We start from the raw sequence: 144,179 nt of genomic DNA on the forward strand, positions 1-144,179 counted from the left end.
GGAGTATTCAGGGTTGGAAAATCCAGGGAGGGACGACCCAGTCTTCCAGAAAATGCTGAAGGAAGGCCTGAGCTCAGCCCAACAGGAAGTTTTAGATTTAGGCATAACAGTAGTGTCCACCTACTCTGCGATAGTTTCGTTGGCCAGTGAGATAGACCAAAGGAAAGGCAAGAGAAATCGTAAAGTAGGTATAGTGGATGCAGCTGCTGTGATGTCCCGGAGAGTTTGTTTTGCTTGCCGGCAGCCAGGGCACATAGCAAAAGACTGCTGGACCAGGTATAAGACAGTGAAGGAGTTGATATGCTACAGCTGTGGCCTATTGGGACATGGCTGGAGACAGTGTCCAAAAGGGAGGGTGAAAACCCAGGCGAAGGTCATGGCAGACACCCAGTCACTCACCCCATCAGCAACCAGTCTGACTGTTGATCAGATCAAAGGGTTAGTAATGGCGCCTCTTGAGGTAGAAAAAGATATGGCAGCTCCACTGCCAGCGCTGGTGACTCACGGATGTACACAACAGTATTATTAGGGGGACAAAAATGCAATATGTTAGTGGACACAGGGGCATCGGTATCGATAACAGATTCACCCTTACCAACAACAGGAAAGGCCCGTTATATCAGGGGTGTAGGAGGGAAAACAGTAAAAGCAGAAAGAAGCGAGAAGCAAATACTAGAAATCGGGGGAGTGCAGATTCCAGTGTATTTCTGGGTATGTCCAAATAATGAGGGCACGATTCTTGGAATAGACATCCTAAGGGAAGCAGGAGCTGTTATAGATTCAGGAAAGAGAGAAATAATATGGACGAGTCAGGGGGCAGCGAACGCGCACAACCAACAGAATACACAAGCAAGATTGTGAGCAAGTAAAGATAGACCCAGTTAAAATAGAGGAGGGTCTGTATAAACCCCCTCAGCAGGACCCTATACAAACTGACACACTGACCGCTGTTCAGAATATAGCGAAGGAACAGAAACAACAGGGGATACTCAGAGAGACTGCGGCCATTCCAGAACATAAAGTTTTCCCAGTTCCTCCGAGGGCAGACATTACTGCGAATAAAGCAGCAGGGGAACAAGAGGCAATTGAGATTGCAAGTGTGCAGGAGGAAACGACAGAAGCCAGTTTAGTAAAATTATATGAAGAGGTAGAGGCAGAAGAGAAGGAAAAATGGAGGAGAAAAGGAGCAAAGGAGGGATCAGATGGGTGCTGGACACACAGGGAGGAAAGAGTCGCGGTGGCCCCACCCTGTATTAGACAGATACTACTAAAGTTATATCATGGGGTGATGCATGAGGGAAGGCAGAGCATGATCACAACCCTCCAGCAGGACTGGTGGTGGCCAGGGATGTTGAGAAATTCTGCCGCCGTTGTATCATTTGTGCCCAGCATAACCCTGGTAAGGGCAGAAAGCTGCAGCTGGCAAATCAGCCTCAGCCGAGGGGACCCTGGGGAAACATCCAGATAGACTTCACAGGGCCCCTGCTAAAAAGCAGGGGGAAAAGTTACTGTCTAATAATTAAGGATCACTTCACCCGGTGGGTGGAGGCTTTCCCAACAAGGGACCGCACCGCTGCATGGATCCTAGTTCAGGAAATCCTCCCAAGCTGGGGAACCCCAGTCCAGGTGGATTCAGATCATGGAGCACATTTCACGGGGAAAGTGATGAAGGAAATGTGCCGACTTTTAGGGATTGGACAACGGTTCCATGTACCGTACCACCCCCAGAGATCAGGGATGGTAGAAAGGATGACCCGAACAATCAAGAATGTGTTAGCCAAAGCTAAAGCTGAGACAGGAAAGACATGGGTGGATGTATCACCAGGAATCCTGATGAGATTGCGTGCAACTCTGAACCGCACGTTGAGTCTCAGCCCCTAGGAACTATTGATGGGGCAAGCAGTGTGACTCCCCTATGGGGTAATTAAGGGTTGTGGGGAACCTGGGGCTTAGAAGGATGGAACGACCCAATATGTGAAAGACCTTTGTAACCAACTTAAAAGTATTAAAGGACGGAGCAAAACAACAACAGCGAATCGCTGATCAGAGAGATCCAGAGGGAAAGGGGATAGTCCTTCCACAGCCCGGCGACCAAGTTATGGTGAGGGTGCTGCCAGAAAGGCCAGGGTTTGCCCCCAGGTGGATAGGACCACAGACGCTACTCTTAACCAATGATACGTGTGTCTGTGTACAGACTCGGTGAGGCAGCCAGTGGAAACACTGGACTCAGGTTAAAGCATACAACTCTCCCTCTTGTTGATCCTACAGACAGAGTGGGGGATCAAGTGTACCCAGTAACCATGTAATTACAGAGAACCTAAGAGAGGAACACCAGTCGGCCATGCCAGACCTGACCACAGCTGATGAAAACATACCCAGAGGGAACGCAAAGGCAGAAAACACCGAAAGCATGGCAGAAGACGCTGAGAATGTGTTGGAAAACCATGAATAGCCTGCTAAAGTGTGATGATGATGGTACTCTGTAAAGAAGGCTGGTTGCTGAAGGTAGATGATTAATTTTATAGCATAGTACAGAAATTTATTGGGAAATAGTTGGGGAGGGATTTTTTGAGTTAAAGCAGAGACGGCAAGTTGCACCATTTCGATGGCATTTCAGACTGCACATGGCGTCTGAAAGCAGTCGCCCCGAGTCTGAGGAGCTGAGCCCTTTTCACCAGTTGAGCCAGTGATCAACCAGACAGTTCGGAAGGGGGTGCCACCGGGGAGAGGTCCTTGCAGACGTTTACGTAGAGGCTACCCCAACCCCTTCCTGTATATCGACGAGAGAGCCTGTGGGTGCTCCTGGAAGGAGAGTTTCAGTGACCAGAGGATAAAGCACTGAAGACAAAGGAGTGGAATTAAGCTGCAGTCAGCCTGTGGGGAGAGCGACAGGCACACGAAAGGAGCCGCTTTTCTAAAGACTTGGAACAGCCTCACTGCTGAACGTTTGGTAGGTAGCGATTAGGTAATGCCAGGATAGATAGAGGCACATAAGATTGTGGGGGCGGGAGGTGGATTTCAAGACGGCATTTTTGCTGCCTTATTTGAGCAGATACTCCTAGGTTGGCCTTTCCTGATACAAATTGAATTTTGTCCAGGAGGGTCAATAGGAGGAAATGTTAGAGTGAGTTTTTGGGTAGATGATTTGTTTACAGTTAAATGACTTTGGCCACCAGACTTCTATTTGACAAAGTACTGTGGATTGAGTCCACAACAATGCGCTTCCTAAAACGGTGTGAATACCAGATGCTTCTGGCGCCGTAGTTTGACCTGATGCTGTAGTTTCGAAGACAGTATTATCTATACATTATAAATATTAATTGTCATCTATGTTGGCTCGTAAAATGCCAAATAAATGGATTGTGGATTTAATTGCATTCTTAAAGACTGTGGATACCAACCCAGACACGTTGGCGTCGGAAGGAAAGGATGGAGTTAGGTGGGGTGATATTTTGTATGTAGCTTCAATAGGAAGCATTGTCTACGCATTGTCTATAACTTTTCAAGTAGCGATTGCCTTTGTGTTTAGCATATAAATATCGAGCTCACATTGGGCTAGCAGAGCTTTCTCCCGAAAGCGTCTCCGTCCGTAGATGCCTGCTGTACCTTGATGTGTGGAATAAAGAAGCTGCTTTGTATCTACCAGTGACTCTGTCTCTCCGGCTATTTCATCCACGCTACAACAGTCTTATACTGTTTTTAGATTTCTACAAAGATTTTGATACTATTGAGCATCAGTTTATCTTCTCTGCTCTTGGTAAAATTGGATTTAGTCCATTATTTTGTAAGGCTGTTAAGGCTTTGTGCACAAACGCTAATACAGACATCCCACCCTGCAAAAACTCATTTCAGGAAGGTAGCACCATCAATTTGCGGGAGACTCCCGGAACTTCCGGGAGAGGTGGGATGTCTGCAATATAAAGTACCTCCTTAGCAGCTAGCCAGCTAGTTTAAATAACGTTAACTATGCTAATGAACGAATGACAATGTTAAACTCACCTCAACGTGTCTTACATTTTAACCCACCATGGGCAATAGAAAAGTCACTGTTGCAAACACTGCAGCGAGCAACACTGTCATTATTTTGACCCCCATTAGGCAGGGGTACACTTTAGTGTAGTCCAGGGTGACGTACGTTTTATATTTTCTTATTTTGGAACACTCTGCCATGGCACGCGCTCGCTCTTGTGGTCTCTCTCGCGCTCGCTCTCGTGGTCTCTCTCGCGCTCGCTCTCTCGCTCGCTCTCGTGCTCTCTCTTGCGCTCTCTCTCTTGCTTGCTCGCTCTCAAAAAATTGATTTCCGGGACATTGGATATAATCTGCAGGCATCAGGGAGCCACTATTAATATGCGGGAGACTCCCAGAACTTCCGGCAGAGGTGGGATGTCTGCCAATAGTTCTATAAAGTTGAAGTTGGGGGCTTCACCGAGGTTTGATGTGAATAGCGGGGTGAGACAAGGTCGTCCTATCTCACCTTATTTATCCCTTTTATGTGCTCAGCTGCTCACCTATTCCATCGAGTCTAGTCCTCTGAAAAGCATTTCCTGTGCAAATTCCAATTTTCTGATTAGTCAGGTTGCAGACGATACGACTCTCTTCTTAAATGATGCTTCAGAAATCTCATTGGCTTTAAACTGTATTTCTGTTTTTTTCCCAAAGCCTCAGGCCTCTGTTGAAATATTCACAAATGTGAATTGTTTCTTCTTAAAGACTGTACTCAATCTACTTATGTACTTATCTTTGTAAGACCAGGTTTTGCTTTGTAAAGCAGAAGGTCTTTCTAGGCTTGTATATATAACTCTCCCCTTATACATCGATTAAAAAAAATCTGTAAAATGATAGACACCATGTTGTTTAACTTTTTATGGAAAAACAAAGTTCATTATATAAACAATCTGCTCACATGAATAGTTATGACAAGGGGGTCTAAATTTTCTTGATTCTGAGAGTCTTAATAACACTTCTAAAATTATTTGGATTAAGCAATTTTTACGTAATCCTACTTCGATACCGAATTGTATTCCTTCTTTTGTCTTTTCCCAGGTTGGTGGATTGAAATTTTTTCTTTTATGTAATTACAAAATAGACAAAGTTCCTCTCCGATTATCTGTTTCAGAAACAGATGCTTTTATCTTGGTCTTTGATTTACAAACACAATTTTTCTCCTTATAGTTACTTTATCTGGAATAACCACAACATAACTTATAAGAATGAATCTTTGTTTCATAAAGATTGGTTTGATAATATTTTGTTAGTTAAACAGTTATTTATTTCAAGTGGTACTTTATTGAGTTACACTGAGTTTTTATCCACCTTTGAATCTCCTGTGACTCCAAAAGAATTTGCTGTTGTTATGGATGCAATTCCCTCTGGTGTAATTATGTTGTTTAGAAATGCATCATATTTGGTGTTTGAATTACCCAGCTTGGATCCATCCAGTAGAGCTGTAGGAAAGATTTGTTTTCCTTCGTCTTTTAAAAAAAATTATAGAGGTCTTAGAAGTCTGTTTCAAAAAGACATTACTTCTATTCCTATGGCTGCTTGTTTTTCGAATAGTCGCTTTTGGAATCTGAGGTGGAGGAGTATTTGGGGCTTATTTAATAAATTTTTATTGAGGAATAAAATTAAAGAAATTTCATTTAAAATTATACAAAGATATTATCCAACCAATGTTTATTTGACAAGTTTAATTCTGATATTGAAACTAACTGTTCTTTTTGTGGTTTATATCCAGAGGATTTAATTAATCTGTATTGGGATTGTGAATATGTTAAAACATTTCGGGTTGATGTTGTCAATTTATAGATCAATATATTAATGTGGATTTTACTTTTTGCTTTGAAAATGTCTTATTTGGGTTTAATAATAATACCAAATCTCATAGGGATCATTTCTTTATCATGAATCTTTTGTTAATTTACAGCAAATGTTATATCCATAAATGCAAATACAGCAATAAGAAACTTACATTTATATTTTTTATGTCACTTCAAACTATACGTTAATGCTCTGAAAACCTCCCATAACCAGAAAGCTGTAGAGTGTACAAATTTATCAACGTTTCCGGGAAAGTAATTTCTGTAAATGTTTCTGTCTTCTGACTCCTTTCAGATTTAGTTCCTTCTGTCCAACAGTATTTACAGTGGATTTTCTTGTTTATTTGTATATTTAAAGTTGATAGTTATATACTTGTTGCTGCTTATGTGTGATTCCCTTTAGCATATGTTTAGTGTTTTTGTACGTATTCAATAAAAATGTAATTTAAAAAAGAGGTTGCTTCCGGGTTGCAGGGTTTTACTTCCGGTCTGATCGACCGCAGTGCGCAGAAAGAACGGAACTAAACCCCCGCAACCCGGAAACAATTTCTCTTTACAAACAACTTTGAGCATTGGGAGTATTGTTACATTACCATTACCCTAATTAGTATTACTTATTTTTATAATGCTCACATTACAACAGTATTTGTGTATTTATTTTTCATTTTTTCCACGATCTACTGGGATGAAATTAAGTGTATTGCAGTACCGCTTTCAACCAGAGGGCGGGGATGGCGAGCGGCCCAAAGGTCAGTTTCACGGTGCAGGATCGCCGCCTGCTGCTGAAAACCGGTACTGCAGGAAGAGCAGAAACAAAATGTAATTGCTGGGAACAGGCGCAAGAATTTATCGTGTCCGGAATGTGGGCATCGGCAGCAGGAACAACATTTACTGCCCATCGACTGCCCTTGAGAAGGTCAAAACGAGCGACTTCAGCTGACAACATTTTGTAAGTTAACGACCAGTTACAACCTTTTGTTTCTGCTTTACCACCACCCATACAAAGCGTTCCACGCACTCGCCACTCTCTGTGTAAAAATCTACCTCTGACAACCCCCTATACTTACCTCCAATCTCTTAACATTATGCTCCCTCCTATTAGCTATTGCTGCCCCGGGAAATACTTCCTATGGCTGACCAGCCTCTGTGTGAAAATTCCTGTCACATCTTTTCCTTCTCACTTTATACATCAGTTCTCGATTCCCCAGTCCGGGGAAAAAATGGGTCTGGCTAATTAAAACTGTCACAAGAGTTTGAACCTCATCACCAACGACTCAGGACATAACTTGAAATATCAAGTAAATCTAGCCTTAAACACTAGCATCAGTGACGGTGACATTTTTACAGGATTGTTGTAAAAACCCATCCAATTCGGGTGTCACGGCAGCCCAGCAGTTAGCGTAACGCTATTACAGTGCCAGTGACCCAGGGTCAATTCCCACTGCAGTCTGTAAGTTTGCATTTTCTTCCTGTGACTGCGTGATTTTCCTCCGGATGCTCCGGTTTCCTCCCACATTCCAAAGATGTGTAGGTTGGGGTTAGTAAGTTTCGGGCATGCTATGTTGGTACCAGAACTGTGTCCAGCGCCCAGGACAATCCTCAGACTGTGGTGGTGATTGACGCACAACGACCCATTTCACTGTATGTATCGATGTACGTGTGACAAGCAAAGCTATTTGTTAACTTTAAATTCACGACTGATGTTGAAGGGAGGACATCAGCCTTCCTCACCCCCTCTGGACTGGACGTAACTTCAGATTCTTGTCAATGTGGTCGTCCCTGAGATTGCCCCACTGAGCTGGTCAAGTCACCGGGCCTAGGGGAGACAAAATGGGCCACGCATGCAGAGTGATCACCCTGGAGTACGACAGTAAAAGGCTTTGAAAAGAAACCTGGTTAGCAGCTGACTTGAATCTGTCTGTCAGAGAGTGAAGAACACATTTACAGCATTTGGTATCGAAGGAAGTCAAAATTACAAATGAGAAGGCAACGGGATAGAATTACAGTCGTGTGTTATTAGACCGAACCCACACAAGGAGCTGTAGTGATGTAAGACAGGATTTCCCAGTGTGGGTCAAGAATTTGAAGATCCTTCCTCTCCCAGGGATGAGGTCTTTGGAGCTTTAGTTGGTGTTTCTGTAGCTCTGGGATTTTACGGGATGGGGTTGCTTTCCCCCTGCCCAACCCTCCTTCCTTTGTAGCCGGGCTGGGGACAGCCTGTGGTGGCTACCTGGGATCTTTCTGTGCATAAGTTGGTCTCAGATGTGGGCTGCACTAGAGAGCATTTGGTCGACTGCTAAAGCTACCAGAGAAATGAGACCCGGGCAGCATCACTAAATATCATCAACAGGTAAAAGAAAACCAGAAACCAGTCGTGTGGGCCTTAAATGCCACGACATTGAACCCAGAGAGTACGTGTTGCTGCGGACATTTAAAAGAAAGAACTGTTTGGAACCTCGATTTGAAGGGCCATTTCAGTTTTTGCTGGTCACTAACACAGCCATCAAGGTAAGAGACAAACCGTCATGGATTCACACCTCTCACTGTAAGACGGTGCCTAACCATGGCAGTTGGATTAGATCATGTCCTTTCCCTGCCACGAACTCTCAAGCTGCTGGGTGTGTACGGCTGTCCTGGCACATGTAGAAATGGATGTGTCCTTCACTGAAACAGAGATGAACTGTGACTTTAATTGGTCCGAGCCGTCAGCCCAGGGTATTTCTGGTACAATGATGATGAGACTGAGAAACATAGACCCCTTCATCCCCTTATCAGATGGGCAGAATGTCACTGGGGGATGGGGATGTAAACTTGGAACCAACCAGTGTTTCAGAGGACGGTGTATACCTCTGTAAGACAATAACCCCAGAGTAAAAAGGACTTGGTGTTACATAGAAATATAGAAAACCTACAGCACAATACAGGCCCTTCGGCCCACAAAGCTGTGCCGAACATGTCCTTACCTTAGAACTACCTAGGCTTATCCACAGCCCTCGATTTTCCTCAGCTCCATGTTCCTATCCAGGAGTATCTTGTCCCTGGGGAATGTAACACTTCCCTAGGGAGCCGGTAAAGCAGCACAGGAACTGATTAACATGACATCAGCACTGGAAAAGTTTGTAAATTAAACTGCATATGCTCTCAATCCAAGCCAATAAGCAGTATCTAAATTGTCGGCAAAATTGGTGAGGGTCCATTGCAAATCCAAAACGCTTTGGACTTTGAGAAAGGAACCATGTATGCCCAGATTGGACAAGAATGTTGTACTTACAAACGACATGAATCAGGACAACAGAACTCACTTCACAGATCACATCCTAGAGGCCACTAGGAAGATTAAGGGAATAGGAACCCAATTCCACAATGATAATCCCACAGGAAGCGTGTGGCCATTTTCTTTCCCACCCTCTCCATTTTCCCGTCCCCCACACACTCCTCCCCAGCTCCCTCCCTTTATTCCAGTCTCCACTTCCCCCTCCGACCAGATTCCATCATCTTTGTCTCCACCACCTCTCCCCTCCCAGCTTCTGACACATTTCCACACTCCACCCCTCCCTCATCCGGATCAGCTGTCAGCTTTTACTCCCCCTTCCTTCCACCTTTCTGTACCGATTCTTTGGCACTTTGTGTGTTACCACCGGCGCCTGTCCCGTCCCCGAAGATTCACCCTGACCTCCCTCTCCCAGTCAGCCCCACCACCACTTGTCCCCGTTACCCAGTCAGTCCCGGTGGACTTTAGCACCCGGGGGAGCCGGGGAGCTCAGGACCCGCCGCCCGCGGCTGCTGCTGAATCCGCGGTGTTTCTGTTCCGTTGACGGATGCAGTGAACGAGTTAAAATTAATGGATCGATAATTCTCACATCGTGTTTATTTCACTCTCCGCACATTTATATTTACACTGACTTACTCCTGACGCCGGTCCCAGGACCGACCCGTTTACAGACCCGGAGCGGAACCGGAGCAGATTCTCAGCCACTGGTTTTCATGCCAAGGCCAGAAGAAAGGATAAAGTTTCTCTGTGAATTTATTCCCAGTGAAGGTGTGGAGATGGGACTTGGTCTCCGCGTTGTAAAATGAAACTGTCCCGGACTGGTAACTGAGATAAACTCCCACCCTCCCGGGGATGGGACCGGCAGGGAGACGGGATCGAGGGGAGGTGTGGACCCACATCACGTCATTAACCCGCCGGATGATCCAGAATCCGGTCTGCGGTTTCTGTTTGACCCGTCTCTTCCTCTTCACAGACTCTGCGACGACTCCCAGTCTCCACAACCGATTCCCCGTCACCTCCACCTCCCAGTAATGTCTCCCCGATGTGAATCCCTCCGATCCCAGCACACAAGCCCGGTCTGTGAACCTCTTCCCGGTGTCAGGGAGATCCCTCCGGGTCCCGATCAGTCTCACACTCTTCCGATCCTCAGACACCTCGAGCAGCGGACTCGCCGTTTCCACATCCAGGGTGACAGAGACTGGGGGGAGAAGCAGAGAATTAGAGAGTCCCCGGGGATCGGGGGGAGACTCGGGCAGCGCGGACCCGGGACCGGCGGAGAGGCCGCTAGGCCTCAGGCATAGTCGGGTGGCCGACAGGACCCTTTCCCGGGGTTTTACCCAGACACAGCGGATGGACAACCAGCATCTTCCCGAGATTTTTCCACCGGGTGGCGAGCGGATTTTTCCCGATCAACACACTAAAATTCTGGAGGATCTCAGCGGCTCAAGCAGCATGTGTGGAGGGAGTTGCAGACAGTCGATGTTTGAGCCCGAAAGCCAGCAACAAAAATAGAAAGAAAGAGGAAAATAGCCAGTGTAAACGGATGTGAGGAAGGCTGCAGCAACAAATGGATCCAGGTGAGGACGGGGTGAGTGAAAACTGGAGGCATTTAAAGAGGTGGTCAGGGAGGCTGTTCGGCCGAATTCATTCATCCTGACCAACTTGCTTTAATGAGCTTGTCCCACTTGCCCGTGTATATCCATTATTCCTTTAAACTTCCTCTGGCAGCCTCCTCAGCTCCAGGGAAAGTCCCAGCCTCTCCTTGTAAACCAAACCCTCCAGTCCTGGTAATGTCCCTGTAAATCTGTTTTATTCCCTCTCAGTTTAATGACAGCATTCCTTTTGAAAGGTAACCAGAACTGTACATCTCAGAAATTACCTGGGCTTCCCTGTTTAACTGGAATTTCCCTGTTCTCTTTTTCAATTAAATTTTTAATTACTGAATTCTTGTTGATAGTTTTTTGCCGGTATGGTACTCTGGATTATTACTTGGGTGAGTTAAGTCTAATACTCTTTGATGGTACTGTTTCTTTTTTTCTTTATGTACAATTTTAATTCGTAGTGCATAAGTTTTCTTTTTTTACGAACTGTTAATTAAACAGAGCTTATGAATATATTCAGGAACTGGAAGTTGGGTTTAGAGGTAATTTTTTTTCTGAAAAGCTTTCTGCTGTTCTTTGGTAGCTTTCTTGCTTTGGGATTAGAGGGAGGGGATGGTTCCCTAGTGCCAACACTATTTATACAACCCTTAGTTATTCTTTGTTACTCAGGACTTTTTTTTGTCCTGATTTTCATGTCTTATACTTTTGCCCCAGAGCTGTTATTTGGATGTTTGTGCCTACTACCCTTGATGTTTTTTGAAATCACAGTGAATCTTAGAAGCTGGAATGTTAAGGGATTGAACCATCCTGTAAAAAGAAGGAAGGTGTTTTCACATCTTAAGCAGCTCAAAGCTGACATTGCTTTTTTGCAAGAAACACATATTCGTATTTCTGATAACTCTCGCCTTATGTCTAGCTGGGTGGGATAGCACTTCCATTCTGCTTCTCCGGCTAAAGCCAGGGGGGATTTCAATCCTTATTAATCAGAATGTTCCCTTTGAGCTTCACAACAAAGTATCGGATACAAATGGTCATTTTATTATTGTCTCTGGGAAACTGTATAACAATAGGCTGGTCTTGGCTAACCTCTATGCTCCCAACTCAAATGATGTGGACTTTTTTGATTGTTTTTTTTCTCTTTATTGCCTGACGTGAGTTTATATTCCCTCATATTGGGCGGTGATTTTAACTGTTGGTTTGATCCAGTATTCGATTGATCCTCCTCTGTTCCAAGACTCACAGGTAAATCTGCTTTAGTCAAATTAAAGCAACAGACCAATTATATGCCCAGACCAAAGATCCCGAACTGTATAAAAAGTGAGAACTTCAAAATGAGTTTGACCTCATTTACACTCAGCCAGTTGAACGCCAACTTCTTGAAAGTAAGAGTCGATTTTATATTCATGGTGATAAGTCCGGTAAATTTTTAGTTAACCAGCTAAGACGCTCTAAAGCTAAACAACAAATTACAAAAATTTGAATGGGAAATAGGAACATTACTTCGAATCATTCTGATATTAATGATACATTTAAGAACTATTATTCCCAATTTTATACATCTGAATCTTTAAATGATAGTATCTCTATCGAGCATTTTTTAAACAGTTTTAATATTCTTTCGCTCTCCTCTGACTTTAAAGCGAAACTCAATAAGCCATTATCACTAGAGGAAATATCATCTGCCATCTCTGCATTGCAGTCGGGTAAATCTCCTGGACCTGATGGCTTTTCTGTAGAATTTTATAAATCATTTTCTTCACTGCTTCTGTCTCAATTATTTTTAGTTCTATCTGATTCGTTTAAACACAGCAAATTGCCAGCATCATTTAACGAGGTATGACCTTTTACCTTTTAGCCAAAAAAGGTAAAGATCCAACAGACTGTTCTTCGTATAGGCCGATTTCTTTGTTAAATGTCGATGTTAAAATTTTGGCTAAAGTTTTGGCTCGTAGATTAGAGAACATTGTACCTTCTATTATTTCTGAAGATCAAAATTGGTTTTATTAAAAATCGCCTTCCCTTTTTTAATATACAGCACTTATTTAATATCTTATATTCACCCTCAATTGGGACTCCTGAATGTGTTATTTCCTGAAAGCGTTCGATCATGTGGAATGGAATTACCTTTTTGCGGTTTTAGAAAAATTTGATTTTGGACAAAGTTTTATTACATGGATTAAATTGTTATATTCATGTCCTACTGCTTCTGTTTTGACCAACTCTCAGCAATCCCAGTCTTTCAGCCTTAAACATTGCACCTGTCAAGGATGCCCTCTAAGTCCCTTACTTTTTGATTTGGCTATCGAGCCACTGGCGATTGTGTTTCGTAGCTGTGCTGAATTGATGGGGATTTGGAGCGGAGGTGTGGAGCATAAAGTTTCCCTTTATGCTGATGATCTTTTACTTTTTATATCAAACCCGACTACCTCCTTACCCCGAATGTTTTCACTTCTTAATAAATTTAGTCAGCTTTCTGGTTATAAACATAATTTACACAAGAATGAACTCTTTCCAATCAACAGAGAAGCACTAGTATTAATATTCCATGACCTCCCTTTTAAAGTAGTTAACAACCAATTCACTTATCTTGGTATTACAGTAACAAGGTACTTTAAGAATCTTTTTTGAGAAAATTTTACCAATCTTCTAAACTCTACAAAACAGAATCTGACACAGTGGTCACCCTTGTCTATGACTCTTGTAGGTTGAATTAATGTTATTAAAATGTATATCCTTCCTAAATTTTTGTATTTATTTCAGTCTTTACCAATTTTTATTTCTAAAGCTTTTTTTGAGCGTTAGATTCTATCATTTTGTCCTATTTATGGAAGGGTGAACGCTTTAGACTCAATAAAGCTCACCTTCAAAAATCTAAAAAGGAAGTTGGTATGGCCTTGCCTAATTTTTGTTTATATTATTGGGCAGCCAATATTCCTTGTGTTATTTTTTGGTTTTTCTTCCATAATCAGTCTGACTGCCCAAAATGGGTGGCAATGGAGTTGAATTCTAGTAAGGATCTTTCCATTTCTGCACTTCTCGGATCTGCACTCCCCTGTCATTTGCCCAGACTAAATGTAAATCCTCTGATTAGACATACTCTGAGAATATGGGCTCAGTTCAGAAAATATAACGACCTTCATGGTTTCTCCCTCTCTAGCCCTATTTTACACAATCATCTTTTCCTACTTTCTATGTGGGATTCAACATTTTATGACTGGTATAGAAAGGGTATTAGGCGCTTTGAAGATCTTTTTATAGATAATCGTTTTGCAACTTTTCAACAACTGTCTGTAAAGTTCAACCTACGTACTATTCACTTCTTTAGATATCTTCCAATTAGACATTTCATTAACCCTTTGATATCAAATTTTCCTGAGAAACCTGAGAAAAATGTTCTGGACCTGTTTCTTTGTATCAATCCATTGGGTAAAGGTTTAATATCTGTTATTCAGGATAAGTTAGTGATCTTGAGGCGTGCTCCCTTCGATAAAATCAGAACTGCCTGGGAGCATGATTTAAATATTTCCTTATCTGATGCGGTTTGGGATTCAATTCTGAAGTCAGTTAACTCAACCTCTTCATGTGCTCGCCACTGCCTTTTGCAGTTTAAGGTTGTACACAGGGCTCATATGTCTAAAACTAAATTATCACAGTTTTACCCTGACACTAGTCCCATTTGTGATAAGTGTAAAGGGGGTGAGGCTTCTCTTAGCATATGTACTGGGCCTGTCCTAGTCTAGAGAAATTCAGGAGAGAGGTTTTTTCAAGCTGCATCAGGTTGTGTGTAGAGCCCAGGTATGTGGGCACCAAGTACCACTATGTGCCCAGGTTCTACTTGTCGCCCTGGCTGCGAAGGATGGGTCTGGCCCCACTCCCGCGCAACGCCCCAGTCAGCTGGTCGTTGCCGGCATACCTATCCCACGTAGCAAAGTTCTTCCAGGAGAACGCCTTTGACCACAAGGCCATCAGGCAGTGGTCGGCACGAAGTGTCCTGCAGGCACTGCAGGAGAAGGACGTGATGGACACAGTGGGGTGGTTCCCTGAGCAGACTGTCCAGTTCATCTGGCAAAATGCCTCATCGCCAGATCTCACCAACAGGCACCAAGACCTCGCCTGGCTGGCGGTGAGAGGGGCCCTCCCAGTCAGAGCCCTCCTGTACGCCCGGAACGTCGTCTCCGCACCCCACTGCCCACGGGAGGACTGCAGTGAGGAGGAGTCTGTGACCCACCTCTTTGCACACTGCCAGTTCGCAAAGAGGGTGTGGAGGAGGATGGACGGGCTAGTGTCACGTTTCATCCCCAGCAGCTGCGTGACAGAGGACTCTCTGATCTACGGGCTGTTCCCGGGGACGCACACGGAGACCAACATCCGGTGCTGCTGGCAGATCATCAACTCGGTGAAAGACGCTATTTGGTCAGCCCGAAACTTGATGATCTACCAGCACATGGAGATGTCCGTGGGAGAATGCTGCCGACTGGCACACTCTCGGCTGCAGGAGTACGTGCTGAGGGACGCACTGAAACTTGGTGCAGCCACCGCAAGGGCCCGGTGGGGAAGGACCACAGTATAGGTCTCTCCACCCGTGGGAGTGGGAGGGGTCGGTGGGCGAGGAGTATACCCCTCAACAATGAGATGCTAAGCTGAACTACTGGAGTGCCACGTGGGTGGCTAAAAACACGGGTATTTTACTGAGTATAATGGAAACGTATGTAAAGGATGAAAAGTTATTGAATGGTTTATTGTATATATTTATTTTTGAATAAAGTATATTTTGAAATAAAAAAAAAAAAAAAAAAAAAATCCCACATTCTTAATTGCCACTTAGAACCTAACCCTCTGATTGCTCTTTTTGGCACTTTGGGTGAAGCAGACATGCACTCGAGTCAGACTAAACGTCGAACATTTTCTTTAGCCTCTCTCTTGTCTGGACGGTTAGTTCTTTGGAGGAGAGATGCTGCCCCACCCACTCACGCTTAATGGCTGAGTGATATTATGTCCTGCTTAGACCTTGAAAAGATTCATTATTCACTTCTTAATTCGGACATAAATTCCATAAGGTGTGGGGACATTTTCTTGAATAGTTTCATAACTCCTCTTTAGATTAGGTTTATCCTTTCTCTTGTACTGCACTCCCTTACTTTCTGCTTTTTTTTTCCTGTATGTTTGACGGTTTTTTTGTTGTGAATTAGATTATAGTTTCGGTATTCAGCATTATATTTTCTTTTTTTAAAATTTATTTACAGCTCTGTGGGGTCGAATGCTCCAATATTTTTTTTCTATACACTGAAGTGGTTGGCCTGGATTTTTTTTTCCAGTGGGACGTTGGGGAGGATACTAATCTTACAAGATTTTATTTTGGGTGCTTGTTCTTTGTTGTTATGAATTATATATTGGACATGTTTTGCACTGTATAAATCTCCATTTTGTTGATTTTTTTCTGCAGCTATATTGTAGAAACGCATCAGAAATTAATTTAAAAGAAGAAGAAATTACCTCGGCTTACCCATAGCCCTCCATTTTTCTAAGCTCCATGGGGTCTCTTAAAAGACTCTGTCGTATCCGCCTCCACCACCACCGCTGGCAGCCCATTCCACGCACTCACCACTCTCTGCACAAAAAACTTACCCCTGAGATTGCCTCTGTACCTATCTCCAAGCACCTTAAAACATTGCCCTCTCGTGCTAGCCATTTCAGCCTGGGGCAAAAGCAGCTGATCAATGCCTTTCATTATCTTGTACACCTCTATCAGGTCACCTCTCATCCTCCGTCACTCCAAGGAGAAAAGGCTGAGTTCACTCAACTTGTTCTCATGAGGCATGTTCCCCAATCCAGGCAACATCCTTGTAAATCTCCTCTGCATTCTTTCTATGGTTTCCACGTCCTTCCTGTGGTGAGGCGACCAGAATTGAGCACAGGACTCCAACTGGGGTCTGACCAGGGTTCTATATAGCTGCAACGTTACCTCTCGGCTCATAAACTCCATCCCACGGTTGATGAAGGCCAATGCACTGTATGCCTGCTTAACCACAGAGTCAACCTGCATAGCAACTTTGAGTGTCCTATGGACTCGGGACTCCAAGATCCCTCTGATCCTCCACACTGCCAAGAGTCTTACCATTAATATTATTTTCTGCCATCATATTTGACCTACCAAAATGAACCACCTTGGATCCCAAGCCTCCTTACTTCCTCAATAAGCCTTGCATAGGTAGGGTACCTTATCAAATGCCTTGCTAAAATTCATTTCCACTGCATCTACTGCTCTACCTTCATCAATGTGTTTAGACACATCCTCAAAAAGTTCAGTCAGGTTCATAAGGCATGACCTGTCTTTGTCAAAGCCATGCTGACTATTCCTAATCATATTATGCCTCTCCAAATGTTCATAAATCCTGCCTCTCAGCATCTTTTCCTTCAACTTACCAACCACTGAAGTAAGACTCACTAGTCTATAATTTCCTGGGCTACCTCTACTCCCTTTCTTGAATAAGGGAGCAACATCTGCAACCCTCCAATCCCCCCTGGGGATTTATCTACCTTTATGCATTTTAGGACCTGCAGCACATTCGCTTCTGTAATATTGCAGAAAATGAGGCTGATCATCTTCTGTCACACAGGAGAATTGAGGGCCCTGTGAAACTGGCACAGAAGAGGAGTTGAGGCCCAGGACAGAGAAAAGAATGACGGCAGGGAAGGTTTAGAAGGATACGGGCCAAATGCAGGTAAATGGGCCGAGGGGTGATCTGACAGAAATATACAAGGTTATGAGGCCATAGATTGAGCAGATGGTTGAAATCTTCTTCCCACAGGAGGGGGTCAAATGCAAGAGGTCACATGTCTGAGCTGAGAGGAAGGAGTTTGAAGATGCGTTTATTTGAACAGTGAGTGGTTGATGTTGGAACTTTCTGCAAGAGCAGGTGATGGAATCAGATACAGTCACTGTGTTTAAGAGACACTCAGACAGACACTTCAATAGAGAAGGCACAGAAGGAGACTGATCTAATGCTGGCCAATGGGGTGAGTGTAGATGGGTAAATAGGTCAGCACTGAGGTGATGGATCAAAGGACCTGTTTCTGTGCCGTACGACAAAGACTCTGTGACTTTAAATGAACTGAATGACTGAGACCCCACAGCCCTCCGGTGCAGAGAATTCCGAAGATAAACATCCTTCGTATCATATCCTAACCATTCCTGCTCTGCCGTCATCCCTGCCAGTGTTCTTCTCCAATGAATTCTGGCCAACTCCTTTCTCCTGCCTCTGTAATTGCCTTTACTGCACTGTAATACTGATAAATCTGACTTCTGCTTCTCCTTCTCAAATCTCCAGTGTGAATTCGATCATATTATGATCACTTTCTCCTAAGGGTTCTTCTACCTTAAGCTTTCTAATCAATTCCAGTTCATTTCACCCATTCGAGGATAGCAGATCCCCTGGTGGGCTCAACCACAAGCTGCTCTAAAAAGCCGCCTTTGAGGCATTGTAGAAATTCCCTCTCCTGGAATCTCACTCCAACCTGATTTTCCCAATCTTCCCACATCTTGAAATCCCCCCTTGTATCATTGCCCTTTTGGCATGCACCTTCTATCTCCTGTTGTAGCTTGCAGATCATGTACTACTGTTTGGGGTCTGTATACAACTCCCATCGGGGTCTTTTTACCCTTGCCATTCCACAGCTCTGTCCACGATTATTCAACACCTTCTGATCTGATGTCCCCTCCTTCTAATGATTTGATTTCATATTTATTTACCAACAGGGCCACGCAGCCCCCTCTGCCTTCCTGCCTGTCCTTTTGATTCAATGTGCATCCTTGGACATTAAGGTCACAGCTATAATCTTATTTCAGCCACGATCAGTGAAGCCTACAGTATGATACTTGCCAATCTGTAACTCTACGACAAGTTCATCTACTTTATTCTGTATACTGCACACGTTCAAATATAACACCTTGAGTCCTGCATTCAACCTTTCAGATTGTGCCCTGTCTTTACTTTACAACTCACCCTGTTAACTGCCATTTTCCCCTATCATCAGCCTCTCCTTGCCGGGAGTCTCACTGCACACTGCCTCTGTTTGTAAACCAACTCCCTCATCCTCAGCATGATCACTCTAGTTCCCATTCCCCTCCCAAATTAGTTTAATATGCCACCCTCCAGGCATATGGCACGACTACTGTGACAAATGAGGAGACAAAGATGACCGCCAATGGCACAGAAATCTCTTCCCTCACTTCCCACAGTAACCTGTGGTATAGACTGTGGTCTTATCCATCCTAATGCTTTACTAAACAACCAGCAGAACTTCATGGCTTATTTTAGCCTCCTGATTTCCTCTCAAGTGTTTGCTTGCATTTCTGATACTCAAGTACCTCATTTGTTCTGTGCTGCCTGATCCTTCCTCCTCTTCTGAACCAGAGCCTAATTTGTCCACAAAAAACGAGGTTTCCTAAACCTCTTAACCTTGCCTTTTATTCATACAGGAACATACAAATTCTATGCTCTCAAAATTTCGAAGGCTTCCCATTTACCAAGCACGGCTTTGAGTGAGAACAACCTGTCCCAATCCGCACTTGCCAGACCCTCAGTTCCGCCCATATAGCCTCAGTAGACGAGCCCTCCAGTCTGCCCTGTCTGAGCACTGCAGTAACTGCTGATGAGTAATACCAGCTTTCCCACTTTAATCTCTCGTGCTCTGTCATATTTGACAATTTTGCTGCCATGTTTGAAAACAATGGAACCGGGAACACTGAGCTGCCGGTCCTCCCCCCCCCCATCCAATGGCTACAATGTCATAATTCCACGTGCTGATTCATGCTTCAAGCTCACCCGCCTTACGTACAATACTTCTTGCATTGAAATGGATGCAACTCAGAACATTCTTCCCACCATACTCAACCTTTCAATTGCTGTCTTTGTATGTAGTGTTAACAGCATCTTTTCCCACAACCACTCCATATCTGCTCTGGCACTTTGGTTCCCATCCCCCTGCAAGACTAGTTTACACCTCTCCACCCCACCCCGACCAACCCAGAGCATACCAGCAAATCTTCCCACTTGCAAACAAAACATACGGACTGTTACATTCTATGCTGCGACCTATGAATGCAATCATGCCACATGACTTTTTCCACCTTTGTGAGAACACATCACCCTGAACTCCATCAACCTCCTGAATACCTCCCATTACACCGGGACCGATTCATTTTCAAAAAGCTGTTTATACTAAACCTCTCAGTCTAGTAACACAAGATCTTACCTTCATGGCCACGTATCCTCTTCCACTCTGAAAACAGAACGACAGACATGACTGAAGAAATCTCTCATGGATTTCGTGTGTAATTAATTTCACAAGAAACAGCTTTAAATACATAATTCATCATTCATTCAGGTGCCTTGCCGCTCGGCGTGGACAATCATGTCTCTCCATCCATCACGGACCCTGACCCCCCGAATTGTAGTTGTTGCCTCCCCTGTTTCTAACCATGATGTTATTCCATCTCTCATTTTCATTCTCTGTCTGCCTCTGCTTCTTTTTCCTTCCAGCTTTCCAGTTGTGACTAAATGTTCCAATGTCTCTCTTCGCATGATGTGTCCAAAGAATTTTGCTTGTGTTTTCCGATTTTTTTAAGTAATGTAAGTTTTGTTTTTGTTCTCTGTAGAACTTCTTCATTGGTTATCCTGTCGGTATATGGTATGCATAGCATTCTTCTACAAATACATAATAGCAGCTCCTAATTCTGCATCACCACTTGTAGGTCAGAAGTTAAATGTTTATCATCAAGGACCATGTCAGTAACTTTCCCAAACGGAGATCCCCAAAGTGTCAGTCTCCACCATCACCATTTCCCATGGCGTAGTGACGTCGGCGCTGGACTGCGGGGCGGAGGTTCTGAAGTTCAAACCCAGTTGGCGCCCCCTGGCACGCTTTCCATCCGTGCGGGGTTAAGAGCTGGTGATCTCTTTGGAAAATAAACCCACCCGGCAGAAGGCAATGGCAAATCACTGCTGTAACTTGCCTAGTATGCGAATTCCAACTACGTCAGAACGGCGTGAGAGGAAGCCGTCCGCTACCCGGAGAAATTCCGGATGCGACCAACATTATTATTATTATGGGGTGGAAGATCCAAAAGCCTGGAAGCAGTCTAAAGGATAGCTTCTACCCTGCTCTTATAAGAACATTGAACGACTTCCTAGTACAATAAGATGCACACTTGATCTCACAATGAACCTCAATATTGTCTTGCTCCTCATCATTTACCTACACTGCACTTGCTCTGGAGCTGTTACACTTTTCTCTGCATGTTATTGTTTTACCTTGTTCTATCAATGCACTGTGTCATGAATTAATCTGTACAAACAGCATGCAAGGCAAATTTCTGGTGCTTGTTACAGTAATAAACCAATTCCAATTCAATTCATTTTCCATCCACGCAGTTCAGCAGAAAATCCTGACCAAATTTACACATCAGTCCATCTCACAGGTAAAGCTCATCTGCCGGACGGCTGAAGCTGAGAATGTGGATCATAAAAAGAATTCAGCCCTGACATCCACTGATGGTAAATGATTGTCACTGCAGAATTCAGCCACATCCCCGTTAAAGTTTGGACCTGCAGATGGAAACTTGCTGACAGGATGTGGGAGGAAATAGTCACTCACTTATTTACACAACTACCTGAAAATATGGATGGTGAACGTTGATCCTGCTGTAGATCACTGGCAAAGGAGGCTTTGCTATCTGAGCCAGGACCCCCGGGTTTAACCAAGTCCAGTATCATCTTTTATTTATTAATTTATTTATATGCAAACATTGACTTCTCTAACTTCCGCTAATGTCCCACCTCCCCCTCGTACCCCATCCGTTATTTATTTATATACACACATTCTCTCTCTCTCCTTTTTCTCCCTCTGTCCCTCTCACTATACCCCTCGCCCATCCTCTGGGTTCCCCCCCTCCCCCTTGTCTTTCTCCCTAGGCCTCCTGTCCCATGATCCTCTCGTATCCCCTTTTGCCAATCACCTGTCCAGCTCTTGGCTCCATCCCTCCCCCTCCTGTCTTCTCCTATCATTTTGGATCTCCCCTCCCCCTCCCACTTTCAAATCTCTTACTAACTCTTCCTTCAGTTAGTCCTGACGAAGAGTCTCGGCCTGAAACGTCGACTGCACCTCTTCCGAGAGATGCTGCCTGGCCTGCTGCGTTCACCAGCAACTTTGATGTGTGTTGCTCCACTACCATCTTGTCTGGGAGTGGACAGTGATGCAGTAATTCCCTCTTGGTGCAGGGAAAGTTTACCAATCCCACCACCAATGGGAGAAATTCTGAAAGAGAACGAGCTGCAGAATTGGCACGAGCTATTGCTGCCGCAGGGAGAGTGGATCCTGTCGGATTGAAACAGAATGTTGGTGGAGGGTTTACTGACCCAAGTACACCGAACTCCTGAACCAACTCCTATCCCTCGCTTTCTTCAACAGGAAATGTCTGATGTTTGAGAGAGCGGGAGGGAGATGGGGAGAGAGGAGGGTGGGAGGGAGAGAGGGATGAGGGGGTTCAGAGTGGAGAAGGGAGGAGGGGCGAGGGATGGGGGGAGAGGAGGAGTGAGAGAGGCCAAGATGGAAGGAGAGTGGAGATGGGGGTGGGTGGAGAGAGTGAGAGTGGATGAGAGAAAGTGAAAGAGAGTGTCAGTGAGAGAGAGTGGGTCTGAGGGACAGCGGGAGGGGGAGAACGGGGGAGGGGGAGGGGATGGGAGGGGAGGGAGGAGAGACAGGAGAGAGAGGGGATAGAGTGGGGGGGAAGGGGTAGTGGGGTCAGAGAGGGTGGGGGAAGTAAAAAGTGGGAAAGTGAGAGAGAGGAGGGTGGAAAGAGAGTTGGCAGGGGGTGAGAGATGGGGAAAAGGGTGAGGTGGAAAGGGGAGAGAGAGAGGGTAGGAGGGAGAGACGGCGAGGGGGGAGAGAAAGGAGGGATAGTGGGGGAGAGAAGAGGGGAGTTTCAGAGAGGGGGCGAGAGAGGGGGGAGAGAGGTGAGGGAGAGAGGTGTGGGGAGAGAGGTGTGGGGAGAGAGGTGTGGGGGGAGAGAGGTGTTGGGGAGAGGTGTGGGGGGATAGTGCTGGCAGTGAGGTGTGGGGGGATAGTGGGGGGAGAGGTGTGGGGGGATAGTGGGGAGAGAGGTGTGGGGGGAGAGATCGGGGAGAGAGGTGGAGAGAGTTGGGGACAGGGAGAGTGGAGGGGCAGTAAAAGTGGGAGAGGGAGAGAGCAGAGGAAGGAGGAGAGGGAAATGGGGGGAGAGTCTTGAGAGAGGGGTGTGAGAGGGGAAGAGACTGCAGAGCGAGTGGTTGTAGAGAAATGGCAGAGAATGGGGAGGGAGAGTGGAGGGGAAGTAGGAGTGGAAGGGAAGGGGAGAGCTCGAGTGGGGGCAGAGAGGGGAATGTCGAGGGGGGAAAAGGAGAGACAGAAAGATGGGAGGGGAGAGGGAGAGTTAGTGGGGGGAGACAGAGGGGAGGGGGAGAGAATTGGGGAGGAGAGATTGGGGAGAAAGAGGGGAGGGCAGAGAGGGGGTGGGTGAGGGAAGAGCAGGGATAGTGGAGAGTGAGAAGTGGGTAGAGACGGGGAGAGGCTGTAAAGAATGGCGGAAAAGCAGAGAGGGGATGGGGGGAGAGAATGGCTAGAGGTTTGGGAGAGGGGGAGGAGGAGAGAGAGAAGGGAGAGAAGAGAGGGGAGAGAGAGATGGGGGGATAAGAGAGGAGGAAAGGAAGGAGTGGGAAGAGGGGTGTGAGGGGGGGAGGGGGTAGAGAGAGGGTGGTGATGTAGGGAGAGCGCAGGGGTTAGAGAGCGAGGGTGTAGAGAGGGTTTTGAGAGAGGGGGATAGAGAGTGGGGAGGAGAGAGGTGGGGAGATAGAGGGAGTAGAGGGGGGTGTGACTGCATAGAGAGGTGGTAGAAAGGGGTGTACAGAGGGGGTAGAGAGAAAGGGGGAGAGGGATAGAGAGAGGAGGAGAGAGACGGTCGAAAGAGCGGTTGAGAGTGGGTAAATAAATGGGTAGTGAGAGAGGGGTCAGAGAGAGGGGTAGAGAGATGATTAGGGAGATGATGTAGAGAGGGGGTTAGGGAGAGGGGTAGAGAGAGGGAGTAGAATACAGTAGAGAGGGAGGGGATAGAGAAGGAGGTTTAGAGAGGGGGTAGGGAGAGGGGAGTAGAGGGAGGGGTTAGACAGAGGGAGGGGGTAGAGAGAGAGGCTGTAGATGGCAGAGGTAGAGAGTGAGAGGTTTGAGAGAGGGGCTGTAGAGAGGGTAGCGAGAGAAGGGATTAGAGTGAGAAGGGGTTAGAGAGAGGGTTGGAGAGGGGGTTGGAGAGTTTGTAGATAGTGAGGGGATAGAAAGTCAAGGGGTAGAGTGAGGGAGTTGAGAGAGAGGGGGTAGAGAGAGTGGAGGTAGAGATAGGGGGTATAGAGAGGGCTTTAGAGAGATGGGGTGTAGAGAGGGGGTTAGCGTCAGGGTGTTAGAAAGAGTGGGTTGGAGGGAAGGGGTTACAGGGAGAGGAGTGGAGGGAAGGAATTGGATGGACGGGGGAAGAGAGAAGGGGGTAGAGAGAGGAGGTAGAGAGTGAGAGGTAAAGAGGGTGTGTAGAGAAAGAGGAGTAAAGAGATAAAGGTTAGAGAGGGGGTGGAGTGGGAGAGAGAGAAGCGGGTAGAGAGAGGGGGCAGAGATAAAGGGTTAAAGAGAGAAGGGGTTACAGAGTGGGAGAGGGCTTTGGAGAGTGGGGGTAGAGAGAGTGGTTAGAGTGCGAGGGGGTAGAAAGTGAGGGAGAGAGAGGTAGAGACAGGGGATGGGGAGTATGCTTGGTAGAGTGGGGGAGTGAAGTGTAAAGAGGGCATTAAGAGAGGGTGTTAGAGGGGGGTGTTGGAGACAGTGGGTTGGAGGTAAGTGATGGGAGGGAAGGGGTTACAGGGAAAGTTTGGAGGGAAGGGATTGGAGAGAGAGAAAGAGAGGGATAGGGACAGAAGTGTAGAGAGAGAGAGGGTACAGAGAGGGAGAGGGGCTGGTAGGGAGTAGTGTGCAGAGACATGGTGCAGAGGGAGAGAGGGGTGCAGAGGGAGAGGGTGCAGAGAGAGAGTGAGGGGTGCATAGAGCGAGAAGAGGAAAGAAAGGGGGCTAGAGGGCGAGGGGATAGTGGCAGGGTAGAGAGGGAGGGTATTGCGGAGGGGAGTTAAAGAGAGTGGGTTTTGAGAGAGGGCTTTAGAGAGTGGGGTTTAGAGGGAGGGGTGGGGAGAGGGGGGTAGAGAGAAGAGGGTAGAGGGGGTAGAAGGAGAGAGGGGGTAGAGAAGGGGTGAGAGAAATGGGGTAGAAGGATAGAGGGTTTGGTAGAGAGAGGGGCTGGTAGGGAGTGGTGTCAGACACAGGGAGCAGGGTGCAGGTGGAGTGGGGTGCAGAGAGAGGGAAGCGGGATAGAGAGTGGGGGGTATAGAGGTAGAGAAGGGGCTTGAGGGAGAGGAAACAGTGGTTAGAGAGAGAGGGGGTTAGAGACAGGGTTAGAGTCGGGGGTTAGAGATGGCGTTAGAGACAAGGGGTTAGATTGGGTGGGTTGGAGAGACGAGGTGGGAGGGAAGGGGTTAGACGGACGGATGAGGGGAGGAGAGAGGGGGGTACACTGGGGGGTAGATAGAGAAGGATAGAGCGAGGGAGTAAGGCGGTAGAAGGAGGGGGTAGAGAGTGGGGTTAGAGGGGCAGGGTCGAGAGGGTGGGTAGAGTGGGTAGGGAGAGGGGTTAGAGAGATGGTTGAGAGAGGGTATAGAGAGAAGGGATAGAGAAATGGGGTAGAGGGATAGAGAGTTGGTTTGGAAGAGACATGGAGAAGGGTGCAGTGGGAGAGCGAGGGTGCAGAGAGAAAGAAGGATTAAGAGAGAGAGGGTGCATAGAAAGAGAAGGGGATAGACAGAGGGGATAGAGAGAGTGATAGTGAGAGAGGGATAGTGGCAGGGTAGAGAATGGGAGGGTAGTATTGGGGAGTGGGGGTAAAGTGAGTGGGTTTTAGAGAGAGGGAGTTTCGAGGGAGGAGAGAGGGGAGAGGGGTGTAGAGAGAGGGTGTACGGAGGGCTAGGGCGAGATTGAAGGGGGTAAGAGAGTGGAGGATACAGAGTGGTTAGAGAGAGGGTGTTAGAGAAGGCTGGGGGATTCGGTAGAGAGGGGATAGAGAGAAAGAGGTGGTTAGATGGGGTGTTAGAGATGGTGGTGGAGAAGGTGGCGGAGACGGGATTAGAGAGAGGGGGTTGGAGAGAGTGGGGTTAGAAAGAGGGGTTTAGAGGGAGGGAGTTGGAGGGAGGGGTTGGAGAGATGGGGTTGGTGAGAGAGAGGGAGCAGAGAGGGAGAGGGAGAGGGGGTAGAGAAAGAGTAGAGAGGGAGAGGTTCAGAGGGAAGGGGTTGGAGAGAAGGGGTTGGTTAGAGAGTGTGTAAGGGAGAGGGGGTAAGAGAGATCAGGTTAGAGAGACGGGGGCAGCATAAAGGGGATTGAAGAGGGATTTAGAGGGGGGTGTTGGAGGGGCGTATTGGGGGGGTTTGGAGAGGGGATTGGAGGGGGGGGTTGGAGAGAGGGGATTGGAGAGGGTTTGGAGAGAGGGGGTTGGAGGTGGGGTTCGAGAATGGGGGTTGGAGAGGTTTGGAGAGAGGGGGTTGGAGAGGGGGTTTGGAGAGAGGGGTTGGAGAGGGGTGGGGTTCAAGGGGGGGGTGCAGAGAGGGGGTTGGAGAGAAGGGTTTGGAGAGTGGAGAGAGGGGTTCGAGAGGGGGTTCGAGAGGGGCTTGGAGAGAGGTTTGGATAGAGGGGTGAGGGGGAGTGAGGGTGGTGAGGGGGAGTGGGGGTGGTGAGGGGCAGTGGGGGAGGTGAGGGGCAGTGGGGGAGGTGAGGAAGGGCAGGGGATGTGAGGAAGGGGAGTGGGGGAGGTGAGGGGGAGTGGGGGAGGTGAGGGGGAGTGGGGGAGGTGGCGGGGTGTATGGGAGGTGAGGGGGAGTGGGGGAGGGTGAGGGGGTGTATGGGAGATGGGGGGAGGTGAGGGGGAGTGGGGGATGTGAGGAAGGGGAGGGGATGTGAGGAAGGGGAGTGGGGGAGGTGGCAGGGTGTATGGGAGATGGGGGGAGTGGGGGAGGTGAGGGGGTGTATGGGAGGTGAGGGGGAGTGGGGGATGTGAGGAGGGGGAGTGGGGGATGTGAGGAAGGGGAGGGGATGTGAGGAAGGGGAGGGGGTGTGGGGGAGGGTGAGGGGGTGTAGGGGAGGTCGGGGGTGTGGGGAAGGTGAGGGGGTGTGGGTGAGGTCGGGGGTGTGGGTGAGGTCGGGGGTGTGGGGGAGGTCGGGGCGAGTGTGGGAATGTTAGGGGTGTGGGTGAGGTGAGGGTGAGTGGGGGAGGTGAGTTTGTGTGAGATGTATTATTCAGACCTGTTGGGCTGCAGAACACAGGTGCAGCAACATAATATTTCAGCCTGTGTCAGAGTGGTGATTGATCTTCGGTGCAGAAATACAAACCCAGTTCTAGGAATGTGCCACCATGTTCTCGAGGTTGGGGTGAAGCACGCAAAGCACAAGGGTTTGGAAAATTCCACCCAGAGCATTTCATTCACATGACAAGGATTAGTTCACACAACAAACAATAGGTGGAAGAAATCAGTGAGCAGCATCTCGGGGGGTGGGGGTGCATTTTGGGGGAGTGAAGTGAAATTTTGACATTTCCTGCATCATCTTTATGCAGGTTTTCAAACGAAAACATCCAGTCTTAATGCGGCTTTACCCTAAATATGAAAAATATCTCTCCTCACCAACCTTCTCTCCCCCTGACAGATTATGTTTAACCCGCTGCTCCCAGAGAAGATTGCTCACTCCAAATCTGAAGTCTCTCTTATTATCTTAAGGAGCCTTGCTTGTAAACTACAGGGAATTTGTTTATTATTCTTAATTTATAAATCTCTAAACAGAGCTATGTCATGAAGGATTTAAATAATTCATCCCAACAGAAGAAAATACTGATTTTATTAAATAAAATGGCTATTTCTTGTAGTTTCTGAATATTTCAATATTGAACTCTTACCAGACTCTATGATGGATTTCTGAAGTTCCAGCTCTGAAAAGACAGACCAGTGGTATATTAGAACAACAAGAAGTTTTCAGGACGATTATTTCACTTCAGATGCTGGAGATCTGAAAAAATAGGGAACACTCAGGGGGTCAGGCAGCTGCGGAGAGGATCATCAAACTCATGGTTGACCATCTCCCATCAGAGACAAAAAAATGTTGAAGTGGTGACAGATGTCAGGCAGAAGAGCCAAGTGAGGAAATACACCGTGGGTCTATGGTAGGCTCAAGGATTAAATGACGACACATAAACCATTACCAACAGTTGCTGTCAGAAAACATGAACACAGCGATCATGGTTTGAAGTGGTTACACTCAGTGTTGAATTTGAAATGCTGTGAGATACCAGCTGTATATGATGCTCACAGTGTGACCTCATCTACATTCGTGAGACCCGATGTAGACTGGAGGACCGTCTGGTCAGCCCCATCAAGCAGGATTTCCTAGTGGCCAACCATTTTAATGCCGGCTCCCTAAAGTCCATCACTATCTCCTTTGCCTTACTGATGTTGAGCTGAAGATGATTCAGCTTGCACCATTTGACAAAGTCAAAGTCCAATACCAGAACGCAGATGAGCAGATTAAGCCATTCAGCCTCTCGAGTCTGCTGCACCATCCAGGATGGCTGATCTCGGATCCCACTCAACCCCACGCACCTGCCACTCCCCAAATCCTTTGATGCCCTGACCGATTAGGAAACAGTCAACTGCCGCCTGAAATACACCCATGGACTTGGCCTCCACCACAGTCTGTGGCAGAACATTCCACAGATTCACTACTCTCTGGCTAAAAAAAACTTCCTCCTTACCTCTGTTCTAAAAGGTCACCCCTCAATTTTGAGGCAGTGGGAGAAAGAAAATGCATGCCAACAGGGCAATATTACAATAGTCATGTGGGACTTCAGTATGCAGGTAGATTGAGAAAATCAGGCTGGTACTTCCCCATAACCTCATCCTTAACAGATTTCAACAGTTTAGCAACCACTGAGATTAGGCTAACTGGCCTATAATTTCCTTTCTTTTGCCTTCCTCCCTTCTTAAAGAGTGGAGTGATATTTGCAAATTCCAGTCCTCCAGACCCATGCCAGAAGTCCTCCACCAGGGTCCTGTATTCATCCTCCCAACCTCCCTTTATACACTATTGCTAAGTTATCAGATAATTTTCTACAGATAACATGACTCAGTGTTGTATCTAAAGTCTGAGATATACAGGGTAAACAGGAAGGGAACCAATACCGTTGCCTGTGGGGTCCCAGTGCTGCTTATAGCCATGTCTGACACACAGCTGTGAAGCCACACAAACTGTGGTCTGCCAGTCAGGTAGTCCATTATCCAGGATACAGTGGAAGTGCTAACCTGCATTGAATGGAGCTTTCCCCCAGCAATGAGGGCTGTATGGCATCCTTACAGTGCTTCTCTCCTAACATGCCTATCACCTCCCTCTGATGCCTTCCCTCTTCTCTTTTTCCTTTCTTTCCAAATCTTCTTTATTATTATTCTCCAAAATTAACAAGAGTACATCGAAGTAGGCAACACTTACAATGTCTCAAGAGAAAAAACATTCTTTTAAAGATTGAGAAAAAATTGGTGACAAAAACAAAAGAAAAGAAAAACCTACTGAGCAAGGAAAACTGACAAAAAAAGACATTAGGTGTAACAAGCAAATGAACCCCATCTTTTCTCAAAATCAAACATAGGTTCAAAAGTTCGACTTCTAATTTTCTCCAAACTAAGACATAGCATCACTTGAGAGAACCATTGTGACAAAATGGGAGCTGATGTATCCTTCCACTTCAACAAAAATGGCCCTCCTAGCTATCAATGCAACAAATGCACTAACATGCTTGTCAGACAAAGAGATATAGCGGGTATTTTGAGGAATTATTCCAAAGAGCACAGTTAATTTGTTAGGTTCTCTTCTCTTTTTCCATTCCCCATCCTGACTTCCCTCTTACTGCTTCTCCTTCCTTGCCTATCAGCTCCCTCCTCCTTCTCACTCTCCCCTGATCCATTCTCCCCTCCAGTTGAGATCCCTTCTGCTTCAGAACTACTTTTTCAGTCTATCATCTCCCATCTTCACAATTCAATTCTCTCCCTCATCCACCAATCTTTTCCCTCACCTGCCTTCACCTACCAGCCTCTGGATTGTACTCCTTCCCCTCCACCCATGTTCTTGCTGGCTTCTTCGCCCTTCCTTTCCATTTAAGGGTCTTGGTCTGAGACGTTGACTGTTTATTTCTTTCCACAGATGCTGAGTTTCTCCAGCATTTTTGTGCTTTCCTACTAAAAATATGACGTTCTGTTCTTCAGCCCCGGTCAGCCTCTTTAGACCATTGTAGGACACTGTGAGTGGAGAGCTCACAGGGATATGATATGTAATGAAAATGCATATTTTAAAATTTTGTTTGTGCTATTAAACAGTTATCATACAAACTGTGCCCAGTCTCACCACTGTAGAGGAGCCTAAATATCGGGAACCAAGTTACAGGAAGTACAAGTGAATCAGTGACCAGCTGAACCTCCTGGCACTTCATCATGCAGACACAGGAGATGCAACATTGGGCAGTTTTCTTCCTTACTTCCCAGCTCTATGGCCATAAATATTCTTACCAGAGACAACGTTCACAGCTGGAATGTCAGAGCCTGCTGGGAAATGTGGATTTTACATGATTTCTCCAGAAAATGCTCTGGCTTTCACAGAAATTTCAGAGGGAAACTGGGAGATTTTCCACTGGATTTCCAGGCCAGTACCTCACAATATTGCAGAAACATACCTTTTATGCGTCTGTTTTGTTTCACATTCCAATAAATCACAGTGGAGTTAGCAGCAATTACAACACAAATGGTGAAGACCAGTGGCAGGACCCATTCAAGAACAGCAGGGAAGAGATCATCTGTAGAATAAAGATCAGTGAATGAGACAATGAAAAAATCTGCAATGCACCCCAGCGGAATTAGTTCAGTAAAACTCCATGAGGTGGAAAGTCCACAACTGCCCAAGCAGCCTCCTCCTGTAATGTCAATAGGTGTTTACTGGAAGAACCAGAAATGGCTGCAATGGACTGTTATAATGGAGGCTCTGAGACTTCATCACTGTCACTGATGTTTAATTGTAGAGATATACAGCACAGAAACAGGCCCATCAGCCCAACTGGTCCATGATGACCAACATGCCCCATCCAAACTGGTCCCATTTGCCAGTGTTTAGCCCAGATCCTTCTCAACCCTCCTTGTCCATGTGCCTGACAAATTGTCTCTTCAAATTGTTTATTGTCATATGTCCGTCCATGAAGGCACCAGCTGAAAGAAATCACACGCTTGCAGCAACATCACAGGCTATACAGCATCACAGAGGAAGGTGTTGAATCATCATGGACAGAGGTAAGGAACTGCAAGGGTAAAAAGACACTGATGGGAATTGTATATAGACCCCAAAACAGTAGTAAGGATATGGCCTACAAATTACAGTGGGAGAAAGAAAATGCATGTCAAAAGGGCAATATTACAATAGTCATGTGGGACTTCAGTATGCAGGTAGGTTGAGAAAATCAGGCTGGTGCTGGATTCCTGCAGGAGGAATTTCTAGAAAGCCTATGAAATAGCTTTTCAGAGCAGCTCGTTGAGCTCGAATGAGAATCAGATATTCTGGATTGGGTGTTGTGCAATGAACCAGAGTTGATTGGAGAGCTTAAGGTAAAAGAACCCTTAGGGGTGATCACTGAAATTTGAGAAGGAAAAACTCAAGTCAGATGTATCAGTATTACAGTGGAGTAAAGGGAATTACAGAGGCATGAAAGAGGAGTTGGCCGGAATTGATTGGAAAAGAGCACTGGCAGGGATGATGGCAGGGATGACGGCAGTCAGCAATGCCTGTAATTTCTGGAAGCAATTCTGAGGCACGGAATATGTACATCCCAAAGAGAAAGAGGTTTTCTAAAGAAAAGGTGACACAACTGTAGCTAACATGAGAAGTCAAAGCCAACATAAAAGCCAAAGAGAGAGCATATAATAGAGCAAAAGTTACTGGGAAATCAAAGGATTGAGAAGCTTTTAAAAACCAACAGAAGGCAACTAAGAAAGTCACTAAGAAGGGAAAGATGGAATACAAAAGCAAGCGAGCCAATAATATTAAAGTGGATATCAAAAGTTTCTTCAGATATATAAAGTGTAAAAGAGAGGCAAGAGTGGATATCAGACCACTCAGAAATGATGCCAGAGAGGTCGTAATGGGGGACAACAAAATGGCAGATGAACTGAAGAAGTATTTTGCATCAGTCTTCACTGTGGAAGACACGAGCAGTATGGTGGAAGTTCCGGGTGTCAGGGGTCATGTGGGTGAAGTTACCAGAACAGGAGAGAAAGTTCATGGGAAACTGAAAGGACTGAAGGTAGATAAGTCACTGGACCAGATGGTGTACACCTTGGAGATCTGAAAGAGGTGGCTGAAGAGATCATGGGGGCATTAATAATGATATTTCAAGAATCACTAGATTCTACAATGGGTCCAGAAGACTGGAAAATTGCAAATGTTACTCCACCCTTAAGAAGGGAGAGAGGCAGAAGAAAGGAAACTATAGGCCAGTTAGTCTGACCACAGTGGTTGGGAAGATTATGGTTGATTTTTAAGGATGAGGTCTCAGGTACTTTGAGGCAAATGATATAATAGGCCATAGTCAGCATGGTTTTCTCAAGGGAAAATCTTTCCTCATAAATCTGTTGGAATTCTTTGAATAAACAAGCTGTATAGAAAAAGGAGAATTGGTTGAGGTTGTGTACTTGGATTTTCAGAAGGCCTTTGACAAGATGCCACACATGAGGCTGCTTAACAAGCTATGAGCCCATGTTATTACAAGAAAGATTCTAATATGGCTAAAGGAGTGGCTGACTGGCAGGAGGGAAAGAGTGGGAATAAAGGGGGCTTTTCTGGTTGCCTGGTGGTGACTAGTGGTGTTCCACAGAGGTCTGTGTTGGGACTGATTCTTTTTACATTATATGTCAATGATTTTGATGATGGAAATGATGGCTCTGTTGCAAAGTTTGCAGATGATATGAAGATAGGTAGAGGGGCAGATAGTTTTGAGAAAGTAGAGTGGCTACAGAAGGACTGACAGATTAGGAGAATGGGCAAAAAAATGGCAGATGAAGTACAGTGCCGAGTAGTGTATGGTCTTTCATTTTGGTAGAATAAATGAAAGGGTTGACTATTTTCTAAATGGAGAGAAAATACAAAAAAAAACTGAGACGCAATGGGACTAGGCAGTTATTGTGCAGGATTACCTAAAGGTTAATTTGCAGGTGAGTCTGTGGTGAGGAAGTCAAATGCAATGTGCTTTTTCAAGAGGACAAGAATATAAAAGCAAGAATATAATGTTCAGACTTTATAAAGCAGTGATCAGGCCTCATGTGGAGTATTGTGAGCAGTTTTGGGCCCTCATTCTTAGAAAGGATGTGCTGGTACTGCAGATGGTTCAAAAGAGTTTCACGAAAATAATTCCAGGATTGAATAGCTTGTCATATGAAGAGCGTTTGATGGTTCAGTGCCTGTATTCACTGGAATTCAGAAGAATGAGGGGTGACCTCAATGAAACCAATTGAATGGTGAAAGGCTTGATAGAGTGGATATGGAGAGGATGTTTCCTATGTTGGGAGTGTCTAAGACCAGAGGACACAGTCTCAGAATAGAGAGGTGTCCTTTTAGAACGGTGATGTGGAGGAATTTCCTGAGCCAGTGAGTGGTGAATGTGTGGAATTCTTAGCCACAGGCAGTTGTGGATGGCAAGTCTTTATGTGTACTTAGGGCAGACATTGATAGACTATTGATTAGTCAGGCATGAAGGGAGAAGGCAGATGATTGGGACCGAGAGGAAAATTGGATTGGCCATGATAAAATGGCAGACCAGACTCATTGGGCCAAATGGCCAAATTCTGCTCCTATATCTTATGGTTTAATGGTTTCTCGATACTCTAACCCAGGGGGAAAAGACTGTGAATTCATCCTCTCTATGTTCCTCATGATTTTATAAGATCACTGGTTCCTGGAGTTAAAACCAGGGCAGTTGGTGGAGATAAGCTCCCACTACCAATTTAATATTCCCAATGGACCGCATCTCAAATAGTCCCTGTCAATCAAGTCCAGCTCCTGCCCTTCCAGTGTGGCTCAGCTACTAAGCATGGTGGAACCATTTCTACCGACAGGAGAAGGCCAAAAGCAGGTTCTGGCAGCTTAAGACTCGTCACTTTGAGCTGGTGGAGCTCGTCAGCTGTGGTTAGCAGATCATCTAGCAGATGGAAAATCCTAACCTCAATCCTCCGCTGCCTTGTGGCTATAACCAGTCATATGGGGATGGGTTTGGGAGTAAACCCTAAGGAAAAACCAGGAGTTAGTGTCCTACAACAAAACTGATAACAAACTGTATTGGTTTCTGCAGTTCCTTTTGATATGTCGGCTGTTTGGAGAGGGGGAGCCTGCTGCATGAACAACAGATTATTCTCCATATCAAACTGCCCTGACTTGTGTACCAGTTTATATAATCATGTAAACAGCTCAGATGCAATATCCATGTTTGACCCCAACCAATGGAAGGGCCTCATAAGATCAACTCTCAGTCTCATTTGCTCCAAGGAATAAAGTCCTAGACTCTGCAACCTCTTCCCATTACTTAGTCTCTCAAGTCCTGGCAAGATCGGCAATATCCTTGTAAATATTTCTGCATTCTTTCCAATAGCAGGGTGTCGGAAACAGAACAGGCCATTGTGCTAAAAGCTCCCTTATCAACCTGTGCAGATGTGACTCCACTTTCTGGAACCAAATACTTGGACTCCAAGTTTCATCTATCCTCCAACATGCCTCTGGACCCTATTGTTCACTGTGTACGACCGCCCTTGATTTGACTTTCCAAACCGCAATAGCTAGCACTTATCAGAATCAAGTTCTTTCTGTTATTCATCAGCCCACTTATTCAGCAGACACATATCCTTCTGTAATTTTTGGTAATCTTTTTCTCTGTCCACCATATCCCAATTACAGCTGGAGAGCAAAGATTTTGCTTCCTGAATACTTCTGGGCGTATCTTATGGGTTTTGAGTCATTGATCATGAAATCCACCATGAAATTTCCCGATCATGTACATTTTCTTGAAATCATCTGTATTTGTTACTTCAATTCATAATTCATCAGAATAATTGATGCCAAAATTAAGGAAGGCATTTTTGATGGGCCACAAATAAAACAGATCATCAATGACAATTTGAATTTCTAGTGGGACCGGAGAAAATCACATAGAAGGCATCCAAGGATGTTGTTGAAAAGCTTTTTGGCAACTACAGAGCACCAAACTACATGCAGCCTGTTGACAACATGATTCAAGCATACAAAACCATGAAGTGCAACATGTCACTAAAGATTCCTTTTCTGCCTTCCCATTTAGAATGCTTCTCTGCAAATCTTGGTGCTGTCAGTGATGAGTATGGTGAAAGGTTTTACCAGGATATTGCGGTCATGGAGAAATGCTATCAGGGCAACTGGAATCCGTCAATGCTAGCTGACTCTTGTTGGACACTTAAGAAAGAAGCCTGAGACACTGAAGTAAGAAGCCTGAGACACTGAATACAAATGAAAATCATCAACAATATTTTTTTTAGCATAGTTGAACTTTTGCAAAGTGTCAGCACCGTTATGCAATTAAATGCATTAGTCAGTAAAAGATAATTTCTTGTTTCTCCAAATTCCTGCATGATGCAAGTCTGAAATTATATTTGTGTTCAGCACCATGTGGTCTATCATACACAAAAAATATCTGATGAAGCAACACTTTCATAACAATTTGCTGTCCAGTGTTATTTTCGTGTCATCTGCAAACTTACTAACAATTTCTTGTTAATTCCCATGAAAAGCAACAATAGGCTGAGCACCGTAACGTAGGAAAGGTGGATGAGCTCAGGGTATGGATCAACAACCAGAATTATGAAAATAAAAACATAAAACCATAAGACATAGGAGCAGAATTGGGCCACTTGGTCCATCAAGCCTGTTCTGCCATTCAATTATGGCTGATCCTTTTCTCCCCTCAATTCCATTCCTTGGCCATCTCCCCATAACCTTTGATGCCGTGTCTAATCAAGAGCCTATCATCTGGCAAGTGTGGATTGGGAAATGTTTTCTGGCAAGTGGAGGAAAGTGGAGGCTTTCAGAACCAAATTTTGAGAGTTAAAAAGATTGTACTTGCCCGTCAGAATAAAAGGGAAAGATAGCAGGTGTATGGAACCTTAGTTTTGAAGAGATATTGAGGCCCTGGTTAAGAGAGAAAAGGAGCTGCATAGCAGGTATAAGCAGGAAGAAACATATGAGGTGCTTATGAAGGATACTAAATGCAAGAAAACACTTAAGAAATAAATCAGAAAGGCTAAAAGAAAGCAGGAAGTTGCTCCAGCAGACAACGTGAAGGAGGAGTCCACAGATATGTTGTGTTAAAGGACCGCTTGGGACAAAATTGGTCCTCTGGAAGATCAGAATGTTGGTAATCCGTGTGTGGAAACAAAACACATGGCAGAAATCTTAAATGAATTCTTTGCTTCTGTATTTACTCAGGAGATGGATGCAGAGTCTTTAGAAGTAAGGGAAAGCAGCATCATCTTCATGGACCATGTACAGATTACAGAGGAGGAGGTGTTTGCTACCCCGACACAAATCAGGGTGGATAAATTCCTCAGGCCTAACAACATGTTCCCTCAGACCCTACAAGACGTGTGCAGAAATTGCTGGGGTCCCAGCAGAGATATTTAAACCATCCTTTGCAAAAGGAGCATTACCAGAAGATTGGAGAAAAGCCGAAGTTGTTCTGTTGTTTAAAACAGGCTCTGAACACAAACAAGGAAATTATAGACCAGTGAGTCTGACATTAGTTGTGGGAAAGTTATTGGCAGATATTGTAAGGGACCAGATATATAAGTACAGTGCCTATAAAAAGTATTTAGTCCCCTTTGGAAGATATTATATTTTATTGTTTTATGGCATTGAATCAGAGTTGATTTAATTTGACATATTTTGACACTGATCAACAGGAAAAGACTCTTCTGTGTCAACGTGAAAGTAGATCACCACAAAACGTTCGAAGTTAATTACAAATATAAAACACAGAATAATTGATTGCATAAGTATTCAGTCCCTTTCATATGACACACCAAATCATTACTGGTGCAGCAAATTGGCTTTAGAAGTTACGTAATTATTTAAATGGAAATCTGTTTTTGGAGACCTGTGTGCAGTCAAGGTGTTTCGATGGACTGCAGTAAAAATACACCTGTATCTGGGACCAACTGCTGGTGTCAGTATCCTGGCAAAACTACACCATGAAGACAAAAGAACACTCTAAGCAACTCTGCAAAAAGGTTATTGAAAAGCACAAGTCAGGAGATGGATACAAGAGCATTTCCAAGTCACTGAATATCCCTTGGAGTCCAGTTAAGTTAATTATCAAGAAATGGAAAGAATATGGCACTGCTGTAAATCTGCCGTCCTCAATGTTGCAAAAACAAAGGAGCTGGTTTTGGTCCACAGGAGGAATGGAGACAGGCTGGCTCCTATTGACATCAATGGATCTGGGATTGCGAAGGTGAACAGCTTTAAGTTCCTGGGCATGCACATCACCGAGGAGCTCACGTGGTCTGTACATTCCGGCTGTGTGGTGACAAAAGCACAACAGCGCATCTTTTACCTCAGACGGTGGAAGAAGTTTGGTATTGGCCCCAAAATCCTAAGAATTTTCTACAGGGGCACAATTGAGAGCATCCTGACTGGCTGCATCACTGCCTGGTATGGGAACTGTACTTCCCTCAATCACAGGACTCTGCAGAGAGTGGTGCGGACAGCCCAGCGCATCTGTAGAGGTGATCTTCCCACTATTCAGGATAATTACAAAGGCAGATGTGTAAAAAGAGCCTGAAGGATCATTGGGGACCCGAATCACACCAACCACAATCTGTTCCAGCTGCTACCATCCGGGAAACGGTGCCGCTGCCAAAAAGCCAGGACCAACAGGCTCCGGGACAGCTTCTTCCACCCGGCTATCAGACTGCTTAATTCATGCTAATACAATTGTATTTCTGTTATAATGACTGTCCTGTTGTACATACTATTTATTATAAATTAATATAAAATTGCACATTGCACATTCATTCGGAGACGTAACATAAAGATTTTCAGTCCTCATGAAGGATGTAAATAATAAATTCAATTAAATTCAATTCAGTTCAAAAACTCAATGACCGTGCAAGACGAGGACAAGATGAGTGAGGCCACCAAGACACCGACGACAACTCTGGAGGAGTTATAAACTTCAGTGGCTGAGACGGGAGAGACTGCGCATACAACTACTGTTGCCCGGGTGCTTCACCAGTCGTAGTTTTATGGGACAGTAGAAAATTGAAAACCACTGTTGAAAAAAACTCATATGAAATCTTGTCTAGAGTTTGCCGGAAGGCATGTGAGAGAACCAGAAGTCAGGTGGAAGAAGGTTCTATGGTCTGATGAAACCAAAATTGAGCTTTTTGGCCATCAGACTAAACACACCATTGCTACCGTGAAGCATGGTGGTGGCTGCATCATGTTGTGGGGATGCTTCACTGCAACAGGCCCTGGAAGGCTTGTGCAGGAAGAGGGTAAAATGAATGCAGCAAAATACAAGGAAATCTTGGAGGAAAATCTGATGCCGTCTGCAACCGAACTGTGACTTGATAGAAGATTTGTTTTCCACCAAGATAATGACCACACGCATAAAGCCAAAGCCACACAGTAATAGCTTAAAAACAAAGTGAATGTCCTCAAGTGGCCAAGTCAGAGTCTGGACCACAAACGAAAATTTGTGGCTGGACTTGAAAATGGCTGTTCACTCATAATCACCATGCATTCTGACAGAGCTTGAGGAGTTTTGAAGGGGAGAGTAATTGTGCAATCAATTATTTTGTAATAATTGAAATATTTTTTTTAGATTGTGAGAACGCTCAGTACTCTTTTATTGTCATTTAGAAATGCATACATGCATTAAGAAATGATGCAATGTTTCTCCAGAGTGATATCACAGAAAATAGGACAAACCAAAGACTAACACTGACAGAACCACATAATTATAACATATAGTTACAGCAGTGCAAAGTAATACCATGATTTGATGAAGAACAAACCATCGGCACAGTAAATAAAGTCTCAAAAGTCCCCGAGTCGAACGACTTCCGAGTCCCTGATAGCAGGCAGCAAAAGGGAGAAACTCCCTGCCATAAACTTCCAGGCACCGTCATCTTGCCCATACCTTGGAAGCAGCTGACCACAGCTGACACTGAGTACGTCCGTCCGAAAACTCCGAGCCTCTGACCAGCCCCTCCGATACAGCCTCCCGAGCGCCATCCTCTGCCGAGCGCCTTCGGTCTCGCCCCGGCTGTTGAAACACGCAAAGCCGAGAATTTTGGGGCCTTCTGCTCCAGAGATTCCGTTTACCACACAGTAACAGCGGCAGCGAAGCGGGCATTTCAGAAGTTTTCCAGATCTTCCTCCGTACTCTCACGTCCGTCTCCATCAAATCAGAATTGTGCACGGTCCCCTACTTGACAGATAACAGATATTCATCACCAAAGTGGCTGTGCCACTTTAGACCGACTTGAAGAAATTTGTCTTCACTTTACATGAAAGAGCCTTTGTTGTTGATCAGTGTCAAAAAAGCTAAATGAAATCCACTGAGATCCAATGTTGTAAAACAATAAAACATGAAAACTTCAAAGGAGGGTGTGAATACTTTTTATAGATGCTGTATTTGGATAGACATAGACCAATGAAAGATAGAATGGCTTCACGCGTGGTCAGGCATGTCTAACAGGGGAGGAGAGGAGAAGATGGCGGCGTGACGCAGCGCGCGTGGCTGCTCCGAAATGATATCGTATTTGTAAGTAGATACCGTGCACAATCCTGATTTGATGGAGACAGACGTGAGATGCATGAAGGAACATCTGGAGAAACTTCTGAAATGCCCACTTCGCTGCCACTGCTACTGTGCGATGCAGAATCTCCGGAGGGGAAGGCCCCGAGTCCTCGACTTTGCCTATTGCCTGTTGCTGGGGCCAGGGTCGAAGCGCTCGGCAGAGATGGTGCTCGGTGCTCGGTGTCGGAGGCTCGAGGTTTTCGGACGGACTCGAGTCAGCTGTGGTCGGGTGCTTTCAGGATGCTGCATCGGCAAGTTTGCGGCGCTGGAAGCTCATGGCAGGGAGAGTTTTTCTTCTTTCTACCTTCTGCGTGAGATGATGGGACCTTCGAGAGACTTTGAGATTTTTTTTTACCGTGCCCATTGTTTGTTCTTTATCAAATTACAGTATTGCTTTGCACTATTGTAACTATATGTTATAATTGTGTGGTTTTTGTTAGTTTTTCAGTCTCAGTTTGTCTGTGTTTCTGTGATATCATTCTGGAGGAACATTGTATCATTTCTTAATGCATGCATTACTAAATGACAGTAAAAGAGGACTGTGTGTCCTCATAAACTAAAAATCTAAATCTAATCTAACCAATCTTACTGAGTTGTTCAAGGAAAATTGATGAAAGCAAGGCAGTTGATGTTGTCCATGTGGACTTCAGTAAGGCATTTGACAAGGGCTAACATGGGAAACTGGCCAAGAAGGTTCAGTTGCTTGGCATTCAGGATGAGGTAGTAAATTGGATTAGACATTGGCTTTATGGGAGAAGGCAGAGAGTGGTAGTACAGGGTTGCCTCTCTGACTGGAGGCCTGTGACTAGTGGTTTGCCACCGGATCGGTGCTGGGTCCTTTGCTGTTTGCCATCTACAGTATATCGATGATCCAGATGATAATGTGGTGAATTGGATGAGCAAATTTGCGGATCACACCCAGATTGGGAGAGTAGTGGACTGTGAGGAAGGCTAACATGACTTGCAGGGGGATTTGCATCAGCTGGGAAAATCAGCTGGAAAATGGCAAAGGGAATTTATTGCAGGGAAGTATGTTTTGCACTTCAGTAGGATCAAACAGGGTTGGTCTTACACAGCGGACGGAAGGGCATTGAGGAGTGTGGCAGAACAAAGGGATCTGGGTATACAGGTACATAATTTGTTGAAAGTTGTGTCACAGGTAGACAGAGCCATAAAGAAAGCTTCTGCAACATTGGCCTTCATGCATCAATGTATTCAGTACAGGAGATGAGATGTTATGTTGAAGATGTTCAAGGCGTTGGTGAGGCTTAATTCGGAATGTTATGTGCATTTTGGACACCTACTTGCAGGAAAGATGTAAACACGTTTGAAAGAGTACAGAGAAAATTCACAAGGATGTTGCCACATCTGGAGGACCCGAATTATGAGGAAAGATGGAATAGGTTACGATTGCATTCTTTAGAACACAGAAGATTGAGATGAGATTTGATTGAGGTGTACAAATTATGAGGGGTATAGATAAAGTAAATGCAGGTGTGCTTTTTCCAAAGGTTGAGTGGGACTACAACCAAATGTCATGGGTTCAGGATGAAAGGTGAGAGGTTTAAGGAGAACATGAGGGGAAACTTCTACATTCAGAGGGTCGTGAGATTTTGGAATGAGCAGCCAACACAAGTGGTGCATGTCATCACAATTTCAATGTTTAAGAAAAGTTTGGATAGGTACATGTATAGTAGGGATACAGAGGGCTATTGTCCCGGTGCAGGTTGATGGGAGAAGGCAATTTAAATATTTTTAACATGCACTGGATGGGCCAAAGGACCTGCTTCTGTGCTGTACTTCTCTGTGACTCTATAATGTAGAGGAGCAAATTTGTAGGCAGATTGCAGACTGTTGCAAGAAACAAATAGTTGTGATAGTGGGTGATTTTAACTTTCCACATATTGACTGGGACTCCCATACTGTAAAGCAGCTGGATGGGAAAAGTTTGTCAAATATGCTGAAGAAAGTTTCCTTAATCACTCCGTGGAAGTCCAAAAGAGAGAGTGTGTTTGATACTTGATCTGCTATTAGGGAATGAGACAGGACAGGTGACAGAAGTTTCTGTAGGGGAATACTTTGCATATTGATCAAAATGCCATTTGTCTTGAAGTAATTATGGAAAAGGACAGATCTGGTACAAACTGGAGAAAGGCCAATTTTGATGGTATCAAAAAGGATCTGGCAAGTGCGGATTGTGACAGAGTGTTTCTCGCAAATGTGTACTTGTTAAGTGAGAGGCTTTCAAAAGGGAAGCTTTGAGAGTAAAGAGATTGTATGTTCCTGCAGAATAAGAGGCAGGGATAATTGGTTCAGGGAGCATGATTTTTAACAGGTATTGAGGTCCTAATTAAGAAAAAGAAGGAGGTACATAACAGTTAGAGTCAGGCAGGAACAAATGAGGTATTTGAGGAGTGAAAGAAATGCAAGAAGACAATCAGGAGGGCTAAAAGGAGACACGTGGAAGATCAGAGTGGTATCCATGCATGGAGTTGACAGAAATGTGGGAGATCTTAAATGGATTTTTGCATCAGTATTTACTCGAGAGAGAGACAGGATCTATTGACGTGAGGCTGGGCAGTAACGGGGTAATGGACCCTATAAAGATTACGGAGGAGGAGGTGTTGCTGTCTTGAAGCAAATTAGGGTGGATAAATCACAGGACCTGACAAGATGTTCTCTCAGGACTTCCAGGGTTGAGTATGGCGTGAGTCGGTGCCTGTGAGTGTGGCTCGGGAATTTTATTGAAAATCTACCTGCTTATCTTTGCCGTATGCTTGAGATAACTGAATATTTACCATTGTGAACAACGCGGGATGTAGCTGGACATTGAAATGGCAAATAGAATGTACCTTCAAGGTAAAACTGGGGAAAAAGATAGCGAAGCCTCGAGCAAGAAGGCAGATGTTACAGTAATGGCGCCGCTGCACGCTGCTGGACCTGGACCCGGACCTGCGCTACCCGATGACTTGGAGGGGCTTTGTTTAGTACTTATTATTGACATGACGCAAGCAGTGCATTCTGCCCTAAAAAGAGAACTTGAAGATGCTTTATCACCGAGTCGCACGACGAACGCATTCGTGAGGTTGAAGACGGCCTGAATGATTACAGTGACCGACTGGTGAGCGCTGAAGCCGCCATTGCAGCGTTGCAGAGTGAAAACGCATTTCTGAAGGGAAAGCTAGATGACTTCGAAAATCGGTCGCAGAGATTCAATTTGAGAGTGGTCGGCATTCCTGAAAATTTGGAAGGTTTGGACCCTGTTAAATTTATGACCGAGTTTTTTGACGAAGTGCTGGGGACAAATTTTTTCCCAAGTCCTCTCGTACTTCCGCGTGCTCACCGAGTCGGACGTAAACCATCCAGTGTCTCTGGAGCCAGGCAAACGAGACCAAGGATGTTCCTGGTTTGCTTTCACTCCTTTCAAGATAAGCAACGCATCATCGATAGACGGAAGCAGGAGCTGTATTTCCGCGGACACCGCGTGTTTTTTTATGAAGATTTTAGTGTGGAGCTGGGTAAAAAACGAGCAGCTTTCAAGGAGGTGAAATCCCTGCTTTACGGGAAAGGGGTCAGGTTCGGCCTCTTGTATCCTGCCCAGCCCTGGGTCATGCATGAAGGTGAAAAGCATTATTTCGATACACCAGAGGCGGCCAAAGAGTTTTACCATTCGCGCTGGGGAGGAGAAGAACGAGAAGAGCAATAACCTTTTTTTTAGGTTATTCGTGCAGCACTTAAGGGGCCTCATGCCGAGGCAAACTGTTAATTTTCACAATCCACTTCTTTGTTTATTTTTTTCCAGTTTAATTTGTGGAACATGATCGGGTCAAACCGGTATGCTGCCGAAACTGATTAACAAAAACTTTCAACCAGCAAACTGTAAATATTTGGGATTTGTATCTCAGGCATTGAAGTTGCCTAGTGTGTTTTTTGTTTTTAATGCTTAGCTTGACCTGTGTCATCTTTAGCCTATATGTTATATTAAAGGTAGTATAAGTGATAGGATAAATCTTAAGGAGGGGAGCCACTCTAGATTAGATTGAAAGTTTGGCCGTATGGGGAACGCCTTGGAAGTTTTTTGTTGGGTAATGCCTGTGATCATCCTCACTTGGGGAGGTAGATCTAGGTTTCAGGGGTAAAAAGGAAAAAAAAAGATGTTCTCTCAAACCCTGTGGGAGGCTAATGCAGAAATTGCAGGGGCCCCAGCTGAGGTATTTTAAACATCTTTAGCCACGGGTGAGGTGCCAGAGGATTGGGGGATAGCTAATGTTGTTCTGCTATTTAAGAATAAGCCAGGAAATTATAGGCATATGAGCCTGACGTCAGTACTGGGAAAGTTTTTGGGAAATGTTCTAAGGGACCAGATATAAAAGTATTTGAATAGACAGTGACTGATTCAGGATAACTAACATGGCTTTGTGTGTGATAAATTTGTCTAACCTATCTCATAGAGATTTTGAGGAAGTTACAAAGTTGATGAAGGCAAGGCAGTGGATGTTGTCTACGTGCACTTCAGCAAGGCCTTTGAGAAGGTAGTGCATGGTAGTTTGGTCAAGAAGGTTCAGTCGCTTGGCTTTCAAGATTGCAAGATACTTTGATTTCTCGTTTGAAGTCAGAGAGCATTGTAGGTGGCTACCTCTCTGACTGGAGGCCTGTGACTCGTGGTCTGCTGCAGAGATCGGTGCTGGGTACATTGTTGTTTGTCATCCATATCAACAAATGGATGATAATGTGGTAAACTGTATCATCAAATTTAGGGATGGCATCAGGATTGGGGGTTACTGCACAGTGATGAAGACGATCAGAGCTTACAGCAGATCTGGAAGATGTGGAAAAATAGGATGTAAAATGGCAGATGCAGTTTAGTACAGACAAGTGTGAGGTGTTGCACTTCAGTAGAACCAACCAGGGTTGGTGTTACACAGTGAGTGGTTGGGCACTGAGGAGTGCAGTAGAACAGAGGGATCTAGGAATTCTAGGAGTCCATAATTCTTTGAAAGTGCTGTTTCAAGTAGATAGGGTCATAAAGAAAACTTGGTATATTGGCCTTCATACATCAATGTATTGAGTACAAGAGTGGGATGTCAGGTAGAAATTGACTAAGATGTTTGTGCAGCCCAAGTTGAAGTATTGTGCCTGGTTTCGATCACCTGCCTACGGGAAAGATGTAAATCAGATTGAAAGAGTGCAGAGAAAATTTGCAAGGAAGTTACTGAAACCTGAGCAACTGTGTTATGGGGCGAGATTGAATTGCCTTGAGCTTCTGGGATGTAGATGATTGAGGGGGGATTTTACAGAGGTATACAAAATTATGTGGGGCTTTCCCACACTGATCATTGAGCCAGGAATTCTACTCTGATTGTATTAGCCTGGGGCAACTTACAGAAGTTTCAAGTAGTAATCTAGATGATTATTTTTATGGATCTTCTTTTTAAATTGGACCATACCTGTGACATCAACAGAACTTTCATCTTGGGCACAGCAATGTCAATTGTTCACAGCTAGGTCAATGCAGCAGATGCTAATGTTTGGAAATGTTTTGTAATGCTAATGTTTTGTAAAATGTTCTAAGTTGTATCCACTCAGATGGAATTGATGTTTCACCTGAGTATCAAAGGATTGAAAATATCTGTGTTGATGTCCAACCCAAATGGACAAGCTGTGGATTCAATTGGCCTTTAATGGTGTGGCAGATTTAAAAGATGCACAAACAGCAAAATAGTCACTAACAGTTGACTTTGTTTGTAAACAAGGGACAGTCTTCAACAGGTATAAGATTTTGGCAATGACGTTATGGAGACAAACTATTTTTGTAGCTAGATTTTCAGGAGAGATTGGATCACCTTTCCCCTTCACCGATCAAACATAATTTGCAAACCTGATATTGTAATAATTGCCGTATGTTCTGTTTTCAAACGTTCACTGCTGATAATACACTTCAGTTTGCCTGAGGATTGCCTCGTTACTCCAACACTGCTCTCAACATTTACAAGACCCGAGTCTCTGTGGTACTTTGTCTCAGCCTCTGTTAATGCATTCCCATCGCCACCGATCCACTGGATCTCTGGCTCAGGATTCCATCCACTGGATTTACACACAAGCTGGATTCCTGCTCCATGGTATCCCTTCATCTGAATCCGAGGTTCACTCCCCGAACCTGCAGTTAATGACAGATGGAGAAATAATAGTCGTCAGGCAAAATGTAACATGAATTCATGAAGCATAAGTATTAAAACTGCTTGCAATCATGTTTATTGAGTTCTAGCCTTTCCTATTTCATCAGCTTGAGACATTAACTGTTTTTCTCTCCACAGATGCTGCCTGATGAAACACTTAAGTATTTGGAAGCTGAATTCAGACAGGAAGTTTCAGGAATATAAAGAAAGCCAGAAAGAACTCAAGCAAAGAATAAGGAGGGTGAAAAGTGGACATGAAATGCCATTGACAATTATAATTAAAGAAAATACCAAGGCAATTTTTTACATACATTAAAAGCCAAAGGGTAACAAAAGTTGTTTGTTTAGGATTAGATTATGGAAGATAGTGAAATCAGTGTGGGAAATCCTACTATGCCAGGACATTTTGAAATAAAGAAGGTAGTTTTGGGTCTTTCAAAGAGAAATGAATTGGATAAATCCCCAGGGCCTGTGGAATCTATCGCCACAATAGGTCAACGGCAGATGCAATCTCAATGGATCTTCACACAGCCTTAGACCACCTGGACAATACAAACACCTACCTCAGGATGCAGTTTATCGACTATAGCTCAGCATTCAAGACCATCATTCCCACAATCCTGACTGAGAAGTTACAGAACCTGGTCCTCTGTACGTCCCTCTCCAATTGGATCCTCGACTTGCTAACTGGAAGACCACAATCTGTGCAGATTAATGATAATATCTCCTCCTCACTGACGATCAATACTGGTGTACCTCAGGGGTGTGTGCTTTGCCCACTGCTCTACTCTCTATATACTCATGACTGAGTGGCTAGGCATAGCTCAAATCCCATCCATAAATTTGCTGATGATACAACCATTGTTGGTAGAATCTCAGCTGGAGCTGAGAGGGCGTACGGGAGTGAGATATGCCAACTATTGGAATGGTGTCGCAGCAACAACATTACACTCAGCATCAGTAAGACAAAAGAGCTGATTGTGGACTTCAGGAAGGAACACATACCAATCCTCATTAAGGATTCAGAAATGGAGAGAGTGAGTAGTTTCAAGCTCCTGGGTGTCAAGATCTCTGAGGATCTCTCCTGGTCCCAACATATCGATGCAGTTATAAAGAAGGCAAGACAGCGACTATACATCATTAGGAGTTTAAAGAGATTTGGTATGTCAACAAAAACACTCAAAAACTTCTGTAGATGTACGGTGAAGGGCATTCTGACAGGCTGCGTTATTGTGTGGTATGGGGTGGGGGGGGGGGTGGAGGTTACTGACAGGACTGAAAGAAGCTGCAGAAGGTTGTAGATTTAATTGGCTCCATCTTGGGTACTAGTCTACAAAGTACCCAGGAAGGACATCTTCAAGAAGCAGTGTCTCAGAAAGGCAGCATCCATTACTAAGGACCTCCAGCACCCAGGGCATGCCCTTTTCTCACTGTTACCATGAGACAAGAGGTACAGAAGCCTGAAGGCACACACCCAGTGATTCAGGAACAGCTTCTTCCCCTCTGCCATCTGATTCCTAAATCGACATTGAACCCATGAACACTACCTCACTTTTTTAATATAAATCATTTCTGTTTTTTTGAATGATTTTTCATCGATTCAATGTACGTATATTGTAATTGATTGATTTATTTTTTATTTTTTCCTCTTCTATATTATGTATTGCATTGAACTGCTGCTGCTCAGTTAACAAATTTCACGACACATGCCGATAATAATAAACCTGATTCGGTTTCTGATCTGTACAAAGTTCAAAGTAAATTTTATTGTCAGAGTACATAAATAAGCCCCGAGTTTCATTTTCCTTCGGACATACTCAGCAAACCTACAGAATTGTAGCTGTAACAGGATCAATAAAAGATCCAGTAGAGTGCAGAAGACAACAAACTGCAAATGTAAAATTATATAAATAGCAAGAAATAATATGAAATAACAAAAACAATCAAAGGAAAGATCATTGGTTGTGGGATCATCTCAATGGATGGGCAAGTGAGTGTAGTTATCCCTTTTGTTCAAGAGTCTGAAGGTTGAGGGCTCGTAACTGTTCTTGAACCTGGTGGTGTGAGTCCTGAGGTTCTTGTACCTTCTACCTGATGGCAGCAGTGAGAAAAGAGCCTGGCCTGGGCGCTGAGGGTCTCTGATGATGGATGCTGCTGTTATATGAAGGTGTTTCATGTCGATGCACTCAATGGTTAGGAGGGCTTTACCCGTGATATACTGGGTCAAATCCACTACCTTTTGCAGGATTTTCTGTTCAAAGGCATTGGTGTTCCCACATCAGACCATGTTGCTGCCAGTCAATACACCTTCTGCCACACAACTATAGACTTTCGTCAACATTTTTATGCATTCTACTCCATATACGTGATTGATTTACTTGTTTATTTATTATGATGTTTTATTCTTTTTTCTCTCTCTGCTAGATTATGTATTGCATTGAACTGCTGCTGCTGAGTTAACAAATTTCACATCACATGAGGGTGATAATAAACCTGATTCTGATGTCATGCTGAATCTCTGCAGGCTCCTGAGGAACTAGAGGCACTGCCATACTTTCTTCACAATTACACTGACATGCTGGGTCCAGGACAGATCCTCTGGAATAGTAACACCCAGGAATTTAAAGTTGCTAACCCGCTCACCTCTGACCCACCAATGAGGACTGACTCAGGGACGTCTGTTTTCCCTCTTCTGACGTCTACAATCAGTTCCTTGGTCTTGCTGACATTGGGTGAGAGGTTGTTGTTATGACACCACTCAGGCAAATTTCCAATTTCCCTCTGTATGCTGATTCATCACAACCAGCGACTGAGAGAGGCAAGAGAGGAAATTTCTGGGGTTTTTCCGGGATTTCTGGCATTTTGACAAAACTCTTTTCTCTGTCTTGCCCACAGAAGATAGAGGCTATTGGTGGAATGCTGAAGAATTGGAGATAGTGAATGTTGTTCCATAGTTCAAGATGGAAAAAAAAGAATAATCTCGGAGTGATAGCCCATGGATTTTACATCAGTGATGGAGAAGCTATTGTAGAGTATTCTTTGGGATTGGATTTGCTCGCATTTGGATGGCTTTGTGTGGAGTAGTGTATGTTTTGCAAATGTGATTGAGGTTTTTGAGGTGAAGAAGGTGATTTATAACAGTGGAGCAGTGGATGTTGACTACATGGGCTTTAGTAAGGAAACTGAATGGCCTCTCATAGTGGGTTGATCAGGATGATTAAGATCGACGAGGTGAATGTGGAGGGTGAGCACCGGCTGCCTGTCTTTTAATCGCTCGCTGCCAGACAGGGAAAAGCCTGTCGCTTTGCCAGGAGAGTGTTACCCAAGTTTTCTGAGTTTCGGACGTGGACTTGGACGAGAATTTTTTTTTCAGTCCCACAGCTTTTTAATATTCTGTGTTTTTTGCCTGATCTTGCTCAGTTTTTTTTTGCAGGGAGGGGGATTTGGGGGTTGATGTGCCTGTTCCCATTTTTCTCTTTTTTGTGTGGGAGGAAGGATTTGGAGGTTGATCTGCTTGTCATGTTCTTGTTTGCTTCTTCAGTGTGGGGAGGGGGGATTTGGGGTTTGAAGATCATGACACCCTTCTTTTCTTTCGTGGCTTCATGGTTAATCGGAGAAGAAGAATTTCAGAGTGTGAACTTTGATAATAAATGAACCTTTGTACATTCTGAGATGCACAGGATCCATGGTGAATTGTACACAGTACATATACAACATATAAATGACTGAGACAAAGTTGTAGATAGGTGGGTTGGCAACTTTGCAGACAACATGAGTATTGTTTGAATTAAACTGTGGGTAGTGAAGAAAGTTGTCAAAGGATACAACTATAGGACATAGATCATTTGGAGATCTGAGCAGACAAATGGCAAATAGAGTTTCATCTCAACAAGTGAGATGTTGCACTTCGGAAGGCCAGGTTTAAGTGGAAAGGATAAAGTTATTGGCAGAGGATTTTTGGGTCCAAGTCCAATCTTCCTGATAGTAGCAATGCAAATAGATAGAGTGGCAAAAAGAGATGTGTATGAAATGCCTGCCATCATCACCATGGGCATACAGTACAGGAGTCAGGAAGTCATGATACAGCTCTATAAAACTTAATAAGATCTGTACTTGATTATGGCTGTGTGGCTTATGGATCAGCTTCCTCTTCAAATTTAAAATGTTTGGATGTGATACAGGCACAGGCTTTAAGATTATGTTGTGGTGTGATAAGGTCATCCCCTGTTTTAGCTTTACTGGTTCAAATGGGAAAAGTACCATTACAGTTGTGTAGTTTGAAGTTGTTGTTAACACACTGGACTAATTTAGAAACACAAAAAACCTACAGCACAATACAGGCCTTTCGGCCCACAAAGTTGTTCCAAACATGTCCTTACCCTAGAAATTAGTCGGCTTACCTTTAGCCCTCTATTTTCCTAAGCCTCATGTACCTATCCAAAAGTCTCTTAAAAGACCCTATAGTATCCACCTCCACCACCTTTGCTGGCAGCCCATTCCACGCACTCACCACTCTGAGTAAAAAACTTACCCCTGACATCTCTGTACCTACTCCCCAGCACCGTAAGCCTGTGTCCTCTTGTGGCAAGCATTTCAGCCCTGGGAAAAAAATCATCTGACTATCCACACGATCAACGCCTCTCATCATCTTATACACCTCTATCAGGTCACCTCTCATCCTCCGTCGCTCCAAGGAGAAAAGGCCGAGTTCACTCAACCTATTCTCATAAGGCATGCTCCCCAATCCAGGCAACATCCTTGTAAACCTCTTCTGCACCCTTTCCATGACTTCCACATTCTTCCTGTAGTGAGGCGACCAAAAGTGAGCACAGTACTCCAAGTGGGGTCTGACCAGAGTCCTATATAGCTGCAACATTACCTCTCAGTTCATAAGTTCAATTCCACGATTGATGAAGGCCAATACACCATACGCCTTCTTAATCACAGAGTCAACCTGCGCAGCTGCTTTGAGCGTCCTATGGACTCGGACCCCAAGATCCCTCTGATCCTCCACACTGCCAAGAGTCTTACCATTAATACTATATTCTGCCATCATATTTGACCTAACAAAATGAACCACTTCACACTTATCTGTGTTGAACTCCATCTGCCACTTCTCAGTCCAGTTTTGCATCCTATAAATGTCCTGCTGTAACCTCTGACAGCCCTCCACACTATCCACAACACCTCCAACCTTAGTGTCATCAGCAAACTTACTAACCCATCCCTCCACTTCCTCATCCAGGTAATTTATAAAAATCAAGAAGAGTAAGGGTCCCAGAACAGACCTCTAAAGTACTCCACCGATGACCAACCTCCATGCAGAATATGATCCGTCTACAACCACTCTTTGCCTTCTGTGGGCAAGTTATTTCTCGATCCACAAAGCAATGTCCCCTTGGATCCTATGCCTCCTTACTTTCTCAATAAGCTTTGCATGGGGTACCTTATCAAATGCCTTGCTGAAATCCATATACACTGCATCTACTGCTCTTCCTTCATCAATATGTTTAGTCACATCTTCAGAAAATTCAATCAGGCACTTGACAAAGCCATGTTGACTATTCCTAATCATATTATACATCTCCAAATATTCATCCTATCTCTCAGGATCTTCTCCATCAACTTACCAACCACTGCGATAAGACTCAGTGGTCTGTAATTTCCTGTTCTATCTCTACTCCCTTTCTTGAATAAAGGCACAACATTCACAAACTTCCAATCCTCTGGAACCTCTCCTGTCCCTATTGTGATGCAAAGATCATCGCCAGAGACTCAGCAATCTCCTCCCTCACCTCCCACAGTAGCCTGGGGTACATCTCATCCGGACCTGGCAACTTATCCAACTTGATGCTTTCCAAAAGCTCCAGCACGTCCTCTTTCTTAATACCTACATGCTCAAGCTTTTCAATCTGCTGCAATTCGTCACTATTATCACCAAGATCCTTTTCCACAGTGAATACTGAAGTAAAGTATTCATTACGTACCTCTACTACTTCCTCCAGTTCCATACATACTTTCTCACTGTCACACTTGATAGGTCCTGTTCTTTCACATCTTATCCTCCTGCTCTTCACAGACTTGTAGAATGCTGTGGGGTCTTCTTAATCATGCCCGCCAAGGCCTTCTCATGGTCCCTTCTGGCTCTCCTAATTTCCTTCTTAAGCTCTTTCCTGTTAGTCTTATAATCTTCAAGGTCTCTAACATTACCTAGCTCTCCGAACCTTTTGTAAGCGTTTCTTTTCTTCTTGACCAGATTCATTACAGCCTTTGTACACCACGGTTCCTGTACCCTACCATAACTTCCCTGTCTAATTGGAATGTACATATGCAGAACTTCACACAAATATTCCCTGAACATTTGCCACATTTCTTCCGTACTTTTCCTTGTGTGCAGAGATCTGAAGGATTATTCAATATGGACTGTTCCTTTAAAAAGGAGAGAGATCGTGCAATTGTACAGCACAAACAACTTGTTACTGAGAGGCAGAGAGGCAAAGACTGCTCACAGTTTGTCTGGGATTTCTGCAAGGACACTGCCAGCTTCTGAGTTCCTACAGAGAGAGAAGGGAGGAGCTACGTGATGGACAGCTGGTGTTCAGCATGCAGAGATAAATACAAGGTCAGCTGGTTGTTAGACACACACATGGTTTTGGACACTGAATAAGCTTTGCTGTGTGCCCACAGAAAGCTGGGTTTTTGGAGGATCGATCAGTGCTCTCGCAGTGAGAAAAAGGGGTGACTGTTGGGAAGTTATTAGTTTTGTCAACCCTCGCCTGGGTTGATAGCTCCACCACAGAAGATGGTCCCCTTGTTGGGTTTGGTGGGTTCTAAAGTATTTTGGAGGACAACTGATAATCGACGGCAACAGCTCACCTGAAGAATTAAACACCTCTCCCTGTCTCCATCACTACTCAACTCAATACCACGAACTGAACTGAACTTTACCCATCATCGTAAGACTGTATCCATTTACTTCCTAAGCTTGGCTTTTATATATTTCTATATATATATATATATATATATATATATATATACTGACCTGTTTGATAGATCTAAATTTATATTACTCTATTCTGTAGTTACTAACAAACGAGCACCAGTTAACAGCAATACCAGACTCCAAGGTTTTTTCCATTTCTGATGGTTCTTTAACCCGTTACGGGGTACATAACACTTGAGAACATCTGTTTCCAATTTCCTGCCTGATAGCCTCATAATTCCCCTTACCCCAGTTAAATGCTTTTCTAACTTACCTGTTCCTATCTCTCTCCAATGCTATTGTAAAGGAAATAGAATTGTGATCACTATCTCCAAAATGCTCTCCCACTGAGAGATCTGACACCTGACCAGGTTCATTTCCCAATACCAGATCAAGTACAGTCTCTCCTCTTGTAGGCTTATCTACATATTGTGTCAAGAAACCTTCCTGAACACACCTAACAAACTCCACCCCATCTAAACCCCTTGCTCTCGGGAGATGGCAATCAATATTTGGGAAATTAAAATCTTCCATCATGACAACTCTGTTATTATTAGACTTTTCCAGGATCTGTTTCCTTTTCTGCTCCTTGATATTCCTGTTACTATTGGGTGGCCTATAAAAAACACCCAGAAAAGTTATTGACCCCTTCCTGTTCCTAATCTCCACCCATAGAGACTCCGTAGACAATCCCTTCATGGCGTTCACCTTTTCTGCAGCCGTGACACTATCTCTGATCAACAGTGCCACGCCCCACCTCTTTTGCCTCCCTCCCTGTCCTTTCTGAAGCATCTAAAACCTGGTACCTGAAGTAACCATTCCTGTCCCTTAGCCATCCAAGTCTCTGTAATGGCCACCACATCATATCTCCAAGTACTGATCCACGCTCTAAGCTCATCCGCTTTGTTCACAACACTCCTTGCGTTAAAATAGATACATCTCAAACCTTCGGTCTGAGCGTGTCCCTTCTCTATCACCTGCCTATCCTCCCTCACGATCTTTCTCCTGTCCTTCTCTATTTGAGAGCAGAGGAATGATCACCCTATTAAAAGTGTGCTGGAAGACTGTTGGGAACATCACAAGAAGAGTGTTTTTAGTTCTGGGTGGCTGGGTTCTTGTCACACTAGGAATAGGTTTGCTGTATTACGCAGTATGTCCCACTGTAGCTTTCTCTGTAACCCCACCTTGAATTTTTCCAATGGCTTTATTAGGTTGCATGATTTAATGAACCCCAAGGATCCTGATATGCCTGAGAGTCTGTTGGTTCATCAATATGTTAAGGGAAATTATCGTGATATGTTCTCCATTTTTACTGATGGATCAAACGATAATTTAACAGGGAATGCTGGTGTGGCTGTTTTTGTGCCTGAGTTACAGGGAACAATAAAGAAACATCTCCCTAACCATTTATCTGTATATGCAGCACAATCAGTAGCCATCATTTTGGGCTGAGAGTGGGTGGGGAAAATTTGTCCTCGCAAAGTTATAATTTGTTCAGATTCTTTTTCTTAAAACAGCTCATTCCAGCAGTAGGTCACAGTTACTGCTGGAAGCTCTTCCAACTTTATTTCACATTCAAAGTATTGGTCTACATGTCTTCTGCTTCTGGGTCCCTGCACACAGAGGTGTTGAGGGGAATGAGTAGATTTATTGTTTGGCCAAAAAAGCTGTTAAAAGTTCATCTGTGGATATCGACCTTCCACTTAACAAATCAGAAGCTAAGGGGTTGCTGGGGTTAAGAATTAGGGGATTATGGCAAGACATGGGATAATGGGCATAAGTTATAAATACAGAATACTCAAAACTGTTGGATTGATGGGAGAAGGGGGTAAAACAAGAAGGGAAGGAATTATATTGACTTGACTTAGAATTGGGCATACTATGCTTAATTCTTCCGTGTATCGTGTTGGAAAACATCACTCTGGGATGTGTAGGTTTTATCGTTATGAAACAGTTGAACATATTCTTTCACAATGTGGAGCACATAAGGTTGAAAGAAAGCAAATGCAGGGAGCACTGCCAGCTTTGGGCGTTGATAATTTTCATTTAAAAACTTTACTGAGTTATGGAATTGAATTGAATTTAATTCACAATATGTTCTTTCATTATTTACAAACAATAGGGCTCTTTGGGGTAATTTAGTTTTCATTTGATAAAGAACTAAGGGGTTTTATTTCCCAACTGTCTACACCAGTTGTCGGTGGGAATGCACCTTTAAGTTGGACTGCCAACTGCCATTAAAGTCAGAAGAAGAAGAAGCAGGTCTATAAAACTGTGTCTCGGCAGTACTTGGAATTTGATGTGCAATTCTGCCTGCCCCATTCCAAGAAGGGTATGGTATCTTTGGAGAGGATGTGGAAGAGGTGTACCCGGATGCTGCCTGGATTGGAAGGTATGAGCTACAAGGAGAGGAGAGCGACATGCCAAGGACGCGGCTGAGAAGACTAGCGTGCCTTCAGGGTGCCGGGTTTTTGTGGCTCTGGAGGTGGGTGGATTCAAGTTGTTGCTGCCAACTGGTGCGAGGTGGGAAATGGAAGATCGAAAGCAGTGAGCTGGCTGCTGGCTGTGTGCGCCCAGAGACCCGAGTTCTTTGGGCACAGAGCTCAGAAAAAGTGATGCAACAGACTTTTAATAGCATAAATCAGTGAGTTGTTTTGTTATATCTCCCTTCTTGCTGTGAAACGAGGACACCTCTTTTTTCCCTTATTAAGGAGAGAGAGAGCCTGTGGTATGTCGAATACCGGGTGAATGAGTAGTCTGTGGGATACTGCATGTTTGTGTCTTTATTGATACTTCGCTGCACGCATGAGTGCCCAGTGGGGTTGCCGATGCTTTTTTGCTGATGGGGGAGGGGGATGATAACTTCTTTGCTGCTGCCTATGCGTGGGAAGGGAGTTGGGGGGGCTTTGGGGTTCTAACATTTAACTGTCATTCATTCTTTGGGGCACTCCTCTGTTTTCATGGATGTTTATGAAGAAAAATAATTTCATGATGTATATTATATACATTTCTTTAACATGAAATGTACCTATTGCCGGGATTAGAAGGTATGAGTTATAACGAGAGGTTAGACCAACTTGGATTGCTTTCTCTGGAGTATCATAGGCTGCAGGGATACTTGACAGAGGTTTAAAAAGTTATGAGAGGCAGAGATAAGGAAGGCAGTCAGAAACTTGTCCTCTCAGTAGAAACGTCAAATAGTGGGAGGAAAAAGTTTAAAGACATATGCAGGATATATTTTTTTAAACAGAGAGCAGCATGTACCTGAAACAGGCTGATAGGGATAGTGTTGGAAGCAGTTACGACAGTGTCATCCAAGAGACTTTCAGATAGACATATGAATGTGCAGGGAATGAAGGGATGTGGATCATGTACAGGTGGAAGGGATTAGCTTAATACGGCATAGACATTGAAAGCAAAAAACTGGTTGCTAGTCTGTACTATTCCATGTTTTCAAAAGCATTGATGTACAGCACAATCTTATGGTGCGAGTTCGTAGCACCCTGAAAGTGTGCAGGTAAATAGGGTGATAAAGGTGCTTTCAGCACCGTTGCCTTCACCCGTTGGGACGTCGATCAGAAAAGCCTGGAAGTCATGTTGCAGCAGCACAAAACTTTACTCAGGTCACAACTGGAATATTCTGTGTGCCACGTTACAGAAGGCATGTGGGGGCAATGGAGGAGAGAGTGCAGAACTGGTTTAACAGAATGTTGTCTTAGAGTTTTAAGTACAGCACAAAGTTGGACAAATAAATTGTTTTTTCTGGAGTGTTGGAGGCCAACGGGCATCCTGATTGATGTACAGTATTTTAAATATGATAGGCATACATAGGCTAGTTAGTCAGTGCTTTCTCCTCCAGTGGAAATCTTGTACTTGGACATAGGATTAGGGGGAAGGAAGAAAGTGTCTGGAATGTGTCACAAGGTAACTAAGACGAGTGGGTACAAACAAAATGTCTAAAATATATTCAGACAGGAAAAAAAGAACAAGCAGGGAATGGGGGGATATCAATCACATGCAATTACATGGAATTAGTTGTATTAAGCATTTTGGTTGCCAGTGATATTGTTTGCCAAGGAGCCTGTTCTGTGCTGTACTGTTCTGTTATCCGATGGAAACCTCTGTCTCTGCCTATGAAGCCCAAGTGGGGTGTTAGTTGAACAGACAAGTTCAATCATTGTTTTGTAAACTACAAGGGAATAAGTAACTAAACTATCTGATCTCTCGTGATATGATAACTCTCACAGTTATTAATCTGGTAAGCCTACCCAACATAGAACATAGAAAAAGTAGAATAGTGCAGCACAGTACAGGCCCGTCGGCCCACAATGTTGTGCCAACCCTCAAACCCTGCCTCCCATATAAGCCCCCACCTTAAATTCCTCCATATACCTGTCTAGTAGTCTCTTAAACTTCACTAGTGTATCTGCCTCCACCACTGACTCAGGCAGTGCATTCCACGCACCAACCACTCTCTGAGTAAAAAACCTTCCTCTAATATCCCCCTTGAACTTCCCACCCCTTACCTTAAAGCCATGTCCTCTTGTATTGAGCAGAGGTGCCCTGGGGAAGAGGCGCTGGCTATCCACTCTATCTATTCCTCTTATTATCTTGTACACCTCTATCATGTCTCCTCTCATCCTCCTTCTCTCTAAAGAGTAAAGCCCTAGCTCCCTTAATCTCTGATCATAATGCATACTCTCTAAACCAGACAGCATCCTGGTAAATCTCCTCTGTACCCTTTCCAATGCCTCCACATTCTTCCCGTAGTGAGGCGACCAGAACTGGACACAGTACTCCAAGTGTGGCCTAACCAAAGGTTTATAGAGCTGCATCATTACATCGCAACACTTAAATTCTATTCAGCGACTTATGAAAGCTAACACCCCATAAGATTTCTTAACTACCCTATCCACCTGTGGGGCAACTTTCAGGGATCTGTGGACATGTACCCCGAGATCCCTCTGCTCCTCCACACTACCAAGTATCCTGCCATTTACTTTGTACTCTGCCTTGGAGTTTGTCCTTCCAAAGTGTACCACCTCACACTTCTCCGGGTTGAACTCCATCTGCCAGTTCTCAGTCCACTTCTGCATCCTATCAATGTCTCTCTGCAATCTTTGAGAATCCTCTACACTATCTACAACACCACCAACCCTTGCGTCGTCTGCAAACTTGCCAACACACCCTTCTATCCCCACATCCAGGTCGTTAATAAAAATCACGAAAAGTAGAGGTCCCAGAACAGATCCTTGTGGGACACCACTAGTCACAATCCTCCAATCTGAATGTACTTCTTTGGACAGAATACATTGTTACTATATCTTGTTTTAGGTAACAAGAACAAAGCTCTGCACAGCCACACCCGAAATGTCGACTGTACTTTTTCCCATAGATGCTGCCTGGCCTGCTGACTTCCTCCAGCATTTTGTGTGCTGCTTGGATTTCCAGTATGTGCAGATTTTCTCATTTGTGATTTGGTCCTCTCACCTCAGACTTGTTTCACTGCCAAATATTCTCATTTTCCAGGGACCATGGTCCAACCTGATCAATCTTTCCTCAGAAGACAAACCCCACATCTCAACATTCAGCCAAATTCACTGAGCTCCCTCCTCGGTGAGCATCTCTAGTCAGCCTGTTAACAGACAGCGCTAATCCTTCCTGGACACACCGAACAAATTCCGCCCCATCTAATCCTCTTGCATCAAGCAGGTGCCAGTCAATGTTAAGCAAATTAAAGATCCCATGACAACAACCCTGTTATGTTTGCACCTTTTAAAAATCTGCCTCCCGATCTGTTCCCCAGCATCCTTGTTGTGTTTTGGAGGGTCTATAGAATGCTCCAAATAGAGCAATTGCTCCCTTTCTGTTTCAAACTTCCACCCTCACTGACTCAGTAGACAATCCTTCCATTACACCCTCCATTTCTGCAGCTGTGATACTATCCCTAATTAGCAATGCCACTCCCCCACCTCATTGACCACCCCCACCCCTTTTGAAGTATCTAAACACTGGAACATCCAGCAACCATTCTTGTCCTTGTTATAGCCAAGTCTCTGTCTCTGTAATGGCCACAACATGGTAGTCCCATGTACTGACCCACACTCGAAGCTCATCAGCCTTGTTCCCAATACTTCTGACATTAGAATAGACACACATTAACCCCATCAAACCAACTGCAATTATGTCCAATCTACTCTATATTCGTCCTCCGTCTATCTGCACATTGCATCTATCTTTACACCAACTACTCCATCATCTGCTCCATCACTCCGGTTCCCATTTCCCTGTCAGTCTCGTTTAAACACTCCACAGCTCTTGTAAACCTGCCCACCAGGTTTTTAGTTCCCCTCGAGTTCAGGTGTAACCAGTCATTTTTCTGTAGGTCGTACCTTCCCCAAGAAGGAATCCCAATGATCCAGAAAACTGCTATACTCCCTTGTATACCAGTTCCTCAGCCACATATTCATCTGTCGAATTTTTCCTCTCACCAGCATTTGCCACAGGCAGCAATCCAGAGAAAACTATCCTTGAAGTCCTGTTTTTCAGCTTTCTACCTAGCCCCCTCCTCTCCTCAAGATCTTATCCGCTTTCATATCTATGTTGTTGGAACCAATATGTACCAAGCACTGTGGGCCGAGGGGTTTGTATTGTACTATAGGTTTTCTATGTTTCTACCTATTTTAGAACCCTCAAGTGTAGTTCCCCCCCCATCAGGTCCAAGGGATTGATCTTTCTTCAGGCCTTTCATGATCGCAAAGCACCTTCTCCCTCGTAATGACAATTTCACTCACTTCTGTCTCCAACAGTCTCAAACATCCAGCATACTGCTAGGGTCTTCCACAGTGAAGACTGATGCAAAATCCTTATTCAGTTCATCCATCATTTCCCTTTCCCTCAATACTCCCTCTCCAGAGTCATTTTACAGCAGGCCAATATCTACTCTCACCTCACTTTTACTCTTCATATATCTGAAAGAACTTTTGGTATCGTCGACTGGCTAGCTTACCTTCATATTTCATCTTTTTATTCCTTACGCCTTCTTTAGTTGCCTTATGGTGGTTGTTTTTTTTTTTAAAAAGGCTTCCAGTCCTCTAAGTTCCCAATAATTTTTGTTCTATCATATGCCCTCTCTTTTGTTTTAACTGTGTCATGGTTGTGTCATCCTGTCTTTACAATACTTCTCTGGGATGTACTGCATCAATCTTGTGCCTTCTGATTTGCTCCCAGAAACTCCAGCCATTGCTGCTTTGCCATCATCTCTGCTCGTGTCCTATTCCAATCAACTCTGGCCAGCTCCTCTATCATGCCTCTAATTCTCTTTACACCACTGTAGCTCATATCCTGGCTACTGAACAGAGGCCTGTATATAACTCCTAACATGGTCTTTTTACCCTTGCAGTTCCTTAACTCTACCCACATCGATTCTACTTCTTCAGATCCTATGTCACCTTTTTTTAAGGATTTGATTTCATTTTTTATCAGCAGAGCCACAGCATCCCTTCTGCCTCCCTGCCTTTCCTTTCAATATAATATGAATCCGTGGATAAGTTGCCCACTATAATCTTCTTTCAGCTACGACTCAGTGATGCCCACAATGTCATACCTGCCAATCTCTAACTGAGCTACAAGATCATTAACCTTATTTCATATACGGCATGCATTCGGATAAAACTCCATCTGTCCTGTATTCATAATCCGTTTTGATTTCATCCCCATTACACTATATCTCACTGCACTCACTGAATTTTTATTACACACCGCCTTTGCTTGTATAGCAACTGCACCATCCTCAGCCCTAATCCCCGATCACGACTGTACTCATCCTCTACCCCCTTCCCTTCTGAGTCCCAGAACCAGACTCAGTGCCAGAGCCCTGGTCACTGTGTCTTTCCCCCAGTAGGTCATTCCCCCAACGCCATTCAGAGTGGTATACTCATTACTGAGGGGAGTGGTTCACCAATTGAGTAAAAAAGACAGCGACTCGTGGCAGATTGGAGCTTTGAGCCACACGGCACTCAATCAGCATTTGGGATTGATTGACAAGAAGAAACTAAAGTAAGGCTGGGGAAAGTGGAGCAGCCATTGTTGCAATGACCGTGGAGAGGACAGAGATAGAATTGGGACATTGATGCTTCAGCTTTTCGAGGCTTCACTGAGGAGAGGCTTGAGTGAGAGAAAGTGAAAAGCTGTAGATAATTATTTCCCCATAGTTTATTATTGTTTTTCTTTCTTTATATTTGCTCTGATAGAACACCTGGGATTCCAGGCAGGATAGCTGAATGTTCCACCTACAGGATGCAGAAAGACAGGGAGCCCTGCAGTGTCCCTGACGACTACAACTATGAGAAGTGCATCCAGCTGTTGATTCTAACACTTCGTGTTAAGTAGTTGGAGCTGGAACTGGATGAACTCTGGATCATTTGGCAGACTGAGGGGGTGATAGATTGGATAATTAGAGAGGTAGTTACAACCAAGGTGCGGCACAGGAGACTGGATGACAGTCAAGAGGAGGAAAGGGGTTAAACAGACAGTACAAGAGTACCCCTGCGGCCATCCACCACAACAACAGGTACTTTGGTTACTGTGCCGAGTGCTGACCTCGCAGAGGAAAGTCACAGCAGTTAGGTTTCTGGCACTGAGTCTGGCCCTTTAACTCAGAAGAGAAGGTGGGGGGGGGCAGTAGAAGAGGCAAGCTGTGGTGATAGGGGATACTTAATGACGCCGGGAAGAGGAGGAAAGAAATTCTGCAGCGTGACTTCAGAGAACTCGGAAGAAGGCTGAAAAGCGGGAACTCCAGGGTGGTTAACCATATAACCATATAACAATTACAGCATGGAAAGAGGCCATCTCAGTCCTTCTAGTCCATGCCAAACTCTTACTCTCACCTAGTCCCACCAAACTGCACTCAGCCCATAACCCTCCATTCCTTTCCTGTCCATATATCTATCCAATTTAACTTTAAACGACAACATCGAACCTGCCTCAACCACTTCTGCTGGAAGCTCGTTCCACACAGCTACCACTCTCTGAGTAAAGAAGTCCCCCCTCATGTTACCCCTAAACTTTTGCCCTTTAACTCTCAACTCATATCCTCTTGTTTGAATCTCCCCGACTCTCGATGGAAAAAGCCATCTCTATCTATCCCGCTCATAACTTTAAATTCCTCTATCAAGCCCCCCTCAACTTTCTACACTCCAAAGAATAAAGACCCAAGTTGTTCAACCTTTCTCTGTAACTTAGGTGATGAAACCCAGGTAACATTCTAGTAAATCTTCTCTGTACTCTCTCTATTTTGTTGATGTCTTTCCGATATTTCGGTGACCAAAACTGTACACAATCACAATACTCCAAATTTGGCCTCACCAATGCCTTGTACAATTTCAACATTACATCCCAACTCCTATACTCAATGCACTGATTTATAAAGGCCAGCATACCAAAAGCTTTCTTCACCACCCTATCCACATGAGAATCCAAACCGGTTATGTCCGGTTTGCTTCCAGTTCCTCGTGCTGTTGAGGGCAGGAACAGGGAGATAAGGGATCTGAATGTGTGGCTGGGGAGCTGGTGCGGGAAGTAGGGATTTAGATTCTTAGACCACTGGGATCTGTTTTGGGGCAAGGATGAATTTTACAAAAGGGACGGGTTGCACCTTAACAGGCAGGGACCAGCGTTCTGGCAGGCAGGTTTGCCACTGCTACACGGGTGTGTTTAAACTAAGTAGTTGGCGGGGGCTGGGGGGTGGAAGGAGAGGAAATATAAGGATGGAATTAAAGGGAAAGAGAGAATAAGGAAAGTTAAGAAAGACAACAAAACTAACGGGGCAGAAAGCTCAGGAAGGGATCGGAGAGTATGGCCAAGTGCAATAGGAATCGGTGTGAAAGGTGAGGGGAGTAATGGATTAAAAGTATTATATATGAATGCACAAAGTATAAGAAATAAAGTGGATGACCATGAGGCTCAGTTGGAAATTGGCAAGTATGATGTTGTGGGAATAACAGAGACATGGCTTCAAGAGGACCAGGGCTGGGAAATGAATATTCAAGGATATATGTCCTATCAAAAGGACAGACTGATGGGCAGGAGGGTGGGTTGGCTCTGTTGGTGAGGAATGAAATTCAGTCCCTTGCGAGGGGGGACATAGACTCAGGAGACGTAGAGTCAGTATGGATAGAACTGAGAAATTGTAAGGGCAAAAAGATCCTAATCGGAGTTATCTACAGGCCACCAAACAGTAGCCTGGATATAAGGTGCAAGTTGAATGGAGTTAAAATTGGCGTGTCGCAAAGGTAATGCTACAGTTGTTATGGGGGACTTCAACATGCAGGTAGACTGGGAAAATCAGGTTGGTACTGGACCCCAAGAAAGGGAGTTTGTGGAGTCCCTCCGAGATGGATTCTTAGAACAGCTTGTACTGGAGCCTACCAGGGAGAAGGCAATTCTGGATTTAGTGTTGTGTAATGAACCGGATTTGATAAGGGAACTCAAGGTAAAGGAGCCATTAGGAGGTAGTGACCATAATATGATGTTTTAAACTACAATTTGAGAGGGAGGAGGGAAAATCGGAAGTGTCAGTATTCCAGTTGAACAAAGGGGACTATGGAGCCATGAGGGAGGAGCTGGCCAAAGTTGACTGGAAAGATACCCCAGCAGGGATGACAGTGGAGCAACAATTGCAGGTATTTCTGGGAATAATACAGAAGGTGCAGGATCAGTTCATTCCAAAGAGGAAGAAAGATTCTAACGGGAGTAAGGGGCGACCATGGCTGACAAGGCAAGTCAAGGATAGTATAAAAATAAAAGAGAAGAAGTATAACATAGCAAAGATGAGTGGGAAGCCAGAGGATTGTGAAACTTTTAAAGAGCAACAGAGGATAACTAAAAAGGCAATACGGGGAGAAGAGATGAGATACAAAGGCAAGCTAGCCAAGAATATAAAGGAGGATAGTAAAAGCTTCTTTAGGAATGTGAAGAGGAAAATATTAGTTAAGACCAAAGTTGGGCCCTTGAAGACAGAAACGGGTGAATTTATTACGGGGAACAAGGAAATGGCAGACAAGTTGATTAGGTACTTTGGATCTGTCTTCACTAGGGAAGACACAAACAATCACCAGATGTAATAGTGGCTGGAGGACCTAGGGTAACAGAGGAGCTGAAGGAGATTCACATTAGGCAGAAAATGGTGTTGGATAGACTGATGGGACTGAAGGCTGATAAATCCCCAGGGCCTGATGGTCTGCACCCCAGGGTACTTAAGGAGGTGGCTCTGGAAATCGTGGACACATTGGTAATTATTTTCCAATGTTCTATAGATTCAGGATCAGTTCCTGAGGACTGGAGGGTAGCTAATGTTATCCCACTTTTTAAGAAAGGAGGGAGAGAGAAAACAGGGAATTATAGACCAGTTAGCCTGATGTCGGTGGTGGGAAAGATGCTGGAGTCAATTATAAATGATGAAATAGCGGCACATCTGGATAGCAGTAACAGGATCGGTCCGAGTCAGCATGAATTTACGAAGGGGAAATCATGCTTGACTAATCTTCTGGAATTTTTTGAGGATGTAACTATGAAAATGGACAAGGGAGAGCCAATGGATGTAGAGTACCTGGACTTTCAGAAAGCCTTTGATAAGGTCCCACATAGGAGATTAGTGGGCAAAATTAGAGCACATGTTATTGGGGGTAGGGTACTGACATGGATAGAAAATTGATTGGCTGACAAGAAACAAAGAGTAGGGATTAACGGGTCCCTTTCAGAATGGCAGGCAGTGACTAGTGGGGTACTGCAAGGCTCGGTGCTGGGACCGCAGCTATTTACAATGTACATTGATGATTTAGATGAAGGGATTAAAAGTAACATTAGGAAATTTGCAGATGACACAAAGCTGGGTGGCAGTGTGAACTGTGCAGAAGATGTTGAGATAATGCAGGATGACTTGGACAGGTTGGGTGAGTGGGCAGATGCATGGCAGATGCAGTTTATTGCGGATAAATGTGAGGTTATCCACTTTGGTGGCAAGAACAGGAAGGCAGATTACTATTTGAATGGTGTCAAGTTAGGAAAAGGGGAAGTACAACGGGATCTTGGTGTCCTTGTTCATCAGTCACTGAAAGTAAGCATGCAGGTACAGCAGCCAGTGAAGAAAGCTAATGGCATGTTGGCCTTCAAAACAAATCCCTTTGGGTTTCAGCCCAAAACGTCGAATGTACCTCTTCCTGGAGATGCTGCCTGGCCTGCTGCGTTCACCAGCAACTTTTATGTGTGTTGCTTGAAATTCCAGCATCTGCAGATTTCCTCGTGCTGGAGTATTGTTTACAGTTTTGGTCTCCAAATTTGAGGAGGGACATTCTTGATATTGAGAGAGTGCAGCGGAGGTTCACAAGGTTAATTCCCGGGATGGCGGGACTGTCATATGTTGAAAGATTGGAGTGACTGGGCCTGTATACACTGGAATTTAGAAGGAGAGGGGATCTGATTGAAAGATAGAAGATTATTAAGGGATTGGACACGCTATAGGGAGGAAACATGTTCCCGATGTTGAGGGAGTCCAGAAGCAGAGGGCACAATTTGAGTATAAGGGATAGGCCATTTAGAGCGCAGTTGAGGAAAATCTTTTTCACCCGGAGCGTTGTGGATCTGTGGAATGCTCTGCCTCAGAAGGCAGTGGATGCCAATTCTCTGGATGCTTTCAAGAAAGAGTTTGATAGAGCTGTTAATGATAGCGGAGTCAAGGAATATGGGGAGAAGGCAGGAACGGAGTACTGATTGTGGATGATCAGCCATGATCACAGTGAATGGTGGTGCTGGCTCGAAGGGAATTGGCCTACTCCTGCACCTATTGTCTATTGTTTACTTAGGAGAATGGAAAAGAGGTTCTGTGGATGAAAACAAGATTCCTGGATGGTACGTTGTATCCCGGGTGCCAAGCTCCGGGACGTCTTGGATCCAGTCCTCAGCATTCCAAACTGGGATGGTCACCAGACAGAGGGTGTGGTCAATGTAGGTACCAATGGCATAGGTAGGAAGAGTGACACTGTTCTGCAAAGTGAGTTCAGGGAGTTAGGAGCCAAGTTAAAGGGCAGGACATCCGGGGTTATGATCTCAGGATTGCTACCCATGCCAAATGCTATTGAGAACAAAAATAGGAAGATTACACCCTTTAACATTTGGCTCAGGAGTTGGTGTAGGAGGGAGGGCACAAGATAAATAGCATTATGAAGGACCCCACGCACCCCTCATACAAACTCTTCTCCTTCCTGCCATCTGGCAAAAGGCACTGAAGCATTCGGGCTCTCACGACCAGACTATGTAACAGTTTCTTCCCCCAAGCCATCAGACCCCTCAATACCCAGAGCCTGGACTGACCCGGAGTTTGCCCTCTCCTGTGCTATTGTCTTGTTTATTATTAATTATTGTAATGCCTGCACTGTTTTTGTGCACTTTATGCAGTCCTGGGTAGGTCTGCAATCTAGTGTAGTTTTTGCATTGTTTTATATAGTTCAGTGTAGTTTTGTATCGTTTCATGTAGCACCATGGTCATGAAAAACGATGTCTTGTTTTTACTGTGTACTGTACCAGCTGTTAAGGTCGACATGACAATAAAAGTAACTTGACTTTTCTTGACTTGAAGATGTTTCATATATGAAAGTTTTGACTAGAGATGGGTTGCGATGTTGAAGTTGTATTATTTGGAGTATTGTGTACAGTTTTGGTCACCCACCTACAGGAAAGATGTAAATAAGTTTGAAAGAGTTCAGAGAAACTTTACAAAAATGTTGTCGGGTCTGGAGGATCTGAGTTGAGGAAAGATTGAATAGGTCAGGACTTTATTCCTTGGAACGCAGAGGAAAGAGGGAAGATTGGACAGAGGTATACAATATAATGAGCGGTATAGATAGGGTAAATGCAAGCAGTCTTTTTCCATTGAGGTTGGGTGGGACTACAACCAGAGTTCATGAGTTAAGGGTGAAAGGTGAAAAGTTTAATGAGCTTATGGGGGGAAACTTCTTCACTCGGAGGTTTGTGAGAGTGTGGAACAAGCTGCCAACACAAGCAGAGCATCACACATCAAAGTTGCTGGTGAACGCAGCAGGCCAGGCAGCATCTCTAGGAAGAGATACAGTCGACGTGTCAGGCCGAGACCCTTCGTCAGGACTAACTGAAGGAAGAGTTAGTAAGAGATTTGAAAGTGGGAGGGGGAGGGATTTGAAACTAAAGGTGTGGCTATGGGCACCCGTATGGGTCCTAGCTATGCCTGCCTTTTTGTTGGCTTCGTGGAACAATCTATGTTCCGTGCCTATTCTGGTATCTGTCCCCCACTTTTCCTTTGCTACATCGACGACTGCATTGGCGCTGCTTCCTGCACACATGCTGAGCTTGTTGACTTTATTAACTTTGCCTCCAACTTTCACCCTGCCCTCAAGTTTACCTGGTCCATTTCCGACACCTCCCTCCCCTTTCTAGAACTTTCTGTTTCTATCTCTGGAGACAGCTTATCCACTGATGTCTACTATAAGCCCACTGACTTTCAAAGCTATCTGGACTATTCCTCTTTTCACGCTGTCTCTTGCAAAAATGCCATCCCCCTTCTCGCAATTCCTCCATCTTCGCCACATCTGCTCTCAGGATGAGGCTTTTCATTCCAGGACGAGGGAGATGTCCTCCTTTTTTAAAGAAAGGGGCTTCCCTTCCTCCACCATCAACTCTGCTCTCAAACGCATCTCCCCCATTTCACGCACCTCTGCTCTCACTCCATCCTCCCGCCACCCCACCAGGAATAGGGTTCCCCTGGTCCTCACCTACCACCCCACCAGCCTCCGGGTCCAACATATTATTCTCCGTAACTTCCGCCAACTCCAACGGGATCCTACCACTAAGCACATCTTTCCCTCCCCACCCCCCGCTTTCCTCAGGGATCGCTCCCTACGTGACTCCCTTCTCCATTCGTCCCTCCCATCCCTCCCCACTGATCTCCCTCCTGGCACTTATCCTTGTAAGCGGAACAAGTGCTACACATGCCCTTACACTTCCTCCCTTACCACCATTCAGGGCCCCAGACAGTCCTTCCAGGTGAGGCGACGCTTCACCTGTGAGTCGGCTGGGGTGATATACTGCGTCCGGTGCTCCCGATGTGGCCTTATATATATTGGCGAGACCCGACACAGGCTGGGAGACCGCTTTGCTGAACACCTACGTTCTGTCCGCCAGAGAAAGCAGGATCTCCCAGTGGCCACACATTTTAATTCCACATCCCATTCCCATTCTGACATGTCTATCCACGGCCTCCTCTACGGTAAAGATGAAGCCACACTCAGGTTGGAGGAACTACACCTTATATTCCGTCTGGGCAGCCTCCAACCTGATGGCTTGAACATTGACTTCTCTAACTTCCACTAATTCCCCACCTCCCACTGCTATTTATTTTTATGCACACATTCTTTCTCTCACTCTCCTTTTTCTCCCTCTGTCCTCCTGACTATACCCCTTGCCCATCTTCTGGGTCCCCCCCCCCATCTTTCTCCCTGGGCCTCCTGTCCCATGATCCTCTCATATCCCCTTTGCCAATCAACTGTCCAGCTCTTGGCTCCATCCCTGCCCCTCCTGTCTTCTCCTATCTGTTTGGATCTCCCCCTCCCCCTCCCACTTTCAAATCTCTTACTAACTCTTCCTTCAGTTAGTCCTGACGAAGGGTCTTGGCCCGAAACGTTGACTGTACCTCTTCCTAGAGATGCTGCCTGGCCTGCTGCGTTCACCAGCAACTTTGATGTGTGTTGCTTGAATTTCCAGCATCGGCAGAATTCCTGTTGTTTGCGCTTTAACAAGCAGAGCATGCAAGGTTGATTTCAATGTTTAAGAGAAGTTTGATTAGATACTGTACATCGTTGGCAGGGGGGTGGAGGGCCATGGTCCCAGTGCAAGTCGATGGGAGTAGGCAATTTAAATGATCCAGCATTGACTACATGGGACAGAGGGCCTGTTTCTGTTTTGGACTTTTCTATGTCTCTGTGACTAAGGTTTGAGAAGAAACTGAAGAGTTGTGAACAAAGCCTGGTCCTTCATGCAAACCAGACTCTTCCACTGATTCTGTCTACACTTTCCACTGGGTTGGGAAAGCAGCCGATATAATCACAGACCCCACCCACACTTGTCATTCTCTCTTTTCCCCTCTCCCATTGAGCAGAAGATACAAAGCCCCAAGAGCACAAACCACCAGACTAGAGGACAGTTTCTATGCCATGGTTATCAAACTCCTGAATGGACATCTCACAAACTAAGATATGAGCACTTGTAGCCCCAGTCTAACTCAATGCTGCCCTCACACCTTATTGTGTAATTGTGTAATTACATGCACTGTAATTTCTCTGCAACAACAGCACGATATTCCACATTGTTTTCTTATTACTACCTCAATATACTTGTGTATGAAATGATCGATCTGGATGGCATGCAAAACAAAAGCTTCCCACTATACCTTCGTATAAATGGCAATAGTACTCACTGAGAACACGCAGTTCAACTGTAGATTGTTTCAAGTCAGTTCTGTCTTCAACTGAACATGTATATCGCCCTTCATCGTCTGGCCTTACGTTCTTTATTCTGAGGGAAATGATTCCTTCGGTAATTTCATCTTTAAACAGTTCTGTCCTTCCTCTGTAATCCTGGTGTTGGGCGAGGGGATCATCTTGTCCATGTCTGTACACGTGGATGGGTGAGCTGAGACCTGATTTCAGCCACTGCACTGCCATGTTGCTGGCAGAGGTTGGTGGGAGCATCTCACAATCCAGTACAACATCTTCACCTGCAATTGCTACAAGAGGCTCATCAGGTACAAGTAGGATAAAATCACCTGGAGAGAAATAATTGATAGACAAGGAATACATATTGAACATTGATCAGGAACCTGTTACCCAATATACTGATCAACTACAACACAACCAGGACTGTGAACACAAACGAAAAAAAATCTCAACAAGTATTACGATTTTGATTACCATATAACCATATAACAATTACAGCATGGAAACAGGCCATCTCGGTCCTTCTAGTCCATGCCGAACTCTTACTCTCACCTAGTCCCGCCGACCTGCACTCAGCCCATAACCCTCCATTCCTTTCCTGTCCATATAGCTGTCCAATTTAACTTTGAACAACAACATCGAACCTGCCTCAACCACTTCTGCTGGAAGCTCGTCCACACAGCTACCACTCTCTGAGAAAAGAAGTTCCCCCTCATGTTACCCCTAAACTTTTGCCCTTTAACTCTCAACTCATGTCCTCTTGTTTGAATCACCCGCACTCTCAATGGAAAAAGCCTATCCACGTCAACTCTATCTATCCTCCTCATAATTTTAAACACCTCTATCAAGTCCCCTCTCAACCTTCTACGCTCCAAAGAATAAAGACCCAACTTGTTCAACCTTTCTCTGTAACTTAGGTGATGAATCCCAAGTAACATTCTAGTAAACCTTCTCTGTACTCTCTCTATGTTGTTGACATCATTCCTATAATTCGATGACCAAAACTGTACACAATACTCCAAATTTGGCCTCACCGATGCCTTGTACAATTTCAACATTACATCCCAACACCTATACTCAATGCTCTGATTAATAAAGGCCAGCACACCAAAAGCTTTCTTCACCACCCTATCCACAGGAGATTCCACCTTCAGGGAACTATGCACCATTATTCCTAGATACCTCTGTTCTACTGCATTCTTCAATGCCCTACCATTTACCATGTAAGTCCTATTTAGCTTGATCCTACCAAAGTGTAGCACCTCACATTTATCACCATTAAACTCCATCTGCCATCTTTCAGCCCACTCTTCTAACTGGCCTAAATCTACTGCAAGCTTTGAAAACCTACTTCATTATCCACAACTCCACCTATCTTAGTATCATCTGCATACTTACTCATCCAATTTACCACCCCATCATCCAGATCGTTAATGCATATGACAAACAACATTGGACCCAGTACAGATCCCTGAGGCACACCACTAGTCACCAGCCTCCAATCTGACACACAGTTATCCACCACCACTCTCTAGCGTCTCCCAACCAGCCACTGCTGAATCCATTTTACTACTTCAATATTAATACCTAATGATTGAACCTTCCTAACTAACCTTACGTGTGGGACCTTGTCAAAGTCCTTACTGAAGTCCATATAGACAACATCCACTGCTTTACCCTCATCAACTTTCCTAGTAACCTCTTGAAAAAATTCAATAAGATTTGTCAAACATGACCTTCCACATACAAATCCATGTTGACTGTTCCTATTCAGACCCTGTCTATCCAGATAATTATATATATCATCTCTAAGGATACTTTCCATCAATTTACCCACCACTGACATCAAACTCATAGGCCGATAATTGCTAGGTTTACTCTTAGAACCCTTTTTAAACAATTACATACCATCAAAGGGCCTGTACTGTACTGTGCTGTTCTATGTTCTATTAACTAGTGTGGAGGAGCAGGGGGATCTGGCGGTACATGTCCACAGATCCCTGAAAGTTGCCTCAGAGGTAGATAGGGTAGTTAAGAAAGCTTATGAGGTGTTAGCTTTCATACGTCGAGGGATAGAGTTTAAGAGTCACGATGCAATGATGCAGCCCTATAAAACTCTGGTTAGGCCACACTAGGAGTACTGTGTCCATTTCTGGTCGCCTCACTATAGGAAGGATGTGGAAGCATTGGAAAGGGTACAGAGGAGATTTACTAGGATGCTGCCTGGTTTAGAGAGTATGGATTATGTTCAGAGATTAAGGGAGCTAGGGCTTTACTCTTTGGAGAGAAGGAGGATGAGAGGAGACATGATAGAGGTGTACAAGATAATAAGAGAAATAGATAGAGTGGACAGCCAGTGCCTCTTCCCCAGGGCACCACTGCTCAATACAAGAGGACATGGCTTTAAGGTAAGGGGTGGGAAGTTCAAGGGGGATATTAGAGGAAGGTTTTTTACTCAGAGAGTAGTTGGTGCGTGGAATGCACTGCCTGAGTCAGTGGTGGAGGCAGATACACTAGTGAAACTTAAGAGACTACTAGACAGGTATATGGATGAATTTAAGTTGGGGGGTTACATGGGAAGCAGGGTTTAAGGGTCGGCACAACGTTGTGGTCTGTAGGGCCTGTACTGTGCTGTACTGCTCTATGTTCTAAAAATTGAAACGGGTAAGTTAGCAGCTGGTTTTAACACAAGTTTGCATATAAATTTACTACAGATTATAATAAAAATGTTAAAAAAAATACTGGTTCTACCCCTACATCTACCCCACTCTCCCAACCATCAAAATAATTTTGGCATCCCACAGAGCACCAGGGTGGAAAATAACATCCCACAGCTGCTCCACCACAACCCACCCAACAAGCATGAAGAAAGGGATGGTTTAGGACTGAGGGTGGGTAATGGGGTGGGTGGAACTCAGCACGGAAATCTGTATGTGAAATCCAACAGAAAAACCCAAATTACAACAAAAAATTTGATGAGAAGAGTTTATTGCATTCCAAGTTCTCATAGACCAAAATTTGAGGGCTGAAGCAGCAACTTTATATAGACATTGTCCGGTTGTCATTTATTTTTTTTAAACAAACTGCAAAAAGCTGATGCTCCATCACTACTCCCAATCAAACATGATGACACAAAGGTTGGAGGTGTTGTTGATAGTGTGGAGGGCTGTCAGAGGTTACATTGGGACATCGCTAGGATACAAAACTGGGCTGAGAAGTGGAAGATGCAGTTTTACCCAGACAAGTGTGAGGTGGTTCATTTTGTTTGGTCAAATATGACAGCAGGATATAGTATTAATGGTAAGACTCTTGGCAGTGTGGAGGATCAGAGGGATCTTGGGGACCCCATCCATAGGACACTCAAAGCTGCTGTGCAGGTTGATTGTGTGGTTAAGAAGGCATACGGTGCATTGGCCTTCATCAACCGTGGGATTGAATTTAAGAGCTGAGAGGTAATGTTACAGCTATATAGGACCCTGGTCAGACCCCACTTGGAGTACTGTGCTCAGTTCTGGTCACCTCACTACAGGAAGGATGTGGAAACTATCGAAAGGGTGCAGAGGAGATTTATAAGGGTGTTGCCTGGATTTGGGAGCAGGCCTCATGAGAATAGGTTGTGTGAACCTGGCCTTTTGTCCTTGGAACAACAGAGGATGAGAGGTGACCTGAGAGAGGTGTGTAAGATGATGAGAGGCATTGATCATGGAGATAGTCAAAGGCTTTCTCCCTGGGCTGAAATGGCGAACACAAGAGGGCTCAGGTTTAAAGTGCTTGGAAGGAGGTACAGAGGAGATGTCAGGGGTAAGTTTTTAACACAGAGAGTGGTGAGTGCGAGGAATGGGCTTCCGGCAATGGTGGTGGAGGCTGATACGACTGGGTCTTTTAAGAGACTCCTGGATCCGTACATGGAGCTTAAGAAAATAGAGGTAACCCTTGGTAATTTCTAAAGTAAGTATGTTGGCACAGCATTGTGGGGTGAAGGTCCTGTATTCTGCTGTAGGTTTTCTATGTTTCTATCACTCTTGGCATCATGCCAAACAGAGATAAAACCCTAATGCAGAAACTAGCCTACTTAACAGATATTTTTCATCATATGAACTAGTTTCTGAATTTCCTGGAGAAAAAGTTTTGACTTCAAATGACAAGATTCATCGATTTAAAAGGATACTGAATCTTAGGAAAAATCATGTTGCAAAAGGAAATCTTGAAAAGTTTCCACAGCTGTTTGGGCTTGAGAGTGAGGAAGAATATCAGGGAGTCTTGACTCTTATTGAAAACCACCTGGAAGAACTGCAGAACAAAACTGAACAGTATTTTTCCTCCCTTTCAACTCAAGTGTATGACTGGTTGAGGGAACCTTTCTCTGAATCTTCTGCTCAGTCTGAGAGCCTGACTTTGAGAGAAGAGGAAGAACTTTGTGAGCTGCTCTCTGATCATGCACTCAGGATTAGATTTACTGACCTGACCCTGGACAAGTTCTGGATTTCTGTAGAAGAAGAGTATCTTGCCATCAGAAAGCAATGAACATTTTGCTGCAGATTTCAACTTCTTACACATGTGAGCAAGCTTTTTCTTGCTGAACCAGCAAAAAGAGCAAGGATAAAAATCATCTCATTTCAGCAGAAGGTGAAATCCATGTGTGCTTATCTCAAGTTCGACCCAGAATTGAAAAATTTATTTTGTTTGCCTTATGAGTTTTTAAAATTTATGGAAGGAAAAGAAAGAGATTAATTCCAAGAAAGGTCAGCTAAAATACTCTGCTCAAAAGGGCATTGACAATTATTTTTATATTATTATATCTACAACCTACTGATCACACTAACGTACTGTGAGCTGTAGATATAATTTTGATGCAGGGGTTCCCTGAGATCTAAAAATTATTTCAACAGTTCTTCCAGGGACAAAGTTTGTTAAAGGCTGATCTAAATATCTGCATGACAATTTTCCTCTGTGATCAATTGTTTGGAGATATATAGCAGAATTAGGCAGATGGCAAGTTCCTGATGACAAGTAACCAACACACTCTGGAATTTAGCAGAGATGGTTCCTCACACCACAGTGTACCCCCACACCCCAATGGCCTATGTGAGTGGTTTCACCGCTCCTCAAAGGCTGCTCTGAGGGCTTCCCTGACCTATGGGTGTTGGCATAATCATCTCCCGTGGGTCCGCCTGGGGCCCAGAATAGCTCCAAGAGGACCTGCAGTCATCCATGGCTGTTGGTATAAGGGCAGCCATTACGAGACCCAGGTGATTTCATTCCTGACACCACGACTGCCTTGTCAACCATTCAAAACGTGCCACCTTCCTCAGTAAATTCAATTCCTTTTCACCTATTTCTACCTCCCATCATGGTGCACAGCTCACTTGGCTTCCTGTTGACCTACGTTCCACCTCGTTCGTTTTCATCTGACGTGACGCACACCAACATCCCCTTAGACCCCTAGCGACGACCCATTCCATGTTTTGGAATGGGGAGAAAAGACTTTTATCCCAGATGAGATGGGTAAACCTGAACATATTTTGGTAGGTTGCCTTAAACCGACCCACCAGGATTTGGAGGATTCCGCTACCCTGCACCTGGTGTCACAACATGACCATGAGTGTGTCAACACTCCTCTGGAGGAGCCGAGGCATCTGCTGTTCCTCCTCCCATGGAACACAGAACCTGAGCTGGGCAGCTCATCCAAACTCCGGACAGGGTCACAATGCCGGTTTTAGTGAAGTATGGGGAGTTGTATGGTCATGTAATCAGTGGAAATATATATAATTAACAACCACAGACACTGAGTTGGAGCTTCATATTAAACGCTGATCTGACTTAATTACATTAAGTTTTTTAACCATGCATTGTGTTCAGGGTTTGGAGTACAATAAAGGAGTTGTTAATATGTTTCTTAAACATAAAATGCCTTCACCATTTTTATTTGTGAAAACCTACAATGTTCTCTAAAGGCAGAGTGCACTGAGGAAAAGCTTTTGGATGGAAGGTCGACTTTCGGGTGCACAGAGCCCAAAATGTGCAGATTTCACAGTGAAGGACATTTGAACAAGATGTTCCTGACTTGCTGTTCACGGCCTGTTTGACATTCCTTCACACATATCATATCATTTATATGCCAAGAATTTGGCACAGAGCCTAATGATGACCTGGCCTCACAAATATTGCAAAACACTCTTTGCTTTCTCAATTTACAAGATTGGTACATCAATTATTCTTGAGGATATGGTGATGTTTTTCTTCCTTGCACTGCTCCATTACTTCTGGTGAATGTCTCCCAGTGTTGCTGGGGAGGGTGTTCCACCATTCAGACACTGCTGGGGAAGGGATTCCTATACAGGGTGTGTCTGAGCCACCAAATGCAATGCTGGTAAAAAGGGAAAGGCCCAGCAAGGAATCGTAGGAATCCAGGACCACTGGAGTCCTGATGAAGGGTCTCAGCCCGAAACAATGACTTTTAATTCTTCTCCATAGATGCTACCTGACCTGTCAGAATTCTGCCAGCATTTGCTGAGTTACTCTGGATTTCCAGTATCCGCAGGATTGTCTGTCTGTGTCTGCGTGCACGCGCATGAGTATGTCTACATGTTTAATGATTTTCCTGTGATTCATGGGAGTTGTAGCTGAAGTGATTGTGGGGGTTTGATCAGGTACACACCAAAAACTAAACTCAATACTGTCATACATTTCATCTATCTCACAAATTAATACATATAAAAGTCAGCAATTTATAGTTCTTCACCAAATAAGAGGCTCTTGAAAACATTTTTGTAATTACAGATATCTATAATCTCACTTTCAAGGATAAGAATGGGACATTCATTCATTGCAATTAAGTAGTGTGAACAATTTGATAAGTTACTAAATATAAAACACTTTATCTTCTGATTCCATGTGTCTACTCTGTGAGATAAAGAAACATAATTAAACAAGATTTTGTGGTAATTACCTTGGAGTGAGATGAGAATCTCATTCAGTAACAGCAGAGTGCAGTGAATCACTTTCATCTCAGCAGAAGAGTCGAGAGGCTGGCAAGCTGGGAGAGGGGTTGTGGGAAGGGGGAGGGGGTAGTGGGTGGAGTGGGGGTGGGGGAGAGAGAGAGAGATGTTAGTCCTGTCACTTGAGGGAAGCTGTGAGCATCCCCTCCCTCACTATCCTCAGCACCAATGTCTACCAACCCCACTCCCAATAACCTGAGAAAAAATGCCCTCGGCCTCTCCACACAAGGTGGGAACAAGTTACTGGGCAAAGGAGCACCAGGTTCAGCATGGAGCCCCCACCTCATTTTCGAAATGTAGGGAATATTTTTAACCAACAAACTTGTATTAAAATAGGGAAATTATTGTCAAGATTTTCATAATTAGATTAGCAAAATGTATTTACTTACTCCAGAACACTATGATGTTCAGTAATATAAAGGTACAATCATCACAGTGTCATATTAGTAAAAATATTGTTCCTGTACATGTTTAAGCCAGTTGTTCCCGAAGATTCAACAACATTCTGACCAGTGCTGACAAGTCCAATGGGAATTGTAGTTGGGAAATGTTGCTGAGGTGTCATCAGGAAGGATGTTAGGATTCCTGTTCTCTCATATGTGGAGAATTTATTCATCATTTAAGCCACAAAAGCACTAGATCCTTTGCTAACTAGCATGTTTTATGGACTTTGATAGATTTACAGAACGGAACAGGATGGAACTCCTGATTTTTCTCGGCAGTTGATCAGGACATGACTGCGCAAGCGTGTGCAAGTCGGTCTGTGAGGCAACGGGAGTATTTAAAAGAGAGCAGTTTGATGGAGCAGGCGATGGAGTAGAGAGAGACAGAGTAGGAAGGCTTTGTCTCGAGAGGCTTCGGTGAACAGAGGCTGAGGACGAGCTTCACTCCGAGTGAGGTAAGGCCGGGTAAGTTCCTTTAAAAGGAGAACGGTCTGCAGTGGTATTTTATTTGAAGCAAGGAAGGCGGCGAGGCTGTAGCGTATTCGGTAGGTCATGACAGCTGAGATCGGCCCCGTGGTTTGTTCCTCCTGCAGCATGAGGGAAATCAGGGATACTTCCAGTGTCCCTGCCGACTATGTGTGCAGGAAATGTGTCCAGCTGCAGCTTCTGGCAGACCGCATTGAGCGGCTGGAGCTGTGACTGGATTCACACTGGAGCATCCGCGATGCTGAGAAAGTCGTGAATAGCACGTTCAGTGAGTTGGCCACACCGCAGGTAAAGGCTACACAGGCAGAAAGGGAATGGGTGGCCACTAAACAGCGCAGCAGTAGGCAGGTAGTGCAGGAGTCCCCTGAGGTCATCTCCCTCCTAAACAGATACACTGTTTTAGATACTGTTGGGGGAGATGTCTCATCAGGGGAAGACAGCAGCAGCCGAGTTCATGGCACCATGGGTGGCTCTGCGGCACAGGAGGGAACGGAAAGGAATGGGAGAGCTATAGTGATAGGAGATTTGATTGTAAGGGGAACAGATAGGCATTTCTGCGGCCGCAAACGAAAGTCCAGCAGGGGGAGCGTTTGCTACTGTTCTTCAGGAGGATTTAAACTAATGTGGCAGGGGGATGGGAACAAGTGCAGAGAGACAGAGGGGTGTAAAAAGAGGGTAGAAGCAAAAAGTAGTAAGGTGAAAAGTAAAAGGGGCAGGCTGTCAAATCCAGGGCAAAAATCAAAAAGGACCACTTTTCAACATAACGCAATAGAAAGGAAGGACATTAGCCGAGAGGATGTGGAATCGATTTGGGTAGAGCTACATAACACTAAGGGGCAGAAAACGCTGGTGGGAGTTGTGTACAGGCCACCTAACAGTAGTAGTGAGGTTGGGGATGGCACTAAACAGGAGATTAGAAATGCGTGCAATAAAGGAACAGCAGTTATAATGGGTGACTTCAATCTATATATAGATTGGGTGAACCAAATTGGTAAGGGTGCTGAGGAAGAGAATTTCTTGGAATGTATGCAGGATGGTTTTCTGAACCAACACATGTTGAGGAACCAACTAGAGAGCAGGCTATTCTAGACTGGGTATTGAGCAATGAGGAAGGGTTAGTTAGCAATCTTGTCGTGCGAGGCCCTTGGGTAAGAGTGACCATAATATGGTGGAATTCTTCATTAAGATGGACAGTGACGTAGTTAATTCAGAAGGTTCTGAACTTAAAGAAGGGTAACTTTGAAGGTATGAGACGTGAATTAGCTAAGATAGACTGGCAAATGACACTTAAAGGGTTGACGGTGGATATGCAATGGCAAGCATTTAAAGATCACATGGATGAACTACAAGAATTGTTCATCCCAGTTTGGCAAAAGAATAAATCAAGGAAGGTAGTGCACCCGTGGCTGACAAGAGAAATTAGGGATAGTATCAATTCCAAAGAAGAAACATACAAATTAGCCAGAAAAAAGCAGCTCACCTGAGGACTGGGAGAAATTCAGAGTCCAGCAGAGGAGGACAAAGGGTTTAATTAGGAAAGGGAAAAAAGATTATGAGGGAAAAAAGATTATGAGAGAAAACTGGCAGGGAACATAAAAACTGACTGTAAAAGCTTTTATAGATATGTGAAAAGAAAAAGATTGGTTAAGACAAATGTAGGTCCCTTACAGTCAGAAACAGGTGAATTGATCATGGGGAACAAGGACATGACAGCCATTGAATAACTACTTTGGTTCTGTCTTCACTAAGGAGGACATAAATAATCTTCCAGAAATATTAGGGGACAGAGGGTCTAGTGAGATGGAGGAACTGAGGGAAATAAGTGTTAGTAGGAAGTGGTGTTTGGTAAATTGAAGGGATTAAAGGCAGATAAATCCCCAGGGCCAGATGGTCTGCATCCCAGAGTGCTTAAGGAAGTAGCCCAAGAAATAGTGGATGCATTAATGATAATTTTCAAAACTGTTTAGATTCTGGATTAGTTCCTGAGGATTGGAGGGTGGCTAATATAACCCCGCTTTTTAAAAAAGGAGGGAGAGAGAAACCGGGGAATTTCAGACCGGTTAGCCTAACATCGGTGGTGGGGAAAATGCTAGAGTCAGTTATCAAAGATGTGATAACAGCACATTTGGAAAGCGGTGAAATCATTGGACAAAGTCAGCATGGATTTGTGAAAGGAAAATCATGTCTGACGAATCTCATAGAATTTTTTGAGAATGTAACTAGCAGAGTGGATAGGGGAGAACCAGTGGATGTGGTATATTTGGATTTTCAAAAGGCTTTTGACAAGGTCCCACACAGGAGATTAGTGTGCAAACTTAAAGCACACAGTATTGTGGGTATGGTGTTGATATGGATAGAGAATTGGTTGGCAGATAGGAAGCAAAGAGTAGGAATAAACGGGACCTTTTCAGAATGGCAGGCGGTGACTAGTGGGGTACTGCAAGGCTCAGTGCTGGGACCCCAGTTTTTTACAATATATATTAATGACTTAGCTGAGGGAATTAAATGCAGCATCTTCAAGTTTGCGGATGACACGAAGCTGGGCGGCAGTGTTAGCTGTGAGGGGGATGCTAAAAGGATGCAGGGTGACTTGGATAGGTTAGGTGAGTGGGCAAATTCATGGCAGATGCAATTTAATGTGGATAAATGTGAGGTTATCCACTTTGGTGGCAAAGACAGGAAAACAGATTATTATCTGAATGGTGGCCGATTAGGAAAAGGGGAGGTGCAACTGGACCTGGGTGTCATTATACACCAGTCATTGAAAGTAGGCATGCAGGTACAGCAGGCGGTGAAAAAGATGAATGGTATGCTGGCATTCATAGCAAGAGGATTCGAGTACAGGAGCAGGGAGGTACTACTGCAGTTGTACAAGGCCTTGGTGAGACCACACCTGGAGTAGTGTGTGAAGTTTTGGTCCCCTAGTCTGAGGAAAGACATTCTTGCCATAGAGGGATTACAAAGAAGGTTCACCAGATTGATTCCTGGGATGGCAGGACTTTCATATGATGAAAGACTGGATCGACTAGGTTTATACTCGCTGGAATTCAGAAGATTGAGGGGGGATCTGATTGAAACGTATAAAATTCTACAGGGATTGGACAGGCTAGATACGGGAAGATTGTTCTCGACGTTAGGAAGGTCCAGAATGAGGGGTCACAGTTTGAGGATAAAGGGGAAGCCTTTTAGGACCGAGATGAGGAAAAACTTCTTCACACAGAGAGTGGTGAATCTGTGGAATTCTCTGCCACAGGAAACAGTTGAGGCCAGTTCATTGGCTATATTTAAGAGGGAGTTAGATATGGCCTTTGTGGCTAAAGGGATCAGGAGGTATGGAGAGAAGGCAGGTACAGGGTTCTGAGTTGGATGATCAGCCATGATCATACTGAATGGTGGTGCAGGCTCGAAGGGCCGAGTGGCCTACTCCTGCACCTATTTTCTATGTTTCTATGGAAACAGGCCAGTAAGTCCACAAAATTTGTGCTAACACCAAACACCCACTGACATTAATCCTGCCCTAATTCATTTTATTCTCCTCACATTCACATCAACTCCCCAAATATTCCCCTGGTCATTACAGCATTTACAGGAACCAATTAGCCTACCAATCTGAGAGCTTATGGGATCTGTGAGGAAACTAAGCATGCAGGGCAATCCTGCAACAGTCACAGAGAAAATGTGTAAATTCCACAAACAAGCCTTAAGGTCAGGATTACAACTTGGCCATTTAAACTCTGAACCAATAATACTATATAAGCCACAAAGTTTATCATGACCAACATACGCAGTAAAATTTCTCACAAAGGGCCAGCAAGTGATCGAGCAACTGAAGAACCTGACTGTAAACAGTGGCAGAATACAATCAACACTTTCACCGTCAAAAACTGAACTTAATGTATTTTGTCTTATTTCTTGCTTTCCATAAAACATGCACAAGGAGAAATTCCCCCAAAGTTTAAGCAAATGGCCAAGTATGGATTAACTCCAGAAGAGTTAAGTGCACTCTAGGCTTTTAATACATGGCAAAGAATAAAGGGTAAAATTGTGGAAATGAAAGAGAACTTTGGCAAAATTGTTCAGTTCAACAACACTGTTGTTCAGAAATGGAAAATTATATTCAAGTAAAACATATTGTGGTGTATACCAAATTTCTGAAGAATTCAGCAGGCCAGGCAACATTTGCAAAGAAAATGAGTCAATATTTTGGGCCAAGGACCTTTCATCAGAATGGCAAAAATAATTAAGTTGCAAATTCCTGTACAGTGGTGAGAAGGTATAATTCCTGTGATAGGGTGCAGATAGGGTTGTTATCAGAACTATTAGTAAAAAACAGCTAATACTGTCAAAAGGGAGAGAAACACCAGCGTTAAGCTCCCGACGGCTGATATGAATGAGGAGTACCTGTATGATAATGATGAGGGGCTGTGCCTAGAATCTGGGAGTTTGAAAGCACAGAAGCCAGTGGGGCAGGGTATTAAACTGGGTTCACATTAAACTCAGAAAGGATTGTCAGCTTAGAAAGGAAGGAAGGTGTTTGACCTCCCCCACCCCCCCCACCCAACACATACACACACTCACAGAGACACACACACACACACACACACACACACACACACTTAAAGGATTTCAATGTGAAGATCCATGTGGAAGTACAAGCTACTCACACCTTCCACAAGACCCAAACTCTTCTCCAGATCTGAAAAGGAGCAGTTGTGCATGAACTGGGCTGTCTGAGGAGACGTGGTATTCTGTCCCAAGCTGAACTGTGACTGGGTCGCCCCCATTTCCAGTCATTCCAAAGCAGAGTGAAACAGTGATGCCGTGGGACTAAGTTGCTACATGAATGTTCATACACATAACTCAATTTTTTTTGCAACTGGACAGGCAAATGGATTCACTAAGATGAATTTATCCATCTCTAAACAGCAGATGGGCCTGAATCCAGTGACTGACGTGTCTCACAATTAACACACACAAAGGGTATGTGGAGGTTAAACAGCACCAGAGTTTATGCACTGTGCAACAGATGAGATTTTGGATCAGCTGATTATGCTCTTTTCTTCACTGTGAAATCTTGGTTTCAGTATGGAGCTACCAGGAGTAGTGATGGTCAGACTGTAGTCTTAATGGAATCAGCATCAGCATGCAAAATGCAAATTTCCTCAAAAATTAAAGCATTACATGGCCTGTCAAACTGATCTTGAATTCAAGGCCTCAGAGCAAAGTCAATGCAACTATCAAAGCACCACCTTCAGCTGATGCAGCCGAACTCAGGTCAGTCTAGAGTTTGTTGAATTATTAGATGTCAACCTTCATGCATCCATTTCAGGGGTCCAAATGACCAGAGGCCAGATAGAATTGGTCCCCTGCATTTCAGAAAAGCACTAAGTTTTACAGGTGACCAGCACACTACAGTTCAGAGACGTGTTGCTAAGGCCATCAAGAAACAAATTTTCCAAAGAAACAATATGGAATCATGTCCTTTCAAAAAGCTTAGAATTAGCCTCAATAGGGAAGCCCAATATTCTACGCAATGACTTTTTGATAAGTAGGATCAGCAATTTACAGATCAGGACTGTATCCAGTGGGGTTCTCCACTATGACTCTCTGAGGTTGAGGAAACAGTTACTGAGTATCACTCTCGTATTTCAGAGCAGCTCTTGACCATGACTAGATCAAGACGGAGAATTTGAGAGTCAGTGTTTTGTCAAGCTGCTGAAAATCCACCTCTCCAAAGGCACTCCATGTGTGGAACTGCCTGCGGACAAACAATGTCTGCTGGTCACAATTTGTGTCCACTCAAAATGTCTGGAAATGCTTCCCGCAGAGTGACTGTGACTAACAGGACTAGGAGACAATTGCTTGCAGCTTTTAGATTATAAAGAGTAATGGTGCTGCTTCTTCACTTCAATCAGTGATACTGGTTCCATCCTGACCTCAGTCTGGGACTGTTTGTTGGGAATTGCACAGTCTGAGACTGATGGGTTTCCCCTGGGAGCTCCAGTGTCCTCCCACATCCCAAAGATGGGTTGGTTGATTGGTTAATTGGCTGCTGTAAATTCCCCTACTTCATTTGACACACAGGAGTAATTAGTTTCCGGGGATAATAACAGAGAAGTAGAACAAAAGTCACTGCTGTTGGATTCCACACTGACTTCCTGGGCCAAATAGCCTCCCCACATAACAAATAGAATATGAGGTTCAGAAAATTCAAATCACACTTTAGTCAGAGAAACAGGAGATTCAGACAATTATCCCAAACAGTCTGTCGGTGTCCATGCTCCATGCCATCCTCCTCTTCTCAGTGCACAATATCCAGTTCATCTCTAACCATCAATCTCCTGTATGAGATTTTAAAAACTTCCAACAAGACCTTCTCCCAACCACCGACTGAATCAATAAGCGATGGAAATATGAAATGTGCAACAAGAAAGCCCCGGAAACACAAATAACAAGAGTGAAAGCGGAGGGAGGAGTGGGATCTCTCCAATGAGCTGTGCAGTTTGCCCCAACACCCAGACCCGGGAAGCCCCCACAGACCTGCCAATGAGTTTCAGTGCGGGGAACAGAAAGTTTCCCTACTTCCTCCTTCCAGACAATTAGTGCCCATCACAGTCTGAAAGCTCAGTCACAGAACAGGCTGAAGAACAAGGCTTCAGAAAATAGGACCACAAAGAGGTGGTTGCTGGAGACAGAGGAGCGACTACAGGATTGCTCCGAGTCAGCAGACTGGGCCCTGTTCAAGGACTCATTTGTGGTTATGAATGAAGACACCATGGTTGTCATGGAGTTTATATAAAAAAAAATTAGCTGTGTCCCCACAAAATCGCTCAGATATCTCATGTTCTCGATACTTATTATTATTTATTGTCAGACCATAAGATGGCGCAGAATTAGGCCATTTGGCCCATCGAGTCTGCTCCACGATTCTCTCACGGCTGATACTTTTTTCCCTTCCTCAACCCCATTCCTCGGCCTTCTCCCTGTAACCTTTGATCCCATGGCCAATCAAGAACCTGTCAATCTCTGCCTTAAATACACCCAACGACCTGGCCTCCACAGCTGGGTGTGGTAATAAATTCCACAAATGTATCACCCTCTGGCTAAAGAAATTTCTCCACATCTATGTTTTCAGTGGGCTCTCCTCTATCCTGAGGCTGAACCCCCTTGTCCTGGACTCCCCCACCATGGGAATCACCCTTTCCACATCCACTCTGTCTTGGCCTTTCAACATTCAAAAGGTTTCAATGAAATCCCCCCTCATCCTTCTTCATTCCAGCAAGTACAGACCAAGAGCCATCAAACGTCCTTTCTTTCTTTTGATATTTACACAGTTTTTTTGTATTTTGCACACTGGTTCAATGCCCAATCGGTGTGTTCAACCAGTTATGATTATTATTCTATGGGTTTATTGAGTATGGACACTGGAAAATGAATCTCAGTGTTGTATCTGGTGAAATATGTTCTTTGATGATAAATTTACTTTAAATTTTGAAAGCTACTGCTGTAAGTAAACCAACACCAGGATCCATCCAGTCTTCAAAGAGAGATTGCAAAGGGAGTTGGAAAGGACATATAATAAGGGTAAAGTCACAATTGTAATAGTGAACTTCAATACGCAAGGGGATTGGGAAAATCAGGTTGGTGATGGCTGGCAAGAGAGGGAATTTTTGAATGTCTATGAGACGGCTTTTTAGAGCAGTTTGTGCCTGAGTCTACAAGAGGAAAGGCTATCTTTGGGTGTTATGTAATAATCCAGATTTTATTATAGAGCTTAAGGTAAAGTAATCCTTTGGAGGCAGAGATCATAATACGATTAAAATCATGCTGCAATTTGAGAAGGAGAAGCACGAGTCAGATTTATCAGTATTGCAATGGAATAAAGGGAATTACAGAAGCATGAGAGAGGAGCTTGCTCAGGCGGATTGGAGGGGTCTACTGGCGTGGATGACAGCAGCGCAGAGGTGGCTGATGTTTCTGGCAGTAGTTCACAAGGCACAGGATAGATATGTCCCACAGAAGTAGTTCTGAAATGGCAGGGGTAGTCAACTGTCGCTGACAAGGGAAATTAAGGATGGCATAAAAGCCAAGGAAAGGGCAAATGTGAGTGGGAAATTGGATGAATGGGAAGTTAAAATCCAACAAAAGGCAATTACAAAAGCCATAAGGGAAAAGATGAAATATGAAAGCAAACTAACCAATAACAAAGCAGGATACTAAAAGATTTTTTTCAGTTATATTAAGAGGTAAAGGAAGCTGAGAGTTGATATTGGACCACTCGAAAATGATGTTGATGAGGTAGTAATGAGGGACAAAGAAATGACGAATGAACTTAATGAGTTCTTTGCACCAGTCTGCACTGTGCAAGACTCTAACAGTGTGCCAGAGGACCACAAGTGTCAGGGAGCAGCAGTGAGTGCCATTGCTATTACAAAGGAAAAAGTGCTCGGCAAACTCAAAGATCTTAATGTGCATAAGTCACCTGGACCAGATGGACTACATTCCAGACTGAGAGAGGTTGCTGAAGAGAAAGCAGATATGATCTTTCAAGAATCACTTTATACTGGCATGGTTGCAGAGGAACAAAAAATTACAAATGTCACTCCACTCTTTCAGAAGGGAGGAAGGCAAAAGAAAGGAAATTATAGGCCCGTTAGCTTAACCTCAGTTGCTGGGTAAGTATTTGAGTTTATTATTAAGAGTAAGGTTTCAGGGTACTTGGAGACTAATGATAAAATAAGTCAATGTCAGCAAGGTTTCTGTAAAGGGAAATCTTTGCTGACAAATCTGTTAGAGTTCTTCAAGGAAGTAACAAGCAGGGTGGACAAATCAGAGTCACTTTCTGGAATTTTCAGAAAATAATTGATAACGTGCCACATATGAGGCTGCTTAAGAAGATTACATCTCATGGCACTGCAGGAAAGATACTGACATAGATGGAGGAATGGCTGACAGTCAGGAGGCAGCGAATGGGACAAAGGAGACCTTTTCGGGTAGGCTGCTGGTGAGTAGTGGTATTCCTCAGGGGTCAGTATTGGGGCCACTACTTTTCACATTGTCAGTGATTTAGATAATGGAATTGATGGCTTGCAGATGATAGGTGGAGGGGTTGGTAGTGCTGAGGAAGTAACGCGATTGCGGAAGGACTTAGACAAATTGGAAGAATGGGGGGAAAAAGTGGCAGATGAAATACAGTGTTGGAAAATCTATGATAATGCATTTTGATAAAATGAACAAAAGTACAGACTATTATCTAAATGGGGAGAAAATTCAAACATCAGAGGTGCAAAGGGACTTAGGAGTCCTCATGCAAGACTCTCAAAGTTTAATTTGTAGGTTGAGTCTGTGGTAAAAACACAAATGCAGTGTTGTTATTCATTTCAAGGGGAATAAAATATAAAAACAAGGAGATAATGCTGAAGCTTTGTAAGATAAGGCTGCACGTGGAGTATTGTCAAACGTTTTGGACCCCATATCTCAGAAGGAATGGTTGTCATTGGAGAGTCCACAGTAGGTACGATGGCAGAATCATAAACACAAAATACTCTGCAGATGCTGGGGTCAAAGCAACACTCACAACATGCTGGAGGAACTCAGCAGGTCGGGCAGCATCCGTGGAAACGATCAGTCAGCGTTTCGGTCCTGATGAAGGATGATGGCAGAATACAGCATTAACGTCAGAATCTTGGCAGTGTGGAGGATCAGAGAGATCTTGGGGTCCAAGTCCATAGGACACTCAAAGCTGCTGCACAGGTTGACTCTGTGTTAAGAAGGCATACCGTGCATTGGCCTTCATCAATCGTGGGATTGAGTTTAAGAGCAGAGAGGTAACGTTGCAGCTATATAGGACCCTGGTCTGACCCCACTTGGAGTACTGTGCTCAATTCTGGTCACCTTGTGATAGGGTCCTGAATTACCCTTATGAACCGTGCTTGATTACCCCTGTGAACTGTGCTTTTGAAAAGAGAGCGAGAGAGTTATTTAACACCAACATGTTGTTTTGGGGGGGGAGAGAAGGGGGGGGAGAGAAGGGGGGGGAGAGAAGGGGGGGGAGAGAAGGGGGGGAGAGAAGGGGGGGGAGAGAAGGGGGGAGGGGGAGAGACACACACGAAGACTAACTTTTGGACAGTCACTTTAAGGCAGCAGGAAGTTTTGGATTTCTGCTGAGTTGGAGATGGCACTGAGCAGCTCGTAGGTTGCTATGGTGACAAAAGGCGGCTTTATTTGATAGACAATTGATGTTATGGTTTTCTGGCAGCATGTTTATACTCCTCAAGGACATTTGCCTACTTGCATTTCTTACACAGAGAAAGGAAGGTGGAGTTATTTGAATGACAGTTGATACTCGGTACGGTGAGATAAATAGCAGGTCGGATGATATAGACCTCAGACACATGTTTTCGACACTGAATGAGCTTTGTTGTGCCCTCAGAAAAAGTGGAGTTTTTTTTGGAGGATCAATCAGGCCGAGCGATCAGTCGCTCTTACAGTGAGAAAAGGGATTGACCAGTGGGGAATTGTCCATGTGTCCAACCTTTGCCTGGGTTGATAGCTCCACCACAGAAAACCGGTCCCCTTTGTTGTGGTCACATTTGGGGACTTTTAAAGGATTTTAGAGGACAATGAGAAGATCGATGGGATCAGCTCAACTGAAGACTCAAATCTCTCCCTCTCTCTCTCCATCACTACTCAACTCAATACCACGAACTGAACTGAACTTTACTCATCATCGTAAGACTGTATCTTTTTACCCCTAGACTTGAAGCTTGGTTTTCACATGTATTTCCACACTTACTGATTTACTTACTTATATATAATCATTGCCAACCTGTTTGATTTATCTGCATTTATATTACTGTATTGCATAGTTACTAATAAATATTATTAGTTAATAGCAATACTGGACTCCAATGTGTTTTCCATCTCTGCTGGTTCTTTATTCCCGTCACGGGGTACGTGACAAATGTTACAGCTTTATAGGACCCTGGTCAGATCCCACTTGGAGTACTGTGCTCAGTTCTGGTCACCTCACTGCAGGAAGGATGTGGAAACCATAGAAAGTGTACAGAGGAGATTTACAAGGAGGTTGCCTGGATTGGGGAGCATGCCTTATGAGAATAGGTTGAGTGAACCCGGCCTTTTCTCCTTGAAGCGACAGAGGATGATAGGTGACCTGATGGAGGTGTACAAGATGATGAGAGGCAATGATCGTGTATTGAGCAATGAGGAAGGGTTAATTAGCAATCTTGTCGTGAGAGGCCCCTTGGGTAAGGGTGACCATAATATGGTGGAATTCTTCATTAAGATGGAGAGTGACATAGTTAATTCAGAAACAAAGGTTCTGAACTTAAAGAAGGGTAACTTTGAAGGTATGAGACGTGAATTAGCTAAGATAGACTGGCAAATGACACTTAAAGGGTTGACGGTGGATATGCAATGGCAAGCATTTAAAGATCGCATGGATGAACTACAAGAATTGTTCATCCCAGTTTGGCAAAAGAATAAATCAAGGAAGGTATTGCACCCGTGGCTGATGAGGGAAATTAGAGATAGTATCAATTCCAAAGAAGAAGCATACAAATTAGCCAGAAAAAGTGGCTCACCTGAGGACTGGGAGAAATTCAGAGTTCAGCAGATGAGGACAAAGGGCTTAATTAGGAAGGGGAAAAAAGATTATGAGAGAAAACTGGCAGGGAACATAAAAACTGACTGTAAAAGCTTTTATAGATATGTGAAAAGAAAAAGATTGGTTAAGACAAATGTAGGTCCCCTACAGACAGAAACAGGTGAATAGATTATGGGGAGCAAGGACATGGCAGACCAATTGAATAATTACTTTGGCTCTGTCTTCACTAAGGAGGACATAAATAATCTTCCGGAAATATTAGGGGACAGAGGGTCCAGTGAGATGGAGGAACTGAGGGAAATGCATGTTAGTAGGGAAGTGGTGTTAGGTAAATTGAAGGGATTAAAGGCAGATAAATCCCCAGGGCCAGATGGTCTGCATCTCAGAGTGCTTAAGGAAGTAGCCCAAGAAATAGTGGATGCATTACTGATAATTTTTCAATCAAAGATGTGGTAACAGCACATTTGGAAAACGGTGAAATCGGACAAAGTCAGCATGGATTTGTGAAAGGAAAATCATGTCTGATGAATCTCATAGAATTTGTTGAGGATGTAGCTAGTAGACTGGATAGGGGAGAACCAGTGGATGTGGTATATTTGGATTTTCAAAAGGCTTTTGACAAGGTCCCACACAGGAGATTAGTGTGCAAACTTGAAGCACACAGTATTGGGGGTAAGGTATTGATGTGGATAGAGAATTGGTTGGCAGATAGGAAGCAAAGACTGGGAATAAACAGGACCTTTTCAGAATGGCAGGCAGTGACTAGTGGGGTACCGCAAGGCTCAGTGCTGGGACCCCAGTTGTTTAAAATATATATTAATGACTTGGATGAGGGAATTAAATGCAGCATTTCCAAGTTTGCGGATGACACGAAGCTGGGCGGCAGTGTTAGCTGTGAGGAGGATGCTAAGAGGACGCAGGGTGACTTGGATAGGTTAGGTGAGTGGGCAAATTCATGGCAGATGCAATTTAATGTGGATAAATGTGAAGTTATCCCCTTTGGTGGCAAAAACAGGAAAACAGATTATGATCTGAATGGCGGCCGATTAGGAAAAGGGGAGGTGCAACGAGACCTGGTTGTCATTATACACCAGTCATTGAAAGTGGGCATGCAGGTACAGCAGGCGGTGAAAAAGGCGAATGGTATGCTGGCATTTATAGCAAGAGGATTCGAGTACAGGAGCAGGGAGGTACTACTGCAGTTGTACAAGGCCTTGGTGAGACCACACCTGGAGTATTGTGTGCAGTTTTGGTCCCCTAATCTGAGGAAAGACATCCTTGCCATAGAGGGAGTACAAAGAAGGTTCACCAGATGGATTCCTGGGATGGCAGGACTTTCATATGATGAAAGACTGGATCAACTAGGCTTATACTCGTTAGAATTTAGAAGATTGAGGGGGGGATCTGATTGAAACGTATAAAATCTTAAAGGGATTGGACAGGCTAGATGCAGGAAGATTGTTCCCGATGTTGGGAAAGACCAGAACGAGGGGTCACAGTTTGAGGATGAAGGGGAAGCCTTTTAGGACCGAGATTAGTAAAAACTTCTTCACACAGAGAGTGGTGAATCTGTGGAATTCTCTACCACAGGAAACAGTTGAGGCCAATTCATTGGCTTTATTTAAGAGGGAGTTAGATATGGCCCTTGTGGCTAAAGGGATCAGGGGGTATGGAGGGAAGGCTGGTGCAGGGTTCTGAGTTGGATGATCAGCCATGATCATACTGAATGGCGGTGCAGGCTCGATGGGCCGAATGGCCTACTCCTGCACCTATTTTCTATGTTTCTATGAATAGTCAGAGGCTTTTTCCCAGGGCTGAAGTGGCTAGCACGAGAGGACATAGTTTTAAGGTGCTTGGAAGGAGGTACAGAGGAGATGTCAGGGGTATGTTTTTTTTACGCAGAGAGTGGTGAGAGTGTGGAATGGGCTGCTGACGACAGCGGCTGAAACGATAGGGTCTTTTAAGAGACCCCTCGATAGGTACGTGGAGCTTCGATAAATACAGAGCTATGGGTAATTTCTAAGGTAAGGACATGTTCGACACAGTTTTGTGGGCCGAAGGGCCTGTATTGTGCTGCAGGTTTTCTATGTTCACCAGGATGATTTCTATGCCTGTACTCACTGGAATTTAGACGAATACGGGGTGAGGGCGGGGTCCCATTGAAACCTACCGAATGCGGAAATGACTGGATAAGGTGAATGTGGAGAGGATGTTCCCTGTGATGGGAGTGTCCAGAACGAAAGGACGCAGCCTCAAAATTGAGGGGCGAGCTTTCAGTTCAGAGGTAGGTAGGATTTTTTTAAGCCAGAGAGTGGTGAATCTGTGGAATGCTCTGCCACAGACTGCCGTGGAGGCAAAGTCCGCAGGTACAATATATTAAAGGCGGAAGTTGATCGTTTCCTGATCGGTCAGGGCATCAAAGGGTACGGCGAGAAGGCAGGTGTACGGGGTTGAGTGGGATCCGGGTTCAGCCAGGACGCAATGGCAGAGCAGAACAGATTCTGCTCCTTTGTCTGAGGGTCCTAAGGACTTCTCCCTGACCTGCCTAGCTCTCGGTCTCCTCATTCTGTTGAGCAGACAGGTTCGCCGTTCCGGCTTCAGGAACAAGGCGGAGCCAATCTCGGCGTCGCTGGCCGGCCTGTAGCAGCGGGTCTCCCTCTCACTGACTCCGCTAGGAAATCGGAAAGGGACCCATTTTGTCCAGGTGGCTCCCGTGCGGTGTCAAGTCCCTGAGCCCCACTCACCCGATCAGCAACCGAGAGGTTCTTCACGCAGAACTCCCTCCCCACTCCTTGTGGGCAAGTTTGTAACGAGCGCTCAGCAGTAACGTGGAGTAAGCGACCTCAGAGCAGAACTTTCTTGGTGAGGAGCACCACAAAGTCGGCACATGGCAGCTGCCAGAGGAAAAAGTAAAACTAATTCTACTTTTCCGCAAAAATGGACACAGTTAAATGGGCGGGTCGAAAAGAGTGAAACTGTGTCGGGGATTGGACAGGAAAATACCAGCCCAACACCTCCCTGTCGTGCTCCTCCCCCTTTTCTTTCTTCCATAGCCTTCTGCCCTCTGCGTTAGAGTCCCCCTTCTCTCGCCCTGTATTTCTTTCACCAATCAACTTCCCAACTCCTTACTTCACCCCTCCCCCTCCCGGTTTCAATTTTCACCTTGTGTTTCTCCCCTCCCCCAACTTTTAAACCACTTCTGCTTTCCTTACGGGAAGTTGCAGATTGCAGTGCGAGTAATTCAGCAATTCAACAACCTCTCGCTCCATCTAATTAAAGACCTTACAAATATTTGCGAGCACCATCCCACCCGGGATAGGATTTTAAAAACGCAAACAACAGGAATTCTGCCGATGCTGGAAATTCAAGCAACACACATCAAAGTTGCTGGTGAACGCAGCAGGCCAGGCAGCATCTCTAGGAAGAGGTACAGTCGACGTTTCGGGCCGAGACCCTTCGTCAGGACTAACTGAAGGAAGAGTTAGTAAGAGATTTGAAAGTGGGAGGGGGGGGGGGAGATCCGAAATGATAGGAGAAGACAGGAGGGGGAGGGATGGAGCCAAGAGCTGGACAGGAGATAGGCAAAAGGGATACGAGAGGATCATGGGACAGGAGGTCCGGGGAGAACGACAAGGGGGGGGGACCCAGAGGATGGGCAAGGAGTATAGTCAGAGGGACAGAGGGAGAAAAAGGAGAGTGAGAGAAAGAATGTGTGTACAAAGATAAATAACGGATGGGGTACGAGGGGGAGGTGGGGCATTAGCGGAAGTTAGAGAAGTTGATGTTCATGGCCATCAGATTGGAGGCTACCCAGACAGAATATAAGGTGTTGTTCCTCCAACCTGAGTGTGGCTTCATCTTTACAGTAGAGGAGGCCGTGGATAGACATGTCAGAATGGGAATGGGATGTGGAATTAAAATGTGTGGCCACTGGGAGATCCTGCTTTCTCTGGCGGCCAGAGCGTAGGTGTTCAGCAAAGCGGTCTCCCAGTCTGTGTCGGGTCTTGTCAATATATAGAAGGCCACATCGGGAGCACCAGACGCAGTATATCACCCCAGCCGACTCACAGGTGAAGTGTCGCCTCACCTGTAAGGACTGTCTGGGGCCCTGAATGGTGGTAAGGGAGGAAGGTGTAAGGGCATGTGTAGCACTTGTTCCGCTTACACGGATAAGTGCCAGGAGGGAGATCAGTGGGGAGGGATGGAGGGGACGAATGGACAAGGGAGTCGCGTAGGGAACGATCCCTGCGGAAAGCAGAGAGAGGGGTGGAGGGAAAGATGTGCTTAGTGGTGGGATCCCGTTGGAGGTGGCGGAACAAGTGCTACACATGCCCTTACACTTCCTCCCTTACCACCATTCAGGGCCCCAAACAGACCTTCCAGGTGAGGCGACACTTCACCTGTGAGTCGGCTGGGGTGATATACTGTGTCCGGTGCTCCCGATGTGGCCTTATATATATTGGCGAGACCTGACGCAGACTGGGAGACCGCTTTGCTGAACACCTACGCTCTGTCTGCCAGAGAAAGCAGGATCTCCCAGTGGCCGCACATTTTAGTTCCACATCCCATTCCCGTTCTGACATGTCTATCCATGGCCTCCTCTACTGTAAAGATGGAGCCACACTCAGTTTGGAGGAACAACACCTTATATTCCATCTGGGCAGCCTCCAGCCTGATGGCATGAACATTGACTTCTCTAACTTCCGCTAATGGCCCACCTCCCCCTCGTACCCCATCCGTTATTTATTTTTATACACACATTCTTTCTCTCACTCTCCTCTTTCTCCCTCTGTCCCTCTGACTATACCCCTTGCCCATCCTCTGTTTCCCCCACCACCTCGCTTGTCTTTCTCCCCGGACCTCCTGTCCCATGATCCTCTCATATCCCCTTTGCCAATCACCTGTCCAGCTCTTGGCTCCATCCCTCCCCCTCCCATCTTCTCCTGTCATTTTGGATCTCCCCCTCCCCCTCCCACTCTCAAATCTCTTACTAACTCTTCCTTCAGTTAGTCCTGATGAAGGGTCTCAGCCTGAAACGTCGACTGTACCTCTTCCTAGAGATGCTGCCTGGCCTGCTGCGTTCACCAGCAACTTTGATGTGTGTTGCGGGATAGGATTTCTTTGTCCTCACCTACCACTCCATCAGCGTTTGTGTTGAGCACATAATTCTCTGAAGCTTCTGACATCTCCAGGGGGATCCCACCACCAAGCTCATCTTTCCCTCCCCCTCAGTTTCTGCTTTCCGCAGGGATTGCACCCCATGTGCCTCCCTTGTCCATTTGTCCCTCCCTACTGACCTCCCGCCTGGGACTTATCCTTGCAAGCAGAACAAGTGCTACACCTGCCCCTACACCACCTCCCCCGCTACCATTCAGGGCCCCAAACAGTCCTTCCAGGCAACATTTCACCTCTGAGTCTGCTGGGGTCATATACTGTGTCCGGTGCTCCCAGTGTGACCCTCTGTGAGACTGTAGATTGGGGGACTGCTTCACTGAGCATCTATGCTCCCTCAGTCAGAAAAAGAAGGATCTCTCAGTGGTTATCCATTTTAATTCGACTTCCCATTCACTTTCCAATATGTCTATCCATGGCCTCCTCCACTGTCATGATGAGGCCCCACTTAGGTTAGAGGAACAACACCCTATATTCCGTTTGGATAGCCTCCAACCTAATGGCATGAACATTGATTTCTCGAACTTCTGATAATACCCCCCACCCCACCTCTCCTTCACCAATTCCCATCCCCTTTTCCCTCCCTCACCTTATCTCCTTGCCCACCCATTGCCTCCCTCTGGTGCTCCGCACCCCTTTTCTTTTTCCGTGGTTTTCTGTGTCTTTCCCCAATCAACTTCCCATCTCCTTACTTCCTTCCTCCTCCTCCTCCAGGTTTCACCTATACCCTGGTGTTTCTCTCTCCCTCCCCTCCCCAACTTTTAAATCCACACTTCAGGCTTAGTACTCCAGTCTTGCCAAAGGGTTTTGGCCCAAAACATCGACAGTACTCTTTCCGTAGGTGCTGCCTGGCCTGCTGAGTTCCTTCAGGATTTCGTGTGTGTTGATTGGATTTCCAGTACCTGCAGATTTTCTCGTTTGTGAACTCTGATTCCTCATCTATTTTTCATCAATCCTGCTTCAGGGTCTTGACCGAAGTGTTGACTGTACTCTTTTCCATAGATGCTGCCTGGCCTGCTGAGTTCCTTTAGTATTTTGTGTGTGCTTATTGCCCGTGAGGACCCACCTGTTTTACTGTTGAAAGTTCAAGTTCAGAGGCGGAGTCTGTGGTCACAGAGCCTGTCAGTGAGGCTGGAAAACAGAAGTTTCATTGAAATGGCTCCTCACACAAGTTTATACAAGTTTGCCAATTATATCACTGGATGAATCACAGCTGGTGATGATTCAGCGTACAGGAGTGACATGGGCAATCCAGTTGAGTGGTGTTGCAACAAGTTCAAAGTAAATTTATTATTAAAGTACATATATGTCACATAAGTACATATATAAGGGAATGTGAGTAAAAGGAGCCATTAGGAGGTAGTGACCATAATATGATAAGTTTTAATCTACAATTTGAAAGGGAGAAGGGAAACCCGGAAGTGTCAGTATTACAGTTGAACAAAGGGGACTGTGGAGTCATGAGGTAGCAGCTGGCCAAAGCTGACTGGAAAGATACCCCAGCAGGGATGACAGTGGAACAACACTGGCAGGTATTTCTGGGAATAATACAGAAGGTGCAGGATCAGTTCATTCCAAAGAGGAAGAAGGGTTCTAAGGGGAGTAAGGGGTGACTGTGGATGACAAGGGAAGTCAAGGACAGTATAAAAATAAAAGAGAGGAAGTATAACATAGCAAGGATGAGTGGGAAGCCAGAGGATTGGGAGACTTTTAAGGAGCAACAGAAGATAATTTAAAAGGCAATACAGGGGGAAAAGATGAGGTACGAAGGTAAGCTAGCCAAAAATATAAAGGAGGATAGTAAAAGCTTCTTTAGGTATGTGAAGAGGAAAAAATTAGCTAAGACCAAAGTTGGGCCCTTGAAGACAGAAACGGCTGAAATTATTATGGGGAACAAGGAAATGGCAGACGAATTGAACAGGTACTTTGGATCTGTCTTCACTAGGGAAGACACAAATAATCTCCCAGATGTAATAGTGGCCAGAGGGCCTAGGGTAACAGAGGAACTGAAGAAGATTCACATCAGACACAAAATGGTGTTGGGTAAACTGATGGGACTGAAGGTTAATAAATCCCCAGGGCCTGATTATCTGCATCCCAGGGTAGTTAAGGAGGTGGCTCTTATAATCGTGGACGCATTGGTAATCATTTTCCAATGTTTTATAGATTCAGGATCAGTTCCTGTGGATTGGAGGGTAGCTAATGTTATCCCACTTTTTAAGAAAGGAGGGAGAGAGAAAACAGGCAATTATAGACCAGTTAGTCTGACAGCGAGACCTGGAGCCTCTACCACAGACAAGAGCAGCATCTCAATGCCTTCCACTTTCGCAGTCTGAGACGCATCCTGGACATCACGTGGACTGACCAAGTCACCAACAATGAGGTCCTGGCCTGCGCCCAGATACCCAGCCTCTTCACCCTGCTCCAACAACGCCGTCTCCGCTGGCTGGGCCACGTACACCGCATGTCAGATGGGAGGATCCTGAAAGACCTGCTGTACGGGGAACTGGCCTCCAGCAAGACAGCACAAGGGCGGCCCCATCTTCCTTTCAAAGACGTTTGCAAGAGAGACATGAAGTCACTGAAAGTGGGAGGTGGGAGGACATGGCAAGCGATCACTCTCACTGGAGGCTGGAACTACGCAGAGGTCTAAAAAGAGGAGAAGAGAAGCTGAGGCTTGCTGCTGAAGAAAAGTGCACTCGGCGGAAAAACAGCACCAAGACAACACTGGAGGACAGTGCCTTCAAGTGCAGTCGCTGCAGCCGAGACTGACACTCCCGTGTGGGACTCTACAGCCACAACAGACGCTGCTCTAACGCAGACTGAAGCAAGACTTTCCAGGCGCAGATCCATGGTCTCGCAAGACTAACGGATGCCGCCATACCATATACCATGCAGTCTGATATCAGTGTTGGGGAAGATGCTGGAATCAATTATAAAAGATGTAATAACGGCATATTTGGATAGCAGTGGCAGGATAGGTCCCAGTCAGCATTCTAACTATTGAGGGAGTGCAGCGTAGGTTCACGAGGTTAATTCCCGGGATGGCGGGACTGTCATATGTTGAAAGATTGGAGCGACTGGGCTTGTATACAGTGGAATTTAGAAGGATGAGAGGGGATCTGATTGAAACATATAAGATTATTAAGGGATTGGACATGCTAGAAGCAGGAAACATGTTCCCAATGTTCCGGGAGTCCAGAACCAGAGGCGACAGTCTGTTAAAGATAGTGGAGTGAAGGGATATGGGGAGAAGGCAGGAAAAGGGTACAGATTGTGGATAATCAGCCATGATCACAGTGAATGGTGGTGCTGGCTCGAATGGCTGAATGGCCTACTCCTGCACCTATTGTCATGTCACCATATGCAAAACTGAGATTCATTTTCTTGCAGGCATACTGAAATAAATCCATCATAGTCACATTAGCATCGTAGTTAGCACAACACTTTACAGTACAGGCATCCCAGATACATGGAGTTTGTATGTTCTCCCCGTGACCGAGTGGGTTACCTCTGGGTGCTCGGGTTTCCACCCACAGTCCAAAGACAGACCAGTTGTCAGGGTTATTGGTCATTGCAAATTGTACTAGGATTTGGCTAGGATTAAACTGGGGATTGCTGGACAATGTGGCTCGAAGGGCCAGAAGGGCCTATTCCACACTGTATCCCAATAAAATTTTAAACAAATTAATAAATACCATAAAGAATCAATGAGGTACTGCACTAACTTTGACATTCATAGAACATAGAATAGTACAGGCCCTTCAGCCCACAATGTTGTGCCGACCCTCAAGCCCTGGCTCCCATATAAGCCCCCACCTTAAATTCCTCCATATACCTGTCTGGTAGTCTCTTAAACTTCACTAGTGTATCTGCCTCCACCACTGACTCAGGCAGTGCATTCCACGCACCAACCACTCTCTGAGTAAAAAACCTCCCTCTAATATCCCCCTTGAACTTCCCACCCCTTACCTTAAAGCCATGTCCTCTTGTATTGAGCAGTGGTGCCGTGGGGAAGAGGTGCTGGCTATCCACTCTATCTATTCCTCTTATTATCTTGTACACCTCTATCATGTCTCCTCTCATCCTGCTTCTCTCCAAAGAGTAAAGCCCTAGCTCCCTTAATCTCCGATCATAATGCATACTTTCTAAACCAGGCAGCACCCTGATAAATCTCCTCTGTACCCTTTCCAATGATTCCACATTCTTCCTATAGTGAGGTGACCAGAACTGGACACAGTACTCCAAGTGTGGCCTAACCAGAGTTTTATAGAGCTGCATCATTACATCATGACTCTTAAACTCTATCCCTCGACTTATGAAAGCTAACACCCCATAAGCTTTCTTAACTACACTATCCACCTGTGCGGCAAGTTTCAGGGATCTGTGGACATGTACCCCGAGATCCCTCTGCTCCTCCACACTACCAAGTATCCTGCCATTTACTTTGTACTCTGCCTTGGAGTTTGTCCTTCCAAAGTGTACCACCTCACACTTCTCCGGGTTGAACTCCATCTGCCACTTCTCAGCCCACTCCTGCATCCTATCAATGTCTCTCTGCAATCTTTGGCAATCCTCTACACTATCTACAACACCACCAACCTTTGTGTCATCTGCAAACTTGCCAACTCACCCTTCTACCCCCACATCCAGGTCGTTAATAAAAATCACGAAAAGTAGAGGTCCCAGAACAGATCCTTGTGGGACACCACTAGTCACAATCCTCCAATCTGAATGTACTCCCTCCACCACCACCCTCTGCCTTCTGCAGGCAAGCCAATCCTGAATCCATCTGGCCAAACTTCCCTGGATCCCATGCCTTCTAACTTTCTGAATAAGCCTACCATGTGGAACCTTGTCAAATGCCTTACTAAAATCCATATAGATCACATCCACTGCACTACCCTCATCTATATGCCTGGTCACCTCCTCAAAGAACTCTATCAGGCTTGTTTGACATGATCTGCCTTTCATAAAGCCATGCTGACTGTCCCCGATCAGACCATGATTCTCTAAATGCCCAGAGATCCTATCTCTAAGAATCTTTTCCAACAGCTTTCCCACCACAGACGTAAGGCTCACTGGTCTATAATTACCCGGACTATCCCTACTACCTTTTGTGAACAAGTGGACTACATTCGCCTCCCTCCAATCCTTCGGTACCATTCCCGTGGACAACGAGGACATAAAGATCCTAGCCAGAGGCTCAGCAATCTCTTCTCTCGCCTCGTGGAGCAGCCTGGGGAATATTCCGTCAGGCCCCAGGGAATATTCTGTCAGGCCCCGGGGACTTATCTGTCCTAATGTATTTTAACAACACCTCATCTCCCTTAATATCAACATGCTCCAGAACATCAACCTCACTCATATTGTCCTCACCATCATCAAGTTCCCTCTCATTGGTGAATACCGAAGAGAAGTATTCATTGAGGACCTCGCTCACTTCCGCAGCCTCCAGGAACATCTTCCCACCTTTATCTCTAATCAGTCCTACCTTCACTCCTGTCATCCTTTTTTTCTTCACATAATTGAAGAATGCCTTGGGGTTTTCCTTTACCCTACTCACCAAGGCCCCCTTCTTGCTCTTCTCAGCCCCTTCTTAAGTTCCTTTCTTGCTTCCCTATATTCCTCAATAGACCCATCTGATCCTTGCTTCCCAAACCTCATGTATGCTGCCTTCTTCCACCTGACTAGATTTTCCACCTCACTTGTCACCCATTGTTCCTTCACCCTACCATTCTTTATCTTCCTCACCAGGACAAATTTATCCCTAACATACCGCAAGAGGTCTCTAAACATCGACCACATGTCCATAGTACATTTGCCTGCAAAAACATCATCCCAATTCACACCCGCAAGTTTTAGCCTTATAGCCTCATAATTTGCCTTTCCCCAATTAAAAATTTTCCTGTGCTCTCTGATTCTGTCCTTTTCCATGATAATGCTAAAGGCCAGGGAGCGGTGGTCACTGTCCCCCAGATGCTCACCCACTGAGAGATCTGTGACCTGACCCGGTTCATTACCTAGTACTAGATCTAGGTTGGCATTCCCTCTGGTCAGCCTGTCCACACACTGTGACAGGAATCCATCCTGAACACACTTAACAAACTCTGCCCCATCTGAACCCTTGGAACTAATCGGGTGCCAAACAATATTAGGGAAGTTAAAGTCACCCATGATAACAACCCTGTTATTTTTGCACCTTTCCAAAATCTGCCTCCCAATCTGCTCCTCTGTATCTCTGCTGCTCCCAGGGGGCCTATAGAATACCCCCAATAGAGTAACTGCTCTCTTCCTGTTCCTGACTTCCACCCATATTGACTCAAAAGAGGATCCTGCTACATTACCCACCCTTTCTGTAGCTGTAATAGTATCCCTGACCAATAATGCCACCCCTCCTCCCCTTTTTCCACCCTCCCTATCCCTTTTAAAGCACCAAAATCCAGGAATATTGAGAATCCATTCCTGCCCTGGTGCCAGCCAAGTCTCTGTAATGGCCACTACATCATAATTCCATGTATGTATCCAAGCTCTCAGTTCATCACCTTTGTTCCTGATGCTTCTTGCATTGAGGTACACACATTTCAGCCCTTCTACTTTACTGTCTTTACACCGTTTATTCTGCTTCTCTTTCCTCAAAGCCTCTCAATATGTTAAATCTGGCTTTACTCCATGCACTTCTTTCACTGCTCTATCACTCTGGGTCCCATCCCCCTTACAAATTAGTTTAAACCCTCCCGAACCACGCTAGCAAACCTACCTGCAAGGATATTGCTCCCCCTCGAGTTCAGGTGCAACCCATCCAATCTGTACAGGTCCCACCTTCCCCAGAAGAGATCCCAATGATCTAAAAATCTAAAACCAGAGTACAAACTGTGCAAATAAAAATAAATAAACAATAATAAATAAATGACAAATACTGAGAACATGAGATGAAGAGCCCTTGAAGGTGATCCCATAGGTTGTGGGGAGCATTTCAAAGATGAGGCAAGTGAAGTTATCCAGTTTGGTTCGACAGCCTGATGGTTGAGAGGTAATAATTGAACCTCAACCTGGTGGTGTGAGTCCTGAGGCTTCTGTACCTTATTTCTGATGGAAGCAGCATGAAGAGAGCAGGACCTGGGTGGTGGGGGTCTCTGATGATGAAAGCAGATTTCCTGCAACAATGCCCATGTAGATATGCTCAATGGTGGGAGGAATTAGCTGTGGTGGACTGGGCTGCATCCACTGCTTTTTGTAGGATTTTCTATTTAAGGGTATTGGTGTTTCCATACTAGGCTCTCATGCAGCCCATCAACATACTCTCCTCTAACATCTGTAGAAGTTTGTCAAAGTTTTTGATGTCATACAAATCTATGCAAACTCCTAAGGAAGTAGAGGTGCTGCTGTGCTTTCTTCGTAATTTCACTTGCGTACTGGGCCGAGGACAGGTCCTCCAAAATAATGACACCAAGGAATTTAAAGTTGCTGACCCTCTCCAACTCTGATCCTCCGATGACCTCTGGTTTACACCTCCTAAAGTCAAGAATCAGCTCTTTGGTCTTGCTGACGTTGTGTGAGAGGTTGTTGTTCTGGCCGCTCAGTCAGCTTGTCAAACTCCCTCTTATATGCTGATACATCATCGATTTTGTTTTGACCTATGACAGTGATGTCATCAGCATACTTGAATGTGACATTGGAGCTGTGCTTGGCCACACATTGTAAAGCGTGTAGACTAAAGGGTTAAGCACACAGCATTGTGGTGCAACTGTGCTGACGGAGATCACAAAGGACATGTTGTTGCCAATCCAAACTGACTGTTCTGTAGTTAGGGAGATTGAGGATCCAACTGAACAAGGAGGTATTGAGACCACGGTCCTGAAGCTTATTGTTTAGTTTTTTTGGGGGGGATGATGGTATTAAATGCTGAGCTGTAGTCAATAACGTCTATCCTGATGTGTGCAACTTTGCTGTCCAGATGTTCCTGGGTTAAGTGCAGAGCCAGTGAGATGGAATCTGCTGTGGACCTGTTGCTCCCATAGGCAAACTGGAGTGGATACAATTCACTTCTCAGGCAGGAGTTGATATGTTTCATCACCAACCTCTCAAAACACCTCTTCACCGGGGATGTCAGTGTTACTGGATGATAGGCATGTAGGACCCCTGGCAAGCCTCAGGGTCGCTCAGCTCGCTGTCTTCTAGGGAAACAGCCCTCGGCCCTGCCAAACTGGGTAATTAAGTTTGTATGGATGCTGTGTGATGCACCCCACCCTGCCAAATAACAGACAATACACCATCTACGATTGAATGAATTACAGTTTCAGATATTACTGGAAATATATAATTAATAGAGATAAAATATAAAAGGAAAATAAAAGGCGCCCCACTTATCAAAGTTCAAATCTTCGTGCACAACACTTGGAGCTCTAGCTCCTGTCTTCACCATTAGATCCCCTCTGACCACCTCGACCTGCCGCCTGGGACCAATGATGGTGGTCGACTAGATGCTCCACACGAGTCTGTCTCTGTCTCCTCTCCTTGCCGAAGACTCTGGACATCGGACCCAGGGTCCGACCCCGTTAGCCAGCTCACAGCGCCTTGTCCATTCTCTCTCTCTCTCTCCCAACACCACCTGCCCAAAAACCTGCACATCACAATAACTTACAGACACACTAGAAAGAATAACGTCTATCCCAATTGGTTCGTCAATCTATTATCAATAATATAACCCAAACAAGCTGCGAGCGAGAGAACTTTCTCAGCAGTTAACATAACAAAGAAGCCATTTTGATTACAACATAACAAAGAACCCATTTTAATTAGCCTATGCAGTAACATAAAAGAAGAAACCCCTTACACTCTCCCCCCCACCAAATAAAGTCATGTCCTCATGACTTCTAAATAACTCACCAACCAGTCCTGTGGACAGAAAACCCAATCCAGGTACACACAGTACGTTGCTCCCCAAACAGTCATCCTTACGCCCGGTCCCACGGGCGCTACATAGGCCAACCTATCTGGGAGTTTCCAAATCCTCCCAGACCTCCGTACCCCCTCACCCAAACGCTTAACGCTCGGACCCTACGGGAAATACCTCAGGTCTGTTTGCCAACTCCTCTCTCACTCAGGCCACCACTACAACCCGGAGCCCCTTGTCCCGTGTCCGGGGCCCCACTTCTTTTCCTTCTTGGTCCTGCTATAACCCAGGCTGCCGACAGCTAGCCCTCCCCACTACACTTGACTCAGTGGGAGAAGAGCCAAAGTTCTCTTCCTCAGTCAAAGGGAAGTTAGCGAAAGGCAGCATGCACCACATGTCCAGAACATCATCTTTGGAATCTGTGTTCTTTCTCATTTCCTCGATCGGTAGCTGCTGTTTGATTTTCCCCAAATTGAAGCATTTAGCCGGGGCTGCCTCTGCAGCCTCTTCAGCCTCCTGCAGTCAAGACGTCAGCTTCTTCTCTGACTCCTCCAACTCTCGCCCCAGTCTCAGCAGTTCTGACTCACGCTTCTTGGCCATCTCAATCTGGGACGCAGTTACCCCACCAACTTTTTCCACCCTGACCTGAAAAGCAGCAGTTAAAGGATGTTCAGCTTCCGGTGGTTTCTTCCTGAGTTCGTCTTCCAGGTCAACTTTCAGTTTTTCCACTTCATTTAAACTCGCGATAGTCATCTTCAGTTTCCTTTCAAGCGTCTGCCTCCCTTTTCCGAGACCTGTCCTCAATTGCTTCACCTCTTCGGAAGTGTAGTCAAACTCCCCTCTCTGGGCTCTCGGTTTTCTGTTGGCCTTAGACAGACAGCTTCCTTGATCGTCCCCAACTTGTAAGTCTTCCAATCTTTTCTGGATCGATGTCTTGAGTTTCTGCTGATCCTTTCGAAGGTGGGTCATTGTTTTGTCTTTCTGGATTAATTCCTCAGTACATGACCGCAGTGTCGGCTCGGAATTCCGTTTCTCCGTCTCCCCTTTGACTAGCGTGAACTCCAAGTCTTCAATGGTCATCCCGAAAGTGCGGCACTCAGTCTCCAGCCTGCATTTCTGAGCGCTCAGTTCAGCGGTGCAAATCCCCTCCCTCCCCAGCGTCTCATTCCAATTGACGTGTCCACCACCGTCTGTTCCAACACCAGGAAGTTCAACTGATATGTCTGGTCGTTTTTCTCAGATTGCACCAAACTCCGCCGGCCAAAAACTACTCTACATTTTACACTTCGCTTCGGTGGCTTTTCCCCGAACTGCCTTTTTCTCCAGACCTGGCACTCGTCCAAAGAACGTTTTAATTCTTTAACTCTTTGTCGCCCGGGCTCCGGCACTCGCCTCGCATCATAGACTCCCAGGCGAGTCCAAGAACTAGGCAGTCATCCACATACGCCAGAAGTCCAAACACCTCCACTTCCCCCATGGTTTTCCTCATGCCCCGCAGGAAGGATGCAGGGGCTCCGGATATTACCTTTGGCATCTTTTCGGATCGGAAGAATCCTAAGGAACCAATAACGGCCGTCTTCTCCTTGTCGGCCTCACTCATCAGGATCTGGCAACATCCACCCCTCAGATCCAGCACATTACACCACGTCGCAACACAAACAGACCATAGCGTCTTCGGCCCTCAGGCCCGCATTCTGTTCAGTGACAGTGCGCCTGTTCAGAGTCCTATAATCCGCACACATGCTGCCTCCGTCTTCCACGGCTCCATGGTCCAGTCGCGGCAACCTCTCTCTCACTGAGGTGTCTTCAGACGTCAACTCCCCTCCCTCGTGGTATTTCGGAGCATCTACTAAGTGGGTCTCACCCTCAGATATTTCCTCCAGGCCGTACCACAGTTGGGTCTCGTTTAAATTCGGTACCAGCTCAAGGCTGCCACACACGTCCTCACAAGCAGCTCGACACGCTGGGTGCCCAGACAATGCCCCCATGAACTCCAGGGTCACTAACCAATCATCGTCTTCTGGATAATTACTGGCACTGGTACCCCAAATCTCCGGTGCCCTTGCGGTTGTCAAGGGTAAATGCTTCAGACACTGGCTGTAAAATGAACTGTACAACGACTTGACCTGCACCCCGGGGTCGAGGATGGCTTTAGCATCACTTCCATCTATCCATAACGACACCCTGGGGCGTGGACCCTCTAAGCCTTCAGGAATAGGGTCTTTTCATTTCGGAAGTTCCTTGGTACATTGCTGGGAACGTACTCCCGCAGAGACCCCAAGCCGTTCCCCCACTGGGCCTCCACCAAGTTTCCTAACACCTCTCTGATCAGCTGAACAACTGAAGGAGAGGCTGATCCCCTGAAATGATCCCCCTGGCACTGCAAGCAATTTAACTGCCCTCATAGCCAGAGCAGATACACTGAAATCTTTTTCCTCTCTTTCAGATAACTGGCAGCTGTCACTACTGTGTTATTGAACCTGACAGTTCTAACATCGTCACCAGCCCGTCTACTTAAACTTTCAACCAATCCCTGTCGCTCTCCCTCAATCGAGCACTGCCACTCATCTAACAACTGAGAGATCCACTCCGCCCACGTCTCGTATGCCTCTGCCCCTTTTGGGGTGGACACTATCCCAAAAGCCAGGCGGAGCCTGCCATAGCTGGAACATTTATTTGCAGACACTACCTCCGAATCAGACCACTCTTTCCTCTCTCTCCCAACAGTATGGCCAGCACCGACTCCCGCCAGCAACTCGTCAGCACTAGTCTGAACTCGAACAAAGACCTCAGCCAACACGCATGCGGCAATAACCAGCAAATAATCCACAGAGACACACATTACTGATTTAAACAGGGCAACCACTGAGCACCACTAAACAGCACACCACTGAATCCAATCCCGGACAAAAACCCCCAAATGTAGCCCCCCCCCCGGTCGCTCAGCTCGCTGTCGTCTGGGGAAACAGCCTCAGTCCCGTCAAACTGGGTAATTAAGTTTGTGTGGATGCTGTGTGATGTACCCCACCCCACCAAATAACAGACAGTACACCATCTACGTTTAAATGAATTACAGTTTATAGATATTACTGGAACTATATAGTTAATAGAGATAAAATATAAAAGGAAAATAAAAGGCGCCACACTTAGCAAAGTTCAGTCTCTTCGTGCACAAACAGTTGGAGCTCTAGTAATGGTCCTCTCTTCACCATTCGATCCCCTCTGACCACCTCGACCTGCCTCCTGGGACCAACCACGGTGGTTGACCTGACGCTCCGCACGAGTCTGTCTCCGTCTCCTCTCCTCGCCGAAGACCCTGGACCTCGGACTCCTGCTCGGGGTCTGACCCTGTTAACCAGCTCACAGCACCTTGTCCATTCTCTCTCTCTCCCAACACCTTCTGCCCAAAAACCAGCACATCACAATAACTTACAGACACACTAGAAAGAATAACATCTATCCCAATTGGTTCGTTCGCTCTGTTATCAATAACATAGCCCAAACAAGCTGCTAGCGAGAGAACTTTCTCAGCAGTTAACATAACAAAGAGGCCATTTTAATTATAACATAACAAAGAAGCCATTTTAATTAGCCTATGCAGTAACTTAAAAGAAGAAACCCCTCACAGTCATAAGACATAGGAGCAGAATTAGGCCATTTGGCCCATCAAGTTTGCTCCACCATTCAATCATACCTGATCCTTTTTCCCCTTCTCAACCCCATTCCCCAGCCTCCTTCCCATAGCTTTTGACGCCGTGTCCAACCAAGAACCTATCAATCTCTGCCTTAAATACACCCAATAACCTGGCCTCCACAGATGCATGTGGAAACAAATTCCTCAAATTCACCACCCTCTGGCAAAAGGAATTTCTTCACATCTCCATTTTAAATGGACTCCCCTCTATCCTGAATCTGCGCCCTCTTGTCCTAGACTCCCACATCTGGGGAAACATCCTTTCCACATCTACTCTGTCTCAGTCTTTCAAACTTTGGAAGGTTTCAATGAGATTCCCCTTCATCCTTCTAAATTCCAGTGAGAACAGACCCAGAACCATCAAATGTTCCTCATATGATAAACCTTTCATTCCCTTAATCATCCTTGTGTATCTCCTCTGGATCCTCTCCAAGGCTAGCACATCTTTTTGCAGATGAGGAGCCCAAAACTGTTCACGATACTCAAGGTGAGGCCTCACCAGTGCCTCAGCATCACATCCTTGCTCTTGTATTCTGGACTTCTTGAAATGAATGCTAACATTGCATTTGCCTTCCTCACCACCGACTCAACCTGCAAGTTAACCTTTCGGGTATTCCGTACAAGGACTCCCAAGACCCTTTGCATTTCAGATTTTTGGAATTTCTCCCCATTTTGAAAATAGTCCGCACATTTATTTCTACTACCAAAGTGCATGACCATGCATTTTCCAACATTGTATTTCATTTGCCATTTTCTTGCCTGTTCTGCTAATCTGTTTGTCCTTCTGCAGCCTTCCTGTTTCCTCAACACTACCTGCCCCTCTATCAATCATTGTAACACCTGCAAACTTGGCAACAAAGCCACCCATTCCATCATCTAAATCATTTATACAAAGCATAAAAATAAGAGGTTTTTCACAGACCCATGCAGAACACCACTAGCAGCCAGGCAAGGATCCTTTCATTCCCATTTACTGCCTCCCACCAATCAGCACATGTTAGTAACTTTTCAGTAATACCATGGGCTCTTAACTTGGTACGCAGCCTCATGTGTTGCAACTTGTCAAAGGCCTTCTGAAATTTCAAATATACAACAATATATCCTATCCTACTTCTAATCTCTTCAAAGAATTTCAACAGGTTCGTCAGGTAGGATTTTCCCTGAAGGAAACCAAGCTGACTTTGTCCTATCTTGTCCTATGTCACTAAGTACTCCATAACCTCATCCTTAACAATTGACTCCAACATCGTCCCACCCACTGAGGTCAAGCGAACTGGCCCTTTTACTTTACTTTATTGTCGCCAAACAATTGATACTAGAGCATACAACCATCACAGCAATATTTGATTCAGCGCTTTGCGCTCCCTGGATTACAAATCAATAGTAAATATTAAAAGTTTAAATTATAAATCATACATAGAAAATAGAAGAGGGAAAGTAAGGTAGTGCAAAAAAAAAACCAAGAGGCAGGTCCAGTTATTTGGAGGGTACAGCGCAGATCCGGGTCAGGATCCGTTCAGCAGTCTTATCACAGTTGGAAAGAAGCTGTTCCCAAATCTCGCCATATGAGTCTTCAAGCTCCTGAGCCTTCTCCCCGAGTGTTCACGATCTTCTGCAGCTTCTTTCGGTCTTGGGCAGGACAACTTCCATACCAGGTTGTGATGCACCCTAGAAGAATGCTTTCTACGGTGCATCTATAAAAATTAGTGAGGGTTTTAGGGGAGCGACCAAATTTCTTTAGCTTTCTCAGGAAGTAAAGACACTGGTGGGCTTTCTTGGCAGTGGGCTCTGCTTGGTTGGACCAAGTCAGATCATTTGTGATATTGACACCGAGGAACTTAAAGGTTTTGACCTGTTCCACTTGCACACCACCAATATAAATTGGATGGTGCGGTCCGCTACTCCTTCTGAAGTCAACAACCAATTCCTTCATCTTGCTGACGTTGAGGGATAGGTTATTATCTTCGCACCATGCCACCAGGTTCTTAATTTCCTCTCTGTACTCAAAATCATCATTACCCAAGATAGAGCCTACAATTGTTGTGTCATCAGCAAACTTATATATTGAGTTTGATGGAAACTTGGCTACAGAATCATGGGTGTACAGTGAGTACAGCAGGGGGCTGAGTACACAGCCTTGTGGGGCACCGGTGCTCAGGGTGGTTGTAGAGGAGAGCTTTTCCCCTATTTTTACAGCCTGCGTCCTGTCTGTGTGGAAGCTGAAGATCCAGCTGCAGATCTGAGTGCTAAGGCCCAGGTTCCGGAGCTTAGGAATCAGTTTATTTGGAATGATGGTATTAAAGGCAGAGCTGTCATAAATGAAAAGTAGCTTTACGTTTGTGTCTTTATTCTCCAGGTGTTCTAAGGAGGAATGTAGGGCCAGAGAGATGGCATCTGCCATTGACCTGTTGCTCTGGTAGGCAAATTGTAAAGTGTCGAGGTTGACCGGTAGGCTGTGGTTGATGTATACCATAACCAATCGCTCTCTGTTACCATCACTCTTTCTTCTTGTGAGAAACAACCTTTTCTCACTGTTACCTTCAGGAAGGAGGTACAGAAGCCCGAAAGGACACACTCAGCAATTCAGGAACAGCTTCTTCCTCTCTGCCATCCATTTCCCAAATGGATATTGAACCTGTGAACACTCACTTTTTAAATATACATTATTTCTGTTTTTTGCATGATTTTAATATATTCGATATATGTATACTATAAATTGATGTACATATTTCTTCTGCTCCTTCGTCGTCTTCTTCCTCCGCATGCTGGTGATAATAAACATGATTCTGATTCTATAATTTCCTTTCTGCTGCCTTCCTCCTTTCTCAAAGAGGAGAGTGACATTTGCAATTTTCCAGTCCTCTGGCACCAAGCCAGGCTCCAATGATTTTTGAAAGATCATTGCTAATGCCTCACAGTCTCTAACGCTACCTTTTTCAGAATTCTAGGGTGCCATTCATCTGGTCTGGGCAACATGTCCCCTTAACCATTGAGACAAGTTACCACGTTCTACTTAGACTCTGGTATAATTGAAGGCTGCTTGAAGCAGACTGTCAAAATGAGAGGGTAAAGATCTCAGTGACTACTCCAGCCAGTTTATCAACCCTGGTCTTGAGTAATTGCCCAGGTGACCATCTGGGCGAGATGCTTTACATGGGTTCACCCTCCTGAAGTTTGCTTGCATGTCACAGAAGTCACAGGATCATTGGGGGCTGTGAGAATTTGTGATGTTTTCTCCATGTTTTGATCATGAGCACAGAAGGCTTTGAGCTCATTTGGAAGCGAAGCTCTGTTGCCACCTATGTCACTTGATTTAACTTTATAAGAGGTGACAGTATTCAAGCCCTGCCACAACTGTCGAGCATTCTTCATTGATTCAAGTTTAACCCAGAATTGCAACTTAGCTGGTGAGATGGTTTTCTGGACATCATACTGTACTTGGACCTCTTGTAGCTTTCTGGGTTAGCAGATCTGAGTACTTCTGATTTAGCTCTCAGCAGATTGTCGATCTCATGGTTCATCCAGGTCTTTTGGTTATGGAAGACTTGAATGATTTTGTGGGGACACACTCATCTACAACTGTTTTAATGAAGTCTATTACAGCCAGAGTGTATAATTCAGATCCACAGATGTGTCCTGAACTTGGCCCAATCCACTGATTCAAAGCAATCCTGTTACCACTTCTCTGCCTCCAATGACCACCTCTTTGTTATCCTAACCTCTGGAGTTTTGCACTTTGGGTTCTCCCTGTTTGTGGATAGGAGAAAGACAGCCACATGATCAGGTTTACCAAATACAGCCTGGAGATGGAATGGCACTCCTTAGTATAGCTGTGGTCTAATCTGTTGGGGCATTTGGGGCCTCTTATATGCTGATGATAATTGGGCAGGAATTTCTTCAAGCAAGCCTGGATGAAGTCCTTGACAATGATTTGAAATTCACCAGGATAGATTTTTTCTTGTTTGGAGACGGCATCATACAGTATCTCAAGCACTTGATTACAGTTGGCCACTGGTGGTATGTATTCTGTGGTTAGGATTATGGATGGGAATTCATTCGGCAAATAGAACAATTGGCATTTGATTGTCAGATGTTCAAGGTCGGTGCACACAAAATCAACAAAACCGCCAGATCAGAGCACAGCCGAGAGTTTCTTATTAAACACGCACCCTTTATGTTTCCTGAATCAGCAGTTCAGTCCATCCTGTGAATCAAAAGGTCCTTGTGTCTTGTCTCTGTACCTGGCATGCTGTTAGTAAGTTATATCTCATTCAAACATGGAATACAAGAGTCCCTGATTGTTCTGCTTTACAGCAATCTTGCCACGAGTCCTCAGTTTTGTTATTCAGCAACTACACATTTGTTCACAAAATGCAGGGCAGAGAGGCCTCATCCCTCTGTGTTTCAGCCTGGCTTGGAGTCCTCTCTCCCCACCCTCTCCTGCCGCATTTCTCACCATGGCGAGAACATTCATCCACTTAAAGGTGCCATACCTGCTTACGAGAGAGTTAAGTCTGCGAGACCTTATGAAGATTGTGAAATCTGTAAACCATTGTTGATTTAAAATTACATTGCTGAAAGAGAAATTACATTCTGCAGATTGCAGTGAGAGTAATTCAACAATTCAACAACCTCTCGCTCCATCAGTCTAATTATTTAAAGACCCTACGGATATTTGTGAGCAACATCCCACCCGAGATAAGATTTCTTTGTCCTCACCGACCATCCCAGCAGCATCGGTGTTAAGCACTTAATTCTCCAAAATGTCTGACATCTCCAGGGGGATCCCACCACCAAGCTCATCTTTCCCTCCCCCCCCCCACTTTCTGCTTTCCACAGGGATTGCACCCCATGCGCCTCCCTTATCCATTCGTCCCTCCCCATTGATCTCCCTCCAGGAGCTTATCCTTGCAAGCGGAACAAGTGCTAAACCTGCCCTGACACCTCCTCCCTCACTACCACTCAGGACCCCAAACAGTCCTTTCAGGTGAGGCAACACTTCACTGGTGAGTCTGTTGAAGTCATCTATTGTACAGTATATGATGACATATATGAATTTTAATCATAAAATTTACTTTGACAATACTTGCCTTTGCTTGCAGCCAGTTGTTTGCGGCATGACGTGAGAAATGAGACCCATTATCCGGTTGTATTACTTGCGGGCTTCCACAACAGCTAGTTATTTCTGCAATCCCTTCAGGGTATGGACTTGATCTGCACTCGTGCAAAGAACTGCCATTGAAGGACCTGAATTATGGTCAACTACAGTTACATTGTTGCTGGTGTGGCAGGAGTCAATCTGTCATATTTCCAGATCTGGACGAGGCCAGATTTATGTAGGCAGCTGGTTTCTCCAGGAAGCTCTTCTCTTGACCCGTTGCTGTAAATTTATTTGTGACTGAGCTAAATGCAGCAGGTTTCCACCCCTGTGCACTGGCTTTCCAGTGACTGAAGCTGCCTGCAAACCAGGTGTAGTGTTTCTCTGCTGTTCTATGTACGAGGAGAGGGAGGGACTGGGAGAGGAGACCTGGTTCTCTCTGTGCATTTCTCCACAAAATTAAAAGGCATTGCATAGTTTGCAGAGTAAATAATTTTTCATTATGAATAATGTTTATTTGTTTAAAAGAAGAAGGCTGGAGTGCACTGCACCACTCTGAACCAATCCCCACATCCCTGCCATCAATCATTGCCAACACGTGTATCCATTAATCGAATAAACCATGCAGCAGGGTACTTCCCAGTCTTCTGCGTATCTGTCTCCTGCATAGCCCCCTTCTCCTCAGCCTTCCACACCCTGATCACTTTCTTCCTTTTGTAAATAGTGCACCATTTGTTTACCATCCAAGACCGTTGTTGTTTTACAACTGTGGATTATCACAGGACAGATTTAGCTATCAGATTCTCATGTGTGAAACTCTGCTCAGTGGGGGTCCCTGAGGACCATCACCACACAGAGTCCCAGTATCCGATGAAATATTGCCATCCCAAGTTTTCGACTGCCAATCCTTAGGCATCAGCTCCCTTACTCCGACACCACCTGGATCCTGATCCCTCCATCCTACCAAATCCTCCTGATGTGTTAGAATGGTTTACTGGGTCTTGACTTTGTCAGCCCGTTCATGGCTGACTTGGTCAGTTCAGGCAAGGTCGCATTCTGCTGCTCCAGGCTTACCACTTCCTCAGTTAGGGTGGCTACTTTTGGAATTAGAATTAGAATTGATTTAAATCTTACATCCATCCCACAACGTGAGTGAGTAAAAATCCTTGCAATGTACAGACATGTGAATTTAAAAGTTTAATGGCTTGTAGTAAGAAGTCTAATGGCTTGTCCCATGGCCTGTTGGACCTGGCATTAATGCTGTGTTACCGTTTGCCAGATGGAAGCAGCTGACACAGTTTATGGTTGGGGTGACAGTGACCCCAGTGATCTTCCAGGCCTTCTTTACGCACCTGCTGCTGTAAATGTCCTCAATGGACGGAAGTTCACATCCACAGATCTGCTGGGCTGTTTGTACCACTCTCTGCAGCGCCAGCGATCGAGATTGGTGCAGTTACCATCCCAGGTGGTGATACAGCCAGTCAGGAAACTCACTGTGGTGCCCCTGTAGCAGGTCTTGAGGATTTGGTGGCCCATGCCGAACTTCTTCGGTTGCCTGAGGTGGAAGAGATGCTGTTTTGCTTTTTGCCACAAGGCCGGTGTGTACAGTACAAGTGAGATCATTGGAGTGTGTATACCGAGGAACTTGAAACTACTCACCCTGTCATCTGCAGACCCATTGACGTTGATCCTGTCTCTGTTCCTCCTGTAATCCACAATCAGCTCTTTTGTTTTTTGGACATTGAGGGAGAGGTAATTACGCTGGCACCCCTGTGTCAGGATGTCATCCTCTCCTCTGTACGCTCTCTCATCACCACTAGAAATAAGGCCAATTGAAGTTGTGTCAACTGTGAATTGGATCAGCAGATATGAGCTGTGCATGTCAGTACCATCGTGGGTGTAAAGGGAGTAAAGGAGCGTCTCAGGACACAATCCTAGGGGGCTCCTGTGTTGAGGGTCAGAGGGGCAGAGGTGAGGGAGCCAATCCTTACCAATGGTCGTCAATTCGATAGGAAGTCTAGGATCCAGCTGCAGGCCAAGGTCTCTGAGCTTCCTGTCAAATCTGGAGGGAATTCTGGAGTTAAATGCTGAACTGTAGTCCAGAAACAGCATTCTAATGTATGCATCCCTCTTCTCCAGGGGAGTGAAGATGGTGTGTAGTGCTGTGGCTATGGCATTATCAGCAGACCGGTTCTGAAACTAGGTGAATTTTAGGGGTCCAGTGTGGGTGGTAGCAGGCTGCAGATGTAGTCTTTAACCAGCCTCTCAAAGCACTTGCTTATAATTGAGGTGAGTGTACCAGGGCGTGCTGCCTGAACTTGATCTGCTGCCCAACACGTCATAATCTTTTTCCATAGCATGACCTTTCAGGAAAAACAAAGGAGCTGGTTGTGGATTACAGGAGGAATGGAGATGGGCTAACCCCTATTGATGTCAATGGATCTGGGGTTGAGAGGATAAACAGCTTCAAGTTCCTTGGCATCCACATCACCGTGGACCTCACGTGGTCTGTACACACCAGCTGTGTGGTGAAAAAGGCACAACAGCGCCTCTTTCATCTCAGATGGTTGAGGAAGTTTGGTATGGCCCCCAAATCTGAAGAACTTTCTACAGGGATACAACTGAGAGCATCCTGACTGGCTGCATCACTGCCTGGTATGGGAACTGTACCTCCCTTCATCGCAGGACTCTGCAGAGAGTGGTGCGGACAGCCCAGCACATTTGTAGTTGTGAACTTCCCATGATTCAGGAAATTTACGAGGACAGGTGTGAAAAGGGCCCATAAGGTCATTGCGGACCAATGTTATCCCAACTACAATCTGTTCCAGCTTCTACCATCTGGGAAGTGGTACCACAGCATAAAAGCCAGGACCAACAGGCTCCAGGACAGCTTCTTCCGCCAGGCCATCAGACTGATGAACCCACGCTGATTTGAGTGTACTCTGTAATACATTGACTGTTCTATTTATTATTAATTATTATAAATTACTATAATTGCACATTTAGGTGGAGATGTAACGTAAAGATTTTTACTCCTCATGTATGTGAAGGATGTAAGAAATAAAGTCAGTTCAATTCAGGTCATACCCTTACTCTCCCCCGGCTTGGGAAGCTCTAAGTTATTTAACAGAGTGGCTTGATAGCCTGGACGTAACTACTCCTGCTCTCCATCTCGCTTCTCTGGCACGTGGAGGACAACACTCGGACAATACGTTGCCACTGCTCCAAAACCATGGGTGTTGTCCATACACCCGGTACCCCAGACAGCACCCCACCTCTGGTACGTCCTGTGGTATGTGAAACATAGCCCCCGTTATGCTGACTCTTGCCGACAATGTCAATTGTGCAATGAAAATATTTTAATATTTGTTTGTTGCTCTTTTCTGATTCAGCAGCGGGAGGTATCCGCAAACAGAGGACGTACTGTACACGTGTTAAAGGTGAGAGAAAATTACAATTTGAGTTATATAAAGAATAAAACACAGAAAGGAAGAATAATGGTTAATAAAGCAGTACAAGGGACAAAGTAATACTTATCAACCTATCACAAAACCGTGCTACACAACACACTGTCAGAGGGAACCAAAGATGCTCAACAGCTTTCCCTCAGTCTCCGCCTCTCTTTCCTTCTCTCTATCTCTGTCCTTGTCTCTATCCCTGACTCTCAGCACGGGTCATGGCCCAGCCTGAGAGAAAATTCCCCCTTACCCCTTTTTATAGCCTTTCAGATCCCTTCAAAAATCTATCACAACATTTGCCCTTGTACTTTCCCAGACAAATGTGTTTTCCACCATTTTCTGCTCTCAAGACAATGCACTGGTACTCACACAAAGTTCTTGGAACATGGCTGTGAACTGGTTCCTTTGTACTTTCCAACACAATCTCACATCCCAGGCTAACACCATTTTGTGTTATTGGTGATACAGATATTAACATATACTCAAGGAAGAATCACAGATGTATAAGTGATAAAATGGTGAATCTGAATCTGATTCTTTCTGGATGATTTTACACAGCAGTTGAGTGATCTGCATTTATACGGCCTCAGCAACACGTTTCTGAACTGTGGTGTGCCAGTCACCTGTAAAAGTTAATGCTTCTCAGCAATGCAGGAGACCAATTCTATCTGGCCTCTGGTCATGTTGACTCCTGAAATGGTTGCATGAAGGTTGACACGTTGATGATGAAACATCTAATAATTCAACAAACTCAAGAATGATCGAAGTTCGGCTGAATCAGCTGAAGGTGCTACTTTGATAATAACACAAACAAAAGAAAATCTGCAGATGGAAATCCGAGGAACATACAAAAAATGCTGGAGGAACTCAGCAGGCCAGGCAGCATCTATGGGACAAAGTACGGTCAGCATTTCGGGCCGAGACCTTCTTCAGGACTGAGAAGAAAGGGGGAAGATGTCAGAATAAAAAGGTGAGTGGGGAGTGTGGGAAAGGAGGCTAGCTGGAAGGTGATAGGTGAAGGCAGACGGGTGGGAGAGGTAAAGGGCTGGGGGAGAAGGGATCTGATAGGAGAGGCAAGTGGACCACAGGAGAAAAGGCAGGAAGAGAGGACCCAAGGGGAAAGTTATAGGCAGGTGAGAAGAGTTAAAAGGCCAGAGTGGGAAACAGAGAAAAAGAAGAGGGGGAGGGAATTTTTTATATCCAAAGAGGAAAGCAATATTCATGCCATCAGTTTGGAGGCCACTGAGATGGAACACAAGGTCACAAACAAGAGAAAATCTGCAGATGCTGGAAATCCGAGCAACACACACACACAGTGCTGGAGGAGCTCAGCAGGCCAGGCAGCATCTATGGAAAAGAGTACAGTCAATGTTTCAGGCTGAAACCCTTTGGCAGAACTGGAGAAAAACAGCTGAGGAGTAGATTTGAAAGGTGGGGGGAGGGGAGGGGGAGAGAGAAATGCCGGGCGATAGGTGAACTTGGAGAGGGAGGGATGATGTAAAAGCTAGGAAGTTGATTGGTGAAAGAGACAGAAGACCATGGATGAAAGAAGAAAGGCAGGGGGACGAGCACCAGAGGGAGGTGTTCAAGGAGATAACATGAGAGAGCGACAAGGGGATGGGAAATGGTGAAGGGGGGTCATGGAGGCATTACTGGAAGTTGGAGAAATCGATGTTCATGCCATCAGGTTGGAGGCTACCCAAGGTGTTGCTCCTCCAACCTAAGTGTGGCCTCATCACGACAGTGGAGGAGGCCACGGATTGACATATCGGAATGGGAAGTGGAATTAAAATGGGTGACCACTGGGAGATCCTGCTTGTTCTGGCAGACGGAGCATAGGTGTTCAGCGAAGCAGTCTCCCAATCTATGTCAGGTCTCACCGATATACAAGAGGTCACACTTGGAGCACCCAACACAGTATATGGCCCCAATAGACTCACAGCTGAAGTGTCACCTCACCTGGAAGGACTGTTTGGGGCCCTGAATGGTAGTAAGGGAGGAGGTGTAGGGGTGGGTGATGCACTTGTTCCACTTGAAAGGATAAATGACAGTCGACGTTTCGGGCTGAAACCCTTTGGCACAACTGGAGGAAAAAAAGCTGAGGAGTAGAAGTTTCGGAGAATTATGTACTGGATGTGGAAGCTGGTGGGGTGGTAGGTGAAGACAAGAGGAACCCTATCCCTGGTAGTGTGGTGGGAGGATGGGGTAAGAGCAGATGTGCATAAAATGGAAGAGATGTGATTGAGGGCAGCGTTGATGGTTGATGAAGGGAATCCCCTTTCTTTGAAAAAGTAGAACATCTCCTTCATTCCAGAATGAAAAGCCTCATCCTGAGAGCAGATGCAGTGGAGACGGAGGAGTTCAGAGAAAGGAATGGCATTTATACAAGTAGCAGGCTGGGCGGAGGTATAGTCCAGGTAGCTGTGAGAGTCTGTTGGTTTATAATAGATATCGGTGGATGAGCTGTCTCTGGAGATATAGACAGTGAGATCGAGAAAAGGAAGGGAAGTGTCAGAAATGAACCAGGTGAATTTGAGAGCTGGGTGGAAGTTGGAAGCAAAGTGGATGAAATCGACGAGTTCAGTACGGGTACAGGAAGCAGCACCAATTCAGTCATTGATGTAGCGTAGGAAAAGTGCGGAACGGTCACTAGTGTAGGACTGCAACATAGACCCTTCCACGTAGCCGACAAACAGGCAGGCATGGCTGGGATCCATGGGGGTGCCCATGGCAACCCCTTTTGTTTGAAGGAAGCGGGAGGATCCAAAGCAGAAATTATTTAGATTGAGAACAAGTTCCATGTAGCAATTGAGTCCCACAGCATCACTGTTTCACCGTGCTTTTGAATGACTGCAAACAGGAGCGGCCCAGTCACAGCTCAGCTTGGGACAGAATACCATGTCTCTTCAGACAGCCCAGTTCATGCACAACTGCTTCTTTTGAGATCTGGAGAAGAGTTTGGGTCTTGTGGAAGGTGTGAGTAGCTTGTACTTCCACATGGATCTTCACATTGAAATCCTTTAAATTTGTGTTTATCTATCCAGATGGTGGTCAAACACCTTCCTTCCTTTCTGAGGTGAATATCTTCTGAGTTTACTGTGAACTTGTTAACCCAGCTTTGCCCTGCGATACAAGTCTGCCCCTTAATTCCCACCAGACGCAACATCCATTTACTGCCTCTTGCACTTCATTTTTCCACTGGAAATGAAACTCCTCCACAACAGGAAATCTGGGTCCATAAATGACAAGTAGTGAATGCCTGTTGGCTACAAGAGACAAGAGGTCAGCCTCTCCTTGTATATGTGCTCTGGCCTGAGTGACAATGATATCCCAGTGTTCAGCATCGTACTAACTTTCATGCCAGGTCAATGTAGAAGTAAGTTCTGTCACTGTTGTGTAGACAGTTAATTGTTAACAGTTCATTGTTGTGTTTGATGTCAATCACGTAGTTTGTAGAAACGCAGCCTTGTGCCCTTTTGCAGACTTTGTGTGGACATTTGTCCACAACCCCATTGCCTTTACTGGTGAAACCTACAGAACATTTGCTGGTGGTTTCCAGTACAGCATGAATATGCTTGTGTCACGTGGCCTTCATTTTCATTTCATGTTTCTGAGAACCCGGAGTTGCTGGTAAAGTGCAGGAGGTCCGTTTCAATGTTCAGCACACGTTGCATCAGGGTGCTGTGTGGACTTTTTGAACAGCACCTCCTGGTTTAGAGTGGCATACTCGCTCATGTAGACTTGCAGACAAATTTCAAAGCTGACTTAAAAGTCAAATCCTCTTCTGACAAGCTTCATCTATTTGTGCTAAGCTCTGGTCACTGGAGGAGATCTGCATTGTGTTCGGTGCTCACAGTGTGGTGCTCTCTACTCTGGGAAAACTTAAATCTGTTGCACCCTCTGCAGGACTGCAAAAAACCTCCATTTATTCTGCGAGTGTAAGCCTGGAGTTTCAGTCTCCTGTTAGTTTAATACCCTGACCCACTGGCTTCTGTGTTTTCAAGCTCCCAGATTACCTCAATGATGCTGCTCTGTGAATCCAGGCACAGCCCCTCATCATTATCATACAGATACTCCTCATTCATATCAGTCATCGGGAATTTAATGCTGGTGTTTCTCTTCCTTTTGACAGTAAGACCACAAGACATTGGAGCAGAATTAGGCCATTCAGCCCATTGAGTCTGCACTGTCATTTCATCACGGCTGATCCCGAATCCCACTCAACCCCACAAACCAGCTTTCTCGCCGTATTCTCAAGTGAGGCGGGAGGAGAAGATGGCGGTGCGCTTGCGTGTGCGCAGCTCTCCAGTCAAAAATGATATCGTTTCAGTTAAATTGGGGCCGTGGACAATTCCGATTTGATGGAGAATGGATGTGAAAGCACAGAGGAACATCTGGAGAAACTTGTGAAATGCCCGTTCACTGCTGTCATTACTGTGTGGTCAGGAATCTTTCGGAGGGTAGGCCTCAAAATCCCCAGCCTTGCCTGCTTTTGGCGACCGAGAAGGAGGTCGAATCGTTCGGACAGAGATGGTGCTCAGTACTCGGTGACGGAGAGCTGATCAGAGCTCGAAGTTTTCGGATGACTCAGAGTCGGATTGTGGTCGGCATGGCAAGGAGAGTTTTTCTTCCTTCTCCCGTCTGTGTGAGATGTGGGACACTTGAAAAACTTGGAACTTTACTGTGCCCATGGACTTCTTCATCAAGTTATGGTATTGTGCACTGTTGTAACTATATGTTATAATTATGTGGTTTTGTCAGTTTTTTCAGTCTTGGGCTGTCCTGTGTTTTGTGATATCACACCAGAGGAAATAATGTATCATTTCTTAATGCATGCAATACGAAATGACAATAAAAGAGGACTACGTGTCTTCATAATCTTCATCTTATATTCTTTTCAATGACCCGACTGATCAGGAAATGATCAACTTCCACCTTAAGTATACACACAAACTTGGCCTCCAACACAGTCCGTGGCAGAGCATTCCACAAATTTACGACTCTGGCTCAAAAATATTCCTCCTTACCTCTGTTCTAAAGGGTCGCCACTCAATTGTGAGAATGTGCCCTCATGTTGTGCATTGGAAACATCCTCTCCACATCCACCCTATCTAGTCCTTTCAACATTCAGTAGGTTTCAATGAGATCCCCCCGCAGTCAGTACAGGCCCAACCTGCCAAACACTCTTCATATGTTAACCCCTTCATTCTCGGAATCATCCTCGTGAACCTCCTCTGAACTCTCTCCAATGACAACACATCCTTAATGAGATATGGAGTCCAAAACTGTTGGCAATACTGTAAGTGTGGCCTGGCTAGTGTCTGGCTCAGCATGGTTTCCCTGCTTTTACATTCTATTCCCCTTGAAAGAGATGCCAATGTTGCATTTGCCTTCTTTACCACAGACTCAACCTGTAAATTAACCTTCTGGGACTGTTGCATGAGGACTCCCAAGTCCCTCTGCACCTCTGATGTTTGAAACTTCTCCCCGTTCCCCAAAAGAACAATAGTCTGTGCTGCTGTTCTTTTACTAGAAATGCATTCTCGTACATTTCCCAACAATGCATTCCATCTGCCACCTTTTTACCCATTCTTCCAATTTGTCTAAGTCCTGCTGCAATTGCATTGCTTCTGCAGCACTACCTACCCCTTCACCTGTCTTCGTATCATCCACAGACTTGGCCACAAAGCCATCAATTCCATTCTAAGTCATTGACAAACAATGTGAAAAGCAACAGTCCCAATACTGGCCCCGGAGGAAACCACTAGTCACCAGCAGCCAACCAGAAAAGGCCCCCTTTATTCCCATTCGCTGCCTCCTGCCTGTCAGCCATTCCGCTATCCATGCCAGTACCTTTCCTGCAACGCCAGAGGATCTTATCTTGTTGATCAGCCTCATGTGTGGCACCTTACCAAACACCTTCTGAAAATCCAAGTAAATGACATCCACTACCTCTCCTTTGTCCAGCCTGCTTGTTACTTCCTCAAAGAACTGTAACAGATTTGTCAGGAACGATTTCCCTTCACAGAACCATGCTGACTTTTGACTTATTTTATCATTAATTTCCAAGTACCCCGAAATCTCAACCTTAATAATAGACTCCAACACTTTCCCAACAACTGAGGTTAGACTAACTGTACTATAATTTCCATTCTTTTCCTTTCCTCCCTTCTTAATGAGTGGAGTGATATTTGCAATTTTCCAGTCTGCAACCAGACCAGAATCAAGTGATTCTTGAAAGTTCTTGACCAATGCATCTGTTATCTCTTAAGCAACCTTTCTCAGGACTCTGGGAGGTAGTCCATGTGGTCCAGGTGACTTATCCACCTGAAGACCTTTGAGCTTGCCTCGCACTTTTTCCTTTGTAACAGCAGTGGCACTCACTCCTGTTCCCCGACACTCACGGACCTCTGGTCTTCCACAGAGAAGATGATGCAAAGTATACATTAAGTTCATCTATCATTTCTTTCTCCCCATTACTATCTCACCAGTATTATTTTCTAGTGATCCAACATCAACTCTTACCTCCCTTTTACTCTTGATATAACTGAAAAAAACTTTTAGTATCCTGGTTTATATTATGGGCTAATCTGCCCTCAGATTTAATCATTTCCCTTCTTATAACTTTTTCAGTACTTTTTATTGGGTTTTAAAAGCTTCCTAATCATCTAACCTCCAACTCAGTTCTGCTACATTAGATGCCCTTTCCTTGGCTTTTATATACTCCTTACCTTCCTTTGTCAGCCACAGTTGTCACCCCTGCCATTTGAGAACTTCGGCCGCTGTGGGATATGTCTATCCTGCGCCTTGTGAACTATGCTCTGCTCTGCTGTCATCTCCGTCAATATCCTCCTCCAATAAACCTGGGCAAGCTCCTCTCTGATGCCTCTGTAATTCCCTTTATTTCGTTGCAATACTGAATTATGCTTCTTCCTCTGAAATTGCAGTTTTAGCTGTTTTTTGGTAATAGTTCTGATAACAACCCTGGTCTGCAGCCTAGCACAGTCATTATACCTTCTCTCCACTGTACAGGACTTTGCAATTTACAGCAAACTTGTCTTCTTATTTTTCTCATTCTGATGAAAGGTCCTTGGCCCAAAATATTGACTGATGTTCCTTGCAAATGCTACCTGGCCTGCTGAATTCTTCAGAAGTTTGGTATGTACCACAATATACTTTATTAAAATATAATTTTCCATTTCTGAGCAAAATGTGAATTGTTGAACTGGACGATTTTGTCAAAGTCCTCTTTTGTTTCCACAAATTTACCCTTTATTTTTTTGCCATGTAGTCAAAGCCCAGAGTGCATTTAATTCTTCTTAAGTTAATCAGTATGGTAATTTGTTTAAACTTTGGGAGAATTTCTGCTTGTGTACATTTTATAGAAAAGATGAAATAACATAAAATACATTAACTGCAACTTTCTGACAGTGAAAGTCTTGATTGTACTCTGCCACTGCAGCCAGTCTCTCAGTGCCTGAAGTTGCTCGATCACTTGCTGGACCTTTGTGAGAAATCTTGCTGCATATGTTGTTCATGACAAACTTTGTGTCACAGGAAGTACAGCGTTAACATTAGAAGGATTGTGAGGGAAGCCGTGGCCTGATGAAGAAACACAGATGCTAACGCCAGAGGTGCTTTCATAGGAACTGTCAGTTGATCAAAGGAAATCCAGGAGTTTAATTAGTTACTACTGGGGAATTTACTCTTGTACCTCAAACCAAAAGCAACACAGTAGCTCATATAGTATTCCCTTTCTATCTCTTACTAACTCTTCCTTCAGTTAGTCCTGACGAAGGGTCTCGGCCTGAAATGTCGAATGTACCTCAAGATGCTGCCTGGCCTGCTGCATTCACCAGCAACTTTGATGTGTGTTACTCATATAGTATTATTGGTTCAGAGTTTAAATGGCCAAGTTGTAATCCTGACCTCAGGTCTTGTTTGTGGAATTTACACATTTTCTCTGTGACTGTGCAGGATTGCCCTGCATGCTTAGATTCCTAATGCATCCCATAAACTCTCAGATTGGTAGGCTAATTGGTTGCTGTAAATACTGTAATGACTGGAGGAATATTTGGAGAGTTGATGTGAATGTGAGGAGAATAAAATGAATTAGGGCAGGATTAATGTCAGTGGGTGGTTAGTGTTAACAGAAATTTTGTGGACCAGCTGGCCTGTTTCCATCCTGTTCCATTTTGTTAATCTATCTAGGTAAATGAAATATACTAGTTATAAATGGATCTAGTGCATTCCCAGCGAATATGACAAATAAACTCTTCTCAGACTTCCAGCTGGGTATAGGTATCGATTTTAACTGCCATTTTGATGACAAACTCTGGCATATCACCAACTGGACATGCCCAGGTATCATCCCTGATGAACACGGCAGAGTTTGTCATTGAGAAGTCGGTTAAAATTGGTATCTGTACCCGGCATAACTTGTAATATTATTTGGAGTTACATGTGGCCGTTATGGTATTGTGGTTATTATTTCATTTGAGTGTATGATTAAATCACCCTGACACAGTGGTGTCAGGAAAACAACCTCTCCCTCAATGTTGCAGAAACGAAGGAGCTGGTTGTGGACTACAGGAGGAACAGAGACTGGCTAGCCCCTATTGACATCAATGGGACTTTCCAGCGGGGTGCTCATGGACTGAGCTGTATTTTGGCGTCGCTCCGTACACCTTATCTTTTTTACATGTAACTACTCTTATTTACTTTACCTATACCTACATTAAATGATTTATAGTACAAATATATCTTTGAACTTCGACTTTTACTTACTGAGAATGCTTACCAGAGCATGAGAAGTTAAAAATGGAAAGGGCTCCGGCAGGAATGGAAAAAAAGATGGTGATCCTGAAGCATCGAAGGAAGCTCCAGTAACTGCTGAAGCAATGAAGAAACTTCTAGACGATACAGTTAATCGAAGACTTGCCGTAATTTAAGGTGTGGTGAAGACGACTCAGGATGATCTTAAATCATTCAGACATGAAATCGATCAGCAACAAATTAGAATCGTGGAACTAGACAAAGATGGCCGGAAAAAGGATTGAAAAATTGACGCTCTTGAAAAAAAGTTAACTTTGGTAACTCAACAGTTGGAGCGTTATAAAGCTAAGACTAATGATTTTGAAAATCGCTCTCAATGACAGAATCTGTGAATAATCAGTTTTCCTGAAGACGTTGAGACGGGAGATCCTACTAAATATTTTTCTAATTTGTTAGTGGATGTGTTTGGTCCAGGTATATTGGAGGAACCCCCACTATTAGACTGCGCACACCGTTCTTTATGTTTTAAACCGGTGAAACCTATTGACATCAATGGATCTGGGGTTGAGCGGGTGAACAGCTTTAAGTTCCTTGGTGTAAACATCACTGAGGATCTCACACGGTCTGTACATGCCGTCTGTGTGGTGAAAAAGGTACAACAGTGCCTCCTCACCTCAGACGGTTGAGGAAGTTTGGTATGGCCCTCCAATTTCGAAGAACTTTCTATAGGGGCACAATTGAGAGCATCCTGACTGACATCACTGCCTGGTATGGGAACTGCACTTCCCTCTGTGTAAAAATTACCTCTTACATCAATAATTAGTGAGGCACAGAGAGGTCCATATTTACTGACAAGTACCTTTATTGTTTAAACTATACACTAAATACACTCACTAGGTATCCCTGATTCTCTTGAATAGTCAAAGAATAGCAAAGGTATTCCCTGGGCAAAGGAGTCTACACTGGCCAGGCATTCCTCGTAGTCCCTCTTCACTCGCCACATGTTCCACGCAGGGTTGCTCACGCTTGTATCTGCGATGGTTATTCAAAGTTACCACGGCCAGCACACACGAAGCATCCACTTTTATATCCATTCTTTTATCAATTCAAATATCGCAGTCCAGTGTCATTGACCACAGGTCATGTGTCTGCCCTCTAACACCTTGTTATTGGCCCTGCTCCATGCCAGCATCCATTTGCTGCCCTTTTCCCACCAAGTGACAGTGGCTTTGGCTCGAGAGGCTGAGGACGAGATTGCTCCCAGTGAGGTAAGGCCGGGTAAGTTCCTTTAACTCAGGGGTCCCCAACCTCTTCTGCACCGCGGACCAGTGTAATATTGACAATATTCTTGCGGACCGGCCAATGGCGGGGTGGGGGGGTGCGTTAATCACGACTGCAATATAGGTGATAAGTCAACTAGAAGTCACTTATAAGTGGCTAATACACTCAATTTCGTTGCTATAAAGGGTTTATCTAATGAATTTAATATTAAACACACAGCGCATATTTTCCTCACATGAATATAGTGATAAGTCAATTATATGTCAACAGCATCATAACATTATAAGTGACGTTTGGATATTAAACACACAGCGCATATTTTCCTCGTATGAACATATAAAATCATTGCAACACACCAATATCGCTGAACCAGTGGGAGCCCTGGGCTTGTTTCCCTGCAACAAGACGGTCCTATTGAGGGGTGATGGGAGACAGCAATACTCGAAGGGGGTTCCTCATGTCCAGTCTATTCTGCAATTTAGTTTTTGTTGCATTCATTGCAGAAAACACCACTTTGCAGAGATATGATGTTGGAAATGGAAGCAACGTTTTCAGTGTTTTTGTGGCTATCTGTCATAACGCGGTGGCTGGGAACGGACCCAAGTGCAAGACAGAGACACTGAAGTACAAGGGACAGGACTAGGATACAGGACGATGGCAAGGACATGGACACGAAAACTGGGGACCCGGAACAGGACCGGACAAGAGAGCTAGGAGCCCGGTCTTGGACTCCGTGCCAGAGACTAGACAAGGACCCAGTATCTGGGTCTTGCCTCTGGCTCGGACCCCAGAACTAGGCAAGGACGAGGCTTGGCAGGCAGGCAGGGCGAGGCTGGAGTCTTCAGCCTTGAGTCTAGATGCAAGGCTTGGCAGGTGGCAGGAGGCTGGAGTCTTCAGGCTTGAGGCTAGAGGTTAGAGACTTGGCTTGGCTTGGCAAGAGGCTGAAGGCAGGAGACTAGAGTCGAGGCTTGGCAGGAGGCTGGAGGCAGGAGATTCGAGGCGAGGCTTGTCAGGAGGCTGGAGGCAGGTGACTCGAGGTGAGGCCTGGCAGGAGGCTGGAGGCAGGAGACTTGAGGCGAGGCGAGGCTTGAGGCTGGAGGCAGACTCCTCCTGGGCAGGGTGCGGTACACCTGGGCAGGGCACGGTTCAGCAACCGACAGAGGCAAGGGACAGGAAGGAACAGAACCAACCGCAGGTAATGGCGAGATGGCCTGGCTTCCCTGGCGGAGGGAAGGGACAGAACCATCGCCAGGTAATGGCAAAACGGCCTGGTTTACCTGGGCGGAGGCAAGGGACAGGAAGGGAGATAGGTACAGGGTGGTTCCAGGACAAGACAGCAGGCGAGACGAGCGTGAGTTACCAGCAAGACAAGGCAAGGCTTCAGGTAAGGCAAGGCGCGACAAGAACTTCAGACGAGGCGAAAGTTACCGGCAAGACAAGGCAGGGCTTCAGGCGAGGAAACAGAAGGCAGAGCAAGGGATATAAGCAGTAAAGACAAGAACAATCCAGCAGCCACACCCTAGGCCCCTGAAGGTATTTATGCAGACAGCCCCAACTAGCATCAGCTGCCTCCATTAGCTCAACAAGAACAGAAACAGGGTAGATAGAAAAACCTGGAGCAAGGGTCGATAGACCAGACCATGAACTGGAAAACAGACTTCACAGACCGGACCATGACAATACTGCCCCCCCACCCCCCGACCTTACAGGCACCTCCTGGCTACCAAACAGGGTATCCAGACTATGGACGACCCGGGCGGGTGGCAGAGTATGTGACAGAAAGGAACCCCAGGTGGCAAGAGGAAAACTACAGTGTTTGTGTCACTGGGTCCATGGTTGGCTGGATTATTCTGTCATAAGGCGATGGCTGGGAACGGACCCAAGCCCAAGACACAGACACTGAAGTACAACGGACAGAACTAGGATACAAGGTGATGGCAAGGACATGGACACGAAAACTCGGAACCCGGAACTGGACTGGACAAGAGAGCTAGGAGCCCGGACTTGGACTCTGAGCCAGAGACAGGACAAGGACCCAGTACCTGGGTCCTGCCTCTGTTCCGGACCCCAGAGCTAGGCAAGGACGAGGCTTGGAAGGCAGGGAGGACGAGTCTGGAGTCTTCAGGCTTGAGGCTAGAGGTTAGAGACTTGGCCTGGCTGGGCAAGAGGCTGAAGGCAGGAGACTCGAGGCGAGGGTTAGCAGCAGGCTGGAGGCAGGAGTCTCGAGGCGAGGCTTGGCAGCAGGCTGGAGGCCGGAGACTCGAGGCGAGGCTTGAAAGGAGGCTGGAGGCAGGAGACTCGAGGCGAGGCTTGTCAGGAGGCTGGAGGCAAGAGACTCGAGGCGAGGCTTGGCAGGAGACTGGAGGCAGGAGTATCGAGGCGAGGCTTGGCAGGAGGCTAAAGGCAGGAGACTCGAGGCGAGGCTTAGCAGGAGGCTGGAGGCGAGGCTTGGCAGGAAGCTGGAGACAAGAGACTCGAGGCGAGGCTTGGCAGGAGGCTGGAGACAGGAGACTTGAGGCGAGGCTTGGCAGGAGGCTGGAGACAGACTCCTCCTGGGCAGGGCGGAGTTCACCTTAGCAGGGCGCGGTTCACCTGGGCAGGGCGTGGTACTCCTGTGCAGGGCACGGATCACCACCCGACAGAGGCAAGGAACAGGAAACGACAGAACCAACCCCAGGTAACGGCAAGACGGCCTGGCTTACCTGGGCGGAGGCAAGGGACAGGAAGGGAGCTAGGTACAGGGTGGCTCTAGGACAAGAGTGCAGGCGAGACGAGGCGTGAGTTACCAGCAAGACAAGGCAAGGCTTCAGGCAACGCAAGGCGAGTCAAGAACTTCAGGCGAGGCGAGAGTTACCGGTAAGACAGGGCAGAGCTTCAGGCGAGGAAGCAGAAGACAGAGGAAGGGATACACGGAGTAAGGACAAGAAGAATCCAGCAGCCACACCTGGGTCTCTGAAGGTATTTATGCAGCCAGCCCCAATGAGCATCAGCTGCCTCAATTAGCTCAACAAGAACAGAAACAGGGTAGATAGGAAAACCTGGAGTAAGGGTCGATGGACCGGACAGTGAACCGGAATACAGACTTCACTGTCCAGAACATGACAATACACGCACCCCCCGCACCCCACGGGAGCTTACTGGCGACCAAACAGAATATTAAGACTATTGACGACTCGGGCGGGTAGGAGAGTATGTAACAGAAAGGAACTCCGGGTGACAAGAGGAAAACGACAGTGTCTGTGTCGCTGGGTCCATGGTTGGCTGGATTGTTCTGTCATAAGGCATGGCTGGGAACGGACCCAAGTGCAAGGCACAGACACTGAAGTACAACGGACAGGACTAGGATACAGTGCGATGGCAAGGACATGGACACGAAAACTGGGAACCTGGAACAGGACTGGAGAAGAGAGCTAGGAGCCCAAGCTTGGACTCCGAGCCAGAGACTGGACAAGGACCCAGTACTTGGGTCTTGCCTCTGGCCCGGACACCAGAACTAGGCAAGGATGAGGCTTGGAAGGCAGGCAAAGCGAGGCAGGAGTCTGCAGGCAGGACGAGGCAGGAGTCTTCAGGCTTGAGGCTAGAAGTTAGAGACTTGGCTTGGCTTGGCAAGAGGCTGAAGGCAGAAGACTCGAGGCGAGGCATGGCAGGAGGATGGAGGCAGGAGACTCGAGGCGAAGCTTGGCAGGAGCATGGAGGCAGGAGACTCAAGGCGAGGCTTGATAGGAGGCAGGAGTCTCGAGGCGAGGCTTGGCAGGAGGATGGAGGCAGGCAACTTGAGACGAGGCTAGGCAGGAGGCTGGAGGAAGGAGAGATGAGGCGAGACAAGGCTGGGGGCTGGAGGCAGGAAACCTGAGACGAGGCGAGGGTGGAGGCTGGAGGCAAACTCGTCCTGGGCATGGCGCGGTTCACCTTAGCAGGGCGTGGTACTCCTGTGCAGGGCGTGGATCATCACCGGACAGAGGCAAGGGACAGGAAGGGACAGAACCAACCGCAGGAAACGGCGAGATGGCATGGCTTACCTGGGCGGAGGCAAGGGACAGGAAGGGAGCTACGTACAGGGTGGCTCCAGGACAAGATAGCAGGCGAGACGAGGCGTGAGTTACCAGCACGACAAGGCAAGGCTTCAGGCAACGCTAGGCGAGACAAGAACTTCAGGCGAGGCGAGAGTTACCGGCAAGACAGGGCACAGCTACAGGCGAGGTAACAAAAGACAGAGGAAGGGATACACGGATTAAGGACAAGAAGAATCCAGCAGCCACACCTGGCCTCTGAAGGTATTTATGCAGCCAGCCCCAATGATCATCAGCTGCCTCAATTAGCTCAACAAGAAGAGAAACAGGGTAGATATGAAAACCTGGAGTAAGGGTCGATAGACCGGACCGTGAACCGGAATACAGACTTCACTGACCGGAACATGAGAATACACTCATCCCCCCATCACCCCACGGGAGCCTGATAGCGACCAAATAGAGTATCCAGACTATGGACGACCCGGGCGGGTGGGACAGTAAGTAACAGGAAGGAACTCCGGGTGGCAAGAGGAAAACGACAGTGTCTGTGTCGCTGGGTCCAAGGTTGGCTGGCTTGTTCTCTCATAAGGCGGTGGCTGGAACGGACCCAAGTGTAAGACACAGACACTGAAGTACAACGGACAGGACTAGGATACAGGGCGATGGCAAGGACATGGACACGAAAACTGGGAACCCGGAACAGGACAGGACAAGAGAGCTAGGAGCCCAAGCTTGGACTCTGAGACAGAGACTGAACAAGGACACACTACTTGGGTCTTGCCTCTGGCCCGGAACCTAGAACAAGACAAGGACAAGGCTTGGAAGGCAGGCAGAACGAGGCAGGAGTCTGAAGACAGGACGAGGCTGGAGTCTTCAGGCTTGAGGCTAGAAGTTACAGACTTGGCTTGGCTTGGCAAGAGGCAGAAGGCAGGAGACTCGAGGCGAGGCTTGGCAGGAGGCTGGAGGAAGGAGACTCGAGGCGAGGCTTGGCAGGAGGCTGAAGGCAGAAGGCTCGAAGTGAGGCTTCGCAGGAGGCTGGAGGTAGGAGACTCGAGGCGAGACTTGGCAGCAGGCTGGAGGCAGGAGACTCGAGGCGAGGATTGGCAGCAGGCTGGAGGCAGGAGACTCGAGGCGAGGCTTGGCAGGAGGCTGAAGGCAGAGGACTCCAGGCGAGGCTTGGCAGGAGCATGGAGGCAGGAGACTCAAGGCGAGGCTTGGTAGGAAGCAGGAGTCTCGAGGCGAGGCTTGGCAGGAGGCTAAGGCCAGGAGAATCGAGGCGAGGCTTGGCAGGAGGCCAGAGACTGGAGACTCGAGGCGCGGCTTGGCAGTAGGCTGGTGGCAGGAGACTCGAGGGGAGGCTTGGCAGGAGGCTAGAGGCTGGAGACTCGAGGCGAGGCTTGGCAGGAGAATGGAGTCAGCAGAGTCAAGGCGAGGCTTGGCAGGAGGCAGGATTCTCGAGGCGAGGCTTGGCAGGAGACTGAAGGCAGGAGATTCGAGTTGAGGCTAGATAGGAGGCTGGAGGCAGGAAACCCGAGGCGAGGCTAGGCTGGAGGGTGCAGACAGGAGACTCGCGGCGAGGCTTGGCAGGAGGGTGCAGACAGGAAACTCGCGGCGAGGCTTGGCAGGAGACTCGAGGCAGGAGATTCGAGGCAAGGCTTGGCAGGAGACTAGAGGCAGGAGGCTCGAGGCGAGGCTTGAAGTAGGCTGGTGGCAGGAGACTCGAGGGGAGGCTTGGCAGGAGGCAGGAGGCAGGAGACTCGAGGCGAGACTTGGCAGGAGGATGGAGGCAGGAGACTTGAGGCGAGGCTTGGCAGGAGGCTAAAGGCAGGAGACTCGAGGCGAGGCTTAGCAGGAGGCTGGAGCCGAGGCTTGGCAGGAGGCTGGAGACAAGAGACTCGAGGCGAGACTTGGCAGGAGGCTGGAGGCGAGGCTTGGCAGGAGGCTAGAGACTGGAGACTCGAGGCGCGGCTTGGCAGGAGACTCGAGGCGAGGCTTGGCAGGAGACTGGAGACAGGAGACTCGAGGCGAGGCTTGGCAGGAGGCTGGAGGCGAGGCTTGGCAGGAGGCTGGAGACAAGAGACTCAAGGCGAGGCTTGGCAGGAGGCTGGAGACAGGAGACTTGAGGCGAGGCTTGGAAGGAGGCTGGAGGCAGACTCCTCCTGGGCAGGGCGCAGTTCACCTTAGCAGGGCGCGGTTCACCTGGGCAGGGCGTAGTACTCCTGTGCAGGGCACGGATCACCACCCGACAGAGGCAAGAGACAGGAAGGGACAGAAGCAAGCGCAGGTAACGGCGAGACGGCCTGGCTTTCCCGACGGATGCAAGGGACAGGAAACGACAGAACCAACCCCAGGTAACGGCAAGATGGCCTGGCTTACGTGGGCGGAGGCAAGGGACAGGAATGGAGCTAGGTACAGGGTGGCTCCAGGACAAGAGTGCAGGCGAGACGAGGCGTGAGTTACCAGCAAGACAAGGCAAGGCTTCAGGCAACGCAAGGCGAGTCAAGAACTTCAGGCGAGGCGAGAGTTACCAGTAAGACAGGGCACAGCTTCTGGCGAGGAAACAGAAGACAGAGCAAGGGATACACGGAGTAAGGAGAAGAAGAATCCAGCAGACACTCCTGGGTCTCTGAAGGTATTTATGCAGCCAGACCCAATGATCATCAGCTGCCTCAATTAGCTCAACAAGAACAGTAACAGGGTATATAGGAAAACCTGGAGTAAGGGTCGATGGACCGGACCTTGAACCGGAATACAGACTTCACTGTCCGGAACATGACAAAACACGCACCCCCCGCACCCCACGGGAGCTTCCTGGCGACCAAACAGAGTATCCAGACTATGGACTACGCGGGCGGGTGGGAGAGTATGTAACAGAAAGGAACTCCGGGTGGCAAGAGGAAAACGACAGTGTCTGTGTCGCTGGGTCCATGGTTGGCTGGATTTTTCTGTCATAAGGCGGTGGCTGGGAACGGACCCAAGTGCAAGACACAGACACTGAAGTACAACGGACAGAAGTAGGATACAGGGCGATGGCAAGGACATGGACACGAAAACTGGGAACCCGGAACAGGACTGGAGAAGAGAGCTAGGAGCCCAAGCTTGGACTCCGAGCCAGAGATTGGACAAACAACCAGTACATGGTTCTTGCCTCTGGCCCGAACCCCAGAACTTGGCAAGGATGAGGCTTGGAAGGCAGGCAGAGCGAGGCAGGAGTCTTCAGGCTTGAGGCTATAGGTTAGAGACTTGGCTTGGCTTGGCAAGAGGCTGAAGGCAGAAGACTCGAGGCGAGGCATGGCAGGAGGATGGAAGCAGGAGACTCGAGGCGAGGCTTGGCAGGAGGCTGGTGGCAGGAGACTCGAGGCGAGGCTTGGCAGGAGCATGGAGGCAGGAGACTCAAGGCGAGGCTTGGTAGGAGGCAGGAGTCTCGAGGTGAGGCTTGGCAGGAGGCTGGAGACAGGAGACTCGAGCCGAGGCTTGGCAGTAGGATGGAGGCAGGCAACTTGAGACGGGGCTAGGCAGGAGTCTGGAGGCAGGAGAGATGAGGCGAGACAAGGCTGGGGGCTGGAGGCAGGAAACCTGAGACGAGGCGAGGGTGGAGGCTGGAGGCAAACTCGTCCTGGGCATGGCGCGGTTCACTTTAGCAGGGCGTGGTACTCCTGTGCAGGGCGTGGATCATCACCGGACAGAGGCAAGGGACAGGAAGGGACAGAACCAACCGCAGGAAACGGCGAGATGGCATGGCTTTCCTGGGCGAAGGCAAGGGACAGGAAGGGAGCTACGTACAGGGTGGCTCCAGGACAAGATAGCAGGCGAGACGAGGCGTCAGTTACCAGCACGACAAGGCAAGGCTTCAGGCAACGCTAGGCGAGACAAGAACTTCAGGCGAGGAGAGAGTTACCGGCAAGACAGGGCACAGCTTCAGGCGAGGAAACAGAAGACAGAGGAAGGGATACACGGATTAAGGACAAGAAGAATCCAGCAGCCACACCTGGGACTCTGAAGGTATTTATGCAGCCAGCCCCAATGAGCATCAGCTGCCTCAATTAGCTCAACAAGAAGAGAAACAGGGTAGATATGAAAACCTGGAGTAAGGGTCGATAGACCGGACCGTGAACCGGAATACAGACTTCACTGACCGGAACATGAGAATACACTCACCCCGCCATCACCCCACGGGAGCCTGATAGCGACCAAATAGAGTATCCAGACTATGGACGACCCGGGCGGGTGGGACAGTAAGTAACAGGAAGGAACTCCGGGTGGCAAGAGGAAAACGACAGTGTCTGTGTCGCTGGGTCCAAGGTTGGCTGGCTTGTTCTGTCATAAGGCGGTGGCTGGAACGGACCCAAGTGTAAGACATAGACACTGAAGTACAACGGACAGGACTAGGATACAGGGCGATGGCAAGGACATGGACACGAAAAATGGGAACCCGGTACAGGACAGGACAAGAGAGCTAGGAGCCCAAGCTTGGACTCTGAGACAGAGACTGGACAAGGACACACTACTTGGGTCTTACCTCTGGCCCGGAACCTAGAACAAGACAAGGACAAGGCTTGGAAGGCAGGCAGAACGAGGCAGGAGTCGGAAGACAGGACGAGGCTGGAGTCTTCAGGCTTGAGGCTAGAAGTTACAGACTTGGCTTGGCTTGGCAAGAGGCAGAAGGCAGGAGACTCGAGGCGAGGCTTGGCAGGAGACTGGAGGCAGGAGACTTGAGGCGAGGCTTGGCAGGAGGCTGAAGGCAGAAGGCTCGAAGTGAGGCTTCGCAGGAGGCTGGAGGTAGGAGAGTCGAGGCGAGACTTGGCAGCAGGCTGGAGGCAGGAGACTCGAGGCGAGGATTGGCAGCAGGCTGGAGGCAGGAGACTCGAGGCGAGGCTTGGCAGGAAGCTGGAGGCAGAAGACTCGAGGCGAGTCTTGGCAGGAGGCTGTAGGCAGGAGACTCGAGGCGAGACTTGGCAGGAGGATGGAGGCAGGAGACTTGAGGTGAGGCTTGGCAGGAGGCTAAATGCAGGAGACTCGAGGCGAGGCTTGGCAGGAGGCTGGAGGCGAGGCTTGGCAGGAGTCTGGAGGCAAGAGACTCAAGGCGAGGCTTGGCAGGAGGCTGCAGACAGGAGACTTGAGGCGAGGCTTGGCAGGAGGCTGGAGGCAGACTCCTCCTGGGCAGGGCGCAGTTCACCTTAGCAGGGCGCGGTTCACCTGGGCAGGGCGTGGTACTCCTGTGCAGGGCACGGATCACCACCCGACAGAGGCAAGAGACAGGAAGGGACAGAACCAAGCGCAGGTAACTGCGAGACTGCCTGGCATTCCCGACGGATGCAAGGGACAGGAAACGACAGAACCAACCCCAGGTAACGGCAAGATGGCCTGGCTTACCTGGGCGGAGGCAAGGGACAGGAAGGGAGCTAGGTACAGGGTGGCTCCAGGACAAGACTGCTGGCGAGACGAGGCGTGAGTTACCAGCAAGACAAGGCAGGGCTTCAGGCAACGCATGGCGAGTCAAGAACTTCAGGCGAGGCGAGAGTTACCGGTGAGACAGGGCACAGCTTCAGGCGAGGAAACAGAAGACAGAGCAAGGGATACACTGAGTAAGGACAAGAAGAATACAGCAGCCACGTCTGGGTCTCTGAAGGTATTTATGCAGCCAGCCCCAATGAGCATCAGCTGCCTCAATTAGCTCAACAAGAACAGAAACAGGGTAGATAGAAAAACCTGGAGTAAGGGTCGATGGACCGGACCGTGAACCGGAATACAGACTTCACTGTCCGGAACATGACAATACACGCACCCCCCGCAGCCCACGGGAGCTTCCTGGCGACCAAACAGAGTATCCAGACTATGGACTACCCGGGCGGGTGGGAGAGTATGTAACAGAAAGGAACTCCGAGTGGCAAGAGGAAAACGACAGTATCTGTGTCGCTGGGTCCATGGTTGGCTGGATTTATCAGTCATAAGGCGGTGGCTGGGAATGGACCCAAGTGCAAGACACAGACACTGAAGTACAACGGACAGAAATAGGATACAGGACGATGGCAAGGACATGGACGCGAAAACTGGGAACCCGGAACAGGACTGGAGAAGAGAGCTAGGAGCCCAAGCTTGGACTCCGAGCCAGAGATTGGACAAACACCCAGTACATGGTTCTTGCCTCTGGCCCGAACCCCAGAACTAGGCAAGGATGAGGCTTGGAAGGCAGGCAGAGCGAGGCAGGAGTCTTCAGGCATGAGGCTATAGGTTAGAGACTTGGCTTGGCTTGGCAAGAGGCTGAAGGCAGAAGACTCGAGGCGAGGCATGGCAGGAGGATGGAGGCAGGAGACTCGAGGCGAGGCTTGGCAGGAGGTTGGTGGCAGGAGACTCGAGGCGAGGCTTGGCAGGATCATGGAGGCAGGAAACTCAAGGCGAGGCTTGGTAGGAGGCAGGAGTCTCGAGGCAAGGCTTGGCAGGAGGCTGGAGACAGGAGACTCGAGCCGAGGCTTGGCAGGAGGATGGAGGCAGGCAACTTGAGACGAGGCTAGGCAGGAGGCTGGAGGCAGGAGAGATGAGGCGAGACAAGGCTGGGGGCTGGAGGCAGGAAACCTGAGACGAGGCGAGGGTGGAGGCTGGAGGCAAACTGGTCCTGGGCATGGCGCGATTCACCTTAGCAGGGCGTGGTACTCCTGTGCAGGGCGTGGATCATCACCGGACAGAGGCAAGGGACAGGAAGGGACAGAACCAACCGCAGGAAACGGCGAGATGGCATGGCTTACCTGGGCGGAGGCAAGGGACAGGAAGGGAGCTACGTACAGGGTGGCTCCAGGACAAGATAGCAGGCGAGACGAGGCGTGAGTTACCAGCACGACAAGGCAAGGCTTCAGGTAACGCTAGGCGAGACAAGAACTTCAGGCGAGGAGAGAGTTACCGGCAAGACAGGGCACAGCTTCAGGCGAGGAAACAGAAGACAGAGGGGGGGATACACGGATTAAGGACAAGAAGAATCCAGCAGCCACACCTGGGCCTCTGAAGGTATTTATGCAGCCAACCCCAATGAGCATCAGCTGCCTCAATTAGCTCAACAAGAAGAGAAACAGGGTAGATATGAAAACCTGGAGTAAGGGTCGATAGACCGGACCGTGAACCGGAATACAGACTTCACTGACCGGAACATGAGAATACACTCACCCCGCCATCACCCCACGGGAGCCTGATATCGACCAAACAGAGTATCCAGACCATGGACGACCCGGGCGGGTGGGACAGTAAGTAACAGGAAGGAACTCCGGGTGGCAAGAGGAAAACAACAGTGTCTGTGTCGCTGGGTCCAAGGTTGGCTGGCTTGTTCTGTCATAAGGCGGTGGCTGGAACGGACCCAAGTGTAAGACACAGTCACTGAAGTACAACGGACAGGACTAGGATACAGGGCGATGGCAAGGACATGGACACGAAAACTGGGAACCCGGAACAGGACAGGACAAGAGAGCTAGGAGCCCAAGCTTGGACTCTGAGACAGAGACTGGACAAGGACACACTACTTGGGTCTTACCTCTGGCCCGGAACCTAGAACAAGACAAGGAGAAGGCTTGGAAGGCAGGCAGAACGAGGCAGGAGTCTGAAGACAGGACGAGGCTGGAGTCTTCAGGCTTGAGGCTAGAAGTTACAGACTTGGCTTGGCTTGGCAAGAGGCAGAAGGCAGGAGACTCGAGGCGAGGCATGGCAGGAGGCTGGAGGCAGGAGACTCGAGGCGAGGCTTGGCAGGAGGCTGAAGGCAGAAGGCTCGAAGTGAGTCTTCGCAGGAGGCTGGAGGTAGGAGACTCGAGGCGAGGATTGGCAGCAGGCTGGAGGCAGGAGATTCGAGGCGAGGATTGGCAGCAGGCTGGAGGCAGGAGACTCGAGGCGAGGCTTGGCAGGAGGCTGGAGGCAGGAGACTCGAGGCGAGTCTTGGCAGGAGGCTGGAGGCAGGAGACTCGAGGCGAGGCTAGGCAGGAGGCTGGAGGCAGGGGACTCGAGGCGAGGCTTGGCAGGAGGCTGGAGGCAGGGGACTCGAGGCGAGGCTTGGCAGGAGGCTGGAGGCAGGAGACTCGAGGCGAGACTTGGCAGGAGGCTGGAGGCAGGGGACTCGAGGCGAGGCTTGGCAGGAGGCTAAATGCAGGAGACTCGAGGCGACGCTTGGCAGGAGGCTGGCGGCAGGAGACTCGAGGCGAGTCTTGGCAGGAGGCTGGAGGCAGGAGACTCGAGGCGAGGCTTGGCAGGAGGCTGGAGGCAGGGGACTCGAGGCGAGGCTTGGCAGGAGGCTGGAGGCAGGAGACTCGAGGCGAGACTTGGCAGGAGGCTGGAGGCAGGGGACTCGAGGCGAGGCTTGGCAGGAGGCTAAATGCAAGAGACTCGAGGCGAGGCTTGGCAGGAGGCTGGAGGCCAGGTTTGGCAGGAGAGTGGAGACAAGAGACTCGAGGCGAGGCTTGGCAGGAGGCTGCAGACAGAAGACTTGAGGCGAGGCTTGGCAGGAGTCTGGAGACAGACTCCTCCTGGGCAGGGCGCAGTTCACCTTAGTAGGGCGCGGTTCACCTGGGCAGGGCGTGGTACTCCTGTGCAGGGCACGGATCACCACCCGACAGAGGCAAGAGACAGGAAGGGACAGAACCAAGCGCAGGTAACTGCGAGACTGCCTGGCATTCCCGACGGATGCAAGGGACAGGAAACGACAGAACCAACCCCAGGTAACGGCAAGATGGCCTGGCTTACCTGGGCGGAAGCAAGGGACAGGAAGGGAGCTAGGTACAGGGTGGCTCCAGGACAAGACTGCTGGCGAGACGAGGCGTGAGTTACCAGCAAGACAAGGCAGGGCTTCAGGCAACGCATGGCGAGTCAAGAACTTCAGGCGAGGCGAGAGTTACCGGAGAGAGAGGGCACAGCTTCAGGCGAGGAAACAGAAGACAGAGCAAGGGATACACTGAGTGAGGACAAGAAGAATACAGCAGCCACGCCTGGGTCTCTGAAGGTATTTATGCAGTCAGCCCCAATGAGCATCAGCTGCCTCAATTAGCTCAACAAGAACAGAAACAGGGTAGATAGAAAAACCTGGAGTAAGGGTAGATGGACCGGACCGTGAACCGGAATACAGACTTCACTGTCCGGAACATGACAATACACGCACCCCCCGCAGCCCACGGGAGCTTCCTGGCGACCAAACAGAGTATCCGGACTATGGACTACCCGGGCGGGTGGGAGAGTATGTAACAGAAAGGAACTCCGAGTGGCAAGAGGAAAACGACAGTATCTGTGTCGCTGGGTCCATGGTTGGCTGGATTTTTCTGTCATAAGGCGGTGGCTGGGAACGGACCCAAGTGCAAGACACAGACACTGAAGTACAACGGACAGAAGTAGGATACAGTGCGATGGCAAGGACATGGACACGAAAACTGGGAACCCGGAACAGGACTGGAGAAGAGAGCTAGGAGCCCAAGTTTGGACTCCAAGCCAGAGACTGGACAAGGACCCAGTACTTGTGTTTGCCTCTGGCCCGGACCCCAGAACTAGGCAAGGATGAGGCTTGGAAGGCAGGCAGAGCGAGGCAGGAGTCTGCAGGCAGGACGAGGCAGGAGTCTTCAGGCTTGAGGCTATAGGTTAGAGACTTGGCTTGGCTTGGCAAGAGGCTGAAGGCAGAAGACTCCAGGCGAGGCATGGCAGGAGGATGGAGGCAGGAGACTCGAAGCGAGGCTTGGCAGGAGGCCGGTGGCAGGAGACTAGATGCGAAGCTTGGCAGGAGCATGGAGGCAGGAGACTCAAGGCGAGGCTTGGTTGGAGGCAGGAGTCTCGAGGCGAGGCTGGCAGGAGGCTAAGCCAGGAGACTCGAGTCGAGGCTTGGCAGGAGGCTGGAGGCGAGGGTTGGCAGGAGGCTAGAGACTGGAGACTCGAGGCGCGGCTTGGCAGGAGACTCGAGGCGAGGCTTTGCAGGAGTCTGGAGACAGGAGACTCGAGGCGAGGCTTGGCAGGAGGCTGAAGACAGGAGACTCGAGGCGCGGCTTGGCAGTAGGCTGGTGGCAGGAGACTCGAGGGGAGGCTTGGCAGGAGTCTAGAGGCTGGAGACACGAGGCGAGGCTTGGCAGGAGAATGGAGTCAGCAGAGTCAAGGCGAGGCTTGGCAGGAGGCAGGAGTCTCGAGGCGGAGGCTTGGCAGGAGAATGAAGGCAGGCGATTCGAGTTGAGGCTAGGCAGGAGGCTGGAGGCAGGAAACCCGAGGCGAGGCTAGGCTGGAGGGTGGAGACAGGAGATTCGTGGCGAGACTTGGCAGGAGGGTGGAGACAGGAGACTCGCGGCGAGGCTTGGCAGGAGACTCGAGACAGGAGATTCGAGGCAAGGCTTGGCAGGAGACTAGAGGCAGGAGGCTCGAGGCGAAGCTTGTCAGTAGGCTGGTGGTAGGAGACTCGAGGGGAGGCTTGGCAGGAGGCAGGAGGCAGGAGACTCGAGGCGAGTCTTGGCAGGAGGCTGGAGCAGGAGACTGGAGGCGAGGTTGGCAGGAGGCTGGAGGCAGGAGACTTGAGGCGAGACTTGGCAGGAGGATGGAGGCAGGAGACTTGAGGCGAGGCTTGGCAGGAGGCTAAATGCAAGAGACTCGAGGCGACGCTTGGCAGGAGGCTGGAGGCAGGAGACTCGAGGCGAGTCTTGAAGGAGGCTGGAGGCAGGAGACTCGATGCGAGGCTTGGCAGGAGGCTGGAGGCAGGGGACTCGAGGCGAGGCTTGGCAGGAGACTGGAGGCAGGAGACTCGAGGCGAGACTTGCAGGAGGCTGGAGGCAGGGGACTCGAGGCGAGGCTTGGCAGGAGGCTAAATGCAGGAGACTCGAGGCGAGGTTTGGCAGGAGGCTGGAGGCGAGGTTTGGCAGGAGAGTGGAGACAAGAGACTCGAGGCGAGGCTTGGCAGGAGGCTGCAGACAGAAGACTTGAGGCGAGGCTTGGCAGGAGGCTGGAGGCAGGACTCCTCCTGGGCAGGGCGCAGTTCACCTGAGCAGGGCGCGGTTCACCTGGGCAGGGCGTGGTACTCCTGTGCAGGGCACGCATCACCACCCGACAGAGGCAAGAGACAGGAAGGGACAGAACCAAGCGCAGGTAACTGAGAGACTGCCTGGCTTTCCCGACGGATGCAAGGGACAGGAAACGACAGAACCAACCCCAGGTAACGGCTAGATGGCCTGGCTTACCTGGGCGGAGGCAAGGGACAGGAAGGGAGCTAGGTACAGGGTGGCTCCAGGACAAGACTGCTGGCGAGACGAGGCGTGAGTTACCAGCAAGACAAGGCAGGGCTTCAGGCAACACATGGCGAGTCAAGAACTTCAGGCGAGGCGAGAGTTACCGGTGAGACAGGGCACAGCTTCAGGCGAGGAAACAGAAGACAGAGCAAGGGATACACTGAGTAAGGACAAGAAGAATACAGCAGCCACGCCTGGTCTCTGAAGGTATTTATGCAGCCAGCCCAATGAGCATCAGCTGCCTCAATTAGCTCAACAAGAACAGAAACAGGGTAGATAGAAAAACCTGGAGTAAGCGTAGATGGACCGGACCGTGAACCGGAATACAGACTTCACTGTCCGGAACATGACAATACACGCACCCCCCCGCAGCCCCACGGGAGCTTCCTGGCGACCAAACAGAGTATCCAGACTATGGACTACCCGGGCGTGTGGGAGAGTATGTAACAGAAAGCAACTCCGGGCGGCAAGAGGAAAACGACAGTGTCTGTGTCGCTGGGTCCATGGTTGGCTGGATTTATCAGTCATAAGGCGGTGGCTGGGAATGGACCCAAGTGCAAGACACAGACACTGAAGTACAACGGACAGAAATAGGATACAGGGCGATGGCAAGGACATGGACACGAAAACTGGGAACCCGGAACAGGACTGGAGAAGAGAGCTAGGAGCCCATGTTTGGACTCCGAGCCAGAGACTGGACAAAGACCCAGTACTTGGGTCTTGCCTCTGGCCCGGACCCCAGAACTAGGCAAGGATGAGGCTTGGAAGGCAGGCAGAGCGAGGCAGGAGTCTGCAGGCAGGACGAGGCAGGAGTCTTCAGGCTTGAGGCTATAGGTTAGAGACTTGGCTTGGCTTGGCAAGAGGTTGAAGCAGAAGACTCCAGGCGAGGCATGGCAGGAGGATGGAGGCAGGAGACTCGAAGCGAGGCTTGGCAGGAGGCTGGTGGCAGGAGACTAGAGGCGATGCTTGGCAGGAGCATGGAGGCAGGAGACTCAAGGCGAGGCTTGGTTGGAGGCAGGAGTCTCGAGGCGAGGCTTGGCAGGAGGCTAAAGCCAGGAGTCTCGAGGCGAGGCTTGGCAGGAGGCTGGAGGCGACGGTTGGCAGGAGGGTAGAGACTGGAGACTCGAGGCGCGGCTGGCAGGAGACTCGAGGCGAGGCTTTGCAGGAGTCTGGAGACAGGAGACTCGAGGCGAGGCTTGGCAGGAGGCTGAAGACAGGAGACTCGAGGCGAGGCTTGGCAGGAGGATGGAGGCAGGAGACTCAAGGCGAGGCTTGGTAGGAGGCAGGAGTCTCGAGGGAGGCTTGGCATGAGGCTAAAGCCAGGAGACTCGAGGCAAGGCTTGGCAGGAGGCTAGAGACTGGAGACTCGAGGCGCGGCTTGGCTGTAGGCTGGTGGCAGGAGACTCGAGGGGGAGGCTTGGCAGGAGTCTAGAGGCTGGAGACTCGAGGCGAGCTTGGCAGGAGAATGGAGTCAGCAGAGTCAAGGCGAGGCTTGGCAGGAGGCAGGAGTCTCGAGGCGAGGCTTGGCAGGAGACTGAAGGCAGGAGATTCGAGTTGAGGCTAGGCAGGAGGCTGGAGGCAGGAAACCCGAGGCAAGGCTAGGCTGGAGGGTGGAGACAGGAGACTCGTGGCGAGACTTGGCAGGAGGGTGGAGACAGGAGACTCGCGGCGAGGCTTGGCAGAAGACTCGAGACAGGAGATTCGAGGCAAGGCTTTGCAGGAGACTAGAGGCAGGAGGCTCGAGGCGAGGCTTGTCAGTAGGCTGGTGGCAGGAGACTCGAGGGAGGCTTGGCAGGAGGCAGGAGGCAGGAGACTCGAGGCGAGTCTTGGCAGGAGGCTGGAAGCAGGAGACTGGAGGCGAGGCTTGGCAGGAGGCTGGAGGCAGGAGAGTCGAGGCGAGACTTGGCAGGAGGATGGAGGCAGGAGACTTGAGGCGAGGCTTGGCAGGAGGCTAAAGGCAGGAGACTCGAGGCGAGGCTTAGCAGGAGGCTGGAGCCGAGGCTTGGCAGGAGGCTGGAGACAAGAGACTCGAGGCGAGGCTTGGCAGGAGGCTGGAGGCGAGGCTTGGCAGGAGGCTACAGACTGGAGACTCGAGGCGCGGTTTGGCAGGAGACTCGAGGCGAGGCTTGGCAGGAGACTGGAGACAGGAGACTCGAGGCGAGGCTTGACAGGAGGCTGGAGGTGAGGCTTGGCAGGAGGCTGGAGACAAGAGGCTCAAGGCGAGGCTTGGCAGGAGGCTGGAGACAGGAGACTTGAGGCGAGGCTTGGAAGGAGGCTGGAGGCAGACTCCTCCTGGGCAGGGCGCAGTTCACCTTAGCAGGGCGCGGTTCACCTGGGCAGGGCGTAGTACTCCTGTGCAGGGCACGGATCACCACCCGACAGAGGCAAGGGACAGGAAGGGACAGAACCAAGCGCAGGTAACGGCGAGAGGGCCTGGCTTTCCCGACGGATGCAAGGGACAGGAAACGACAGAACCAACCCCAGGTAACGGCAAGATGGCCTGGCTTACCTGGGCGGAGGCAAGGGACAGGAATGGAGCTAGGTACAGAGTGGTTCCTGGACAAGAGTGCAGGCGAGACGAGGCGTGAGTTACCAGCAAGGCTTCAGGCAACGCAAGGCGAGTCAAGAACTTCAGGCGAGGCGAGAGTTACCAGTAAGACAGGGCACAGCTTTAGGCGAGGAAACAGAAGACAGAGCAAGGGATACACGGAGTAAGGACAAGAAGAATCCAGCAGCCACTCCTGGGTCTCTGAAGGTATTTATGCAGCCAGACCCAATGATCATCAGCTGCCTCAATTAGCTCAACAAGAACAGTAACAGGGTAGATAGGAAAACCTGGAGTAAGGGTCGATGGACCGGACCTTGAACCGGAATACAGACTTCACTGTCCGGAACATGACAATACACACACCCCCCGCACCCCACGGGAGCTTCCTGGCGACCAAACAGAGTATCCAGTCTAGGGACTACCCGGGCGGGTGGGAGAGTATGTAACAGAAAGGAACTCCGACTGGCAAGAGGAAAACGACAGTGTCTGTGTCGCTGGGTCCATGGTTGGCTGGATTTTTCTGTCATAGGGGCGGTGGCTGGGAACGGACCCAAGTGCAAGACACAGACACTGAAGTACAACGGACAGAAGTAGGATACAGGGCGATGGCAAGGACATGGACACGAAAACTGGGAACCCGGAACAGGACTGGAGAAGAGAGCTAGGAGCCCAAGCTTGGACTCCGAGCCAGAGATTGGACAAACACCCAGTACATGGTTCTTGCCTCTGGCCCGAACCCCAGAACTAGGCAAGGATGAGGCTTGGAAGGCAGGCAGAGCGAGGCAGGAGTCTTCAGGCTTGAGGCTATAGGTTAGAGACTTGGCTTGGCTTGGCAAGAGGCTGAAGGCAGAAGGCTCGAGGCGAGGCATGGCAGGAGGATGAGGCAGGAGACTCGAGGGGAGGCTTGGCAGGAGGCAGGAGGCAGGAGACTCGAGGCGAGTCTTGGCAGGAGGCTGGAAGCAGGAGACTGGAGGCGAGGCTTGGCAGGAGGCTGGAGGCAGGAGAGTCGAGGCGAGACTTGGCAGGAGGATGGAGGCAGGAGACTTGAG

The 144,179-nt window shown here is 46.7% G+C and overlaps 1 protein-coding gene and 1 long non-coding RNA gene across 3 annotated transcripts; one reads left to right on the top strand and one right to left on the bottom strand.

Moving 5' to 3' along the window:
* Positions 1 to 9,669: 9,669 nt before the first annotated feature.
* LOC140193366 (butyrophilin subfamily 3 member A1-like) lies at positions 9,670 to 91,937 on the bottom strand. Of its 2 annotated transcripts, XM_072250694.1 has the most exons (9): positions 91,730 to 91,937; positions 86,937 to 87,001; positions 76,382 to 76,468; positions 69,414 to 69,761; positions 45,633 to 45,911; positions 30,563 to 30,682; positions 27,746 to 27,778; positions 19,944 to 19,970; positions 9,670 to 10,285 (listed from the first exon to the last, which is right to left on the bottom strand). In XM_072250694.1, the coding sequence occupies exons 3-9, from the start codon at positions 76,437 to 76,439 to the stop codon at positions 9,753 to 9,755; spliced, it is 1,398 nt and encodes a 465-aa protein (XP_072106795.1). In that variant the 5' UTR covers positions 76,440 to 76,468; positions 86,937 to 87,001; positions 91,730 to 91,937; the 3' UTR covers positions 9,670 to 9,752. The 2 variants fall into 2 exon arrangements, with proteins under 2 accessions (XP_072106795.1, XP_072106793.1); XM_072250692.1 differs by lacking the exon at positions 86,937 to 87,001.
* LOC140193368 (uncharacterized) lies at positions 77,115 to 120,303 on the top strand. Its single transcript, XR_011884759.1, has 4 exons — positions 77,115 to 77,328; positions 115,238 to 115,285; positions 115,862 to 116,273; positions 119,436 to 120,303. It is a non-coding gene; the product is annotated as an uncharacterized lncRNA (long non-coding RNA).
* Positions 120,304 to 144,179: the final 23,876 nt, after the last annotated feature.

This window comes from Mobula birostris, unplaced genomic scaffold (assembly GCF_030028105.1).
Source record: "Mobula birostris isolate sMobBir1 unplaced genomic scaffold, sMobBir1.hap1 scaffold_536, whole genome shotgun sequence".
Lineage (NCBI taxonomy): Eukaryota > Metazoa > Chordata > Chondrichthyes > Myliobatiformes > Myliobatidae > Mobula > Mobula birostris.

Excerpts from the sequence above, each read along its gene's own strand:
- LOC140193366 (XM_072250692.1), bottom strand. The coding sequence starts at position 76,439 with ATGAAAGTGATTCACTGCACTCTGCTGTTACTGAATGAGATTCTCATC. Across the intron at positions 69,762-76,381 it reads GATTCTCATCTCACTCCAAG|GTGATTTTATCCTACTTGTA; the intron begins GTAATTACCACA and ends ATTTCTCTCCAG. Across the intron at positions 27,779-30,562 it reads ACAAAACAGACGCATAAAAG|AGCTGGAACTTCAGAAATCC; the intron begins GTATGTTTCTGC and ends CTGTCTTTTCAG.